The sequence below is a fragment of the Harpia harpyja genome, chromosome 3 (genome assembly GCF_026419915.1).
Source record: "Harpia harpyja isolate bHarHar1 chromosome 3, bHarHar1 primary haplotype, whole genome shotgun sequence".
Lineage (NCBI taxonomy): Eukaryota > Metazoa > Chordata > Aves > Accipitriformes > Accipitridae > Harpia > Harpia harpyja.
The window spans coordinates 32599765-32740068 of NC_068942.1; the positions used below are offsets into that span (position 1 = coordinate 32599765).

General features: G+C 51.5%; 1 protein-coding gene across 1 annotated transcript; it reads left to right on the forward strand.

The window, feature by feature from the left end:
* Window positions 1–62952: 62952 nt before the first annotated feature.
* On the forward strand, window positions 62953–83160 carry LOC128139692 (T-cell activation Rho GTPase-activating protein-like). The gene is given in 8 exon segments (XM_052782454.1): window positions 62953–63300; window positions 63533–63694; window positions 63779–63888; window positions 64235–64430; window positions 64658–64778; window positions 65077–65222; window positions 81449–81520; window positions 83107–83160. Coding segments are annotated over 8 exon segments (1011 nt in total). The 5' UTR covers window positions 62953–63150.
* The last annotated feature ends 57144 nt before the right edge of the window (window positions 83161–140304 follow it).

Below are 140304 nucleotides of genomic sequence, written 5' to 3' on the forward strand. Positions count from 1 at the left end.
GGGTGGTATTCTTAAAAAACTTTTTTGGAGCCCTAAACAAGACCTGAAACACATTCGGGAGACGTAGCAAGACGAGCATGCTGGCTTGAACATCCCAGGGATATTCAAACTTCTCAAAAGCTGCTGTAATTAGCTTGAAGGAGGAAGGGGAGGTGAACGAGCGCGGAGAAAGTATTCGCCCCAACTTCCCCACAGATTGGGTGCGATTACCAACAAATTCCGAGAGAGAGCGCCCGAGGCACGGGAATGACATCGACGCCGCACACAGCTACCAGCTTAGCCTCAGGACCCGTGACGTAATCGTTTTGTAAGTCGACGTCACCCAGGACAGCAAAATGATAGTCCTGAGCCCGCGCCCAGAGGTGACAAACATCACTGCAGGGAACACAGAGTGCATGTAAGAACTCACACAACGCTGCCACGTGAACAAATGAGCCAACACTGGGACCAGCGGCTATTTGACTAACGTAAGAAATGCGCACAACAAATTTGTTCTAACACGCTCTGGCCAGATCTGTCGTTATCTCAACCCTTCGTGCTCCACGTTGGGCACCAAAAAGGACTGTTGTGGTTTCAGCCCAGTCGGCGACCAAGCACCACGAGGCTGCTCGCTCACTCCCCCGCCGCCAACATCTTTGTCCAGAAACAGGAACGAAGACTCTCCCCGCGAGTAACGTCCCGACGGTGCTCCACGAAATCTAGAGTCCCCTCGGACGCTGGCGGGAGCAAGCTAGGAAAATCTGAGTGCCAAAGCCCGCGGAGTTTCTGCTTTCAGCTCCAGGACAGATTCCTGCTCGTCTGTAACAGGGAAGCCAACGTCACCCTTGCGGGGCGGGAAACAAGGCTTATCCGATCGACCCCAAGTGCCGTGTGAAGCCAGAGCGCAAAGCTGGGCAAAACCGGGGGGCAGGGGGGAAAGCCCGGCCCGGCCCGGCCCCTTGGGAGCCCCGAGGGTCCCCGGGGAGCGCAAAGCCGGGCAGCTGCCCTTCCTCACGCTCCCGGCCCGCTGCTCCCTGGAAAAGCGAGCACCGGCCTCCTCAGCCATCCTGGGGGCCCGGCCGGGAAGACCCCCGCCAGGGACAGCCCCGGGCGGTGCTGCCCAGAGCCCACCCAGCCCCGCCGCCCTCCCCTCCGCCGCACCCACCCCTTCTCCCCCGGGGGTTTGTCCCCGCGGCAGCTGCAGCAGGATCGCGCCGCTTGCCGTCCCCAGCGTGCGGGGCAGGGCTGCCCAAACGGAGCCCGAGGGGTCACGGCCCGCGGGCCGGGACCAGCGGAGAGCCGCCAGGGAAACCGCCGCCTCCGTCCATCCCACGGACGGGAGCCGCAGCAGCCGGAGAACGCTCCCGAGCCGTGCCGCTCCCAGGGCAAGCCCAGGCACCGCTTCACGCGTGGGACGTGCCGTCCCGAGAGCGGGGCTAGCCCAGGGGCGGCGGGGACAGGCTAGCCAGCAGCGCCGAGCCCGAGGCAAAGTCTGCCGTGGGTGCAGCCTTAGTCCTGGCTGGCCCTCGGCGCCTCTGGAGAGCGCCGGAGCCACAAGAACCGGCTCGGTCCCTTTGCATCGGTGTCCTTGCCACCGGGGCAATCGCTGCCAGAGACGCGGGGCCCCCCGGGCCACTCCCCGGCCCCTGGCAGTGTCCCTCTCCATCTGCCTGCCCGCCCGCCCCTGCCGTGGGCAGGAGGTCTCCGCGCCCGCGCTCCCCTGGACGAGGAGCTGCAGCGCCCGGTGCGCGGTGCCGAGGGGCCGGCTCCTGCCCACCATCACCTGCGGCTGGAGGAGCCGCACCGCGCCCGCAGGCAGCGCTGCCCGCCCTGCCCGCCCATGCCGCTGCGCCCGACCGCCCCCGCTCGGCTCGGCTCGGCAAAGCTCGGCTTCGGCTCGGCAAAGCTCGGCTCAGTTTGGCTCCACTCGGCTCAGTTCGGCTCCACTCGGCTCGGCTTCGCTGGGCTTGGCTCCTCTCGGCTCGGCTCGGCGGAGCTCGGCACAGCGCCGGAGCCCCCCCCAAGGCGAAGCGGTCAGGATGCTGACCAAGCAGGAGCTCTCCTTCGGCGGGTCCCGGGACGTCCCTGCTGAGCTCAGCCGAACCCTCCTCGCTGGGCAGCAGCTGGCAGGACAAAGAAACCCGGGTGGGCGCAGGACAGAGACACGGCGAGAGCGACCTGCCCTTCCCGGGAAAGAGGAGTCAGCGACGGCTCTCCCAGGACCGATGCCCCACGCCCACCCGTGCCTCTGCACCAAACGGGCTGGAAAAGGTCCCTGGCTGCCCACCCCAAACGCGCTCCCCCGCAGGAGCTCCCCAGACCCTGCCCGGGACACCAGGGCTGGGCTCAGGAAGGAGTTTTTTCCCCCGGGCAGATTGGCACAGGTCCCGGGGGGGTTTGGCCTTCCTCTGCAGCACTGAGCACAGCCCCTTGCCGGGGTCCTCGGGGCCATTTCTGGCCAGCGAGTCCCTGCTGTTGCAGGAGCAGGAGTCCAGCTGTGCCCTCCAGCCCTCCGCCTCTCTTGGCAGGGGAACCTCACGGACCTCCACGTCTCCAGGTCACCTGCAAAACAAGGAGCCTCAAGGAAGCCGACTTTTCGCTGGTGCTTTTAAGCTGGCACACTTCAGTGGGGAGAAGAGAAAGCCTGGGGGTGTGGGGGGTGTCTTATCTATCGATCTATCTATCTATCTATCTATCTATCTATCTAAACCTGCTGGGAGGGAATGAAGATGAGGGAGCCAGGCTTTTCTCAAGAGTGCCCACTGAGAGCACCAGAGGCAACAGGCACAAATTAAAACACATGATGTGCTCCAGCTGCACATGAGAAAACAACTTTTTCCTGTCCGGGTGGTCAAACACTGGCACAGGTTGCCCAGGGAGTTTGCGGAGTCTCCGTCCTTGGCGACGTTCATAACCCAAGGGCACATTGTCCTGGGCAACCTGCTCTAGGTGAGCCTGCTTGAGCAGGCGGGTTGGACCAGAGGACCTCTACAGGTCCCTTCCAACCTCCACCCTCCTGTGTGAGTCTGTGCTTTGGTTTCACTCCGAAAGCGCCTGAACTCAGCCCTGATGCCTGCTGGAAAGGATGCTGGGACAAGGCAAGATCCCAGACTCCTCCCCGAGGACTCATCACAAAACCCTGTCTACCTAGTCCAGAATATCGTATGGCAGACACACTCAGAAGAGAGAAAAGATCCTTTTATTGCGAACATCAACTGCGGCGGGGGGCAGGCCCGGGAGTCACAGGGCTTCAGCCAGTAACAGGGAAACGGCCCCTACAACGACAGAGTCAGAGAGCACTGATAAACCCACAAAGGCAGGAATAGGCATGACTCGGTTCCCATTTCTTTGGGGAACACCACTGACGAGGAATTGTTCATAGCCCAGCAGAGAGAGCTATGGCTGGCATCGACTAGGGGACGGCTCTGGCGCCTTATCCCCACGGGTAATGCCCTTAGAGACCTGCGTGCGTGCAGAGATGCACAGGGCTCCTGTGCCACGCAGCAGGGCTCGATGGGGAGCCCCTGGGGAGCGGCCACGGAGTTATTTCCAAGCCCTGTGCAGCACTCGCCATCCCTTGCCAGCGGTTTGGACTGACTTGGAGCAGCGCTGAGAGTTGGGAAAGATGGGCAGCAGAGCCTGGTACACACCTGGGCTTCCTGACCTGCTGGACCTTCCTGCATCTTTTCACCGGTCCGTCCCCAAAAACGTTTTCTCTCTTCCTCCTCCTCTTTTCTGCGCGTCTGTCACTCTCCTCTCCCCAGGCCTGTTTTCTCTTTCGGTTTTTCTTTTTCTCCTTGTCCTGGGGAGAGCCTGCAAACCTTTTCATCCCACAGTGGTATTAGGTAGGGAAAGGCACGACCCACTGGGGTCAGTTCTGATTTTAACCAAAGCGAGCTCGTTTTACCATCTTTCCTCTGACAGGTTCGCCAGCTCTTCTGGGCACACCAGGGGCTCTGCCGCACTCTCGGGCGTGGTTGGAGGCAAAGCTGGAAGTGCCTACAACAGAAATGTTAGAGTCAGCAGGAGGCAAGAGACGGCCTGGAACAGTAAGCGACTGTTTGCCATACTGCTAATCTAGCTCTCCAGAGGAGATCCCTTTGGCTGGTTTGCTTCATCCACATTTCACGCAGTCACCCCGCCCCCCAAAATAGACTTGGAGAAGCACTGATGAAGTCGGACCTGAGCAAAACCCTGCTGAAGTTGACAGCTACTCCCCTCTCTCTGTTTGTAGGTGATTTGCAGACATTTTGTTTGACGAAGCACATGCCAAGTGCATTTGAGAAACAACCTCGCCAGTTTTCCTTGCTAGGTATCTTCCCGGCGGGTGGAGGAATAACCCAAACACGCTCCAGCTCTACTGCCAGGAAGAGGCACAGCAGGGACTCGGCCTCCTCAGAAACTCCCCTCTTACACCAGACACGCTGTCACAGTGTTTGGGGACCTGACATACCTCTCCCCTTTCAGACTTCACCACCATAGCTCCCCCAGCTTCTCTGGGGGAAAAGGAAAAGGAAAACGGAGCAAGAGCGCGTCAATGGAGACAGCCGGGCCAGCACTCCCGGAGCCTGCCCTGCCTGCAGCACGGTGCTGAGCGGTGCGGCAGGATGGGCAGGGAGCCAGCAGCTGGAACCACAGCTCCGGCTCAGCGGCTCCAGCTCGGAGGCTCCTGAGGGCCGGCGTGCCACCGGGACAACCTGTCCCAGCCCTCCTCCAAGCTGTGGGCAGCAGCAGAGGCTCTGGGTCCCCGCAGAACCACGTCCAGCGGCTGCTGCCCAGCGGGTGTCCTTGCTCGTCCAGGTGACGTCCTCCCTTGCGGTGCCGCACCTGCATGGCGACACTCAAGGGACAAGTGAGCACAGCTCAACCATTTGCAGGACAACGCGTTTCTTTCCAGAGCTCACCTGGTGAGCGGCAAAGTCCCCCAGCTTTGACAGATGGGGCTGTCGGTGGCCCTTGCTTGGGATGATCCTGCAAGAAGCAGGCTGCGCTTAGAGAGCAGCCCCGCAGCAGAAGGGGCCACCGGCGAGCTGCCACCCGGCACCAGCAGCCTGAGCGCGGCAGAGCTGGGACCCGAGTGGCACCGTGGGACCACTCTTCCCTCCATCCCTGCCGCACAAGCTCACCCCGCTGGCCGCAGACGCCGGCACAGCCAGAGGCGGGTGAAAGGCAGCCATTCTCACCTCTGCCTGGCCCTCCATCAGCCTCTCCAGGCTCCTGGCACTGAATGTCCTCCACTGGGCAAGAGAGAAGGAGCGGAGGAAGGTGAGCAGCGATGCCTCTGCCGCTCGGCTGGAGGACCAGGGCTCGGGGACAGAGCCCAGACCGGAGAGACACTCACGGCGTGGCGGCGGCTCAGCTCCTTCTCCAGGGGTCTGAGGGAGGGGAGACGGGTCACGCGGGCTCTCTTTGCTCCTCCTGGTGTCCTGTGCACCGGGAAGGGACAGGGAGAGAGCTGGCTGAGCCCCAAGCTGCCCCTTCTCTCCTGTGAGGCAGCTCTGCCCGAGAGCTGCCCGCAGCCGCGAGGGCACCTCTCCCCAGCTGGAGAGCTGTGTTCCCCCGTCCGGCTGCGCCTGGAGCATCCCCCCCAGCTTACCCCAGCAGTGTGCCCACCCACAGCTCCTTCAGTGCCTGGGAGCTGCAGAAAGAGAGGGGAACCAGCGTCAGGCCCCGCTGCCCCCCAGCCCGTGGGCAGAGGCGGGTGCCTGCGCAGCCCTGCCCCGTGGGGAAGGACACAGGGGCAGGACGAAGCCCCGCGAGGCAGGACAGAGACGCTGCCCAAGCCCTGGCTCCCCATGTCCTGCCAGAGCAGCTGCTTTTGCCTTTCTCTTCTGGGGACCCAAAGGGCACCAGGGGATGCAGGACCTGGCAATGCCCCCACCCCTCCCTGCTGGCGTGCTTCCCGCTCCCTGCCCGGGCTCTGCACGCAGGGCAGAGGCCGTTCACAGGATGGCGTGGGCATGGTTGGGAACCTCTCCTGCCCAGCCATGGGACATGGCACCACGGCTCACCTGAAAGCGGCAACGCAGGAGCCGGTGGGCCAGATGAGGATGATGGAGGTCCTGTCCTCATCGCTGCCTTCCTCCTCCTCTTTTTCCTCCCCTGCTGCCTCCTTTCCGCCGCTCAGCACCCACAGCTGGTCCAGGGCCAGGCGGAGCTGTGGGCGCAGGGTGGTGCCACGTCTGCAGAGAGGAGAGGCAGGTGGTGAGCTGGAGGTGGCCTCCTGGGGGTCCCCCCGGGCAGAGCCCCGTCCCCCACCTGCCCTTGGGACAGACATCGATGGGTGCATCCAGCACCACGGTCCCGGGGCCGGGGGCTGGTGCTGGGGTGTCCCTGCCCTGGTGCCAGGGCCAGGGATGGGGGAAAGGCAGCTGGGCTCTGAGGGTCTTACTGCAACTTGGCGATGAGCAGTTCATCCTGGAGGAGGAGAAGGCGTCTCTCGCTCCTCTTGCGGCCCCGGGTCAGCCGCACGTCCGCGCTCAGCACCGGCTCGGCGTCGGTGAGAGCCTCCCTGCAGAGCAGAGAGCGGCGGGCATGAGAAAGGCCGCCGCTGCGGGTCCCGGCCGTGCCCGCGTGTCCCCGAGGCACAGGGAGAGCCCACCTGGAGCCGCAGCAGCAGTTGGCCTGGCCCATCCTGCCCAGGAGAGGAGGACCCTCGCCGTGGACCGAGGACGCGGGCCAGTCGGCGACAGCAGGGATGGGAAGCGAGGTGCCGGTGCCGGCTCGGTGCTGCTCGGCCAGATCCTGCCTCCTCCCAGCGCTCCTCCGTGCCAGCACAGCTCCGTGCTGCTGTCTCTGGTGGCTGTGGGCTCCAACTGACCAACATTCCGAGCCCAACGGAAAGTGGGAGGGGCACTGGGGCGAGAGTTCTCTCCAGTATGGCCGGCTCTGCCTGGCACTGGGGAGCCAAGGGCTGGATGGACACAGCGGAGGGGAAGGACCACCTACCTCCGCCTGTTGCCAATGCTTTCCCTGCTGCAGCCCAGGATGCAGTTAGCCGCCTTTGCCCCAAGGGCACTTTTCTGGCTCTAAATCGGTCAGCTTGCGTCCACCATGACCCAGGTGTCTGCACAGCTGCTTTCCAGCTGGGTGTCCCCCAGCAGTTACTGGTGCAAGGGCTTGTTCGTCCCCAGGTCTCCAGGACTTTGCTCTTCCCCTTGTTGAACTACATGACGTTCCTGTCAGCCCCTTTCTCCAGCCTGTCAAGATGCCCCTGATTGACAGCAGGACCCTCCGGCGCGTGAGCCTCTCCTCCCGGTTGTGTGCCACCTGCAAGCTGCCTGAGGGTCCACTCTGCCCCATCTCCCAGAGCAGGGAGTGTGAACAGGTCCCGCATGGTGCAGCGCAGGGGGTGCAGACATGCACTTTGATAGGCCATCACTTGTCACAGTAGGTTCAGAAATTTAGGGGGAAAATCCATATTGGTTTTGGTATTATTTACACAGTGCTTCCCCTTTGCGTGCCTGCAAGCTATTAAAAGGTGTTCAAAATGTCTCCCTTTTCATTGGAATGCCACAGCTCTTCACAGTGCTGATGTTGTGTGTAACATTGGATCAGGCTGTACTCTCGCATAGATCGTTAGATAGTATGTAGCCTAGATTATTAGGTAGAAGATAGCAGATTATCTGCATTAATTGTGCTAACACCAACGACAGGGGGTTGCGTCTAGCTCTTGAGCCGAAGGATAAAAATCCAAGGTGTCTGTTGAACTCAGTGGGCTATTGATCAGCAGATTGAATTCACCGTGTTCAAAAAAGAAAAGGTACGCGAGAAAGGCGTATTCCATCTTGACTGCTACAATGCCTGTTTCGGTAGGTATGAAGATAAATTATCCATGCCCCTCCCGCCACCCCCTTCCAAAAAAAAAAGGACTAGAGAAAAAAGATTCAACTGCTAGAGCAATGGGGCTTTTAATAGCCAAGTAAATTTCCCTAGATCATTCCCATTCAATGAGCCACTTTGTCTGACATTCTGCCTCTACTTGGTGCCAACAGAAGCCTCTACCTGTGCCATGCTATGGAAGATGTAGAATTCCTCTGTGATCCAGAACTTTCCACCTGCAAGCAAAACCATGGTGAAGTTTTCCTCCACCTCAACCACTCCCTGGTGCCTCTTCCCCAGGGAAAGTCTTTCCTCTGTCACTCTGTGATCATAGCTGGTCACGGGCAATGCAAGCCCCAAGCCTCAGCTACCCTCCGAGGCCACCAACCCCCTTTAGCCATACGCAAGATCTCAAACTCCTTTTCAGCTGCAGGAGAAGGGTTGTTAATAGAAATGGATGCACACGGCACAGTCTCTTCCGGAACAGCCACAGCGGTTAAAAGCTTTCCGTGTCCTGGATTGGTGGTTTTCAGGACCAGCTCCTGGGTGCCGTTGCACGAGGCTAGCGATAGCTCTATTTCATGTAGGTAATTCAGGCTTAATCCTTCGTCCCCACAGGCCCAGCAGCACAGAAAGTCACAGTGGGCTGTGTTTGAGCAGCCTGCTCCACTGGACTTGTGGCAAATGGCCGCATCCCTGCTCTTCTGTTGTCCGCATAGGGTCCTGGTCAATACAACAAGCTGTTTTCCCTGGAAATGACCATCGTGGTTAAAGGCAGACTCCTCCTTGCGGACGCCAGCCAAGCTGTGGGAACGTCTCTGGTGCCCATGCTGTGCCAGCTTTCAATCCCCAAGAGACTGGAGCCGAGGCAGGTCCAACAGGAAGAAAATTTGCAATTGTTACTGAAAGACGGGAGCAACCACCGGCACTGAAGAGCCATTCATATCCTGCCGAAAGCCACAGGGAAATGCAATGTGTGGTGAGCTTAGGCAGGAATACTCCTGTCCGTGGAGCAGCACACTTGGCTATTAAGGCTTTATCACACTTGGGTGATAAGGCTTTATCCTTGGCTTTCCTGCAGTGCTGACCGCTGTGGCTGCTGCCTGTTCTTTCCTGCCATGCTGGCTGCACCCACCTGTGGGGCTGTCCTTGGGAAGGGCACCAGAGCCGAGAAACCCCCTGGGAGAGGGGCGGGGAGAAGCTCTTCTCCAGAGATTTGCCAGAAACTCTCCAGAGCATCCCTTTTCCAGCCCATGAGATGCTCTGTGTGACAAGGGAAGCTGCCCATTGGTCCAATGGATGAGGCCCTGCAGGGCTCCCATCAGGGTCCTTTGACCTACCCATCTTCCAGCCGCCACTCCAGGGGCTGGGGGTCTCATGAAGGGCAGAGCCCTGTCCCCCACCTGCCGTCGGGACAGACATTGGTGCATCCAGCCATTAAAACCTGCCGAGGCCAGCTAACTAGGAAAAAGAGATGAGCCACACTGCGCATACCCAAAGGGCGGACACTATGTCAATGATAACATAAATAACTATATGATTAGAACAATATAAGCTTGCTTTGCTGTAGGTAACGGTATGCACGATAGGCAGACCGATCCCCCGTGCATCCAGCGCTGCCATAAAGAATGCCTGCTTTCTCAAACTCCGAAATCGAGCCTCAGAGAGTTTCTTTGACCGGCTTTTTCGGTTACGCGCCCCTACCTCTGACTGGCAGGACAGAAGAGAAAATCTCTCACGCACCCGTCCATTTCGCTCCTGCCCCCAAGACTCTCAAGTCCTGCTTGACCTTGCCCGGGTTTTGCTTTACCGTGTCCTGGTGCCCGCATGGAAAAGGAGCAGGGGATAGCAGTCCGTGCTTGAACCAGCGGGGCAGCCTCCCTGTGACATCCCGCAGCACTCCCGGGCGGCCAGCACCGCGGGGCCCTCCTGTTTCTTCTGGCAAAGTCTCAGCTCCTCCTCCCCCATCCAGCGCAGCCTGCTGACTGCTGCCCTCCTCCTGCAGCTCCTCCGCTCGCTGAGGGACTCCACCAGACGTGGCACACCTCGGGCGGGTGCAGGCTCTGGAGGGGAGGTGCGGTCTTTGCAGCCTTCCACCTGGGCAGCAGCTTCTCTGGGAGGGAGCTCTGTCAGGGTGGCCACCCCCAGCTAGCCTGGCCAGGCAGCCGCAGAGCGCAGCCCTCGCCTGCTCTCTGCCAGCACGCTCCTAATTCTCTGGCGACCTCGGGCTGCTGGGCAGGCTTGCACGGCCACCAGCCGGCTCGGGGTGGCCGTCGGGGCTGCAGCCCGAGGCGGCGGGTGAGCAGAGCAGGCAGCAGCCCCGCCGCTGACAGGGTGCGCTGCCCTTCCCGCACTAACGGCCGCTCCCGCCGGCCGGCGCTCCTCAGGGGCAGGTTCTTCGCGCCTTCCCGCCCCGTGCGAGCGACCACTGGGGAGCGCCGGCACCCCCCGGCTCTCGCCCGCCGCCCGAGGGTGCCGGGGGGCCCGACCCCCCCTCGGACAGCTGGCGGGGACCTCGCAAGCCTCGCCGTCCTCCACCTGCAGAGGTAGGGGAAATGGCCGCCTCACGGCTGCGCGGCGGAAGGCGCGGAGTGGCACTCCGCGGCCTGGGCAGGAGCCAGAGGCAGCGCTCTCCTCTGGGGGCACCTGGTCCCGGAGTGCCGGGGCAAGGTGCCTGGAAATTGGGGAGGGTTGTCCGCAGGCTTTTTTCCAGAGGAGCACGGTTCTCCATCTGTCACTCTGGTCAGCGGCAGCGTTTCACTCCCCTGGGTCTGGCGGGTTTTTTGGTGGTTGTTCTCCTTGGCTTGTTTTTCCTCTGTTGGGAGTGAAACGTTTGGGATTGCTTCAGGGCTTGCCAGGCCACAGCAGGGGTGAAGAAGAGGGGTAAAAGGCGTCCCAGAAGCCACGGAGGGAGGGGGCTGAGCCCTGGGCGGGAGCAGCTGCCGGTCAGAGAGCAGCGGGTTGCTGCTGGGGAGGTTTCACCAAGCGAGGAAGTGTGGGGTTTTGCCGGTTGACTCGTGCCCTTTTCATTTCTTCCTGGTACAAAAGCCCCGTGAATGGTTGCGAAAGTGCTAAGTGTTGTCTGCCGGTACGAAAAGCAGCGATTTCTTTCCTAATTACCACAGCGGCTGGCCAGACGCGCGAGTGTAACAAAATCCAGGAATAGCGTTTTAAAAACTACGTCCCAGAATGCAAAAACCCGCACCGTTTGTCTTTAGTTCTTGGCGGAGACATGTGCCGTGACAGACAACGTGAAAACCGGCTTTGATTTGGAGAAGGGGCGTTATGAAACAGTATTCAAAGGGCTACACAAATTATTTCACGCAGGACTTGCGCGTGTTTCTGCGATGTCTCTGGTGGCCCTTCCTGGCATCTGCTAGGCTGTTACCAACCGTGAAGTCCAGGAGATCCACATTTTGACATCTGTCTTGGGAACGTAGGAGTCAGGGCATGAAATGCCCACCTGCCATCCCTTCCCTTAATGAGCTGACAAACCGGATCGGACCACCCCTGGTACCTGTTGAGCTGTGGGTGTACGTTTCAGCGGGGGATTGTCGTCAGTTTGTGGTATTGCAGGGAGGTACTTTTGAATCTGGCTATACCTGGAATATATTTTTGATTGTATGTTCAAGCAAGCCAACAAAACCTCATGGGGCGGCAGTGGAGTGATGAAACTGAACAGGTTCTCTCTGTTCTTGTTGAGGGTGGTTTTGGTTTTTTTTCTCCATATGATGGAATACAGAAAACTGGGCTCAAGCCCTGACCTGAGCTCTCAGCAGTGATACCAGTCTTCCCTCTGAACACAACTGGCTCACTGATGTGCAGAAAATTGCAGATTAGTGGGACTGCAATTAAGAAGCAGCAGTGCTAAAGGTGGGTGTGACTTGTGCGGTAGAAAAGATGCTCCTTTTCTAGGTGGTGGAAAGCATATTCTGCTTTCCCTGACTCCCACACGGCCCCTTTGTTTCCAGCAGGCTTCCCACCGGCACCTCTGCAAGCCTGTTCTTAGGTGCAACCGAAAGGAGAATTTTCTCTTTATTATTCCCACACCTCAGAGGCAATTCTGCTTTCACTGAACTGAATGGAAATTTGTGAGTAAAGATGATGTTTAGATTCGTCTGCAGTGCCACAGTAGAGTTCACGGGGCCCTGCCCATCTTCAATAAATGTCAGCTTTGTGTTGTGGTTTTCACTGGAGTGACAGCCTCTGAATTGGAGAAGACCCATGGGAGAAAATAAACTGATGACAGAAGTTTTGAATGATGGGCTTGGGAACCACAGATGTGCATGTTTATAGAGTACATCTCTTTCAATCTCCTGAGAGGATTTTTTCCTCTCATAACTTGAGTAGGATGGAAATCTTTTTGGTCTGGTGGATTTTATATTTTTAACTTCACTTTTTACTGTGTTGCAAAAAAAAATGCACGCAATCTTACCATTTGCAGCCCACGGTGTTACCCGCTGGTCAGAAATGTCTGACGCTTTCACATCTATTCCGTACCTCTCTCTTGATCTGGTTGAATGAGAGCAGCTACTGCGAATAACGTTCTGGACTTCCCCATCTCCTCACTCTGGTTTTCCTCTGTTTCTCAGGCATATGCTTTCTCGAGACTGCATCTAGAGTCCTTCCTTATTCCTAAAGGCATCTGAAAATTCTGTTAGGAGTCACTTGCTGTAAGTTTATCTCCTGAAGTTGTTATAAGTTTGGACAAAGGTCCAGGAGCCGACTGTGGTGAATAATTAGAAGTAATTTATTAAGCAAGCGGTAAATAGGCAAAACAGCGCTGGGCGGCCGGGGAGCCACTGCTCTACCTACGGCTCGCAACCCCCCTTCCCGTAGCCACAGTTCTTATAGTCCTCTATTTCCGGTATATGTGTCATTTTCGGTATACGTATCTTCCTTAGTGTACTCCGCGTCTGCGCCGATCTGTTGCTAGGGGGGTCTTTTTCTGCCTTGTGGCTTCCTTGGTGTACTCCGCATCTGCGCCGATCTGTTGCTAGGGGGGTCTTTTTCTGCCTCCTGGTGATTGCTGGGATGAAGGCCCCCAAGTCTTCCTCCTGCGACTGCCCTGTGCCCCTCACTTGACACATGCGTGTTTTATTACCTTTTATAGGCCCCAAGTCTTCCTCCTGTGACCACCCTGGGCCCCTCACTTGACACATACATGTTTTATTACCTTTTGTATAAACACAAGGCTTGCACAAACATTGTTTACATTACCAGTTATCTGTAGTTAATGCAAGACCCCCTCCTTCCTGTTTTAAGGCCGACATCTGGTTTTTCTACTAACATAAGCAAGATTTGATTAACAAACGCTTATCTATTATCACAGAGTCATCGCAGAAATATCTAAGATTTTGTAGAAATTCTTTTGAGGCTCGGGAAGGTATGATTCTTTTCTTATGCTCAGTTTAACAAAAGTCTCCGTAGCCTTGGTCTCATCTTCTTTAATGCTACATTTGAGGATTAGTGGTTCTCCCAAGCAGGGTGCCCTGCTGTTGAATTAGCCAGGCACAGCACAGAACCCTTGGTCTGGCCACGGTGAATACTTTTTTGGATAGGCTCAGACGAGCATGGTGACTTTATGTTATTTCAAGGATTTGCTACAACATCTGTGCCTTTTTTGACCCAATACTGCAAGCCTTTTAAAGCCATACACTTTTTTCTTCCCCCCTCCAATGAACCAGTCTGAGACTCTGTAGAGCACAGGATTATTGCACTATAATATAAGGTATTAATATAGCAGCAAAGCAGTCTTCCTTGCTGGAATACCTACCTAGCCTTCCTACCACAATAATATTGTTTCATAAAGTGTGTACTGGAATGAAAATGCTCATAAATGCAACATGAATATTTGCTAACTGCAGGTATTTTTGCAGTGCTGATCCCTCTAATATGGAGGCAGATGTAACAATAGTCACCCATGTACTTCTAGGAGTCTGTGCAATGTTTAGTTTGTTAATGGTCTGGAGAGTGATTTCTGATGATGATTCATGCCTTATCAGAAAGGGAAGAAGTGGATGTGGAAATGGCAGGAGAGACTGGGAGCTTAAGTTTATAAATAATGGTAGCATCTGACAGTTCATCCAGTCTCAGTGGAAACTGTTTGGGAACAGCGCTAAGCACTGGATCTCGGTGAACGGTCAGAGTAGGGTGGGAGAAGGCACCGTGGCTTTATTCAGATCTTCCCTTCAGTTGACTTAAGTAAGAGTGGACGAAAACCCTCTTGTAAAGAAGCACTTTTGCATCTTCCTCCAGACTTTGAGGGGTTTTGCCTTTTTATTTGTACTAATGTACAGTCTTTAAAATATTTTCCCCTGGAAAAGTATATCGATCTATGTGTTTCTTACTTATCGAAGTGCGTTAACATTAACTATTAGATAAAGAAGCTCTGTTGTATCAGAACCACTGGACGAATATTGTTACGGAACTGTATTGAAGTGGTGGTATAATTTAACTATGATTGCTCAATCGTAGCAGGTTATTTTTATCAAAAGAATTGGTGCTGACTTGGAGTTGCTAACACTTACGGAAGCTCATTTTATGAAGCATAAAAGCATGGGTAAAACAAGTGTGTTAAAGGTGATGGTAGGATGGGATTCAATGTGAGCCTTACATGCCAGGTGAGATTTCATAAATCAGACAACCAAGTAGATGGCTTCCTTGTGAACTTGTATGCATCTGGGATTAATTTAGGGACTAATGCCATTGGGATTAACTTCACGACTAATGCCATTGCGCAGTTGTGGCCTGATTGTACATTTCCCTTAAAGACATTTTTAAATAGGAAGCTGAGGATTCAACTCAATTTGTACAAGTCCCTGTATCCTCTAAGAAATACTAAGTTTTTGCTGTAAAACTAGAAGATGCCCAAGCTGAAAGAGCCTTAGCTTTCAAACAAAATCAGTGCTTTCCATGGGAAACATCCATAGACTCTTTAAAGATGTTTTTGTAGAGCCCTTCACACATCCTCTGCAAAACTACTCTTTTTTTTCCCTCAACAGCTCTATTGTCAGTGTAATTTCTTCGACTGCGAAAACACCATTTTGAAATGCAATTGCTGAACTGCTGTGCAACTTTGGACAAGGCACCTTTAAATTACTTTCTGTCAAATTCCAACAAAGTGGGAGAAACTGTTTCTTTTTCTCTTTTCACATTCTGAATGAGAAAAGCATAGTTCAGCTGGAAGGGACCTACAAGTCCCTACTAGTCTTCCTGCCTGACCGCTTCAGGGCTGACCAAAAGTTCCAAGCATGGTATTAAGGGCATGGTCCAAATGCCTCTTCAACACTGACAGGCATGGGGCATCCACCACCTCTCCAGGAAGCCTGTTTCAGGGTGTGACCACCCTCTTGGGAAAGAAAGGTCTCCTCACGTCAAGTCCAAACCTCCCCTGACAGTGCAGTAGCAAATAAATGTCCCTTGGTGCGCTGGTAAGGAATGGTGAGGAAACCATGCATGCTCTCTGCATCTCTGCACAGTTCCTGCAGAGGGAACCAAACCCCTGTCTTTCACCTCTGGCATCGCCACAACCAAAGGAATGTCTGTGGCATAAATGCCCTTATTTACATAGTCCGAAGGTACAGATCAATTTTGGCACCAACGCACAAAATGGCAAGGAGAGTACCTCTCTCAATCTCTCAGTACTCAAAATACTAAAGCCTAAAGGAAAAGGAGACTTGCCAGGGTTTGAGGTAAGATCCGAACATCTTCCCACAAACCGAGGTAGACAAAGAACTCTCGGAAAGGTTCAAGTCACAAAGGAGCTCTGAAGCTTTTACCCCGTGGCTGAAGCGCGTTTTGTATCCCGTATAAACACGGCCAACGGGTGCGTTTAATAGAGAGGCTGCGCAGCTTGGTTTCAGTGGGACAAGGGGATGTGACAGCGACAGCAGCAATGGGCTATTTTGACAGTTTGGAAGAGCTGCCGTTTGCCTGGCTGGGCTTTGGTCACGGATCCAAATGGTCCAGGTCTGAATACCACCAACCTTTCCTTCCACCACACCAGGCTCACCGCCGCGCACTTGTTTCTCAAAGCCTGGCTTACTTCCGTGGCGGGCTGTTGGCACCCACCATCCCAGCCTAGGGCTCTGGTTACACTTTGGCTTTCCTCCAGGCTGCCAGCGGCCAAAATCACCCCCCCTTTCTCCCCAGGAAAAGGGGTTGTGTCCAGCCACATCAAGTCCCCGCTCCTCCTGGCTGCGGGGCCGCATAGGCTTTAGCTCTGGCGCAGAGAGGGGACGGCTAATAGCGGTGGTCTCTGCGCTGCACGCTTGGTTTCTGCCATGGCCCGAGAGAAGAGGAACAGCACCAGGCTTGGCCTGGGGAGCCGAGTGGCAGAGCAGGCGTCAGGGACACCCAGCAGCTGGGCCCAGGGCATGGCCACCAAGGGCAGGGAGAGACCCCCGGGCGTCCTGGGCACAGCGACAGCCCGTGGAATGATTGCTGGAGGCGACTTGTCAGTATGACACACGCCCCCCGCCGCCCCTCCAGGGAAGGTGAGCCTCCAGGGAGGAACGCAGCGCACACGTAAAGAATCGGTTCCATGGTAGTTCCCCAAGCGACATAACCTGCCACTTTAGATGTCAGCAACACCAGGGGAGCTTGGTGTGCTGACTCTGAAAAGTAACACGGAGGGCGGAGCGGAGCCGAGACACCACGGCCAGGCTCTGTGATCGCAGGGGTAGGCAACCGGAACGATCGGAACGAGAACGGTTGGTCCCTGCATTGAATCCACTGGAGCAAGGAGGTAAAAGAACGGGGGTTCTGTCGAGCTAATGCCCTATGCTTCTGGTTTATATCACACGTGCCCACTTCTGGGGTACTGACACGCAACAGCAGGTCCTTTGGGGGAACTTTGCTCATTACAACACCAAAACACACCTCCATCCCCAAAGGTACCCGCCTCGAAGGTGCGACCACCCCCCCACTGAGCATGCGCTCTGAATTTTCTCTAGCATACACCTTTCAAAGCAAAGCAAGAGAACTTTATACCAATCAAAGGAAAGGTATGTAGGACTAGAGTCACTCAAGCTCCACCTAAAAAATCAGAAAATATAAAAGGGCTTACGAGAGGAGAAATGTTAGGGAAGACACCATCATAGACAAGTCAGGAGGACACCGCTGACTTCTGGGATCACTCGACGGGCTGAGCCTCTCCCCCCCCCCCCCCAGGGACGCCTCTTGCCTGAGATTCGAACACTTGGCTGTACCGAGTGCTTCCCCGGGAAACTTAGAATTCTTTAGAGCTCTTTTCTTTCCTCATTTCATGCGCTTGTAGTCGACTGTATTGCCACCTGCACGTGCTTTGCAGACAGTCTATTTATCACGGGCAATCCAAAAGAACCTGTACTGTTGCTTTAATAAGCTGCGCTGCTCATTCATCTAGTCATGATAGTTCGTTAGCGCAACCAAACTCCCTAAGTCTGGTCATTCTCGTGTGCTGAACGCGGCTAAGCCGAGAGTGCAGTAGGCTATTAAGTGCATCCATCATCGTGATAGTTCAGCACACTGAACGCGACCGCACTTCGAGCGTCAAATTGGACATCACTCAGAAAGAAATTAAACCTAGCCGTCCCCAGCCCCTCTGACATCTAAGGACAAGCTGGAACGCAAGGCGGTTTATTTTCTGCCAAACTTCTTGACTCGGTAACGCAACACAGCCCCTGGGGCCGGCGCCCCAAAGGCCTTCCTCCAAAGGATGCTGGGCTGAGGGGCGGCGGGCAGGGCTGCGCACGGGGGCCCCCTCACCCCCATGTCACAGTGCCACCACCCGGCAACGCAGCAGTCACAATGCCCCGGGGCACTATAAAAGGGGCAGCCTCCCCTGTCCCACTGCCAGTCTGCCTGGCAGGCGGCCCAGAGACAGCCCAGACGAAGTCCGCGAGGAGCCGCTGGAATTACTTGCCGGGGGCTGAGGGAGGAAGACCGGAGGCTGCACCAGGCTGCTGGAGACGAGAAGAACCACCAAGCCCTGGAGGTGCCCGAGGCCATCAGGCTTTTTTGGATGGATAGGTGTGGCAAGACCAAGGGAATGCCTTCTTGAGGAGCACTGCAGAGCTCGCCGTCCTCACTCCCTGCGGAACCAGTGGCAGCAGCCGTAAGAAGTGGGATGCAGAGATGTTGCCGGGGTCCCAGTGCCTTGGAGCACCCGCTGGTGGCCCGAAGGCGCGGGAAGGATTCTTGCCCCCAAGGTCCATCAGGCCGCGGGCATTTCGCCACTCTCGGAAGCCCCGAGATGGCTCCAGGTTGAGGGAGAACAGGGCTCGGGCATCTTCTGGGAGGCGTGACCAGCCTGTGGGACCAGGAGGCAGGTCTTGCTCACGTGCTCAGGGAATAGCCGATCGCCAGCTCTGGGGTCAGGAAGGAATTTTCCCCCGGGGCAGATTGGCACTGGGCCCCGGGGGTTTTTTGCCTTCCTCTGCAGCACTGAGCAGGACCACTTGTCAGGGCTCCTCCGGTCCATTGTGGCTAGGTTACTGCCTGCTGCTCGTGCACCACGAAGATGGCCTCTCGTGCCCTGCAGCTGGGGGGAGGAAGGCTTTTTTTCCCCCACGGTGGGCTAGTGAGTGTCCCCGGGGGTTTTTTGCCTTCCTCTGCAGCACTAAGCACGGCCCCTCACCAGGCCTCCTTTGGGCCGTTGTGGCTAGGTGCCCGCTGCTCGTGCTCCACGAAGGTGGCCCTCGTGCCCCGCATCCGAGGGGAGGAAGCTTTCTGACTCCCACGGCGGGCTCCAAGGGATGCTCCCAGGGGGTTGCTTCTTGTCCTCTGTAGCACTGAGCACAGCCCCTTGTCAGGGCTCCTCTGGGCCCTTTCGCCTAGGCCCTTGCCTGCTGCTCTTGCACCTCCCAGGCACCGCTCGTGCCCTGGCTCTCTCGGGGTCTCTTGCCCAGTGCAAGTCTGGAGCGGGAGCGAGCTCTGCTCTTCCCTTAGCTCCATTTCCCCAGGGGTTCTGGCTTGGGCAAAACAGCCTGTGCTTGGAAGGGCTCCAGGCTTGCTGCCCCATCAGGAGCTGCCACTTTTCACCTCTCCCTGCATGCAAATCAAGTGCAGGGCCAGCACGAGAGCACCTTTCATGCACCATTGGCCAAGAAGCACAGCAGTGCAGCAAGTTCTGGAAGGCAAACGGTATGCTTGTCGTCGCTATACCTTGTCGTCATACTTTTGAGAATACCACACACCTCTTCGTCTTTATGTTTGTCGTCGTTGTCTTCTGTTGTGTGTGGTCAGTCCCGATGCTTATTCTTCTCGTTCTCAGTCTTCAGGAAGCAGGGACTGCTTGGCCTGTGTTCCTGCTGCTACTTTCTGTAGCTCTGTGACTTGCCTTTGCCAGGCTGCAAGGGATGTTTTTTCAAGCTCAACTGAAGAATGCATCAGCCTGCTCCTAGCTACACAGGCACACTGTGTTAAGGCTTGTGAGCATCGGCTCTGAAACAGACTCAGAAAAAAACCCATAAAATAACATTAAAAAAAATCCTGTTTCCACTTGTAACCTTTGTGTCATGTGTCCTTCAAAGTGTTTTTGGAGCTGAAAACCCCCGGCGTTTCACGCAAGTAACGGTCTTGTTATTTGACTCAGGGTGAGCGCGGGGAATAGAAATAGACTAGACCAGAAGAGTTATGCTGTGTCGCGCCCAGAGTTGTGCATGACAAGCTCTGACCTAGGTCTGAGGGCTCCCTCCAGGAGAGCAGCTCTCTGCAGTGCAGGTCCCAGGCCCATCCAGGAGACAAACGCAGGGACAGGCACACCTGCAACATGGCTCAGGCAGGGACTGAAGGCCCCAGGCTGAGCTGAGACATGTCCCCTGGGCCCTTGTCAGGAGACGGTGAGGGTGGGGGTCCCAGGGGAGGCCGATCCCAGCCATTGAGGCCTATGAGCACCCCCAGGACCCTGACAGAAGCAGACTTGCATGGCTCATATGCTCTCCTTTAGAGAGTGATGGTTGGCCACCTTGGAGACAGAGTTTTGGGCCAGATGGACCTTCTCTCTGATGGAGTACCATTGTTCTCAGGCTTGTGTGTTTGAGCATGTTTTTCCACAGGAAACAGGTCGGGCATTTCTAAAAATGAGTCCAAGGAGCAAAAATAAAATCCAGGGGTAATGAACAGGTATTGCCCATCTCCAAAAGATTTGCAACCCTTTAGTTGAGGAGCATGTCCTGCTTCAGACTGAGGGCTTGATCTTTGAGCCTCACTAGTGTCAGAAACGTGGGCTTTTGCCATCCTGTGGAAACCCAGCTGAACTGGATGAACACAGAAGACACTCAAAAACCGCACTTCACATTTGCTTTTTGCCAATTTGTGCGGATGGTCCAATTATCTCGAGACGATCCAGAGCTCTCGCCCCCACCAGAAGGCACATGCCTTCCCACAATGTGACAGAGCCAGTGCCTAGTCTGGGACATGGTTACCCACTGAATGCCGCCTTCTAGTGCAGGGCTGGGAAGAAATGTCATCAGAGATTTCCTCAGCATGCACTGGTAGGGAAAGGAGGAGGTAGAAAGAAGAACAGCATAGCATAGCATAGTTCAGCTGGAAGGGACCTACAATGATCATCTAGTCTAACTGCCTGACCACTTCAGGGCTGACCAAAAGTTCAAGCAAGGTATTAAGGGCATTGTCCGACTAAATGCCTCTTCCAACACTGACAGGCATGGGGCATCAACCGCCTCTCCAGGAAGCCTGTTCCCGGGTTTGACCACCCTCTCAGTAAAGAAATGTTTCCTCGTGTCAAGTCTGATCCTCCCCTGATGCAGCTTTGAACCATTAATTAAATACTTCTACTGTGAGTCACTTGAAATTTGTCCTTTCATTTAGACATCATCCTATTATCTAGAGCTATGAAATAGATAGTGACTTGGCGGTGTGACAGGGGCGTACAGGCAGCTGTCTGTATTCTGTTACTTGATGTTCAGTGTTTGAAGTCAAGGCCTGAAGTTGGGAGCTTGGTTCAGTAAAGTGTATGCTCCTTCCTCAGGCCTTGACCTGGTGTCCCTGAGGAAAACAGATTGTTTCTGCTGACTCGCAAAGGACTTGAAGTCAGGACTGTTTGTTACACTTTTAGTGTCCACCTGCACAAGGGGGCTGGTTTCGGAGTGATAGGACTTGACGTATAACCACATGGTAATTGGTGACTATATATAAGGGCTATCTCCGAGTGACAAGCCAGTATTTAAAAACCGCAAGAGCTGCTGAACTGAGCCAGACTAAAGCATGTGCAGTCCAGCGGCCTGTCTTAGGTGGTGGCCAGAAGTGCAGGGTGATCAGCTTATTTTTTAGAGCCTTGTGATGGGGGATGTGCCTCTTGGATTAGAAGATCAAGGCCAGGGCCAGATGTGTCCCATTCTTCTGCCGGGAAGAGATAACTTTCCAGGCTCAGAAAGAGTGGAGAGTGGAGAGAAAAGAAAAGTGGCGTCTCAGGGAAAGTACTGAAGTAAGAAGCTTCTGCAGATTTTCACTCAATTTTCCTTCGTATTCCAGTCTGCCCTAGTGGGACTGGTGTATCTGGGCATCCTATGACAGCAGTTGCTTATGGGGCAATATAGGAAATGGCACAAACGCTTGATTTTTGTTCTGCATCCCTGCTTCTAGATGGGGAGCATGGCCTCTCAGCTATGCAGCAATTACCTGGGTCTTTGTACAAGGGAAGTATAACTAAAAAAGGGTAAGGGGTGCAGTGTGAGAGGGAGACAAACGTGCTTGGGCTCATCCACTGGTGGCTGTACTTCCACTCAAGTTCAGGGGAGCACGATGAGCAGTGGAGGAGTGGGTGAAGAAGCTCAAAGACAGAGGATTGCTGCTGGGCAAGGGTATGCCAGTCAGGAGAATGTCTTGCTACCGCATCTGGTACCTCTTCCATGCGTCTGGTCACTATGCTATTGTGTATATGATGTATTTACTAATGGAAGTGAGCTGGAAGTCATGGTAGCCCCCATGGGCAGAATCCTGTTCTAAAAATCCCTGTTCTCGTGGTTTATTATTTCCATCCATCTGTCTTAGATTCACTGCACAGAAATATGCAACCTGGACCAAGCTTTCCAGATGGATAGTTACCCTCAGGAGAAAGATGCGAGTGGGTTTGCTGTAACGGGCAATCTGTTAGAGCTACCAGAAATAAGAAATCTCAACTAAATGGAGAAAATCAGCCCAGACATTTCCAGGTTATGATACCGAAAAGCCAGTCGAAGAAACTCTCTAAGACTCATTTTGGAGTTTTAGAAAGCAGGCATTCTTTATTGCAGCGCTGGATGCACGGGGGATAGTTCCACCTAGCGTCCATACCAGAGCTTTAGCACAAACAGGTTACATAGAATAAGTAATTGCATATTAATCAGATTAGTATACATATACATAAAAATGATTGCAACTGATTATCTTACTACTGCCTACATCTGATCATGTGCAAGGAAGGATCCATTTGAGTCGAAGGGCTGCTTTTGCGACGACCGACCCTTTGAAGTTCTTGCTGGCTGTCCTTGAAGTCTTTATTCTTGTCCTTGTTCTTTGATCTTGAAGCTTAACGCCGCTTCAATCACATGTGGTCAGTTTCAGCATTGTTCTCATCTAGCGTACAGGAACATCTAGTCATAAGAGCAAAGAACTGCAAAACTTATGAATAATTACTAGTTAATCACTTGACTACACTTTTGTAATTATCTCCCCAGTTACCCTTTGTCTATTGTTTCAACCATAATGTTAATGTATGATCATTTATCAAATCTCACTTATACAGTCATCTAGCAGCAAACCAGTTTTCATAGAAGGTACAAAATATTAAAACCATAAAAGTTTGAAGAAACCACATGAAATGTATGGACATATGCTATCAAGTTCAGTTATACATATTCAATTTCCAAAGTTCTTCCCCCAAACTATTACTGGGAGTCGCTTATCTCGCAGTTTCTATTGGGTTAAAGTTTCCCCGCTTCGAATTAAAGGTACAGTGTTCTTTTGTTCTACAGTGCATGCTCAAGGGGGGGGTGGGGGGGTGAGTAAGTCTTTTGGTGTGGGATTGAGTCGGTGGTCTGATCTCCCCCTGCCGCCTTTACCTTTCTTCCAGTTGTCGAAGATTTTGGCTGACTTCATGCCTATTAGCAATTTTTCAACTTTTCTGCGCCTCCTGGGGTAGGATGTTCCCTTCTTATCAGTCTTTTCGTTCTCCTTCAGGGGCCCAGTCGTTAGCAAGGCATGCCTTGTATATACAAAGGATATCTTATTTCACAAGACCTCTGGGGTCTTCTTAAGTAAATCACTCCTTAAGTACCTCACTTCTCAAGTACATCTTTTCTCAAGTACGTCGTTACTACTTTGGAATCCAGTGAGATTAATGCTTGCTGCACCTCTGTCGAGAGAAGCCTCTTGACTGAAATAACCCCCATTTCAGTCCTTGGCTGCTCTTCTTGGGTCTGCTAACTCACTGTTTCGGGTTTGTGTGGCGGGGTTTGTGTGTTGCGGGGGAGGGTCCGCAGGGCCGGCTCCTGGGAGAAGCTGCTCGAAGCTCCCCCGGCTGGGAGCCGGACCCGCCGCTGGCCCAGGGCAAGCCCCTCAGCGACGGCGGTAACACCTGTGGGAGAACAGATTTCAGAAGGGGAACGCCCAGCGAGTGGGGGAGTGGGACGTGAGAGGAACCCCTCTGCTGGTACCGAGGTCAGGGAAGGAGGAGGAGCGGGGGAGGACGCGGTGAGGCGGCAGGCTGTCCCCCCCAGCCCATGGAGGGGAGCGGGGGAGCGGAGGCCGCCCAAAATGGCCGTGCCTCCGTGGCTGAGGCAGTCTGTGACTGAAGGACTGCACCCTGTCTGTGGAAGGGACCCGTGCTGGAGCAGTTGGTGAGGAACTGCAGCCCACGGGAAGGACCCACGCTGGAGCAGTTGGTGAAGGGCTGCCTCCCGCGGGAGGGACGGACCCCACGGCGGAGCAGGGGCCGAGCGCGGAGTCCTCCTCCCCCTGAGGAGGAAGGAGCGGCAGAGACAAGGGCTGAGGAACCGACCCCAGCCCCCGTCCCCTGCTCCCCTGGGGAGAGAGAACCGGGAGTGGGGCTGAGGCGGGAGGGCAGCTGCTCTCGGGTTGGGGTTTACTTCCCAATAGCCTTGGTTTGGTTTGACTGGTAGCAGATTAAATTGATTTTGTTCCTTCCCCAAGTTGAGCCTGTCTTTTGCCCGTGACCATAAGTGGGGAGCGATCCCTCCCTGTCCTTGTCTCAACCCACGAGCCTGCCTTTATATTTTCTCCCCCTCCCACCGGGGGTGGGGGGTGGGTGAGGAGTGAGCGAGAGCGGCTGCGTGGTGCTTTGTTAGGGGCTGGGCTGAGACCACGACCCTCACCCCTGCATGCTCTGTAATACTTGAAAGTTAGAATGTGACACAGGTGTTCAGTGTGGTAGGATCACTGGGATTTTCAGCAGTGCCTAATTTATTCAGAAGCCATCTGGAAATTTTGGAATCTGTAAAACAGAGACAGTTCATCAAATTTAAGTAAGGCACGTATTCTGTTCTTCAAAGGTGGGGAGGAGATCTGACTGAAGGATACTAATTGTACTTTGTCAGTGGAGCTAGACTTACAGATAAGGATGGGTTCTCTGAATGACATGCAAGAGGCACCCGGTGACACTTGTAAATAAATGTAAAAAGATCATCCATAGAAATATTTTGGCATTTGAATGTCTGCTGGGAAAAGTTGAAATTTCAACAGGAAAGAAGTATGTTTTTTTGATAGTATTCCTTCAGTGGTATCTCAAATCTGTAATTTAAGCACTAAGAAACTCAACGATTAACATTGTATTGATTTGGTGCTTTGTTTTTTAGTTAGTTCTTTGTCTTAAAATACAGCCACATCAATACATGCTAAGCTCTAAGTTAATGTGGAGAGGATGGTTTTTATTGAGATGTGAAAACTCCCTGTTCTGTAACCAAATCTTTTTATGGGAAGCATTGTGGTCTTGGACTTGGAATGACCTGAAAGTTAGTGCTTATTTCCACTTGGAGCTTTATTTTGGGTTTTCAGGCTTAATCCCGAACTGGTGGTGATGCAAAGGTAAAAAGATCACAGAGCATCTTTGTTTTGCAGACTGCTGAGAGACTGGACGGTAGGCCTATGAATGTATTTTGCTGACTCTCTGGTTTTGCAGGGTCTAAATGACAAAACTGCTTGTGGAACACCATTATTGGTGGGCTGACCGGCAACCTCAAGGAAAGGCCAAAGCCAACCATCGTCAGTGACCCTAGACCTCCTGAAGAAATCTTAGCGGATGAACTACCACCAGTGGACAGTCCTGAGGCATTGGTGAAAACATCTTTCAGGTCTGACGGATACGAGTTTACTTTGTTTATCCTTGAGAGGATATCTTTTTAAGACTAAGTCTGCAGTGTGGGTTTGGTGGGAGAAATCAGTCCCGAAGGATTCCGCAATGCTGCGTATCTGTACTGAACAACAGTGAAAAAGAGGTCCATAGATAATACTGGCTGGACTTGTCCTTTACTTCTCCGACCTCATTAGCCTTCCTAAAAGATGATGAACTAGACAGATATAAAGTCTGTAACTAGTCAAAATGGTCAGCAAACACAGCTCATTATAGGAAGATGTCTTTGAAGGTTGGCACTGTTTCTTCTGAAAGTGGTTTGGTGATGAAGACTTGCACTTTACGTCAGATGATGTGCTTTATTGATGCCAGAGAGAGCTAACCCTTTTTCTGTTGCTGTGATGTCTTGAGAACTGTCTAGCATTAATTTATTTTACCAAGGAGAAGGATTCTGGCCAGGGGCTTGCAAGCAAGCGATCGCTGCTGTTGTAAAGTGTGTGATAGATCTATTGCTGGGTTTTTCTACCTCTTATTTAATCATGTGGACGTACAGTTGTCCGACGTTTCTTCTGGAGGCATGTTTTCTGAAAATGATTTTTCTCAAAGTGAGGTAAACTAGAGAAGCCGTGTGATCCTTGACCAAAATGTGAAAATCGGCGTGCCCAGCAAAAGCGGAGTGAGTGGCAGAATTTATTTTTTCCAAGTGTTTCTCGAGCCTTTTTTTGGTTGTTGTTGAAAACCTATGCTCTACTTTTCTCTTATAGTAAACACACATGTGTGCAAGCATAAAATGGTTTTTGCTTTGGATAAATTTCTCTTGACTACAGTGATTTTGGTTATACCTCAGTCTGTCAAACTTATATCGGTCTTCGTATAATCGTTATTTTGAAGGCACTGAAGTTTAAGTCATGATATTAGGTGGTAATTTCAGATACCTTGTTTATACTGCTTGACATTTAAAACCACGTTACCATAAAGTGAGTTTGTCAGTCTATATAAATGAATCCTGTAATTCCATGGGGCATTTTCATTCTTTAATATTTCCATTGAAATGATTCAGGACAAGTGTTTCAGAACCTGGATCCTTCTTTTATGGTGAGCCGTGGTATTTAATGGCTTTTAAACACTTTGTGTCTCTGCTATTTAAAATGTATAATTTCAAGAGGTCTAACTCTTTTTCAGCTTTCACTTCTCATACCAAATTCTGGGTATCTGCAATCCTTAGGTTGCCGTCGTCAAGATAATTTCAACCTTTTTATATGCCAAAATAATGTCACAGCATTTCAAATGGCATGATTTGATCACGTGAGTAGGGGTGACTCTTGGAAGAAGTGAGCTTGTATATAGCATGAAGGGTTGGAAAATGTAATTAAGCAAAATAGTTTTGCTAATGCAGTTTAAATGGCTTTATAAACATTACAGAACCTTTGTATCTCACCAGTACAGCAATTACTGTACAATGTGGCCTTTTTGGAGGCTTTTATAGATGGGAATCCAAACAAATTGTTGTTACAAAGTAAATGTTAATTGTCTAGTTTCATAAAGAAAGGTAGCCCCGTGTGCGCTTGGGCTGTGCAGGGGAGTGGAAGAGAAGAGAGTACATTGCAATTACTGTCTAAAGACACAAGAAAATAAAAACACTGCGGTGTTTTTATTGAGTTTGGGATCTTGTTGATATTATGGTGCAAAGTGGGGCTTAGGAGGCAGTAGCATCTTTTGTATGATGGGCTGCATGTTTGATTCATCAAGGTCTTCTGTGGGTCGTGATCTTCAAGTGGTTCCGTGGGAGAGTTTGCCTGGTGTGTCTGAGGGTAAGTGATTGCCCGGCAAGCATGGGCTTTCCTTGTTTCTTGTTTACTAGACGCTAGTGGAAGATCTTGCTACCCTCTTGCCGTTTGGGGACTGAAATGTGCTTTCTGAGTTGTCCAGTTCAGCCTGTCTTAATTGGGAATCTGGTGGCTGAATCTCAGGGGGTGCGTGGGGCCATGCTGGGCTTGCAGGAACTGATTTTAGAGAGAGGAAAACCAGGCCTTGCTTTTGAATGTGACTGCTACAGACTGTAAAATGCAGCGACTCCCTTACTAGTTCTGATTCGCTGCTGTTGGAGCAGTGTATGGCGCAACTATCCCTTTCATGCACAGCTAGAAAGAGAATGCCTCTCCAGTGTCAAGTGAGTCACGCTTGCTTGTGATTGCATATCTTTTTATGTGAATACATATAAGCAGCATGAAATCCCAGCTGCTACCTCTTGTATTAGATCTTGTTTTCTACTGTGCAGTACTTACTGTTCTGTAGCTTGGAAAATTAGGAAGAGATCGATGTTTGATTTTGTTCCGCTTCTAGATGTGAGCTTGAAACGCATTTAAACATGGAAGGAGGAATGTGACTATTTCAATCGTTTTGGTTGTACTTTTCCTGCGGTAATAATCCATCTTTAAGATGTAAAGCAAAACCCAAATGAAACCAACCCCCTCTCTATACCCCGCATAAGTCTGGTGCGTGATCCCTCCCTAATGAAAAAGTGTTCTGATGGGTCTTGTTTGTCTTATACAATTATTTTACTATCTCTTTTCTGAAGATACCAAGAACCAGCACCAGATTGGTCTAAACAAGGCTGATTACCTTTCTAAAGAGAGAATTGAAAGAGTTTGTAGTATCATCTTGTTTGGAATATTGCAGTGAGCGAGCAGTTGTAAGTAATTTTGTGTCTTGACTAGTTATACTACTCCAGTGCTTAAAATATAGATTTAAAATCCATTCTCACTGGCATTTAGCCTATTTGTCTAGTAAAGGCAGGGGAGGCCCCAATTTGAATTACATTTGAAAATACAGTGGAATATGGAGAATGGTGGATTATCCCCTTTTGACAAGGAAAAAAAGTATAATGAGACACATAGAGGTGATTAGCTTCTTGGCCCACACTTTATGCAACAAACCCGATATATCCACTGTCTGTCTTGGCACAAATATGCAAGTTCACTATTACAGGAGCTGTGATCCCTTTCTTTTTGAATAGCTGTGCGTGGATCAGCATCCATGTATGTACAATCGTTGGCAGTGGCTGTGGACTGATGCCACTGTGGAATATTAGGTGGTGGGCGTACGGCCTTGCCAGGGCTGGGTGATCTGGCTATTGGCTGGAGATGTCAGCGGTTGCTGACACTGAAGCCTGTAACTCAGAAACTCTCTTCCCAGATCTGCTTTTTGGTCTGCTTGGTCCCTGTAAAGAGTAGTGGTGCTATTGGTCTTGGTAAGAATTAACAGTGGTAATTACTGAGCTCTTCGGGAGACTGTGTAGTAACTTTACAGCCTGCTTTAGCTTCTGTGTGCTGCTCCCTGGCAGCGCTAGCCAAGCAGGCATTTTGATAATGCTGGGCTGGCACCCAGCAGGGGGAGCAGAGAAACCGGAGACAGTTTGGGTGCTGTTCTCCCAATACCACCTAGAAGTTTGTGGAAGTGCTTTATATTGGAGGATAGGAGAGAAACTGCTGCATTTGTCCCCAGACTGCTGCCTGGAGTGAAGCAAGTCACCAGGGTGGCACTGCTCCAGCTGAAAACTTGATGTGTCCAAGATGTCATCATTTCTCCTAGACTTGTTTGGTTTTGATGTACGGGAGAGACGGGCTGTTATTTTGAGCCCGGAGACCTGGGACACTGGATTGGGGTATATGACTGTGGTGGTGCTTATGGGATGTAATGGCTGTGCTGGATCTTGTGGCAGGAGGGATCCCATGGTACAAGGTGACGGTGCCATCCAGGGAGGAGTGGAGATGCTCATCTGAGACAAAATGTTCAGTGCAACCTGCCATCCTGGTCCAGGGCCTGTGTGACAGCTGAAGTTGGTCTGGAATTGTGGAGTAGTCCAGCTGGCTCTATCTAGCACATGGGGGCTTGGGGCAGCAGTGATTCCAAAGTGATCAATCAGGGTAGCAGGCAGCTGAACAGTCAGCAGGTGAGGCAAAGACCCTCTGTCCTGTACCAGACAAGCCTTACTGGATACCTATGTAGCTATACTGAACTAGGAAGTGATACATATCATCTGTTACTGAGGCCATATGTCCTGGGAACCAGAAAGGCAGATTCAGTTCCTTGAAGGTCAGAGTGTTTTTAAGCTCAAGGCTTGCATGGGTTCTTAATTGCTGTCACCTTTCAAAATACTTTCAGCTTGAGACTGGTAACACCCCTGCTTACCTTAATAGCTGCTTTTCCTGTGTCAGCTGCAAAGTTTCTTTATCTTTCCAAGGATGGTTTGCTTTGCTTTCCTTATCTGCTTCTGTTCTGCTTTGGGAGTCTTAAATCGCACTGACAGCTAATCTTCCTGTATTTCGGGTTCGGTTGTGAGTGATGTAAACTGTTGCTTGTGCCAGCTACTGGCCATTTGATCGACAGGATAGAGGTGATACTGCAGCGCTCCAAATGCGAAAACTTCAGTCACAGCACTGTGTGCTGGGAGTCAGCCCACGAGCCTCAGTTGTGTGGGTCAAGGTGGCATCGGTGGGAATAAGGGGTATGAGCCAGCCTTCCCCCTACCTTGCCTGAGTCCTAGCAAGAGCCCATCTCCAGTCACCCGGTGGAGAGGGACCTACAGGACTCCTTTAGCACCTCTCACGTTTTGACACTCTCTGGGCAGCACCAAAGCTTGGCTGTAGCAACCTAAGCTAGTATGTGAGGTCTGAAAATCAGAGAGGGAGGTGATGCTATGCGGGAGAGCTGTGACCATGACCGCGGAAGAACAGGAGTTGAAGGCTAGTCGTGGGGTAGAATAAAGCCCGCCTTCCCTCCCGGGTCTCAGTATTTGTTTATTGCCTTTTTTATTTGGATTTTCTTCTTGTTTTTTTAAAGAACACACAAAAATGAGAGATCAATCTCACTTGCCCTAACTTGTTTAGGAAAAAAAAAAAAAAAAAAAGACATTTTCTTATTGTTTTTTGTACCCATCTACTGCAGATTCAGGTCTCGCTAAACATTAAAATGTAAGCAGTCTCTCTGAAAACCACCCTTCTCAACATCTTTTTCAATCCAGACTTGTTATAAGGCACTTTACTTGCATTAAACTTAAATTCATCGATGTTGTATTCAAACCTGTTGCTTCTTCCTGTTATTTATTGGTAGTCATTATGACGAATAAGAAGGGAAGTGTTCTGTTCGTTAAGGAACTGGCTCCCATATCATTTGTCTCTCTTGTCTCTTCTTTTAATTGTGCCTCCCTTCTAGGTGCATGTCATGCTTTGTGAGAGCTGTGCACTCATTTCTTGGTAGATTGAGATTTATGAGTCAGAGGGGGAATGATCAGAGGAGAAAGATTTATCCCAGTTACTGTTCAACGGCTGCATTCTCTCTCTCTTTGCGTATATCCACAGGGGTCCAGGAGGAAGGTGTTTTTTCAGGCGGTTGAAAGAGAAATGGACTTCCCTGTCTTTTGGTTTGGGGTTTTTTTTGGTGTCACAGTTTTCTTGTTCGTCATAGGATAGATGTATTATTGATGACAAGCAAAGCCAGAGATTCTGTCCCTGTAAATATCAGACACACGAAAAGACCCAAGTTGAGAAATTCAGATGGACTGTGGGTGTCCTAACAGAGCTGTGCCTCTGAAAGGCAGGGAAGAAATCCACTTCCAAAATGGGAATGAGAGTTTGAGCTGAAGCTCCATGGCTAAACAAAGTCCTGGTAGTAAAGAAGTCCTGCTTTGAGGACTGCCCAATGCCTGTCCTTGACCACCCTTCTCTGCCTGACGTATGTCATGTGAATCTTGTACCGTAATAAATTCTGAGCATTTGTTTTGCAGCTGTGCAAGGCTTCCAGTTCCGTCTTTGTAAGCATGCAGATCACCCCCAGTCCTTGACATGGACTACAGTACCCCCACCACACACAGAGGGCGAATGTATTTTTAGATCCAGATGTGGTATAGCTCTACAACCATGTGAGTCTCAAATGTCCGTGCGGCACTCCTGTGGGTATACAAGGCTGTTCCAGGGTCTGTGCTTAGTTGCTTGGCTTACTGAAGTTGCTAGCCCAGTCTTCCTTGCAGGTTTTCAGAAGAAACTGTATATGGGCAGGGAGTCGTATATAGGAAAAGACACTAATTTAAGGATAGCCTTTATTCTGATAAGGAAGTGTTTAATAATGCACTATTTAGTTGTCTCCACCATGATTGATTAAAAGCCTCTACATACTAATATCAAACTGGCATGCCTTGCAATTCCTGTTGACATAATTTTTAGCCTGGTTTCCTAAGGAAAACTGGCTATCCTTTTCCAAAGGGAATTGGTGTATATCTCTCAGTCAGCCTTCCCATTAAGTTCTTAAACATAGCTGAACTTGATCAGTAGCTTAACAGAATGGTAGACATCTCAAAGGTATTGTTGTGGTTTAACCCCAGCCAGCAACTAAGCACCACGCAGCCGCTCACTCACTCCCCCCCCACCCAGTGGGATGGGGGAGAAAATCGGGAAAAGAAGCAAAACCCGCGGGTTGAGATAAGAACGGTTTAATAGAACAGAAAGGAAGAAACTAATAATGATAATGATAACACTAATAAAATGACAACAGCAATAATAAAAGGATTGGAGTGTACAAATTATGCGCAGTGCAATTGCTCACCACCCGCCGACCGACACCCAGCTAGTCCCTGAGCAGCAATCCCCCGCCCCTACTCCCCAGTTCCTATACTAGATGGGACGTCCCATGGTATGGAATAGCCTGTTGGCCAGTTTGGGTCAGCTGCCCTGGCTGTGTCCTGTGCCAACTTCTTGTGCCCCTCCAGCTTTCTCGCTGGCTGGGCATGAGAAGCTGAAAAATCCTTGACTTTAGTTTAAACACTACTTTGCAACAACTGAAAACATCAGTGTTATCAACGTTCTTTGCATACTGAACTCAAAACATAGCACTGTACCAGCTACTAGGAAGACAGTTATCTCTATCCCAGCTGAAACCAGGACAGGTGTTTAGTTCCTCTCTGCTTTGTGAAAACTGACGGTAGGATAAGAAAGGGTCCCAGGGAAGGAATGGATAGGAGAGAGAGAAGCTGACTTCCCAGAGTTGCTGTCTGGCTGACCAGTGCTGACATACTCTCTATCTAATCAGCACATCTGTAGCTGTGAACGAGGCGCCATACGTGACCACACAAGCAGGCAGGGCGATATTTGGAGGAAAAGCCCAAGGAGAGCAGAGCAGCAGGAGACACAGCAGGTCACAGAATGTGTTGCTGTGGGGAAGGTAGGAAAGATGTAAAGCACAAGTGCCTAAGAAACCAGTCACAGCTTGTGCTGCAGCTTTGAGTACTCTAAGTGATGCTAATGAAAGGTATTCTTGTCACTACTGTTATGCTATAAATTGTGTCTAATCACCCTGGTGGAGTGGACCACATATCTTATTGGGGTAGATTAAGTGAATTCTATGCCATGATCCCCTGGCCTCTTGGCGTGTGGTGACACCCAGCGTGGTCTTTCTGTGCACATGCAGAGGTCGAGGGTTTCCTGATGTGAACTGACTGTCATGGCATGTCACCTAATGGGGAGGAGCAGCTGGGTTTTCAGGCAAAATAGCACTGGAAAGGGGCTGGTGGCCACCTGGCCTACTCCTCCAGCCTGCAGCTTGTCCTTGAAGGGCACTTGGGAGGAGGGGAATGCGGGCTCTGGAAGAGATTTATTGTCCTTGGCAGTCTATGCATGTCCTGTGGTCCATAAGTTGCTCATCCTGTTATTGAATTAAGGCTGTCATGGTGTGTATTTGATTCCCAATGAGAAAATGGGATAGTGGCTTTCTTACTCTTGGCAGTCAGAGAGAGTGTGATGAGCTGAGCTAAGTGTTTTGATGAATTGCTGAAGCTTTGAGTTCTTTAATTTGCATAAGCAAGAAGCATTAAAAAGGTACTCAAAAGGAAATTCCTATACAGTTTCATCTGCTTTTAAATGGCTGGCTGATGGCAATGAAGTTAAGTGGTACGTTGTACTGTGATGCTTTCCTAAAGGATGTGGTAAAACATTCTCCAGATCCAATCCAATCAGGCACGGATTTGGTTTGGTTTTGAGACCACAAAACCTGCAAGTAAGAGTTCAGGAATATTTTGAAGTGAATAACAACAATAGCAATCATGCAATTACCCCAAATAATCTTAAGGCTGATGGATAAGAGCTTAATCTTTGCTAACGTCCTGCATTTCTTCTTAATGTGAAGAGCTTTGAAGGAGGAGGAAAAAGGGATACTTAGCTCCAGTTAATTGAGTATGACGATCAGATCTGGAGAGAAAACTGTGTTCCGTCTTGGGAAAACACTAGCCATTTATGCATTGAAATATCGATTTGAGATTTGTTTTTTTCATGAAACCCAAGAGAGAATCTATGCTAAACATTTACCTGGGACACATTGGAAACCCCCATACCTGTTGCAGGTGTCGTGCATCCAATGGATTGAATTGTTGATTCTCACAGGAATGCTATGACTACCAGGCTATGGGTTGCTTGGAGTCCCCTGTTTGCACCCCCTGCTCTGTGTATCTCTCTTTTGACCCTGTGCTCTCTGATGAAGGTTTTGTCTGGTTTGCCTCCCCATGCAGAATGATTTTTGGTAACTGCTGTATTTTGCTGGAAATTCTCTTGCCAGAAATTCTAAAGCCCAGCCTACCAGTGCCTTTGCAGATAGATAGCAAGGTCTAGGTAAGCTGCTGTGAACTGTCAACACCCCTTACCCACCTAACTTGCTAATGGCTGTTCTTCATCTGGTTTTTGCATGTTAGGCTGCCAACTGGCAATTTCTAGAAACTGTTTTATGTAATAGAAAGGTCTCATTTGGAAATTATCACACTATCCATCTGAGTACTCAGCACATGCTGATGTCAGAGCCGCTGTGTCTGTAGTTTGCAGATTGGGACATTTCTTTTTAGTTGTAATAATTTTTGGATCTGAATCTACTGAAGTGTTCACAGCAAGACTGCTAAAGCTATCATGTGTTACTTGGTTTCCATGTGAACTTTATAAATTGATCTAAACTTTATAAATTGATGCGGGTTGTTTTGAAAGCAGGCCTATAGTTTAAATTTGCTGTCAGTGCTGCTCTTACTCTGGCAAAGAGCAATCTTGTATCTTCTTTTGGTGGAAAGGCCTTCATTCTGAGGTGTGACAATTGACCCAGGACTGTGGGCTTTGGGTCCCCCTTTGTGCCCAGGGCTTCCGTCTGTTATGTATGTACCTTTGATCTGTCTCTTCTTTCACGTGAGCACTTGCAGTTCCCTGTCAGAGCAAATTTTCTCTCAGCTCAGCTGAGAAAGGGCTAGACCTGAAGCTGTGTCTCTTTTAAATGAGAGCTACTGAAGAGCATTTATTGTAAAAAGGAAAACTATCAGAAGCTTCTTTTCCTTCCTCTTAAATGATGTGCGCAAGCAGCATTTAGATCAGTGTGAGCATCTGTAGTTGGAGTTTCTAAGATGAAGGTAACATTTCTCTTTCCAGTACTTGGAACCTCAAGACTGATTTTTGTCATGTAATTGTCACCAATAGTATCTGCTCCTGAATCAAAAAGATGCTTGTTATCCTACCGGCTGCTTGTAGCAGTTACAATTAAGTCTGCCCTAATTCCAAACAGTATCACTCATAATAAAGTAATACTCAGATTCATTCTGAAGATGTTGAGAAAATTGGATTCCTCATATGGCACTGTACCTCCTTGTGAGAGTTTCTTCGCTTCCTAAATAAAGTTGCTTATAATATAATTACCTGCAATGTCTGCAGTACTTGAGTAAAAGAATTAGTGTAGTAGTGTAAATGGAGTGGGCCAAAATTGGTGTAAATTGGCATAAAACTCAGTTGACTTCTGTGGAGTTATACTGATTTACTGCAGATGAGTGTGTGGCTTGGTATTTCAGAACAGTGCTCGTGCACTGAAGTGTGCCTCTTTGTTGATTAATGTTACAAATCTGATAAACTTGGCAGAGTGGTTTTGCTGAATCATGAGTGATGCTGCTGAATAATGTGTTAATCAAAGTGGCCTGGGCTAGATACAGCAAATTCCCATCTGCGGAATGCCCACTGGCTTTCACAAAAACTCCATGAAGCTTGCAGACTTGGAATCAGTATGGCCTTTAACTGTTGACCTTTTTTCTCCTCTGCTTTAATGCTGATTCTAATGTAGCCAAGGCACTTTGTGAGCGCCTGAGGATGGTGTTGGCAAGCCATGAGCTGACATGTAGGTTCTCTTTGTGTTGCTTGGGCTTTGCATGTTTGCTCATTGCATTAGTTCTCAGAAAAAAAAAATGTGCTTAGTGCTTTTCTGCTTTATAATTCATTATATAATATAAATAATTGTGTTATCCTGATATATCAGCTCTTCTGCTAGCAAAACTGTCTAAATTTCTTACAAAAATTGCTGGTTGGTGTCAACAGAATACAGGCTCCTTAGTTTTGTGCTGCAGCAGAATATCAGCCGTATTGGTCTCTTTTTTCCAAACTCATTCCATTTTTTTCTGAATTGAAGTGAGGTTGAACTCAGATTTGTCATCTTCTATATGTCATTCTTTTTGAAGCAGTTGTACAGTAATGAATGTAAATTTTATAATAGCACAAATTGATTCAATCTATTTTACACAGATTGATTTCTGCCCCGGTCGCCCGTGTCCCAACATGGCTGTGTTATGGCCTATACAACTGTGGTTTGTGCTGTTTAACATTAATGACCTGGATGATGGGGCACAGTGCACCCTCAGCAAGTTTGTAGATGAACACCCCCCCCCCCCCAAAAGAGGGGGTGTGGTTGGTAGACCTGGTGGGTGTGTTGCCATCCAGAGGGACCTCCGCAGGCTGGAGAACTGGGCTGACAGGAACCTCATGCAGTTCAGCAAGGGGAAGCACAAAGTCCTGCTCCGCGGCAGGGAAAAACCCCATGCCCCAGTATGTGCTGGGGGCTGACTGACTGGAAAGCAGCTTTGCTGAGAAGAAGGTTGGGGTCCTGGTGGACAACAACTTAGACCATGAGCCAGCAATGTGACCTTGGAGCAAAGGCGGCGGCCAACAGCATCCTGGGTGGCATTAGGAAGACCGTCACCAGCAGGTCCATCTTCCGCTCTGCTCATCACTGGTGAGGCCACATGTGGAGTGCTGGGTCCAGTTCTGGATTCCGCAGTGCAAGAGAGACAGGGGCATACTGGAAAGAGTCCAGCAAAGGACCATGAAGAAGATGAAGAGACTGGAGCATCTGACATAGAAGGGGAGGCCAGGAGAGCTGGGACTGTTCAGCCTGGAGGCGAGAAGGTTTGGGGGAAGCTTATCAATATAAATACCTGACGGAAGGAAGCACACAAGATGGGGCCAGGCTCTTCTCGGTAGTGCCCAGTGACAGGACAAGAGGCAGAGGGCAAAAATGGAAATTCATTAAATACCATTCAAACATAAGAAAAAGCTCTTTTTTTGTTAAATGGTTTTTGGGTTGGATTTTTTTTTTGTTTTGGGTTTTTTTTTTACTGAGAGGGGTAGTCAGACACTGGCAGAGGTTGTCCAGAGAAGTTGTGGAATCTCCATCCTTGGAGATACTCAGAACATGATGGGACAGAGTCCTGGGCAACCTGCTGTAGCTGACGCTGCTTTGAGCAAGGGGGTTGGACTAGATGATCTCCAGAGGCCCCCTCCAGCCTCAGCATTTCTGTGATTCTGTAGTGGGAACAGCAAAGCTGAATTATCACCCTGTGAGTAAAATCCTAGCATCTGATCTGCATTGCGGATCTGTTGTCTGCATTGCAGATTTTTGTTGCATTGTCTGCACACGTCTGCTGGGTGGAACTCCCTCTAACATCAGTACGAAGTAGAGGTCTGCAGTGCAGATTGACAGCTGGGATTTTTCTCTGGAGCATTTCCCCATCTGTGTTTGAGACAAACCAGGATAACATATTTTAACTTTTTTCCTCTGTAAACCGAGTGTTTGGTGAGTTGAGTGTTCCATAGAGAAGTTTATTAAAAGGCAAGCTTCATCTCCCAGTCCTCGAAAGAAAGTGGGACTGAGTTCACAGCTCAGATGATAGGAAAGAAGAAACTCATATGACAAGATACTAATACAGGTCCGCAAATGTAATTTAAATTTGTCTGAACAAGTTTCCTCTAAGAAGGGAGGGGAAGTGCAAATGACAGAGACAACTTCCATAGAGAAGTAGTGAAAACTTTTTTATCAGTTCATTGTGAGTTGGGTAATGGTCTTAGTGAGATTATCTGTAGCCTTAGAAAGCATTAGTTCATTTCCAGGGTCAGCCAAATGCTTTGATCTGTTTTGAATCGAAGCCTGGTAACAGAGGTTGCTGCTTGTTGCTTCTGCAGAAGCATTTCTGGGGGTCCTGCTGAGCTTTCTCTAGGTCTTAAAAAATACTGCTTAAATATTGATCTTGGCAGAGATACTAGGCTAAGGTGTCATCTATTTTTAACCAGTACTCTCTACTAATGTTGATGTCAACAGAGAACTTCTAGTGTATTTCCTCCAGCCCTGAGATAAGACGAAGCGATAGGGAAAGCAAATAAGCCCGTTCTCTCATTAATCTTTCAATTGCTGAATTTGTGTGTCTATTGATGTGCAAAATGTGATTATACTTTTCCTTTGTCTTGTCAAAGGTAAAGTCATCTTAATGACACTCCTCTGTCCACAGACACTTTATTGGGAACTCCCTGTTAAATACTTTCAGTAGCTGGCTTCTAAAATTCTCTATTTTTGTTTGGTTTTGTTGGCCCAGGCATGGCCTCAGACGTGAGACCAGATTCTCTGCCAGTTTTATCCATGCAGTTTTATCAGAGTACCTGCCTTTAGCAGGGCTGTACCAGTATATGCCTAAGGCAACTAAGATGTCACAAGCTGAATGGCATTAGCTAATTGAGTGCAATTCAGATGGAGAGCAAGGTAATCAATCAACCAGTTCTCTGTTCTCCTCTGAGTGCCTTCATACTTCTGTGGGAATTTCAAGGAATCTGGTGATAGAAACAAAGCACCAAAAGCTAACTTGACTCAAAATTTCAGATGGGTAGCATGAACAGCGACCATCTGTGTCTTTTTTTTTTGAACAGGAGGTATTTTCTGGAGAGGAGGTGAAAGAAACAGGCTTGCTATGTGACCACATTGAGATAAACACTGGCTTTGTTGAACTCTGAGACAAAATGCTGGCTTTTGAGGGCCAAGTATGTGCAATTTTCAGAGTAAGTCGCCACGGCTGTAGCTCTGGCTAGACAACTGCATCCATGTTCATGCTGTTTGACATCACTGGTACAGAAAGGCTGAGTGCTGCGAGGGATACTTGCTATTCCATAGCACCTGACTACGGTCTGCCTAGTCTTGGCGAGCATTTGTGCCATACTTGACTTCTCTGTAACCGTGCGGACCCCAGGGCCACCTCACTGTTACCTTTGTAAGTGGCTCTGCCCCATGTCCTCCTTGGCTGTTCTCCAGTGACCACGGAGGGATTATGTTTCAGTGGGATGTTACTAGGAAGACAGGAAAGGCAGGAGGGGTTCAGCTGTTTTGTGAGGGACTTAGGACAGGCGGAGCTGCAGGTAGAGAGCTGAGGTGACCTGCGGTGACCTCCTCGTGGTCGTGGATAACCAGCTGGTTCACATGCAGGGGTCTAGCTCCTGTGCCAGTTTTACGTTGTGTGTGGGATTTTGTGTGATTTTTTTGTTGTTGTTGTTTTTGGGTTTGGGTTTTTTTGCGATTCTTATTGAACCAAGCCTGTCACCTCAGGCTGTTTCTGGCAGAGTGACACCAGCATCCCTGGGTAGGACTGGATTTGCAGGACTGGGCTGTGGGCTAAATGAGCTGGCAGAAAGTCTGGAGTAGTGCCAGGTCTGGGATGAGCTGCCCAGTCCAGGAGGAGAGGGTGGTGGTCATCATCCTCTGTCTGCACTAAACTCGCATTACCTTGTGGCTTTCCTTGTGGCACCAGCCTGTTCAATGTCAGCATTGGAGCGTGCAGGTGTGTGAAACTACAGCCATCTGGCTTGCCCTTGACTTAGCAATGAAACTAACAGTCGCTTTCTGACAGAAGGCCATCCTTGGCTGGGCTGGGCTGGGCATGTCCATGGGTTCCCTGTTGTGTAGCATCTACTGGAGGATATTGTCCATTTGTGCCATAAGCATTCCATTTATGCTAGTGTCGCTGATTAAGTCTACGATCTCTGTGTGTTTTAGGGCTTTTGCGTGGCCCAAACTTGTAAGCAGTCGAGTCCCAGGTGTTAGTTTAGTCTTGTGAAGCCCAGTGGCAGTTACGTGATCAGAAACCTCCTTGCTTGGTGCCTGTGTTGAGATGACATCATGACTGGTTACGGTGTGGCATCACTGCATCTAGTTTTCTGGGTCACACTGGCTATAGCATCGTGCTGACCTGGCCATGTAACTACTTTGGGCTATCTTTTGGGCTATGCCTCTTCTCCAAGTGTACATTGACTAGGGATGCTTCAGGTGGCTTGCGTCCAGAAGATGCACCCAAACTACATGGGAGTGCCGACTGGAAAGTGCATCAAAAGCTCACTATTTTCAAAGCGTTACTGCTTGTTGAACAAAGGCTGGTGCCTTGCTGTAGCCTAGGCAGTGTGGACATACGGCCAACTTAGCCTGCAAAGTGGCTTTGAGAAGATAGTCTCAATAGCACCAATGGAGAGTTTAGAGAGGATCGCTGAGTTCATTTTATACCGATTTCCTGAAATTTCTTTTCAGCTTTATTCTTCTTGGTCATATATTCTTAAAATGAAACTCTTCTTTACGAAAAAAAAAAAAAAAATTCTGGCTCTGTAGTTTCCAGGCAGCATGGATTATAAAATGAAATAACCCAACTGTATATTTAGAAGCATGCAAGTAAATGTCTCGTAGCTAAACTTAATATAAAGGTACAGCTAATTGGAAGTAGTATGTTAACACAGAGAATAATGGTGTACTTATTTCCCATTTCACAAGGTAGAAAATAGACTTCAGTTAAATGAAATTGCAATGAAAATCATAATTATTTTGTTGTATTTCTGAGGAAGAAAGTAAACCTTGGAAATTTCTCAGGTGATTTTGGAACTTTTTTCTATTGTGGGTGTCCCTTCAACTTTAAAACATTTTCATCAGAATTTTTTGATGCCTGTAAAAATAGTAATAATGTAGGAGACTAGCAATATTAGATAAACAATTGCCAATTAAATCAATCTCACTGTTAAAACACAATATGAAAATGTACACTGCAAAGCAGCATGAAAAAAATGCGTAGAAAAATGGTAATGCATGATTTTCAGAATAATGTGCTTTGTGGTTTTTTCATCCCTGTTTAGTGCTTTGTCATAGTCCTTATGAAACAGTCATGTAAGGAACCAGCTTTGCAAAGGATCTTCCTTGCAACACTGTCCTTGGGATACCTAGTTTGTGACAGCAAAAATGGGAATGCCATGGAAAGGAAAACGAGGAATGAGAGTAGATGGATGGTTTTCCGTGTGTGTGCATGTGTAGGTAGGGAGAGCCCTGGACCATTTCATGAATGTCAGACCAGGATCCTGCTGGGAGATGCTGGTGGTCCTGCAGGATAACTCAGCCCCGGGTTGTCTTCCTTCTTCAAGTGCTCTGTCTGTGAGAAGCCTGAAAAAGGTGGCATATGTTGGAAAAGCAGGGTGTGTGGTACCAAGTGCCTGCTTTTTTTTACCCTGATAGGAGAGGAGGAATTGTGGCCTGTCACAGGCTGCAAGCCTGCTTTCCTCTCTAGTGTCAGCAAGTGGGAATTTTGCTCCTTCCAGGGCAGTATCGTAGGTTGAGACCTATGAACACACTGCAACAACTCAGCCAGGTGGGAAGCCTGAAACCATACTGAGGGACAAAACTTAGCTGCTAGAAGAAGCATTAGAAACTGGCAGTGAAATTTGTCATGAACAGGTCCAGTGAGGAACCCGCTATGTTGTGCCCATCTCTGAGGAGATGCAAAATCCACAGCTGAATACTAAGCAAAAAGGGGGAAAAAAGAAGGAAGAAGAAAAAAACAAGCAGCATCGTTTGGAGGAAAGCACGTATTTTTCACTCTCATGTAGAATACAGGAAGTTGGTTTCAAAAGTTTTGTTGTTGTCATTACCTTTTTGATACGAGTAGTTCATGCTGCTACAGGAGAATCACAATTAAAACTGATGACGGTGTGAGGGTAGCGTCCATGGTAGGAGGCAGTGCATTCCCCTCTGTCTGTGTTGGCTTGCAGAGCCTCGCTCCTCACTGAGGGAGGTGGGCTGCCACACTGCTCTGAGCAGGAGGCGGGTGATTTTGATGCTGAAGGTCATGCCCAGCTCCTCTTTCATGTGCCACAGGTCTGTGACTAGCTGATGAGTGTAGCTGCCCGTTATGTATATGCAACGGGAGATAAGAGGGCTGTTTTTCTGTGGCTCTACAAAAGCTGTGGACAAGAGGACCCAATGACAGAGGAGTGATAGCTCTGATAAGCCAGACCTCTACGCAGTGCCTAATGTTAGTGTTTATCTGACCAGTGGGTAACTGGAAGTGTTGTCAAATGGCAGATAAAACCCTAAAAACGTGCACTGTGACCATCCTTTTATCATTCGTCGCAAGTAACCGTGGGGTTAGGGATCCAAGAAGTCCGTTTTTGTTTTGCCGTTGTTCAGTTCAAGAGTGAAATCAGGAATAACTTTAAGTGAGAGTCAAATGGACTCCAAGCCTGTAGATGAAACTAAATACAGGGACAGAGACTCTGCCCTTGTCTATCCACAAAAATAGCAGTGATTTAGAGATCAGTTTATGAACTTATTACTTGCATCTATTTAATTTAATTCAGTAACTGATGTGTACAGCATTCCCTTTCTAGCACACCTGGGTGGAGGAAGATGTTACCATGCCAGTTCAGGCACTCATGCAGCAGCAGGAAATCATGAATAGAATAGCTGTTGTTTTCTTCCTTCACTTCCTCTGGATGAACATCTGAAGTAAGGCAGAGGGGCATCTTTCCACACTGTCATTCTCTGTATTTCTTCAGCCTGTTTCCATTGTACTTTAATTTTGTGCAGAAGTGATGGCTTGCCCATGACACCTGACTGATGGTTGTTCTCTCATTTGGCCCTTGTCATGGCAGAAGCAGGCGTACTGTGATTGCTTTACTCACCACGTTAGGCTATCAACCAGCATTTGTTGATCACTTATGCGCTTGCAGATTTGAAGTTGTCATTCTTTCCATTTGCCACAGTTCTTTTTTCTGTTTTTGTTTGTTTTTTTTTTTTTTTTTTAAAGCTTCTGGCACAGGACACAGCCCTCGCTATACTTTAAGTAATCCTCTCCGCACCCTTCCCAAAACTCATTATGGCTATTATTCAAGAAAGCAAAGAAGGGTTCAACGAACAACACTGAAACAGAAAGAATTAAGTCCTGTCAGTTTATATTTCATGGATGGCATTTTTTTAAATTCCTAATTAAATACCGCAACCTTTTCTCATTTAAATTGTTGGCAATAGTTTTGCTGTAGCCCAGTGTAAATTTACTGTTCTCGGGCAAGAGAGGAGCCCTGTTGGTGGGAGAATTGTGCGGGTGGTCTAACACATAGAGCTTCCAGCTCACCTTCCTGTTATTCAGATGCCAGAGTCTGTGATCAGTTGTATACAGCAAGTTGCCTATATTTGTGTTTCACATTTTGGTGGCACTTGCAAGATACCTACTGCTATGTATTAGTCTTGTATTTTGCCACTAGTATGAGATTGCTGCTGAGCTGATTCATCCTTGTGGAGAGTGAAGTCATATATGTAAAAAGTAAATTATTTGGCATGTGCTTGACTTACTACCCTGACTTTTTATGATGTTGTGAGTCAAATTCAGAGTGTTTGTCCTCATCTTCAGTGATCTGGATTGGCTGTAGTTCAAGCTGCAAACGAAGGCTGTGGTCAGCAGCCTTCTGGACAGTGGAGCTTTTTCTACAAGTGTACCAGTCTGTATAGAAAATGGAAATAACTTTAGCTTTCAAGATTTTTCTGCATTTTAATGGAAACTTACAATTCTGAACAAATCCTGTGTGCAAAGGTGGCTGGGTTAAAATCAAAGAGTGACTCCTAGGCAAACAAGAACAAGGGGAAGTTTGACAGAAAGTGGTCCAAATTCATGCAAGCATTTGGACGAGTTAGCACAATTTTTTTTGTTATAAACTTGAGGAGATCTTCTTGGCCTCGTTAAGGTATCTTTCAAAGTTGTTAGTTCCTGCAACAGAGAGGTTTCTGTAGTCATCCTGAGACCTTTCAAGCATGGGATGTTTGGCTGAGCAATATTAATTGAGGAGTGAGAAGTTTTTGGAGTCTGTTATTAATAGATGAGTACTAATAAGGTGATCCAGGAGAATTTAATATTTTATGAGGTTTGGGGTGAAAAAAAAGATATAAAAGAGGTGCAGGAGGGGAAAATATTCCTCAGGTGAATCATTCTGATTTAGATAAATGGTTCTCATTCCACCTCCCAAAATGTGAGTTAAATATTCAGAACAAGTAATTGTGAAGTAATGGACAAAACCTGACATCCACCTGCTGCATCCTTTCTACCTCTTAATGAACAGTAAATGATGCAGCTGCTTTGCCACACTGGGTGTATTTAGCTACAGAAATGGGGAGATGGCAATAGAGAGCTGTGATGAGGCTGTGGTAGGTTTCTGTTTTTAACAAAGGCTGCCAAATGTCAGTGTGTAATTTATGATCATTTCAATAAAGACTGCTTTTAGATTGAATACAAAGGGGAAACAGGCATGTCGTGAGTGGCAGATTTATGCCCAAAGTCCTCTACTCTTAAGAATATAAGTGAAATTCGAGAACAAGTAATTCTTAAACCATATTTTACTCTGTCCACTGTAAGTTAGGAGTAAGTCGGTGCGTATCAGACTGATAAAGGAGAAGTCAGATGCTGTTATCTGATTTTACTGAATGAACCTAGTCTATAGCGTCTCTCTTGGTTCTTCTCCTACAGACAATATAGTGCTCTCTTTTTCTCATCTGCATGGAGATGCTGTTGCATTTTTTTTTTTCCTTGATGGCAGTTTTGTTGCCCAGTTGACAGCTTAAGAAAATTTCTTTTCTAAGCAAATTACCTGCAGTTTGCAGTTTGCCAAGGGCAGGTGTGGGCAGTTTCCTGAGGTGTGGGAAACCATCTTAGTTGTTCATTGCTGATTTTGTTTGGTGTCAGAGGTCTTTGCTGTGCTGGCGGTTTCAATGTCAGGACAGAGTGACAATTAGAGCAGTCAAAAATTTCCTCCTCCTTTTGAGGTTCTTTGCATGTTGATGCAGCTCCCCAAACGTTTTCCAGAGGCAGCCAGCCATATAATTTGCTGGAAAAGCAGTAAGGTAACCTTCCAGGTGCTTTCTACATTGCGTGTCTTCTCCTATCTCTGAAAAGGGATTTGATCGTGGGGAAAAGAAAGTGGACTAGCAGCAGAGAGTACATGTAATTTTTGTATAGCTTTTTGTCGGTACCGCGGTTCTAGAACAGGACAGGATGGTGTGTCAAAGCCAGGGCAGATAAAAATGTTAGTACACAAACTTCCTAATTTGTCTTTACTTCCTGTACAAATAAGCCAGTACTTTACCATGCATGAACACAGCTAATGTTGATAAATGATAAAACTGTGTAGCATGGAGGCAGCAGTGTTTTGGGATTATCATATTCCCCAGTGGATATCTGCAAGTGCTGCAAAAGAAAGAAACAACATGAAGAAAATGTAGGATGTGACTGATGCGCAGTTATCCCATGTGCTGCCAAGCAGAGACAGTCTGTGACTTCTGTGTCCAGAGGGACTGTTTCTAAGGAGAAAATGTACAAATTTTTTGTGTATCCTTCAGGTGGCTTGGATTACACAGCTTTGCATGCTCACAGCAGCGTAATTCTTCTGGGAATGTCCACCCAAGGAGAACCGATGTGGATGTGCAGAGCTCTGAGGTGTCCTGGGAGTTGTGGAGTGGCAGGACTGCAAGGCAGCAGGAGCATTTCTTTGCTCCGACATGATGCAGAGGCTACATGCAGAAATATAATAGCAAATTATAGATCTTTGTGAGTCCCAAGCAGTGTGAAAAATCTGCCCCTTGTCCTTTTAGGCAATAGTGGGGTGGAGGAAGAGATCTCCATAGCCATACCTGGTCTATGGATTTTCCATGTGGGCAATGAAAGGATGTGCCTTGGTATTTTTTAAATCAGCATTTTCTACTTGTGTGTTTTTCCATCCAGCCTGAATTTGCCTGAATTAAAGCATCTTTTTAACTTCCCTGGTAATGGAAAAGAGTCTACACTGGCACATACTGCATCGTACCCAACTCAGGAACATTGTGCTTGGTGAAAGACCTGTGATGTAAATGAGCATCAGACTGGCGGATTTACAGGCGAGGGATGTTTTGGAGTTGCACTTACAACTGGACTGCTGTAAAACTTAGAGATGTTTTAAAACTAAAGAAGTGTTTTTAAAACCTGAAATCAGTTGTTTGTTTTGAGTGGGCCCATGTTTAGAGATGGAAATATTGAGTACAGTGTAAAACAGTTGGAATTACAGAAGTGAAGGATCTCACCCAACTGGCTTACAAGTGGTGGAGATGTAAGGATAAAAATGAAACAAATTGCAAATTAACCTATTAACACTTTGTTGTACGTGTGACATAGACAAATCACTGATCTACCTGTGCTGATTCCCATTTCTCTATTATTCATGTACAAAACCTCGCACTCTCCAGAATGTGTGAAAGATGGTCAGCCTTTCAAGCCATATCACTGTGTAATCTTTGTATTAATCACAGAGCAATAACTTGAAATAACACTCAGGGTAGGTGAAAACAGCATTGGACTCTAGTCTTTCTGTTGTCATCTTCACCTCTGGAAAGAAACTAAAACTATAAGGTGTGTTGCAGTGAAGCTTACAACTTGCAGCTGAGTGAGTAGGTGTATACTTGTTTTCTCATGTTGAGATATGTTTCTTCAGCTATGAAATAAATAACTGATCATTTGAAATGAACACATGCATATGTATTTTATAATCTGAGATATGTAGTTACAGGACAGTAAGTTCCATGCTGGTGGATAGCAGTATAACAATAATATACAGCAGGTTTTTCCAATAGCTCAGCTAACTTTATGACTAGAAAACTTGCTTCCAACACTTACAAACTGAGATTCAGAAGAAAAAAAGCCATCAGTACAGTGTGAAGTATTTTCAATGCTAAACTGTGTGCATGTGTTTTTCCTTTGGAGGCAGGGCTACAAACCATACAGAAACACACAAGCATACTTGAAGAGCTGTTGACATTTACTGGTAATTTCTTCTGGAAAAACAACCACCCACTCCATCAAGCCAAAACACACCCTAAGGGTGTGACAAATACACTTGTATTTGTCAAGTATGTACAACTGGAGAAGGACTGTTAAGTACTCAGCTCAAAGGAGTCCTCTTAGCTACAGATTTTTTGAAAACAGTTAATAAAAGTGGCAGTTCTTGCTCTTGAGAAGAGTACTGTCCAGTTTCAGAAGGCAAATCCTCTTCCGCTTTCTCCCTTCTCACCCAGTAAATTCACTGTATCAGGTGAATCTTAGTCCTGTGTTTGTCTACGCTGTGGATAGAGGATGCAGCATCCATGCTGGATGCACCAAATGAGACTGTTTTAGCCACCTCGTTAGCCTTTGCACAGGCATTGTCTCACAAATGCCAGATTCTGTATGTGCGGGTACCTGTGGGAATCATATGTATACCTAAGGGTTGACCAGTTGATGTTGCCAACGAGACGGTATTCAAAGCAAGCTGTGATGAAAATAGCCCTACTAAGATAAGTTGCTTTAAATGAGTATGCGTATATGAACGAATGAATACTGATAAGCAATGCAGGTAATTAAGAAAGTGTATAAGAAAAGTCTCTGCGCATATAGAATGTCTGGCACAGGATGCACGTTAGGCACCTATACGTCAGGTAATTTTAGCAGAGCTTGAACTAAAGCAGACTATTTTTATTTTCTTTGAAACACTGAGCTTTATTTTTGTTAATATATCTGCCAAGGTTTTGATTAATTTTAGAAGTTCTGATCTCTAACTTGCCTAGTTTTTCAAGCTAAAGAGAACAAGGTTAATCTATGAATATTTACCTTCTGCAAACTGGTAATACTTTCTACATCAGCTTTTATGGTATGCAATTTAATTATGGAACAGCTGCATAACATCTAAGTGTACTAAGGCAAGGTGTGTGGTACCGTGGGGTATTTTCCAAAGCATGACAGGTAGAGGTGAAAAGCGTGTTTTTGCGTTCGGAAACTTGCTCCGCCACTGTGCTTCTTGGCCAACGACGCATGAAAGGCGCTCTCGTGCTGGCCCTGCGCTTGATTTGCATGCAGGGAGAGGTGAAAAGTGGCAGCTCCTGATGGGGCAGCAAGCCTGGAGCCCTTCCAAGCACAGGCTGTTTTGCCCAAGCCAGAACCCCTGGGGAAATGGAGCTAAGGGAAGAGCAGAGCTCGCTCCCGCTCCAGACTTGCACTGGGCAAGAGACCCCGAGAGAGCCAGGGCACGAGCGGTGCCTGGGAGGTGCAAGAGCAGCAGGCAAGGACCTAGGCGAAAGGGCCCAGAGGAGCCCTGACAAGGGGCTGTGCTCAGTGCTACAGAGGACAAGAAGCAACCCCCCGGGAGCATCCCTTGGAGCCCGCCGTGGGAGTCAGAAAGCTTCCTCCCCTCGGATGCGGGGCACGAGGGCCACCTTCGTGGAGCACGAGCAGCGGGCACCTAGCCACAACGGCCCAAAGGAGCCCTGGCGAGGGGCCGTGCTCAGTGCTGCAGAGGAAGGCAAAAAACCCCCGGGGACACTCACTAGCCCACCGTGGGGGAAAAAAAGCCTTCCTCCCCCCAGCTGCAGGGCACGAGAGGCCATCTTCGTGGTGCACGAGCAGCAGGCAGTAACCTAGCCACAATGGACCGGAGGAGCCCTGACAAGTGGTCCTGCTCAGTGCTGCAGAGGAAGGCAAAAAACCCCCGGGGCCCAGTGCCAATCTGCCCCGGGGGAAAATTCCTTCCTGACCCCAGAGCTGGCAATCGGCTATTCCCTGAGCACGTGAGCAAGACCTGCCTCCTGGTCCCACAGGCTGGTCACGCCTCCCAGAAGATGCCCGAGTCCTCTTCTCCCTCAACCTGGAGCCATCTCGGGGCTTCTGAGAGTGGTGAAATGCCCGTGGCCTGATGGACCTTGGGGGCAAGAATCCTTCCCGCGCCTTCGGGCCACCAGCGGGTGCTCCAAGGCACTGGGACCCCGGCAACATCTCTGCATCCCACTTCTTACGGCTGCTGCCACTGGTTCCGCAGGGAGTGAGGACGGCGAGCTCTGCAGTGCTCCTCAAGAAGGCATTCCCTTGGTCTTGCCACACCTATCCATCCAAAAAAGCCTGATGGCCTCGGGCACCTCCAGGGCTTGGTGGTTCTTCTCGTCTCCAGCAGCCTGGTGCAGCCTCCGGTCTTCCTTCCTCAGCCCCCGGCAAGTAATTCCAGCGGCTCCTCGCGGACTTTGTCTCGGACGTCTCTGGGCCGCCTGCCAGGCAGACTGGCAGTGGGACAGGGGAGGCTGCCCCTTTTATAGTGCCCCGGGGCATTGTGACTGCTGCGTTGCCGGGTGGTGGCACTGCGACACGGGGGTGAGGGGGCCCCGTGCGCAGCCCTGCCCGCTGCCCCTCGGCTCAGCATCCTTCGGAGGAAGGCCTTTGGGGTGCTGGCTTCGAGGCAGTCCCTGTGCCCAGGACACCCGGGGGTCTCTCCCTGCCCTTGGTGGCCATGCCCTGGGCCCAGCTGCTGGGTGTCCCTGACGCCTGCTCTGCCACTCGGCTCCCCAGGCCAAGCCTGGTGCTGTTCCTCTTCTCTCGGGCCATGGCAGAAACCAAGCGTGAAGCCCTGAGACCATCGCTATTAGCCGTCCCCTCTCTGCGCCAGAGCTAAAGCCTATGCGGCCCCACAGCCAGGAGGAGCGGGGACTTGATGTGGCTGGACACAACCCCTTTTCCTGGGGAGAAAGGGGGGGTGATTTTGGCAGCTGGCAGCCTGGAGGAAAGCCAAAGTGTATTTGGACAATGCCCTTAATACCATGCTTGAACTTTTGGCCAGCCACGAAGCAAGCGGTCAGGCAGGAGGACTAGTAGGGACTTGTAGGTCTCTTCCAGCTGAACTATGCTATTCTCATTCAGAATGTGAACAGAGAAAAAGAAATAGTTTTTCCCACTTTGTTGGAATTTGACAGAAAGTAAACTAAAGATGCCTTGTCCGAAGTTGCACAGCATTTAGCAATTGCATTTCAAAACGGTGTTTTGGCAGTTGAAGAAATTACACTGCCAATAGAGCTGTTGAGGGAAAAAAAAGAGTAGTTTTGTGGAGGATGTGTGATGGGCTCTACAAAGAGTCTGTGGATGTTTCCCCTGGAAAGCACTGATTTTGTTTGAAAGCTAAAGCTCTTTCAGCTTGGGCATCTTCTAGTTTTACAGCAAAAACTTAGTATTTCTCAGAGGAAACAGGGACTTGTACAAATTGAGTTGAATCCTCAGCTTCCTATTTAAAAATGTCTTTAAGGGAAATGTACAATCAGGCCACAACTGCGCAATGGCATTAGTCGTGAAGTTAATCCCAATGGCATTAGTCCCTAAATTAATCCCAGATGCATACAAGTTCACAAGGAAGCCATCTACTTGGTTGTCTGATTTATGAAATCTCACCTGGCATGTAAGGCTCACATTGAATCCCATCCTACCATCACCTTTAACACACTTGTTTTACCCATGCTTTTATGCTTCATAAAATGAGCTTCCGTAAGTGTTAGCAACTCCAAGTCAGCGCCAATTCTTTTGATAAAAATAACCTGCTACGATTGTCTGAGCAATCATAGTTAAATTATACCATCACTTCCATACAGTTCCGTAACAATATTCGTCCAGTGGTTCTGATACAACAGAGCTTCTTTATCTAATAGTTAATGTTAACGCACTTCGATAAGTAAGAAACACATAGATCGATATACTTTTCCAGGGGAAAATATTTTAAAGACTGTACATTAGTACAAATAAAAAGGCAAAACCCCTCAAAGTCTGGAGGAAGATGCAAAAGTGCTTCTTTACAAGAGGGTTTTCGTCCACTCTTACTTAAGTCAACTGAAGGGAAGATCTGAATAAAGCCACGGTGCCTTCTCCCACCCTACTCTGACCGTTCACCGAGATCCAGTGCTTAGCGCTGTTCCCAAACAGTTTCCACTGAGACTGGATGAACTGTCAGATGCTACCATTATTTATAAACTTAAGCTCCCTCCCAGTCTCTCCTGCCATTTCCACATCCACTTCTTCCCCTTCTGATAAGGCATGAATCATCATCAGAAATCACTCTCCAGACCATTAACAAACTAAACATTGCACAGACTCCTAGAAGTACATGGGTGACTATTGTTACATCTGCCTCCATATTAGAGGGATCAGCACTGCAAAAATACCTGCAGTTAGCAAATATTCATGTTGCATTTATGAGCATTTTCATTCCGGTACACACATTATTGAACAATATTATCGTGGTAGGAAGGCTAGGTAGGTATTCCAGCAAGGAAGACTGCTTTGCTGCTATATTAATACCTTATATTATAGTGCAATAATCCTGTGCTCTACAGAGTCTCAGACTGGTTCATTGGAGGGGGGAAGAAAAAAGTGTATGGCTTTAAAAGGCTTGCAGTATTGGGTCAAAAAAGGCACAGATGTTGTAGCAAATCCTTGAAATAACATAAAGTCACCATGCTCGTCTGAGCCTATCTAAAAAAGTATTCACCGTGGCCAGACCAAGGGTTCTGTGCTGTGCCTGGCTAATTCAACAGCAGGGCACCCTGCTTGGGAGAACCACTAATCTTCAAATGTAGCTTTAAAGAAGATGAGACCTGCGACGAGCGAGGGAAGTCAAGCAGTCGACTCAATGTGAGTGATAAAGCAAGCTTCAGCTTTACTGCAAAAGCTTCACATACTTATAACACAAAGTTACCTCTTATACATACTTGTCTTACAATCATTGGCTTAGCTCTAAAAGTTACATTATCATACTCCTCCTACTTGCAGTTACTGCCTTCGTGCCTGGGCCCGCGTTCCATCCTGTTTTTCTCATACAGTACCTCCTTATCTACACAATACAAGGTCAGTATGACCTTCTTTTCTTCCTTGTCAGCATGACTTGGAATTTTCCATCGCGGCCTAGTCTGGTTTTATGTCCAGATTGGTAGAACAAAACTCCTCCATGGAGCCATGACCGCGCTCCCTCAGCCATTCTCCAACAATTCCCCCTTTTTCTTTTTGGACAATCAAGGCACTGTGGTTCATTTGTGCAACATTATTCAGAATACAGTGATATGCTGTTTTTACTATGACTACGAGTGCTACTAAAATGCCAAGCCAGCGCAATCCTTCTTTAACCAACAACAACAGTCAAGGAGACAATCCTCCAAATATAGATTTGAGCCAATCATCAAAAGGATTGTCGCCTTTGGTAACCCTTTTTGTGTGGTCGTGCAGCCACTGTAGTTGCTTCTGAATAGAGTAACTGTGATCTGTGAGATTAAAGCAACACATACCTTCTACATCTTCACAGCCATGTCCATGTGCTAGCAATAGAAAATCAATAGCAGCTCGATTCTGCAACATTGCATGCCGTCTTGCACCGCAAACTCAGCCCAGCAATCGATAGGTGCCAGCTTTACATGGGCGTCCCCATGGAGGCAACGATGGCCTTGCCGTACACCAGCCCGATGCTCTTTGGAAAATCCCAGTATTTATACATTTGCAGAGGATCGGATTTAAGCACACGTGGCCAGTGGGTGCCAAAATCCACCTCGGTTGCAATATGGGGAGCCTATGACGCATACGCTCGCTGGCCAGGTGCGCTGCATGAGTCATAGCTGTCCTGTCTACTGATTCATGGGTTTTGTGATGCGGTTTCAATGCACAGAGAATCTTGACCTGTTATGTTGGCCAAGGTAACCTACAAGATCTATGAGCACAATTAATTAAACACAGTAAAAGCAACATTATACCTAATAAAATACATAAGAATAAAAGAAACCCCGATTTTTAACAAAGATACAAACCAACTCCTAAGTCCCCATCCTGCAGCTAAATGCTGTAAGCCGAAATGACAGCTTTCTTAATTGCGTTAAAGCTCTTGCAGCTCCTTCTTGCCTCTGCAGTTCTGTTATCTTGTTTATTAATTGCTCCACTGTCCAAGTTCCTCATGTCCGTTTTTTTTCTGGTGGTTCAAAGTCCGTTTATACTGCAGCTGTCACGTACTCTGGCCCACTCATGTTAACTGCGGCCTACTTACGCTAACTCTAAATAATCAGGCTCAAAGAAATGTCCCCCATTTTCCATGAAATCTCCCACAATTCCCCCCCCCTTTTTTTTTTTTTTTGTGCAAGCCAAGTTACATGAAATGCTTTTGCAATCATACGTTCAACTATTTTTATAATATATGGTACAATCATTACAACTGCTAATATTACAATTAAAATAACTAAGCCATGTATAAGCAAATCTTTCAACCATCTCGTAATTCTTAAACTTGTTAGTCATCCACTTAACCCTGTGTTAGTTATTGTGAGTCTTTTACTGGGAATCATATTGATATCGGGTGTCAGTAACGTAAGTCGTCCGAGGCTACATGGCCTCCCATTAAGTTTTGATGAAATTCTCCCTCACGCTCTATCCCCACAAATTAAAAACATCCCTGCAGGTAAAGCAGCTGGAATAGAAAAAAAAAAGCGTGATATTCTGGAATAGACATAGTCACACCAAGCTGTAGCATTTCTATATACAGGCAAAATAGCATTTACATTCTGACCCTTTCGAGTGGTGTTATAGGTGTAATTAAACATCACACAGGCATTCATGATGACTGATTCTAACAACTCTAACTCTTGAAGTTCTTGCATTACTTGAGGTAAGTGTGCATACACACCGTCCCAATTATCGACACAGGATTGAGGGTTAGTACAAAGGGAAAATTCAGGCATTGGATCTGGCCAGGTGTCTAGAGGTAACCCCACCAAAGAGGCAGAAAAAGGGTTTTCAGGGGTAGCGACAGAAAGATATATAGTTTCTTGATGCGTAATGTTCGTCAAAGTTACCCATACATTCTGTTTTGGTTGTTGGATCATCCATTCTTCACTTGTGTGTGTCACCCTTAACAGGCCAAATGCAGCAAGGAGGAGGAAAGCGGGGGGGGGGGAAGGGGGGTGCATCAAAGGATACGGTTGGCGGTTTTTCTTGCTTCACAGCAGCCTCCTGATTCTGTAGGGTTTCCTTTAAGCACACGGTTAGGGAGGGTTGGGAACTGTCAGATGGCTGATTAATATCGGCAGTCCCAGGGAGTGGAGCAGAAGTCAAGGGCACAGGAGCAGGCAGACAAGCTCCAAAAGTCTCTCTCGCTGCATTATGTTTTTCTCCCTGCGTTTCCCCTTCGCTTGTGGTGGGAGAGAGAGCAGCAAAAGCAGACGCAGCCGCTTTACAATCTGCTTTCATTTCTTGCAGAGTTGTCTTAATTACTTTTCATAAAGTTGCAAGACCTTTAACTTCTTTAGACCCGTTACTAATTTCATCCCATAGGGAGGTTCCGATAGCTTCCCAGGTACTAAGCTCAAAAGCTGTACCCGCAATAATTAAAAGGTTTCTGTCCTTGCTCCATTGTAAAAGCCGCTTTAAACAAGCTTCATCATATTTTATGCCTCTCTTTGAGAGTATATGTTGGAGGAGCTTAACTACTGCTTCTTCTTCTTTGGAAAGCGTGGACCCCATCTCCTCCCCCGACCTCTCGCCGTTCTTGCGGGCTTTGCAGAGGGTCGCTCAGCTGCGCGAACTCCAGGCTCCGACGCTTTACTTTTGGCTCGTGCCCACCTCTGCTTCTCACGTCCCCAGCCTCCCGGTATCGCTGTTCTGCGATGCTTTGGAGGTTCCAGCAAGCTGTCGGTCCCAGCCATTTTCTTTTCAGCTTTATATTTTTTCATGCAGTTAATAACATCTCTCCAAGATTTCATCAATTTCTTTGCTGATTTATCATCATCAATTACTAAATCCCACAAACAATCACCATAAGAACGCCACTCATCTACTTCAAACATACTTTCGGGGTCCTTAAAAAACCCTTTCACTTTCCCTAACGCGATTAATCCAGCCAGGTCTTTTAATTGGCTTACTCCCCGCTTTTCTAAAAAGCATTTTAAAAGTTCGAATGCTACCTCGTTTTCCATTGCGCTCTATGTCGACCTTCTTAATTATCCGGTCAAGTGCAGCCTTTTTTCCCCGGGTAGCCTTCTGTCGGACGGCGAACCCCTTCCTTTTTGTCCTGGGCTCAAGCACGGATCAGGCGCGCCGCGACAGCGTCCGCCGATCTTTTGCTCCCTGGTCGCTGCTACCAGTGCTTCTCCGACCTCGCTGTCCGGTGAAGACAAGGATGGGGTCCCTGTTCGGGCGCCACTTGCGACGAGTGAGGGAAGTCAAGCAGTCGACTCAATGTGAGTGATAAAGCAAGCTTCAGCTTTACTGCAAAAGCTTCACATACTTATAACACAAAGTTACCTCTTATACATACTTGTCTTACAATCATTGGCTTAGCTCTAAAAGTTACATTATCATACTCTTCCTACTTGCAGTTACTGCCTTCGTGCCTGGGCCCGCGTTCCATCCTGTTTTTCTCATACAGTACCTCCTTATCTACACAATACAAGGTCAGTATGACCTTCTTTTCTTCCTTGTCAGCATGACTTGGAATTTTCCATCGCGGCCTAGTCTGGTTTTATGTCCAGATTGGTAGAACAAAACTCCTCCATGGAGCCATGACCGCGCTCCCTCAGCCATTCTCCAACAGAGACCAAGGCTACAGAGAGTTTTGTTAAACTGAGCATAAGAAAAGAATCATACCTTCCCGAGCCTCAAAAGAATTTCTACAAAATCTTAGATATTTCTGCGATGACTTCAGGAGATGGTAAACTTACAGCAAGTGACTCCTAACAGAATTTTCAGATGCCTTTAGGAATAAGGAAGGACTCTAGTAATCTCTCACTCTCATATGCAGTCTCGAGAAAGCATATGCCTGAGAAACAGGAAAACCAGAGTGAGGAGATGGGGAAGTCCAGAACATTATTCGCAGTAGCTGCTCTCATTTGACCAGATCAAGCCTGGCACAGTGTTAGCAGAGGTATGGAATAGATGTGAAAGCCTCAGACATTTCTGACCAGCGGGTAACACCGTGGGCTGCAAATGGTAAGACTGCGTGCATTTTTTTTTGCAACACAGTAAAAAGTGAAGTTAAAAATATCAAATCCACCAGACCAAAAAGATTTCCATCCTACTCAAGTTATGAGAGGAAAAAATCCTCTCAGGAGATTGAAAGAGATGTACTCCGTAAACACGCACATCTGTGGTTCCCAAGCCCATCGTTCAAAACTTCTGTCATCAGTTTATTTTCTCCCATGGGTCTTCTCCAGTTCAGAGGCTGTCACTCCAGTGAAAACCACAACACAAAGCTGACATTTATTGAAGATGGGCAGGGCCCCGTGAACTCTACTGTGGCACTGCAGACGAATCTAAACATCATCTTTACTCACAAATTTCCATTCAGTTCAGTGAAAGCAGAATTGCCTCTGAGGTGTGGGAATAATAAAGAGAAAATTCTCCTTTCGGTTGCACCTAAGAACAGGCTTGCAGAGGCGCCGGTGGGAAGCCTGCTGGAAACAAAGGGGCCGTGTGGGAGTCAGGGAAAGCAGAATATGTTTTCCACCACCTAGAAAAGGAGCATCTTTTCTACCGCACAAGTCACACCCACCTTTAGCACTGCTGCTTCTTAATTGCAGTCCCACTAATTTGCAATTTTCTGCACATCAATGAGCCATTTCTGTTCAGAGGTAAGGCTGGTATCACTGCTGAGGGCTCAGGTCAGGGCTTGAGCCCATTTTTCTGTATTCCATCATATGGAGAAAAAAAACCAAAACCACCCTCAACAAGAACAGAGAGAACCTGTTCAGTTTCATCACTCTACTGCCGCCCCATGAGGTTTTGTTGGCTTGCTTGAACATACAATCAAAAATATATTCCAGGTGTAGCCAGATTCAAAAGTACCTCCCTGCAATACCACAAACTGACGACGATCCCCCGCTGAAACGTACACCCACAGCTCAACAGGTACCAGGGGTGGTCCGATCCGGTTTGTCAGCTCATTAAGGGAAGGGATGGCATCACATTGTGGGCATCCAGACCTTACCTCCTCTAAAGTTCAAGAAGAGTCACAGGTGGGCATTTCATGCCCTGACTCCTACGTTCCCAAGACAGATGTCAAAATGTGGATCTCCTGGACTTCACGGTTGGTAACAGCCTAGCAGATGCCAGGAAGGGCCACCAGAGACATCGCAGAAACACGCGCAAGTCCTGCGTGAAATAATTTGTGTAGCCCTTTGAATACTGTTTCATAACGCCCCTTCTCCAAATCAAAGCCGGTTTTCACGTTGTCTGTCACGGCACATGTCTCCGCCAAGAACTAAAGACAAACGGTGCGGGTTTTTGCATTCTGGGACGTAGTTTTTAAAACGCTATTCCTGGATTTTGTTACACTCGTGCGTCTGGCCAGCCGCTGTGGTAGTTAGGAAAGAAATCGCTGCTTTTCGTACCGGCAGACAACACTTAGCACTTTCACAACCATTCACGGGCCTTTTGTACCAGGAAGAAATGAAAAGGGCACGAGTCAACCGGCAAAACCCCACACTTCCTCGCTTGGTGAAACCTCCCCAGCAGCAACCTGCTGCTATCCAACCAGCAGCTGCTCCCGCCCAGGGCTCAGCCCCCTCCCTCCGTGGCTTCTGGGACGCCTTTTACCCCTCTTCTTCACCCCTACTGTGGCCTGGCAAGCCCTGAAGCAATCCCAAACGTTTCACTCCCAACAGAGGAAAAACAAGCCAAGGAGAACAACCACCAAAAAACCCGCCAGACCCAGGGGAGTGAAACGCTGCCGCTGACCAGAGTGACAGACGGAGGAGAACCGTGCTCCTCTGGAAAAAAGCCTGCGGACAACCCTCCCCAGTTTCCAGGCACCTTGCCCCGGCACTCCGGGACCAGGTGCCCCCAGAGGAGAGCGCTGCCTCTGGCTCCTGCCCAGGCCGCAGGGTGCCACTCCGCGCCTTCCGCCGCGCAGCCGTGAGGCGGCCATTTCCCCTACCTCTGCAGGTGGAGGACGGCGAGGCTTGCGAGGTCCCCGCCGGCTGTCTGAGGGGGGGTCGGGCCCCCCGGCACCCTCGGGCGGCGGGCGAGAGCCGGGGGGTGCCGGCGCTCCCCAGTGGTCGCTCGCACGGGGCGGGAAGGCGCGAAGAACCTGCCCCTGAGGAGCGCCGGCCGGCGGGAGCGGCCGTTAGCGCGGGAAGGGCAGCGCACCCTGTTCAGCGGCGGGGCTGCTGCCCGCTCTGCTCACCCGCCGCCTCGGGCTGCAGCCCCGACGGCCACCCCGAGCCGGCTGGTGGCCGTGCAAGCCTGCCCAGCAGCCCGAGGTCGCCAGAGAATTAGGAGCGTGCTGGCAGAGAGCAGGCGAGGGCTGCGCTCTGCGGCTGCCTGGCCAGGCTAGCTGGGGGTGGCCACCCTGACAGAGCTCCCTCCCAGGGAAGCTGCTGCCCAGGTGGAAGGCTGCAAAGACCGCGCCTCCCCTCCAGAGCCTGCACCCGCCCGAGGTGTGCCACGTCTGGTGGAGTCCCTCAGCGAGCGGAGGAGCTGCAGGAGGAGGGCAGCAGTCAGCAGGCTGCGCTGGATGGGGGAGGAGGAGCTGAGACTTTGCCAGAAGAAACAGGAGGGCCCCGCGGTGCTGGCCGCCCGGGAGTGCTGCGGGATGTCACAGGGAGGCTGCCCCGCTGGTTCAAGCACGGACTGCTATCCTCTGCTCCTTTTCCATGTGGGCACCAGGACATGGTAAAGCAAAACCCGGGCAAGGTCAAGCAGGACTTGAGAGTCTTGGGGGCAGGAGCGAAAGGGACGGGTGCCCGAGCGAAGTAGTCTTCTGTCCTGCCAGTCAGAGGTAGGGGCGCGTAACCGAAAAAGCCGGTCAAAGAAACTCTCTGAGGCTCGATTTTGGAGTTTGAGAAAGCAGGCATTCTTTATGGCAGCACTGGATGCACGGGGGGTAGTTCCTCCTAGCGTGCATACCGTTACCTACAGCAAGGCAAGCTTATATTGTTCTAATCATGTAGTTATTTATGTTATCATTGACATAGTGTCCGCCCTTTGGGTATGCGCAGTGTGGCTCATCTCTTTTTCCTAGTTAGCTGGCCTCGGCAGGTTTTAATGGCTGGATGCACCAATGTCTGTCCCGACGGCAGGTGGGGGACAGGGCTCTGCCCTTCATGAGACCCCCAGCCCCTGGAGTGGCGGCTGGAAGATGGGTAGGTCAAAGGACCCTCATGGGAGCCCTGCAGGACCTCATCCATTGGACCAACGGGCACCTTCCCTTGTCACACAGAGCATCTCATGGGCTGGAAAAGGGATGCTCTGGAGAGTTTCTGGCAAATCTCTGGAGAAGAGCTTCTCCCCGCCCCTCTCCCAGGGGGTTTCTCGGCTCTGGTGCCCTTCCCAAGGACAGCCCCACAGGTGGGTGCAGCCAGCATGGCAGGAAAGAACAGGCAGCAGCCACAGCGGTCAGCACTGCAGGAAAGCCAAGGATAAAGCCTTATCACCTAAGTGTGATAAAGCCTTAATAGCCAAGTGTGCTGCTCCACGGACAGGAGTATTCCTGCCTAAGCTCACCACACATTGCATTTCCCTGTGGCTTTCGGCAGGATATGAATGGCTCTTCAGTGCCGGTGGTTGCTCCCCTCTTTCAGTAACAATTGCAAATTTTCTTCCTGTTGGACCTGCCTCGGTTCCAGTCTCTTGGGGATTGAAAGCTGGCACAGCATGGGCACCAGAGACGTTCCCACAGCTTGGCTGGCATCCACAAGGAGGAGTCTGCCTTTAGCCACGATGGTAATTTCCAGGGAAAACAGCTTGTTGTATTGACCAGGACCCTACGCGGACAACAGAAGAGCAGGGATGCGGCCATTTGCCACAAGTCCAGTGGAGCAGGCTGCTCAAACACAGCCCACTGTGACTTTCTGTGCTGCTGGGCCTGTGGGGACGAAGGATTAAGCCTGAATTACCTACATGAAATAGAGCTATCGCTAGCCTCGTGCAGCGGCACCCAGGAGCTGGTCCTGAAAACCACCAATCCAGGACACAGAAAGCTTTTAACCGCTGTGGCTGTTCCAGAATAGACTGTGCCGTGTGCATCCATTTCTATTAACAACCCTTCTCCTGCAGCTGAAAAGGAGTTTGAGATCTTGCGTATGGCTAAAGGGGGTTGGTGGCCTCGGAGGGTAGCTGAGGCTTGGGGCTTGCATTGCCCGTGACCAGCTATGATCACAGAGTGACAGAGGAAAGACTTTCCCTGGGGAAGAGGCACCAGGGAGTGGTTGAGGTGGAGGAAAACTTCACCATGGTTTTGCTTGCAGGTGGAAAGTTCTGGATCACAGAGGAATTCTACATCTTCCATAGCATGGCACAGGTAGAGGCTTCTGTTGGCACCAAGTAGAGGCAGAATGTCAGACAAAGTGGCTCATTGAATGGGAATGATCTAGGGAAATTTACTTGGCTATTAAAAGCCCCATTGCTCTAGCAGTTGAATCTTTTTTCTCTAGTCCTTTTTTTTTGGAAGGGGGTGGCGGGAGGGGCATGGATAATTTATCTTCATACCTACCGAAACAGGCATTGTAGCAGTCAAGATGGAATACGCCTTTCTCGCGTACCTTTTCTTTTTTGAACACGGTGAATTCAATCTGCTGATCAATAGCCCACTGAGTTCAATAGACACCTTGGATTTTTATCCTTTGGCTCAAGAGCTAGACGCAACCTCCTGTCGTTGGTGTTAGCACAATTAATGCAGATAATCTGCTATCTTCTACCTAATAATCTAGGCTACATACTATCTAATCATCTATGTGAGAGTACAACCTGATCCAGTGTTACACACAACATCAGCACTGTGAAGAGCTGTGACATTCCAATGAAAAGGGAGACATTTTGAACACCTTTTAATAGCTTGCAGGCATGCAAAGGGGAAGCACTGTGTAAATAATACCAAAACCAATACGGATTTTCCCCCTAAATTTCTGAACCTACTGTGACAAGTGATGGCCTATCAAAGTGCATGTCTGCACCCCCTGCGCTGCACCACGCAGGACCTGTTCACATTCCCTGCTCTGGGAGATGGGGCAGAGTGGACCCTCAGGCAGCTTGCAGGTGGCACGCAACCGGGAGGAGAGGCTCACGCGCCAGAGGGTCCTGCTGTCAATGAGGGGCATCTCGACAGGCTGGAGAAAGGGGCTGACAGGAACCTCGTGTAGTTCAACAAGGGGAAGAGCAAAGTCCTGGAGACCTGGGGACGAACAAGCCCTTGCACCAGTAACTGCTGGGGGACACCCAGCTGGAAAGCAGCTGTGCAGACACCTGGGGTCATGGTGGACGCCAAGCTGACCGATTTAGAGCCAGAAAAGTGCCCCTGGGGCAAAGGTGGCTAACTGCATCCTGGGCTGCAGCAGGGAAAGCATTGGCAACAGGCGGAGGTAGGTGGTCCTTCCCCTCTGCTGTGTCCATCCAGCCCTGGGCTCCCCAGTGCCAGGCAGAGCCGGCCATACTGGAGAGAACTCTCGCCCCAGTGCCCCTCCCACTTTCCGTTGGGCTCGGAATGTTGGTCAGTTGGAGCCCACAGCCACCAGAGACAGCAGCACGGAGCTGTGCTGGCACGGAGGAGCGCTGGGAGGAGGCAGGATCTGGCCGAGCAGCACCGAGCCGGCACCGGCACCTCGCTTCCCATCCCTGCTGTCGCCGACTGGCTCGCGTCCTCGGTCCACGGCGAGGGTCCTCCTCTCCCGGGCAGGATGGGCCAGGCCAACTGCTGCTGCGGCTCCAGGTGGGCTCTCCCTGTGCCTCGGGGACACGCGGGCACGGCCGGGACCCGCAGCGGCAGCCTTTCTCATGCCCGCCGCTCTCTGCTCTGCAGGGAGGCTCTCACCGACGCCGAGCCGGTGCTGAGCGCGGACGTGCGGCTGACCCGGGGCCGCAACAGGAGCGAGAGACGCCTTCTCCTCCTCCAGGATGAACTGCTCATCGCCAAGTTGCAGTAAGACCCTCAGAGCCCAGCTGCCTTTCCCCCATCCCTGGCCCTGGCACCAGGGCAGGGACACCCCAGCACCAGCCCCCGGCCCCGGGACCGTGGTGCTGGATGCACCCATCAACGTCTGTCCCAAGGACAGGTGGGGGACGGGGCTCTGCCCGGGGGGACCCCCAGGAGGCCACCTCCAGCTCACCACCTGCCTCTCCTCTCTGCAGACGTGGCACCACCCTGTGCCCACAGCTCCGCCTGGCCCTGGACCAGCTGTGGGTGCTGAGCGGCGGAAAGGAGGCAGCAGGGGAGGAAAAAGAGGAGGAGGAGGAAGGCAGCAACGAGGACAGGACCTCCATCATCCTCATCTGGCCCACCGGCTCCTGCGTTGCCGCTTCCAGGTGAGTCATGGTGCCACGTCCCATGGCTGGGCAGGAGAGGTTCCCAACCATGCCCACGCCATCCTGTGAACGGCCTCTGCCCTGCGTGCAGAGCCCGGGCAGGGAGCGGGAAGCACGCCGGCAGGGAGGGATGGGGGCATTGCCAAGTCCTGCATCCCCTGGTGCCCTTCGGGTCCCCAGAAGAGAAGGGCAAAAGCAGCTGCTCTGGCAGGACATGGGGAGCCAGGGCTTGGGCAGCGTCTCTGTCCTGCCCCGCGGGGCTTCGTCCTGCCCCTGTGTCCTTCCCCACGGGGCAGGGCTGCGCAGGCGCCCGCCTCTGCCCACGGGCTGGAGGGCAGCGGGGCCTGACGCTGGTTCTCCTCTCTTTCTGCAGCTCCCAGGCACTGAAGGAGCTGTGGGTGGGCACACTGCTGGGGTAAGCTGGGGGGGATGCTCCAGGCGCAGCCGGACGGGGGAACACAGCTCCCCAGCTGGGGAGAGGTGCCCTCGCGGCTGCGGGCAGCTCTCGGGCAGAGCTGCCTCACAGGAGAGAAGGGGCAGCTTGGGGCTCAGCCAGCTCTCTCCCTGTCCCTTCCCGGTGCACAGGACACCAGGAGGAGCAAAGAGAGCCCGCGTGACCCGTCTCCCCTCCCTCAGACCCCTGGAGAAGGAGCTGAGCCACCGCCACGCTGTGAGTGTCTCTCCGGTCTGGGCTCTGTCCCCGAGCCCTGGTCCTCCAGCCGAGCAGCAGAGGCATCGCTGCTCACCTTCCTCCGCTCCTTCTCTCTTGCCCAGTGGAGGACATTCAGTGCCAGGAGCCTGGAGAGGCTGATGGAGGGCCAGGCAGAGGTGAGAATGGCTGCCTTTCACCCGCCTCTGGCTGTGCTGGCGTCTGCGGCCAGCGGGGTGAGCTTGTGCGGCAGGGATGGAGGGAAGAGTGGTCCCACGGTGCCACTCGGGTCCCAGCTTTGCTGCGCTCAGGCTGCTGGTGCCGGGCGGCAGCTCGCCGGTGGCCCCTTCCGCTGCGGGGCTGCTCTCTAAGCGCAGCCTGCTTCTTGCAGGATCATCCCAAGCAAGGGCCACCGACAGCCCCATCTATCAAAGCTGGGGGACTTTGCCGCTCACCAGGTGAGTTCTGGAAAGAAACGCGTTGTCCTGCAAATGGTTGAGCTGTGCTCACTTGTCCCTTGAGTGTCGCCATGCAGGTGCGGCACCGCAAGGGAGGACGTCACCTGGATGAGCAAGGACACCCGCTGGGCAGCAGCCGCTGGACGTGGTTCTGCGGGGACCCAGAGCCTCTGCTGCTGCCCACAGCTTGGAGGAGGGCTGGGACAGGTTGTCCCGGTGGCACGCCGGCCCTCAGGAGCCTCCGAGCTGGAGCCGCTGAGCCGGAGCTGTGGTTCCAGCTGCTGGCTCCCTGCCCATCCTGCCGCACCGCTCAGCACCGTGCTGCAGGCAGGGCAGGCTCCGGGAGTGCTGGCCCGGCTGTCTCCATTGACGCGCTCTTGCTCCGTTTTCCTTTTCAGAAGGAGGGAACAGCAGCAGCAGCAGGAGGAGGAGGAGGATGGGGCTGCCCTGGCCCTTTGCTCTGCGGAGGACCCCGGCCGCTGCCCAGGCGCCAGGGCAGGCGGGCTCCGGCTGCAGCAGGGCGCTCTTTGGACAGCCCCTGGCAGCCCTCTGCGGGGAGGACGGCTCCCTGCCCCAGCCCGTCCAGGTAAGCCAGCCTGGGCAGGGGGTCCCCAGCCCTCCCTCCGGCTGCTCCAGAGGGGAGGTGGGTGTCCCCAGGAGCTGTGGGGATGGGGGATTGGGCCCTTCACCCCCAGAAGACGCTTCTGGTGGCAGCCCCTTTGGGGGGGGCAGGGAGCAGGATCTGGGGCAGTGCTTTGGTCCCTGCTGTTGGAAGGCAGCTTCTCAGCCAAGCAACTGTCCTCCTGGCCCTCCTGCAGGAGATGCTGGCTGTCCTGCACCAGGAAGGACCATCGACGGAAGGGGTATTCTGAAGAGCTGCCAGCAGGACAGAGTTTCATGAGCTGCGGGAGGCCCTGGACCACGGTGTGGATGTCGACCTGGGCAGCCAGCCTGCGCTGCTGCTGGCCGTCATCTTGAAGGTGAGCGCTTTTGACCTGCAGCTGGAAGAGCTCCTGCCTGGCCTGGAGTGTTCAGAGGCTCACCTGGAGCCCCTGGCATTGCAGGACTTCCTCCGAAGCATCCCCGCCAAGCTCCTGGTGACAGACCTCTACGAGGACTGGATGGCAGCGATGCAGAAGAGCGGCAAGGAGGAGAAGGTTGAAGAGCTGGAAGCGTAAGCGTGGGCAGCAGCCTGCCTGTTGAGGAGGGACTGGTAGAGGCCTGGTACTTGCCTGAAAAGGGACGGTCTCCTTAAAAAGCTGTGTCTTCTGACAGCTTGCTTTTGCTGGGGTGGGCTTAGATTTCGGGGGAAAGGGCATGGACAGGGAGCCTTCCCTTGCCTGGGCTCGGGTGAAATGAGGAGCTGGGAAGCAACGCCGTGCTTCCTTCCTGAAGCGCAGGAGCACTGACCGCTGGCTGAGAGCACCTGGAAAGCTGCGCAACCCACCTGCGTTGGGCAAGCTTCGGGGACGGCTGTGGGCAACATCTGCTCCATTAACGTTGAGTTCCTGTTCCCTCAGGGTGGCCGAGAAGTTGCCTGGAGCCAATCTCCTCCTCCTCAAGCGGCTGCTGGCCCTCCTCCAGCACATCGGCCACAACGCCTCCAGCAGCAGAATGACCGCCAGCAACCTGGCCATCTGCCTTGGGCCAAATCTGCTGAGCCCACCTAACAAGGACCTGCTCCCCCTCGAGGCCATGCTGGCGGTGACTGAGAAGGTGCGCTGTACTGAGCAGCCAGCTGCAGCCTTGCCGGCCCATGCGAGCTTGGCTGCTCAGAGGTCCCTGGCTGCCTCCTCTCTTGAGCAAATGCTGGTGGGGTGGCTGCCTGCAAGAGCAGCCCCACAACCACAGCCGCCTGCGCAGAGGCAAGGGTCGGGAGTGGGAAAGGCTGCGTGATACATTTTCAGGCACCTGGGTTGAGACCGAGGGTTTGATGTGTGCAGGTGAACATGCTGGTGGAATTCATGATTGACAACTGCAGGGAACTCTTTGGGGAGCAGACAGCTGACCCTTCCTGTTCAGCAGCCGAGGAGTCGTCGGCAGCCCCCCCAGAGAGCTGTGGAGGTAAGAGGCAGGACTGAGGGTTGTCAGAGGCTGGGGCTTGGGACACTAGAAACCTCAGCGTCGTTTCCAGTGGGGCTGGGCATGGAGTGTTGTCCTCTCAGCCCCGCTTGTCCCATGGCCTCTCTTTGGCCACTGCTTCTTGGGGCATGAATGGTTTGCTCTGCAAGATGTGCTGAAGCCTGCAGACAGGGCATCGGAGGGCTGAAAACTTACGTGGTGTAGGGCTTTGGGTGGGTTTTGCTTTAGCAGTTGTTTACTTCCAAGAAGTCGCGTTGCTTTACACGCTTCTGCTTTCCAGAACCGCACTTGGAAGAGCAAAGTGCGCCAGCAGTCACAGCAGACACCAAGCATCAGGCAGAAGCCTCGCTGCATGCACCCCCCTCTCTGCTCGGTGTTCTCAGAGAAGCTGGGGGAGCTATGGTGGTGAAGTCTGAAAGGGGAGAGGTATGTCAGGTCCCCAAACACTGTGACAGCGTGTCTGGTGTAAGAGGGGAGTTTCTGATGAGGCCGAGTCCCTGCTGTGCCTCTTCCTGGCAGTAGAGCTGGAGCGTGTTTGGGTTATTCCTCCACCCGCCGGGAAGATACCTAGCAAGGAAAACTGGCGAGGTTGTTTCTCAAATGCACTTGGCATGTGCTTCGTCAAACAAAATGTCTGCAAATCACCTACAAACAGAGAGAGGGGAGTAGCTGTCAACTTCAGCAGGGTTTTGCTCAGGTCCGACTTCATCAGTGCTTCTCCAAGTCTATTTTGGGGGGCAGGGTGACTGCGTGAAATGTGGATGAAGCAAACCAGCCAAAGGGATCTCCTCTGGAGAGCTAGATTTTTCTTTTTTCTTTCTTTCTTTCTTTCTTTCTTTCTTTCTTTCTTTCTTTCTTTCTTTCTTTCTTTCTTTCTTTCTTTCTCTTTTTCTTTCTTTCTTCCTTCCTCTTTTTCTTTCTTTCTTCCTTCCTTTTCTTTCTTTCTTTCTTTCTTTTTCTTTCTTTCTTTTTCCTTTCTTTTTCTTTCTTTTTTCTTTCTTTCTTTTTTCTTTCTTTTTTCTTTCTTTCTTCTTTCTTTCTTCTTTCTTCTTTCTTTTTTCTTTCTTCTTTGTTCCTTTTTTCTTTCTTTTTTCTTTCTTCTTTCTTTAATTTTCTTTCTTTTTTCTTTCTTTCTTTTTCTTTCTTTCTTTATTCTTTCCTTCTTTCTTCTTTTTTCTTTTTTCTTTCTTTCTTCTTTCTTTCTTTCTTTCCTTTTTTTTCTTTCTTTTTTCTTTCTTTCTTTCTTCTTTCTTTTTTGTAGTTTCTTTCTTTTTCCGTTCTTTCTTTCTGTTTTCTTTCTTTCTTTTTTGTTCTTTCTTTCTTTCTTTTTTCTTCATTTTTCTTTCTTTCTTTTTTCTTTCATTCTTTTTCCTTTCTTTTTTCTTCTTTGTTTCTTTTTTCTTTCTTCTTTCTTTCTTCTTTTGTTCTTTCTTTTACTTTCTTTCTTTTTTCTTTCTTTCTTTCTTTTTTTTTCTTTCTTTTTCTTTGTTTTTTCTTTCATTTTTCCTTTCTTTATTTTTTCTTTTTTCTTTCTTTCTTTTTTCTTTCTTTCTTTTTTCTTTCTTTTTCTTTATTCCTTTTTTCTTTCTTTTTTCTTTCTTTCTTCTTTCTTTAATTTTCTTTCTTTTTTCTTTCTTTCTTTCTTTTTCTTTCGTCATTCTTTATTCTTTCCTTCTTTCTTCTTTTTTCTTTTTTCTTTCTTTCTTTCTTTTTTCTTTCTTTTTCGTTCTTTCTTTCTCTTTTTCTTTCTTTCTTTTTTCTTTCTTTCTTTCTTCCTTCCTTTTCTTTCTTTCTTTTTCTTTCTTTCTTTTTTCTTCATTTTTCTTTCTTTCTTTTTTCTTTTTCTTTCTTTTTTCTTTTTCTTTCTTTTTTCTTTTTCTTTCTTTTTTCTTTTGTTCTTTTTTCTTTCTTTTTTATTCTTTCTTTCTTTTTTCTTTCTTTTTTGTTCTTTGTTTCTTTCTTTTTTCTTTCTTCTTTCTTTCTTTTTTCTTTCTTTCTTTTGCTTTCTTTCTTTCTTTTTTCTTTCTTTCTTTTTTGTTTTTTCTTTCATTTTTCCTTTATTTTTTTCTTTTTTCTTTCTTTCTTTTTTCTTTTTTCTTTCTTTCTTTTTTCTTTCTTTTTCGTTCTTTCTTTCTTTTTTCTTTCTTCTTTATTCCTTTTTTCTTTCTTTTTTCTTTCTTTCTTCTTTAATTTTCTTTCTTTTTTCTTTCTTTTTCTTTCTTTCTTTGTTTTTCCTTTCTTTCTTTCTTTTTTCTTTCTTTTTCGTTCTTTCTTTCTTTTATTGTTCTTTCTTTCTTTTCTTCTTTCTTTTTATTATCGATTTTTCATTCTTTCGTTCTTTCTTTCTTCTTTCTTTTTCGTAGTTTCTTTCTTTTTCGTTCTTTCTGTTTTCTTTCTTTCTTTTTCCGTTCTTTCTTTCTTTATTTATTTTTTGTTCTTTCTTTTTTTCTTTCTTTCTTTTTTTGTTCTATCTTTCCTCTTTTTTTCGTAGTTTCTTTCTTTTTTCGTTCTTTCTGTTTTATTTCTTTCTTTTTTCCTTCTTACTTTCTTTTGTGTTCTTTCTTTCTTTCTTTTTTCTTTCTTCTTTCTTTCTTTTTTCACTCTTTCTTTCCTCTTTCTTTTTTCGTAGTTTCTTTCTTTTTTCGTTCTTTCTTTCTGTTTTCTTTCTTTCTTTTTTGTTCTTTCTGTTTTTTTCTTTATTTTTCTTTCTTTCTTTTTTCTTTCTTTTTTCTTTCTCTTGTTCTTTCTTTCTTTCATTTTTCTTTCTTTTTTGTTCTTTCTTTCTTTTTTCTTTCTTCTTTTTCTTTCTTTTTTCATTCTTTCTTTTTTCAGTTTCCTTCTTTTTTCATTCTTTCTTTCTGTTTTCTTTCTTTTTTCGTTCTTTCTTTCTTTTTCTTCATTTTTCTTTCTTTTTTCTTTCTTTTTTCTTTCTTTTTTCTTTCTTTCTTCTTTCTTTTTTTTGTTCTTTCGCTCTTTCTTTCTTTTTACGTTCTTTTTTTTGTTCTTTTTCTTTCTTTCTTCCTTTTTTCGTTCTTCCTTTCCTTCTTTCTTGTTTTGTTCTTTCTTTCTTTCTTGATTCGTTCTTTTTCGTTCTTTCTTTCTTTTTGTATTTCTTTCTTTTTTCTTTCTTTTTTCTTTCTTTCTATTTTCTTTCTTTTTTGTTCTTTCTTTTTCGTTCTTTCTGTCTTTTTTCTTTCTTTTTTGTTTGTTTTTTCTTTTTTTCTTTTTTTGTTGTTTTTGTTCTTTCTTTCTTTTTTCTTTCTTTCTTTTCTTCGTTCTTTTTCCTTTCTGTATTCTTTCTTTTTTCTTTCTTTCTTTTTTCTTTTTTGTTCTTTCTTTCTTTTTTCATTCTTCTTTCTTTCTTTTTTCGTTCTTTCTATTTTCGTAGTTTCTTTTTTTGTTCTTTCATTCTGTTTTCTTTCTTTCTTTTTCGTTCTTTCTTTCTTTCTTTTTTCTTCATTTTTCTTTCTTTCTTTTTCTTTCTTTTTCATTATTTTTTCTTTCTTTTTTCTTTCTTTTTCATTCTTTCTTTTGGTCTTTCTTTCTTTTTACATTCATTCTTTCTTTCTTTTTTCTTTCTCTTTCGTTCTTTCATTCTTTTTTCTTTCTTTCTTTTTTCTTTCATTTTTTCTTTTTCCTTTCTTTCTTCTTTCTTTTTTGTTCTTTCTTTCTTTCTTTTCTCTTTCTTTCTTTTTTCTTTCTTTTTTCTTTCTTGTCCTGGTTTCAGCTGGGATAGAGTTAACTATCTTCCTAGTAGCTGGTACAGTGCTATGTTTTGAGTTCAGTATGCGAAGAATGTTGATAACACTGATGCCTTCAGTTTTTGCTCAGTAGTGTTTAGACTAACGTCAAGGATTTTTCAGCTTCTCATGCCCAGCCAGCGAGAAAGCTGGAGGGGCACAAGAAGTTGGCACAGGACACAGCCAGGGCACCTGACCCAAACTGGCCAACGGTGTATTCCATACCATGGGACGTCCCATCCAGTACAGGAACGGGGAAGTGGGCGCGGGGGAATCGCCGCTCGGGGACTGGCTGGGTGTCGGTCGGCGGGTGGTGAGCAATTGCACTGTGCATCATTTGTACATTCCAATCCTTTCATTATTGCTGTTGTCATTTTATTAGTGTTATCATTATCATTATTAGTTTCTTCTTTTCTGTTCTATTAAACCGTTCTTATCTCAACCCACGGGTTTTGCTTCTTTTCCCGATTTTCTCCCCCATCCCCCTGGGTGGGTGGGGAGTGAGTGAGCGGCTGCGTGGTGCTTAGTTGCTGGCTGGGGTTAAACCATGACAGTCCTTTTTGGCGCCCAACATGGGGCACGAAGGGTTGAGATAACGACAAACCTGACCAGAGCTTGTTAAAACAAAGTTGTTATAAGCATTCATTATATCGGTTTAATAGTCGCTGGTCATTATGTTGATTTATGTGTTCTTAGAGTTGTTGCTCTGGTTTTTAAAGTTCTGTTATGTATCACCTCGCTTGCTGTATGTAGTCCCTCTTCTGCTGCTTATCATCCGCGGGAGGTGGATTAAGTTTTTCGCTTTGATGTATTGTATAACACTGGTTTATGGTATGATAAAGTCGTCGGCTGTGGGATTAATCCGGTACTTGCACTCAGCATTGTCACCTTTATACTGTGGAAGCCATCTGTGGGAAACTATTAATAATTATACCATTTGCCTTTCCTCCTTGGAAAACCAGTCTATGGGTGGGATACCTTTCTTCCCCTCTCCTTTCTCCTTCAGTCCAGTTACAATGGTGTTTGAGAATTTTGAAAAATTTGAATACTCTTGGGATGTTGGGACCAGCACGGTTCTAGCCCTACTGCTAGGAATTAGCATGCTTCTGAATGTGGTTCAGCTCTCGTTAAGGTTAAACAACTATTTAAGAAAATCACCCAGAGATCTGCCCCAAGGCTGGATAATTATGAGTGGCAGGGTGTGTGGGGTAGTATGGGCAAGTACCTAGAAAAGTGGGCACCTCCAATGTTTTGGAAATTCACCCCTGAACAAGTGCAGAATCCAGAAGAACTAGTAAAATATTTGGAAAAGGTATGCTGTCACCCCGGCAGCTCCAGAGAGATACAAATTACTGCAACGTGCTGGGGCCTGGCCCGTGCCTATCGAGCCCTGTTCGACACCACTCAGTACCCTCAAGGGGAAGAGAAGGTCTCTGGACCTAACAACAAAACGATGAGCACTGCGGTCACTCAAACCTCGGCAACGGGCGCTGCGGCCCCTCCAGCCCCAGCGGTGAGCACTGTGGCTACCCAAACCTCAGCGACAGGCACTGCAGCCCCTCCAGCCTCGGCAATGAGCACGGCAGCTACCCAAACCTCGGCAACGGGCACTGAGGTCCCTCCAGCCCCAGCAACGAGCACAGCAGCTACCCAAACCTTGGCAACAGACACTGCGGTTATCCAAGACCCGGCGAGTGGTACTGCAACTGAACCAGCGGACCAAGCTGAACCAGTATCAGTTGCCCCCGTACAGAAAAAGAAATATACAAAAAAATCAGTTCGTTTAGCGAAGGATGAAGGCGAACCAGGGTCATCACGGGAACAGGAGGAAGAGGCAGAACCAGAGGTAATAACCCGGTCCCTATCCTTGAGTGAGCTGCGGGATATGCGAAAAGATTTTGGCCGCCGTATAGGTGAGCATATTATCACCTGGCTCCTCCGGTGCTGGGACAATGGGGCTAATAGCTTGGAATTAGAAGGTAGGGAAGCCAAGCAGCTGGGATCGCTTGCCAGGGAAGGTGGCATTGACAAGGCAATTGGAAGAGGGACACAAGCCATCAGCCTCTGGAGGCGACTCCTGTCAAGTGTGAAGGAAAGGTACCCCTTTAAGGAAGATGTTATATGTCAATCAAGCAAGTGCACAACCATGGAAAAAGGTATCCAATATCTGAGGGAATTAGCTGTGCTAGAGACAATTCATCATGATCCGGACAACCCACAATTACCCAAAGATCCAGACGAAGTCCAATGCACACGACCCATGTGGCGGAAGTTTGTACGGAGCGCACCATCGTCCTATGCCAACTCACTGGCAATAATGACCTGGAAAGACGAAGAGGCACCGACAGTGGATGAAGTGGCTCGCAGACTCCGTCAATACGAAGAAAATCTCTCCTCCTCCCTACAAGCCTGCATTTCGGCTGTGGAGAAGCTGTCCGAGGATTTCCAGCAATTCAAAGAGGAGATGTCCTGTTGCCCACCTGTAAGGACCAATGTCTCAGCTATTAGGAGTGAGCACTCCTCTGCCCAAGAGAGAGAATATAGAAGGTACACACTGCGAGGTGCCCTGTGGTTTTACTTGTGTGATCGTGGAGAGGACATGAGGAAATGGGATGGAAAACCTACCTCGGTCCTAAATGCACGGGTACGTGAGCTGCGAGGAAAAAAACACCACAAAAGGGGATTCTACCACGAAAAATGCCGCTCCGGTTTCCAAACAGAGTAGAAGGGCTGATCTTATTTCTGATCCTCTTGAAGGGACTTCTGAGCCAATTTTACGAGAAGTGAATACTGGATACTCTGACCAGAATTAGAGGGGCCCTGCCTCCAGCCAGGTGGAGGAAAGGGATAACCGGGTCTATTGGACTGTGTGGATTCGATGGCCTGGCACGTTAGACCCACAGGAGTATAAGGCTCTAGTAGACACCGGCGCACAGTGTACTTTAATGCCATCAAGTTATGAAGGGGCAGAACCCATTTCTATTTCTGGTGTGACAGGGGGATCCCAAGAGTTAACTGTGTTGGAAGCTGAAGTAAGCCTAACTGGGAATGAATGGCAGAAACACCCCATTGTGACTGGTCCAGAGGCTCCGTGCATCCTTGGCATAGACTATCTCAGGAGAGGGTATTTTAAGGACCCAAAGGGGTATCAATGGGCTTTTGGTATAGCTGCCTTGGAGACGGAGGGCACGGAACAGCTGTCTACCCTGCCTGGTCTCTCTCAAGACCCTTCGATTGTGGGGCTGCTGAGGGTTGAAGAACAACAAGTACCAATTGCTACCACGACGGTGCACCGGCGCCAATATCGCACCAACCGAGACTCTCTGATTCCCATCCACAAGTTGATTCGCCAACTGGAGAGCCAAGGAGTGATCAGCAAAACTCGCTCACCTTTTAATAGTCCCATATGGCCCGTGCAAAAGTCTAATGGGGAGTGGAGACTAACAGTTGACTATCGCGGCCTGAATGAAGTTACGCCACCGCTGAGTGCTGCCGTTCCAGATATGCTAGAACTTCAATATGAGCTAGAGTCAAAGGCAGCCAAGTGGTATGCTACAATTGACATTGCTAATGCGTTTTTCTCAATCCCTCTGGCAGCGGAGTGTCGTCCACAATTTGCCTTTACTTGGAGGGGTGTCCAGTACACTTGGAATCGATTGCCCCAGGGGTGGAAACACAGCCCCACCATTTGCCATGGAGTAATCCAGACTGCACTGGAAAAAGGTGAAGCTCCGGAACACCTGCAATACATTGATGACATCATCGTATGGGGCAACACGGCAGAAGAAGTCTTTGAGAAAGGGAAGAAAATAATCCAAATCCTTCTGAAAGCCGGTTTTGCCATAAAAGAAAGTAAGGTCAAGGGACCTGCACGGGAGATCCAGTTTTTAGGAATAAAATGGCAAGATGGGCGTCGTCAGATCCCAATGGACGTGATTAACAAAATAGCAGCTATGTCTCCACCAACTAATAAAAAGGAAACACAGGCCTTCTTAGGTGTCGTGGGGTTTTGGAGAATGCATATTCCAAATTACAGTCTGATTGTAAGCCCTCTCTATCAAGTGACCCGAAAGAAGAATGATTTTAAATGGGGCCCTGAGGAACAACAAGCCTTTGAACAAATTAAACGGGAGATTGTTCACGCAGTAGCCCTTGGACCAGTCCGGACAGGACAAGATGTTAAAAATGTGCTCTATACTGCAGCTGGGGAGAATGGCCCTACCTGGAGCCTCTGGCAGAAAGCACCTGGGGAGACCCGAGGCCGACCCCTGGGGTTTTGGAGTCGAGCATATCGGGGATCCGAAGCTCGCTATACTCCAACTGAAAAAGAGGTATTGGCAGCATATGAAGGAGTTCAAGCTGCCTCAGAAGTGGTTGGTACTGAAACACAGCTCCTCTTAGCACCCCGACTGCCAGTGCTGGGCTGGATGTTCAAAGGGAGGGTCTCCTCTACACATCACGCGACTGATGCCACGTGGAGTAAGTGGATTGCCCTGATCACACAACGGGCTCGCATAGGAAACCCCAGTCGCCCAGGAATTTTGGAAGTGATCACGGACTGGCCAGAAGGCAAAGATTTTGGAATGTCGCCAGAGGAGGAGGTGGCACGTGCTGAAGAGGCCCCGCTGTATAATAAACTGCCAGAAAATGAGAGGCAATACGCCCTGTTCACTAACAGATCCTGTTGCATCGTGGGAAAGCATCGGAGGTGGAAAGCTGCCGTATGGAGTCCTACACGACAAGTTGCAGAAACTGCTGAAGGAGAAGGTGAATCGAGTCGGTTTGCAGAGGTGAAAGCCATCCAGCTAGCATTAGATATTGCTGAAAGAGAAAAGTGGCCAGTGCTCTATCTCTGTACTGACTCATGGATGGTGGCAAATGCCCTGTGGGGGTGGCTACAGCAATGGAAGCAGAGCAACTGGCAGCGCAGAGGTAAACCCATTTGGGCTGCCGCACTGTGGCAAGATATTGCATCCCGGCTAGAGAATCTGGTTGTAAAAGTACGTCATGTAGATGCTCACATACCCAAGAGTCGGGCCACTGAAGAACATCAAAACAACCAGCAGGTGGATCAGGCTGCCAAGATTGAAGTGGCTCAGGTGGACCTGGACTGGCAACCTAAGGGTGAACTATTTATGGCTCGGTGGGCCCATGATGCTTCAGGCCATCAGGGAAGAGATGCAACATATAGATGGGCTCGTGATCGAGGGGTGGACTTGACCATGGACACTATTGCACAGGTTATCCATGAATGTGAAACACGTGCTGCAACTAAGCAAGCCAAGCGGTTAAAGCCCCTGTGGTATGGAGGGCGATGGCTGAAATATAAATATGGAGAAGCCTGGCAGATTGACTATATCACACTCCCACAAACTCGCCAAGGCAAGCACTATGTGCTCACGATGGTGGAAGCAACCACTGGATGGCTGGAAACATATTCTGTACCCCATGCCACCGCCCGGAACACTATCCTGGGCCTAGAAAAGCAAGTCTTGTGGCGACATGGTACCCCAGAACGAATTGAGTCAGACAATGGGACTCATTTCCGAAACAACCTCATAGACACCTGGGCCAAAGAGCATGGCATTGAGTGGGTGTATCATATCCCCTATCATGCACCAGCCTCTGGGAAAATTGAGCGATACAATGGAGTGTTAAAGACTACATTGAGAGCAATGGGGGGTGGAACTTTCAAACATTGGGATACACATTTAGCAAAAGCCACCTGGTTAGTCAACACCAGAGGATCTGCCAATCGGGGTGGCCCTGCCCAGTCAGAAGTTTTACATACTGTAGAAGGGGATAAAGTCCCTGTAGTGCACATAAAAAATGTTAGGGAAGACAGTCTGGGTTACTCCTGCCTCAGGCAAAGGTAAACCCATTCGTGGGATTGCTTTTGCTCAAGGGCCTGGGTGCACTTGGTGGGTGATGCGAAAAGATGGGGAAGTCCGATGTGTGCCTTAAGGGGATTTAATTTTAGGTGAGAATAGCCAGACTTAAACTGTATATTAGTTGCTATATAACTCTGCTACTGTATGTTATCCTTACTATAATTGTTATGTGCTATATCCATAGTACTGTAGTAAGAATCACTTAGATCAAGCAAGAAAAGAACTGTGATAAAACTGAGCAAAGCGCAGTAGTGATGGAACCAGAACTGACTCCAGCATGCAACAATCCAACGGTGCACACCATCCTCCTGCTGCGCCAAATGTCACCTGCTTGTCACACTGCACTGAAGCCCAATTCTGCTCTACCAACTGAGAGGACTTTGCACCATCCCTCCTGTCCAGAAAGACTGGTATGACAGATGGAGCCCAGAGTCGGAAACTAAATGAACTCAATGAACATTTTGTGAACATGACCCATGAACTAAAGGAATGATATCTCTGTGTGTGTATACATATATATATATATCTCTCTCATTGCTCATATGTCTTAAAGGGATGGAAAGGTGATAATTGATCAGGATGTAACTAAAGGTATGGGAACTGTGCATGACGTCAATGGTATAGAATAAGGGGTGGATACTGTCCTGGTTTCAGCTGGGATAGAGTTAACTGTCTTCCTAGTAGCTGGTACAGTGCTATGTTTTGAGTTCAGTATGCGAAGAATGTTGATAACACTGATGCCTTCAGTTTTTGCTCAGTAGTGTTTAGACTAACGTCAAGGATTTTTCAGCTTCTCATGCCCAGCCAGTGAGAAAGCTGGAGGGGCACAAGAAGTTGGCACAGGACACAGCCAGGGCACCTGACCCAAACTGGCCAACGGTGTATTCCATACCATGGGACGTCCCATCCAGTATAGGAACGGGGAAGTGGGCGCGGGGGAATCGCCGCTCGGGGACTGGCTGGGTGTCGGTCGGCGGGTGGTGAGCAATTGCACTGCGCATCATTTGTACATTCCAATCCTTTCATTATTGCTGTTGTCATTTTATTAGTGTTATCATTATCATTATTAGTTTCTTCTTTTCTGTTCTATTAAACCGTTCTTATCTCAACCCACGGGTTTTACTTCTTTTCCCGATTTTCTCCCCCATCCCCCTGGGTGGGTGGGGAGTGAGTGAGTGGCTGCGTGGTGCTTAGTTGCTGGCTGGGGTTAAACACGACAATATTTCTTTTTCGTTCATTCTTTCTTTTTTCTTTCTTTTTTCTTTCTTTGTCATTCTTTCTTTTTTCTTTCTTATTTCTTTCTTTTTTCTTTCTTTTTCGTTCTTTATTTCTTTTTCTTTCTTCTTTCTTTTTTTAAACTTTTTTCTTTCTTTTTTCGTTCTTTCTTTTTTCTATTTCTTTCTCTTTTTTCGCTCTTTCTTTTTTCTTTCTTTTTTATTTCTTTCTTTTTCATTCTTTCTTTTTTCGTTCTTTCTTTCTTTTTTCTTTCATTTTTGTTCTTTCTTTTTCCTTTCTTTTTTGTTCTTTCTTTTTTCATTCATTCTTTCTTTCTTTTTTCTTTCTTTCTTTCTCTTTTCTTTCTTTTTTCTTCCTTTCTTGTTTCTTTTTCGTTCTTTCTTTTTTCTTTCTTCCTTTCTTGTTTCTTTTGCCTTCTTTCTTTCTTTTATCTTTCTTCCTTTTTCTTTGTTTTTCATTCTTTCTTTCTTTTTTCTTTCTTTTTCTTTTTTTTGTTCTTTCTTTTTCATTTGTTCTTTCTTTTCTCGTTCTTTCTTTCTTTCTTTCTTTTCCTTTTTTCTTTCTTTTTCGTTCTTTCTTTTTTCTGTCTTTTTTGTTCTTTCTTCCTTTTTTCTTTCTTTTTCGTTTTTTCTTTTTTCTGTCTTTTTTGTTCTTTCTTCCTTTTTTCTTTTTTTTCGTTCTTTCTTTCTTTTTTCTTTCTTCCTTTTTTCTTTCTTTTTCATTTGTTCTTACTTTTTTCTTTCTTTTTTGTCTTTCTTTTTTCTTTCTTTTTTGTTTTCTTTCTTTTTCCTTTCTTTTTCATTCTTTCTTTTTTCTTTCTTTATTGTTCTTTCTTCCTTTTTTCTTTCTTTTTGTTCGTTCTTTCTTTTTTCTTTCTCTCTTTTTTCTTTCTTTTTCGTTCTTTCTTTTTCATTCTCTCTTCCTTTTTTCTTTCTTTTTCGTTCGTTCTTTCTTTTTCGTTCCTTCTATTTTTTCTTTCTTTTCTCATACTTTCTTTCTTTTGTTCTTTCTGCATTTTTCTTTCTTTCTTTCTTTTTTCTTTCTTTCTTCTTTCCTTTTCATTCATTCTTTCTGTCTTTTTTCTTTCTTCCTTTTTTCTTTCTTTCTTTTTTCTTTCTTTGTTCTTTCTTTTTTGTTCATTCTTTCTTTCTTTTTTCATTCTTTCTTCCTTTTTTCTTTCTTTCTTTTTGTTTGTTTTCCGTTCTTTCTTTCTTTTTTCTGTCTTTTTTGTTCTTTCTTTTTTCTTTCTTCCTTTTTTCTTTCTTTTTTATTCTTTCTTCCTTTTTTCGTTCTTTCTTTCTTTTTTCTGTCTTTTTTGTTCTTTCTTCCTTTTTTCTTTCTTTTTCGTTTTTTCTTTCTTTTTCCTTTCTTTTTCATTCTTTCTTTTATTTTCTTCTTCCTTTTTTCTTTTTCATTCGTTCTTACATTTTTCTTTCTTTTTCATTCTTTCTTTTTCCTTTCTTTTTCGGTCTTTCTTTTTCCTTTCTTCCTTTTTTCTTTCTTTTTCATTCTTTCTTTTTCCTTTCTTCCTTTTTTCTTTCCTTTTCTTCTTTCTTTCTTTTTTCTTTCCTTTTCGTTCTTTCTTTCTTTTTTCTTTCTTTATTTTCTTTCTTTTTCGTTCGTTCTTACTTTTTTCTTTCTTTTTCGTTCTTTCTTTCTTCTTTCTTTTTCCTTTGTTCTTACTTTTTTCTTTATTTTTCTTTCTTTCTTTTTTCATTCTTCCTTTCTTTTTCTTTGTTTTCCATTCTTTCTTCCTTTTTTCTTTCTTTTTCCTTCTTTCTTTCTTTTTTCTTTCTTCCTTTCTTTTTTCTTTCTTTCTTTTTTCTTTCTTTTCGTTCTTTCTTTCTTTTTCATTCTCTCTTCCTTTTTTCTTTCTTTGTCGTTCATTCTTCCTTTTTTCTTTCTCTGTTTTCTTTCTTTTTCGTTTTTTCTTTCTTTTTAATTCTCTCTTCCTTTTTTCTTTCTTTTTCATTCGTTCTTTCTTTGTTTTTTCTTTCTTTCTTTGTTTTTTCTTTCTTTGTCGTTCTTTTTTGTTCGTTCTTTCTTTTTCATTCCTTCTATTTTTTCTTTCTTTTCTCATACTTTCTTTCTTTTGTTCTTTCTTCATTTTTCGTTATTTCTTTCTCTTTCTTTTTTCTTTCTTTTTCTTTCTTTTTGTTGTTTCTTTTTTCTTTCTTTCTTTTTTCTATCTTTTTCGTACTTTCTTTTTTCTTTCTTTTTTCTTTCTTTTTCTTTCTTTCTTGTTTTTTCTTTCTGTCTTTTCTTTCTTTCTTTTTTCTTTCTTTCTTTTTTCTTTCTTTCTTTTTTCTTTCTTTCTTTTTTCTTTCTTTTTCGTTCTTTCTTTCTTTTTTCTTTCTTTTTCGTTTTTTCTTTCTTTTTCATTGTCTTCCTTTTTTCTTTATTTTTCGTTCGTTCTTTCTTTGTTTTTTCTTTCTTTCTTTCTTTGTTTTTTCTGTCTTTTTTCTTTCTTCCTTTTTTGTTTCTTTTTCATTCTTTCTTTCTTTCTTCTTTCTTTTTCCTTTGTTCTTACTTTTTTCTTTCTTTTTCTTTCTTTCTTTTTTTTTCGTTCTTCCTTTTTTCTTACTTTCTTTTTCTTTGTTTTCCGTTCTTTCTTTCTTTTTTCTGTCGTTTTTGTTCTTTCTTTTTTCTTTCTTCCTTTTTTCTTTCTTTTTCATTCTTCTTACTTTTTTCTTTCTTTTTCGTTCTTTTTTTTGTTCTTCCTTTTTGCTTTCTTTCTTTTTTCTTTCTTTTTCATTTGTTCTTTCTTTTTTCGTTCTTTTTCATTCTTTCTTTTTCCTTTCTTCCTTTTTTCTTTCTTTTTCGTTCTTTCTTTATTTTTTCTTTCTTTTTCGTTCGTTCTTTCTTTGGTTTTTCTTTGTCTTTTTTCTTTCTTTCTTTTATCTTTGTTCCTTTTTTCTTTCTTTTTCATTTGTTCTTTCTTTCTTTCTTTTTTCTTTTTCATTCCTTCTTTTTTCTTTCTTTTCTCGTACTTTCTTTCTTTTGTTCTTTCTTCATTTTTCGTTCTTTCTTTCTTTCTTTATTTTTTCTTTCTTTTTCTTTCTTTTTCGTACTTTCCATATTTTTTCTTTCTTTCTTTTTGCTTTCTTTCTTTTTTCTTTCTTTTTCATTCGTTCTTACTTTTTTCTTTTTTCCGTTCTTTCTTTCTTTTTTCTGTCTTTTTTGTTCTTTCTTTTTTCCTTCTTTTTCTTTCTTTTTTCTTTCTTTTTCCTTTCTTTCTTTCTATTTTCCTTACTTTTATCTTTCTTTTGTTTTTCTTTCTTCCTTTCTTTTTTCTTTCTTTTTTCTTTCTTTTGCATTCATTCATTCTTTCTTTTTCATTCGTTCTTTCTTTTTCTTTCTTTTTTCTTTCTTTCTTTTATCTTTTTTCTTTTTTTTCCTAGTCTTTCTTTCTTTAATAATAAAGAAACAAAGGAAGAAAAAAGAAAGAAAGAAAGAAAGAAAAAAGAAAGAAAAAAGAAAGAAAAAAGAAAGAAAGAAAAAGAAAGAAAGAAAAAAGAAAGAAAAAAGGAAGAAAGAAAAAAGAAAGGAAGAAAAAGGAAAAGAAAGAAAAAAGAAAGACAAAGAAAGAAAGAAAGAAAAAAGAAAGAACAAAAAAGAAAAAAGAGAGAAAGAAAAAAGAACGAACGAAAAAGAAAGAAAGAAAAAAGAAAGAATGAAAAATGAAGAAAGAACAAAAGAAAGAAAGTACGAGAAAAGAGAGATAGAAAAAAGAAAGAAAAAAAAGAAAGAAAGACAGAACAGAAAAGAAAGAAAAAAGGAAGAAAGAAAAAAGAAAGAACGACTAGAAAGATAAAGAAAGAAAGAAAAAAGAAAACGAGAACAAAAAAATAACGAAAAAGAAAGAAAAAAGTAAGAAAGAAAAAGAAAGAGAAAGACAGAGAGAAAAAACAAAGAACGAATGAAAAAGAAAGAGAAAAGAAAGAAAGAATAAAGAAAGAAAGAAAAAAGAAAGAACGAACAACAAAGAACGACAAAGAAAGAAAAAAGAAAGAAAGAACGAAAAAAGAAAGAAAGAACAAAAAAGAAGGAATGAAAAAGAAGGAAAAAAGAAAGAAAGAATGAAAAAGAAAAAAGAAAGGAAAAATGAAAGAAAAAAGAAAGAAAGAAAAAAGAAAGAAAGAAAGACAGGAAAAGAAAGAAAAAAGGAAGAAAGAAAAAAGGAAGAAAGAAAAAAGAAAGAACGAAGAAAAAGAAAGAAAAAAGAAAGAAAAAAGAAAAGAAAAAAAATAACGAAAAAGAAAGAAAAAAGGAAGAAAGAAAAAGAAAGAAAAAGACAGAGAGAAAAAACAAAGAAAGAACTTACGAAAAAGAAAGAAAGAAAAAAGAAAGAACAAAAAAAAGAAAGAAAGAATGAACGAAAAAGAAAGAAAAAAGAAAGAAAAAAGAACATAAAAGAAAAAAGGAAGAAAGAAAAAAGAAAGGAAAAAGAAAGAAAGAACGAAAAAGAAAGAACAAAAGAAATAAAGAAAAAAGAAAGAAAGAACGAAAAATAAAGAAAAAAGGAAGAAAGAAAAAAGAAAGAACGAACAAAAAATAATGACAAAGAAAGAAAAAAGAAAGAAAGAAAAAGAAAGGAAAAGAAAGAACGGACGAAAAAGAAAGAAAAAAGAAAGAAAGAAAAATAAAGCAAGAAGGAAAAAGAAAGAAAAAGAAAGAAAGAAAAAAGAACGAATGAAAAGGAAAAAGAAAGAAAGAAAAAAGAAAGAACGAATGAAAAGGAAAGAAAAAATAAGAAAGAAAGAAAAAGAAAGAAAAAGAAAGAATGAACAAAAAAGAAAGAAAAAAGAAAGAAAAAGAAAGAACGAACGAAAAGGAAAGAAAAAAGAAAGAAAGGAAAAAGAAAGAAAGAAAAAAGAAAGAACGAACGAAAAATAACAAGAAAGAAAGAAAGAAAGAAAATGAAAGAGAAAAAAGAAAAAGAAAGAACAAATGAAATAGAAAGAAAAAAGGAAGAAAGAAAAAAGAAAGAAAGAAAAAAGAAAGAACAAAAAGACAGAAGAAAGAATGAAAGAACGAAAAAGAAAGAAAAAAGGAAGAAAGAACGAAAAAGAAAGAAAAAAGGAAGAAAGAAAAAAGAACAAAAAAGACAGAAAAAAGAAAGAAAAAAGAAAGAAAGAAAAAAGAAAGAACGAAAAATTACGACAAAGAAAAAAGAAAGAAAGAAAGAAAAAGAAAGAAAAAAGAAAGACAAAGAAAGAATGAAAAAGAAAGAAAAAGGAAGAAAGAAAAAAGAAAGAACAAAAAAAGAAAGGACAAACAAAAAAGAAATAAAAAGAAAGAAAAAAGAAAGAAAAAAGAAAGAACGAAAAAGAAAGAAAGAACAAAAAGAAAGAAAAAAGAAAGAATGAAAAAGAAAGCAATAAGAAAGAAAAAAGAAGGAAAAAAGAAAGAAAGATAAAGAAAGAAAAAAGAAAGAAAGAAAATAAAAACAAAAGAAAAAGAAAAAATAAAGAAAAAATAAAGAAAAAATAAAGAACGAAAAAGAAAGAAAAAGAAAGAACGAAAAAGAAAGAAAAAAGACAGAAAGAAATAAGAAAGTACGAAAAAGATAGAAAAAAGAAAGAAAAAAGAAAGAAAGAACGAAAAAGAAAGAAAAAAGGAAGAGAGAAAAAAGAAAGAAAGAAAAAGACAGAAAGAAAAAACAAAGAAAGAACGAACGAAATAGAAACTACTGTATTTTTCCGTGGTGTGCTTGTAAAATATTTGGGTGCTCTTTGTAGTTTGTGATGTAATGATATTTTTCAATTTTTATTTCTGCGTCTAGGTGTGGAAGTGGACAGTCTGTGAAGAGGAGCGGAGCTCACTCGTTTTCTGCCCGGGAACAGGGGTGGTGGAGGTAACGTAACCTCGGGGAGGAAAACTTCTGGACGTGCAGCGATGGAACTAATGCCAGTGAGGAATGTGGAAAAGATTACGTTGGATAATACTCTGTAAAATTAAAACATGCTCTGTAAACTTGGAAATTAAATAAAATGTGAAATAAAAAGGAGTAGAATATGGCACTGTCTCTAGGTGTAATTAAGTAAAAAAAATTAATTACTACTATGTAAGCCATTTTGTATTGCAATGTTTGAAGTTGCAATTGTACAACTATATTGTAAAACTTTGAAGTTGCTATGGTAATACTGTATTGTAAAACTACTGTAAAAATTCAGAGCTGCTACTCTAATACCGTATTGTAAAACTGTATTGTAAATCTTTAGAATTGCTAGTCAAAAACTGTGTTGTAAAACCGTCTTTTCGTAAAACGGTCTTTTTGTACAGCTTCAGAGTAGCTGTAATACAGCTGCCTTTTCTTGTACAGCTTTAGAGGGGCCGCACTACAGCTCTCTTGTCTTGTACAGCTTCAGCGGGGCTGCTCTACAGCAGTCTTGCCTTGTACAGCTTTAGAATGGCTGCACTACACCTATCTTGTCTTGTACATCTTTAGCAAGGCTGCTGTACAGCTGTCTTGTCTTGTACCTCCTTAGAGGAGATGTACTACAGCTCTCTTGTCTTGTACAGCCTTACAGTGGCTGCTCTACAGCTGACTTGTCTTGCACAGCTTTAGAGTGTCTGCACTACAGCTGTCATCTTGTGCAGCTTTAGCGGAGCTGTACTACAGCTGTCTTGTCTTGTACAGCCTTAGAGTGTCTGCACTAGAGCTGTCTTCTCTTGTACAGCTTTAGAGTGGCTGCACTACAGCTGCCTTGTCTTGTACAGCCTTAGAGTGTCTGCAGTAGAGCTGTCTTGTCTTGTATAGCCTTAGAGTGGCTGCACTGGAGCTGTCTTCTCTTGTACAGCTTTAGAGTGGCTGCACTACAGCTGCCTTGTCTTGTGCAGCCTTAGAGTGTCTGCAGTAGAGCTGTCTTGTCTTGTAGAGCCTTAGAGTGTCTGCAGTAGAGCTGTCTTCTTGTACAGCTTTGGAGTGCCTGCTCTACAGCTGCCTTGTCTTGTGCAGCTTTAGCGGAGCTGTACTACAGCTCTCTTGTCTTGTACAGCCTTAGAGTGTATGCAGTAGAGCTGTCTTGTCTTGTATAGCCTTAGAGTGTCTGCAGTAGAGCTGATTTGTCTTGTACAGCTTTAGAGTGCCTGCATTACAGCTGCCTTGTCTTGTGCAGCTTTAGAAGAGCTGTACTGCAGCTGACTTGTCTTCTACAGCATTAGAGTGTCTGCAGTAGTGCTCTCTTGTCTTGTACAGCTTTGGAGTGCCTGCTCTACAGCTGACGTCTTGTACAGCCTTACAGTGGCAGCACTAGATCTCTCTTGTTTTGTATAGCCTTAGAGTGGCTGCACTGGAGCTGTCTTTTCTTGTACAGCTTTAAATGCCTGCTCTACAGCTGATTTGTCTTGTAAGCCTTACAGTGGCTGCACTACAGCCTTCTTGTTTTGTACAGCCTTAGAGTGGCTCCCGTAGAGCTGATTTGTCTTGTACAGCTTTAGAGTGGATCCAGTACAGCTGACTTGTCTTCTACAGCCTTAGAGTGTGTGCAGTAGAGCTGTCTTCTCTTGTACAGCCTTAGAGCGTCTGCAGTAGAGCTGTCTTGTCTTGTACAGCTTTGGAGTGCCTGCTCTACAGCTGCCTTGTCTTGTGCAGCTTTAGCGGAGCTGTACTACAGCTGTCTTGTCTTGTACAGCCTTAGAGTGTCTGCAGTAGAGCTGTCTTGTCTTGTACAGCTTTGGAGTGCCTGCTCTACAGCTGCCTTGTCTTGTCTAGCTTTAGCGGGGCTGCTCTACAGCTGTATTGTCTTGTACAGCTTTAGAGTGGGTCCAGCACAGCTGACTTGTCTTCTACAGCATTAGAGTGGCTGCAGTAGAGCTCTCTTGTCTTGTACAGCTTAGGAGTGCCTGCTCTACAGCTGACTTTTGTCTTGTACAGATTTAGAGTGGCTGCTCTACAGCTGACTTGTCTTGTACAGCCTTAGAGTGTCTGCAGTAGAGCTGTCTTGTCTTGTAGAGCCTTAGAGTGTCTGCAGTAGAGCTGTCTTGTCTTGTACAGCTTTGGAGTGCCTGCTCTACAGCTGCCTTGTCTTGTGCAGCTTTAGCGGAGCTGTACTACAGCTCTCTTGTCTTGTACAGCCTTAGAGTGCATGCAGTAGAGCTGTCTTGTCTTGTATAGCCTTAGAGTGTCTGCAGTAGAGCTGATTTGTCTTGTACAGATTTAGAGTGCCTGCACTACAGCTGCCTTGTCTTGTGCAGCTTTAGCAGAGCTGTACTACAGCTGTCTTCTCTTGTACAGCCTTAGAGTGTCTGCAGTAGAGCTGTCTTCTCTTGTACAGCTTTAGAGTGGCTGTTCTACAGCTGACTAGTCTTGTACAGCTTTAGAGGCCTGCAGTAAAGGTCTCTTGTCTTGTACAGCCTTAGAGTGGCTGCACTAGAGCTGTCTTTTCTTGTACAGCTTTAGAGTGGCTGCTCTACAGCTGATTTGTCTTGTACAGCTTTAGAGTGGCTGCTCTACAGCTGATTTGTCTTGTACAGCTTTAGAGGCGCTGCACTGCAGAAGTCTTTTCTTGTACAGCCTTAGATTGGCTGCACTAGAGCTGTCTTCTCTTGTACAGCTTTAGAGTGGCTGCACTACAGTTGCCTTGTCTTCTGCAGCTTAAGCGGAGCTGTACTACAGCTGTCTTGTCTTGTACAGCCTTAGAGTGTCTGCAGTAGAGCTCTCTTGTCTTGTACAGCTTTGGAGTGCCTGCTCTACAGCTGCCTTGTCTTGTACAGCTTTCGGGTGGCTGCACTAGATCTGTTTTCTAAAACTGAAGTTAAACTTTGAAGCTACCGGTTTAACACTGTGCTATGAAGCTTTTATCTGAAGCTTTAGTTTTGCTAATCTTAAGATATATGTAAAATTTTATTGTGAAATTACGGTAAATTTTTGCAGTGGCTGTTGTATAACTGTGCACTTAAAGTGCGCTGAAAACTGTATTGTGAATTTTTAGCATTTCTACTCTAAATCTGTATTTTAAGAAAATTTTCGACAAGGGCTCGGCCGCTGGAGAAAAAATTTTCGACGAGGGCTTGGCTGCAGGAGAAAAATTTTTCGACGAGAGCTCGGCCGTGGGAGAAAAAATTTTCGACACGGGATCGGCCGCCGAAGAAAAAATTTTCGATGAGTGCTCGGCCGCGGGACAAAAAATTATCGACGAGGCCTTGGTCGTTGAAAAAAAATTTGCAACGAGGGCTTCCCTGCTGATAAAAATTTTCGGCGAGGGCTCGGCCGTGTGAGAAAAAATTTATGTCGAGAGCTCGGCTGCGGGAGAAAAAATTTTTGACAAGGGCTCAGCTGCAGGAGAAAAAATTTTTGATGAGTGCTCGGCCGCCGAAGAAATAATTTTCGACGAGAGCTCGGCCGCCGAAGAAAAAATTTTCAACGAGGGCTCGGCTGCAGGAGAAAAAATTTTCGATGAGGGCTCGGCCGCCGAAGAAAAAATTTTCAACGAGGGCTCGGCTGCAGGAGAAAAAATTTTCGATGAGGGCTCGGCCGCGAGAGAAAAAGTTTTGGGCGAGGGCTCGGCCGCCGAAAAAATATTTTCGATGGGGACTTGCCTGCCAAAAAAAATTTTCGATGAGTGCTCAGCCGCCGGAGAAAAAATTTTCTATGAGGGCTCAACCGTGGGAGAGAGAATTTTTCGACGAGGGCTCAGCCGCAGGAGAAAAAATTATAGACGAGGGCTCGGCCGCCGAAGAAAAAATTTTCGACGAGGGCTCGGCCGCGTGAGAAAAAATTTTCGACAAGGGCTCAGCCGCCAAAAAAAAAATTTTCGCCGAGGCCTCGGCTGCGGGAGAGAGAATTTTTGACGAGGGCTTGGTCGCGGGAGAAAAATTTTTTGACGAGGGCTTGGCTGCATGAGAAAAAATTTTCGACGAGGGCTCGGCCGTGGGAGAGAGAATTTTTCGACGAGGGCTCGGCTGCAGGAGAAAAAATTATAGACGAGGGCTCGGCCGCGGGAGAAAAAATTTTCTACGAGGCCTCAGTCGTCAAAAAAAAATTTGCGATGAGGGCTTCCCTGCTGATAAAAATTTTTGACGAGGGCTCGGCCGCCGAAAAAAAAATCTTCGACGTCTTTCGGCCGCGGGAGAAAAAATTTTCAAAAAGGGCTCTGCCGCGGGAGAAAAAACTTTCGACGTGGGATCAGCCGCCAAAGAAAAAATTTTCGATGAGGTCTCGGCTGCGGGAGAAAAAATTTTCAACGAGGTCTCGGCCGCGGGCGAAAAAATTTTCGACAAGGCCTCGGACACGTGAGAAAAAAATTTCGGCGAGGGCTCGCCCGCGGGAGAAAAATTTTTCGACGAGGGCTCGGTCGCGTGAGAAATAGTTTTCGATGAGGGCTCGGCCGCCGAAGAAAAAATTTTCAATGAGGGCTCGGCGGCAGGAGAAAAAATTTTCAACGAGGGCTCGGCCGCAGGCGAAAAAATTTTCGGCAAGGGCTCGGCCGCGTGAGAAAAAATTTTCGACGCGGGCTCGGCCGCGGGAGAAAAAATCTTCGACGAGGGCTTGGCCGCCGGAAATAAATATTCAACAAGGGATTCCCTGCAGAAAAAATTTTCGACGAGGGCTCGGCCGTGTGAGAAAAAATTTTCGATGGGGGCTCGGCCGCCGAAGAAATAATTATCGATGAGAGCTCGGGCGCCGAAGAATAAATTTTTGACGAGGGCTCGGCCGCGGCAGAAAAAATTTACGACGAGAGCTCGGCCGCAGGAGAAAAAATTTTTGATGAGGGCTCAGGTGCGGGAGAAAAAATTTTCGATGAGTGCTCAGCCGCGGGAGAGAGAATTTATGACGAGTGCTCGGCCGCGGCAGAAAAAATTTTCGACGAGGGCTTGGCCGCCAGAAAAAAATTTTCGACGAGGGCTTGCCTGCTGAAAAAAATTTTCGACGAGGGCTCGGCCACCGAAAAAAAAATTTTTGACGTGGCCTCGGCTGCGGGAGAAAAAATTTTCGACGAAGGCTCAGCCGCGGGAGAAAAAATTTTTGACGAGGGCTCGGCTGCCGAAAAAATATGTGCGACGAGGGCTTCCCTGCTAATAAAAATTTTTGATGAGGGCTCGGCTGCCGAAAAAAAAATTTTTGACGCGCATCGGCCGCGGGAGAAAAAATTTTCGAAAAGGGCACTGCCGCGCGAGAAAAAATATTCGACAAGGGCTCTGCCGCGGGAGAAAAAAAATTCGACGCAGGATCGGCTGCCAAAGAAAAAATTTTCGATGAGGGCTCGGCTGCGGGAGAAAATATTTTCGACGTTGTCTCGGCCGCGGGCGAAAAAATTTTTGACAAGGCCTCAGAGGCGTGAGAAAAATTTTTCGACGAGGGCTTGGCCGCGGGAGAAATAATTATCAATGAGAGATCGGGCGCCGAAGAATAAATTTTCGACGAGGGCTTGGCTGCCAAAGAAAAAATTTTCGACAAGGGTCCAGCTGCCGAATAAAAACTTTTCGAAGAGGGCTTGGCTGCCGGGGACCTTCTCTTCGAAGAGAGCTCGGCTGCCGAAGAAAAGATTTTCGATGAGGGCTCGGCTGCCAGGGACCTTTTCTTCGACGAGGGCTCGGCTGCCGAAGAAAAAATTTTCGACAAGGGCTCGGCTGCCGGGGACCTTTTCTTCGACGAGGGCTCGGCTGCCGAAGAAAAAATTTTCGACGAGGGCTCGGCTGCCGGGGACCTTTTCTTCGACGAGGGCTCGGCTGCCGAAGAAAAAATTTTCGACGAGGGCTCGGCTGCCGGGGACCTTTTCTTCGACGAGGCCTCGGCTGCAGGGGACCTTTTCTTCGACGAGTCCTTGGCTGCCGGGGACCTTTTCTTCGACGAGGGCTCGGCTGCCGAAGAAAAAATTTATGACGAGGGCTTGGCTGCCGGAGACCTTTTCTTCGACGAGGGATCGGCTGCCGAAGAAAAAATTTTCGACGAGGGCTCGGCTGCCGGGGACCTTTTCTTCAACGAGGGCTCGGCTGCTGAAGAAAAAATTTTCGACGAGGGCTCGGCTGCCGGGGGACCTTTTCTTCGACGAGGTCTCAGCTGCCGGGGACCTTTTCTTCGACGAGGGCTCGGCTGCCAGGGACCTTTTCTTCGACGAGGGCTCGGCTGCCGGCGACCTTTTCTTCGACGAGGGCTTGGGTGCCGAAGAAAAAATTGTCGAGGAGGGCTCGGCTGCCGGGGACCTTTTCTTCGACGAGGCCTTGGCTGCCGGGGACCATTTCTTCGACGAGGGTTCGGCTGCCGAAGAAAAAATTTATGACGAGGGCTTGGCTGCCTGAGACCTTTTCTTCGACGAGGGCTCGGCTGCCGGGGAACTTTTCTTCAACGAGTGCTCGGCTGCTGAAGAAAAAATTTTCGACGAGGGCTCGGCTGCCGGGGACCTTTTCTTCAACGAGGGCTCAGCTGCTGAAGAAAAAATTTTCGACGAGGGCTCGGCTGCCGGGGACCTTTTCTTCGACGAGGTCTCAGCTGCCGGGGACCTTTTCTTCGACGAGGGCTCGGCTGCAGGGGACCATTTCTGCGACGAGGGCTCGGCTGCCGAAGAAAAAATTATCGACGAGGGCTCGGCTGCCGAAGAAAAAATTATCGACGAGGGCTCGGCTGCCGGGGACCTTTTCTTCTACGAGGGCTCGGCTGTCGAAGAAATAATTTTCGACGAGGGCTCGGCTGCCGGGGACCTTTTCTTTGACGAAGGCTCGCCTGCCGGGGATCTTTTCTTCGACGAGGGCTCGGCTGCCAGGGACCTTTTCTTCGACGAGTCCTTGGCTGCCGGGGACCTTTTCTTCGATGAGTCCTTGGCTGCCGGGGACCTTTTCTTTGACGAGGGCTCGGCTGCCGAAGAAAAAATTTATGACAAGGGCTTGGCTGCCGGAGACCTTTTCTTCGACGAGGGGTCGGCTGCCGGGGACCTTTTCTTCGACGAGGGCTCGGCTGCCGGGGACCTTTTCTTCGACGAGGGCTCGGCTGCCGGGGACCTTTTCTTCGACGAGGGCTCGGCTGCCGGGCACCTTTTCTTCGACGAGGTCACGGCTGCCGGTGATCTTTTCTTCGACGAGTTCTTGGCTGCCGGGGACCTTTTCTTCGACGAGGGCTCGGCTGCCGAAGAAAAAATTTATGACGAGGGCTTGGCTGCCGGAGACCTTTTCTTCGACGAGGGCTCGGTTGCCGAAGGAAAAATTTTCGACGAGGGCTCGGGTGCCGGGGACCTTTTCTTCAACGAGGGCTTGGCTGCTGAAGAAAAAATTTTCGACGAGGGCTCGGCTGCCGGGGACCTTTTCTTCGACGAGGGCTCAGCTGCCGCGGACCTTTTCTTCGACGAGGGCTCGGCTGCCGGGGACCTTTTCTTCGACGAGGGCTCGGCTGCCGAAGAAAAAATTTTCGACGAGGGTTCGGCTGCCGGGGAACTTTTCTTCGACGAGGGCTCGGCTGCCGAAGAAAAAATTTTCGACGAGGGTTCGGCTGCCGGGGAACTTTTCTTCGACGAGGGCTCGGCTGCCGAAGAAATAATTTTCGACGTGGGCTCGGCTGCTGGGGAACTTTTCTTTGATGAGGGCTCAGCTGCCGAAGAAATAATTTTCGACGAGGGCTCGGCTGCCGGGGACCTTTTCTTCGACGACGGTTCGGCTGGCGAAGAAAAAATTTTCGACGAGGGCTCGGCTGCCGGGGACCTTTTCTTCGACAACGGCTCTGATGCCGAAGAAAAAATTTCCGACGAGGGCTCGGCTGCCGGCGACCTTTTCTTCGACGAGGGCTCGACTGCCGAAGAAAAAATTTTCGACGAGGGCTCGGCTGCCGGGGACCTTTTCTTCGATGAGGGCTCAGCTGCCGGGGACCTTCTCTTCGAAGAGGGCTCGGCTGCCGGGGACCTTTTCTTCGACGAGGGCTCGGCTGCCGGGGACCTTGTGTTCGACGAGGGCTCGGCTGCCGAAGAAAAAATTTTCGATGAGGGCTCGGCTGCCGGCGACCTTTTCTTCGACAAGGGCTCGGCTGCCGAAGAAAAAATTATCGACGAGGGCTCGGCTGCCGAAGAAAAAATTATCGACGAGGGCTCGGCTGCCGGAGACCTTTTCTTCTACGAGGGCTCGGCTGTCGAAGAAATAATTTTCGACGAGGGCTCGGCTGCCGGGGACCTTTTCTTTGACGAAGGCTCGCCTGCCGGGGATCTTTTCTTCGACGAGGGCTCGGCTGCCAGGGACCTTTTCTTCGACGAGTCCTTGGCTGCCGGGGACCTTTTCTTCGATGAGTCCTTGGCTGCCGGGGACCTTTTCTTTGACGAGGGCTCGGCTGCCGAAGAAAAAATTTATGACAAGGGCTTGGCTGCCGGAGACCTTTTCTTCGACGAGGGCTCGGTTGCCGAAGAAAAAATTTTCGACGAGGGCTCGGGTGCCGGGGACCTTTTCTTCAACGAGGGCTCGGCTGCCGAAGAAAAAATTTTCGACGAGGGCTCGGCTGCCGGGGACCTTTTCTTCGACGAGGACTCAGCTGCCGGGGACCTTTTCTTCGACGAGGGCTCGGCTGCCGGGGACCTTTTCTTCGACGAGGGCTCGGCTGCCGAAGAAAAAATTTTCGACGAGGGTTCGGCTGCCGGGGACCTTTTCTTCGACGAGGGCTCGGATGCCGAAGAAAAAATTTTCGACGAGGGCTCGGCTGCCGGGGACCTTTTCTTCGACGAGGGCTCGGCTGCCGAAGAAAAAATTTTCGACGAGGGCTCGGCTGCCGGGGACCTTTTGTTTGACGAGGGCTTGGCTGCCGGGGACCTTTACTTTGACGAGGGCTCGGCTGACGAAGAAATAATTTTCGACGAGGGCTCGGCTGCCGGGGACCTTTTCTTCGACGAGGGCTCGGCTGCAGGAGACCTTTTCTTCGACGAGGGCTCGGCTGCAGGAGACCTTTTCTTCGACGAGGGCTCGGCTGCCGAAGAAATAATTTTCGATGAGGGCTCGGCTGCCGGGGACCTCTTCTTCGACGAGGGCTCGGCTGCCGAAGAAAAAATCTTCGACGAGGGCTCGGCTGCCGGGGACCTTTTCTTCGACGAGGGCTCGGCTGCCGGGGACCTTTTCTTCGAAGAGGGCTCGGCTGCCGGGGACCTTTTCTTCGACGAGGGCTCGGCTGCCGGGGACCTTTTCTTCGACGAGGGCTCGGCTGCCGGGGACCTTTTCTTCGACGAGGGCTCGGCTGCCGGGCACCTTTTCTTCGACGAGGGCTCGGCTGCCGGTGATCTTTTCTTCGACGAGTCCTTGGCTGCCGGGGACCTTTTCTTCGACGAGGGCTCGGCTGCCGAAGAAAAAATTTTCGACGAGGGCTCGGCTGCCGGGGACCTTTTCTTCGACGAGGGCTCGGCTGCCGAAGAAAAAATTTTCGACGAGGGCTCGGCTGCCGGGGACCTTTTCTTCGACGGGGGCTCGGCTGCCGAAGAAAAAATTTTCGACGAGGGCTCGGCTGCCGGGGACCTTTTCTTCGACGAGGGCCCGGCTGCCGAAGAAAAAATTTTCATCGAGGGCTCGGCTGCCGGGGACCTTTTCTTTGACGAGTCCTCGGCTGCCGAAGAAAAAATTTTCGACGAGGTCTCGGCTGCCGGGGACCTTTTCTTCGACGAGGGCTCAGCTGCCGGGGACCTTTTCTTCGACGAGGGCTCGGCTGCTGAAGAAAAAATTTTCGACGAGGTCTCGGCTGCCGGGGACCTTTTCTTTGACGAAGGTTCGGCTGCCGGGGACCTTTTCTTCGACGAGGTCTCGGCTGCCGGGGACCTTTTCTTCGACGAGTCCTTGGCTGCCTGGGACCTTTTCTTCGACGAGGGCTCGGCTGCCGGGGACCTTTTCTTCGACGAGGGCTCGGCTGCCGGGGACCTTTTCTTCGACGAGGGCTCGGCTGCCGGGGACCTTTTCTTCGACGAGGGCTCGGCTGCCGAAGAAATAATTTTCGACGAGGGCTCGGCTGCTGGGGAACTTTTCTTCCACGAGGGCTCGGTTGCAGGGGACCTTTTCTTCCACGAGGGCTCGGCTGCAGGGGACCTTTTTTTCGACGAGGGCTCGGCTGCTGAAGAAAAAATTTTCGACGAGGGCTCGGCTGCCGGGGACATGTTCTTCAACGACGGCTCGGCTGCCGAAGAAAAAATTTTCGACGAGGGCTCGGCTGCCGGGGACCTTTTCTTCGACGACGGTTCGGCTGGCGAAGAAAAAATTTTCGACGAGGGCTCGGCTGCCGGGGACCTTTTCTTCGACAGCGGCTCTGATACCGAAGAAAAAATTTCCGACGAGGGCTCGGCTGCCGGCGACCTTTTCTTCGACGAGGGCTCGACTGCCGAAGAAAAAATTTTCGACGAGGGCTCGGCTGCCGGGGACCTTTTCTTCGACGAGGGCTCAGCTGCCGGGGACCTTTTCTTCAACGAGGGCTCGGCTGCCGGGGACCTTTTCTTCGACGAGGGCTCGGCTGCCGGGGACCTTGTCTTCGACGAGGGCTCGGCCGCCGAAGAAAAAATTATCGACGAGGACTCGGCTGCCGAAGAAAAAATTTTCGACGAGGGCTCGGCTGCCGGGGACCTTTTCTTCTACGAGGGCTCGGCTGTCGAAGAAATAATTTTCGACGAGGGCTCGGCTGCCGGGGACCTTTTCTTTGACGAAGGCTCGCCTGCCGGGGATCTTTTCTTCGACGAGGGTTCGGCTGCCGAAGAAAAAATTTATGACGAGGGCTTGGCTGCCTGAGACCTTTTCTTCGACGAGGGCTCGGCTGCCGGGGAACTTTTCTTCAACGAGTGCTCGGCTGCTGAAGAAAAAATTTTCGACGAGGGCTCGGCTGCCGGGGACCTTTTCTTCAACGAGGGCTCAGCTGCTGAAGAAAAAATTTTCGACGAGGGCTCGGCTGCCGGGGACCTTTTCTTCGACGAGGTCTCAGCTGCCGGGGACCTTTTCTTCGACGAGGGCTCGGCTGCAGGGGACCATTTCTGCGACGAGGGCTCGGCTGCCGAAGAAAAAATTATCGACGACGGCTCGGCTGCCGAAGAAAAAATTATCGACGAGGGCTCGGCTGCCGGGGACCTTTTCTTCTACGAGGGCTCGGCTGTCGAAGAAATAATTTTCGACGAGGGCTCGGCTGCCGGGGACCTTTTCTTTGACGAAGGCTCGCCTGCCGGGGATCTTTTCTTCGACGAGGGCTCGGCTGCCAGGGACCTTTTCTTCGACGAGTCCTTGGCTGCCGGGGACCTTTTCTTCGATGAGTCCTTGGCTGCCGGGGACCTTTTCTTTGACGAGGGCTCGGCTGCCGAAGAAAAAATTTATGACAAGGGCTTGGCTGCCGGAGACCTTTTCTTCGACGAGGGCTCGGTTGCCGAAGAAAAAATTTTCGACGAGGGCTCAGCTGCCGGGGACCTTTTCTTCGACGAGGGCTCGGCTGCCGGCGACCTTTTCTTCGACGAGGGCTTGGGTGCCGAAGAAAAAATTGTCGAGGAGGGCTCGGCTGCCGGGGACCTTTTCTTCGACGAGGCCTTGGCTGCCGGGGACCATTTCTTCGACGAGGGTTCGGCTGCCGAAGAAAAAATTTATGACGAGGGCTTGGCTGCCTGAGACCTTTTCTTCGACGAGGGCTCGGCTGCCGGGGAACTTTTCTTCAACGAGTGCTCGGCTGCTGAAGAAAAAATTTTCGACGAGGGCTCGGCTGCCGGGGACCTTTTCTTCAACGAGGGCTCAGCTGCTGAAGAAAAAATTTTCGACGAGGGCTCGGCTGCCGGGGACCTTTTCTTCGACGAGGTCTCAGCTGCCGGGGACCTTTTCTTCGACGAGGGCTCGGCTGCAGGGGACCATTTCTGCGACGAGGGCTCGGCTGCCGAAGAAAAAATTATCGACGAGGGCTCGGCTGCCGAAGAAAAAATTATCGACGAGGGCTCGGCTGCCGGGGACCTTTTCTTCTACGAGGGCTCGGCTGTCGAAGAAATAATTTTCGACGAGGGCTCGGCTGCCGGGGACCTTTTCTTTGACGAAGGCTCGCCTGCCGGGGATCTTTTCTTCGACGAGGGCTCGGCTGCCAGGGACCTTTTCTTCGACGAGTCCTTGGCTGCCGGGGACCTTTTCTTCGATGAGTCCTTGGCTGCCGGGGACCTTTTCTTTGACGAGGGCTCGGCTGCCGAAGAAAAAATTTATGACAAGGGCTTGGCTGCCGGAGACCTTTTCTTCGACGAGGGCTCGGTTGCCGAAGAAAAAATTTTCGACGAGGGCTCAGCTGCCGGGGACCTTTTCTTCGACGAGGGCTCGGCTGCCGAAGAAAAAATTTTCGACGAGGGCTCGGCTGCATGGTACCTTTTCTTCGACGAGGGGTCGGCTGCCGGGGACCTTTTCTTCGACGAGGGCTCGGCTGCCGGGGACCTTTTCTTCGACGAGGGCTCGGCTGCCGAAGAAAAAAATTTCGACGAGGGCTCGGCTGCCGGGCACCTTTTCTTCGACGAGGGCTCGGCTGCCGAAGAAATAATTTTCGACGAGGGCTCGGCTGCCGGGGACCTTTTCTTCGACGAGGGCTCGGCTGCCGGGGACCTTTTCTTCGACGAGGGCTCGGCTGCCGGGGACCTTTTCTTCGACGAGGGCTCGGCTGCCGGGCACCTTTTCTTCGACGAGGTCACGGCTGCCGGTGATCTTTTCTTCGACGAGTTCTTGGCTGCCGGGGACCTTTTCTTCGACGAGGGCTCGGCTGCCGAAGAAAAAATTTATGACGAGGGCTTGGCTGCCGGAGACCTTTTCTTCGACGAGGGCTCGGTTGCCGAAGGAAAAATTTTCGACGAGGGCTCGGGTGCCGGGGACCTTTTCTTCAACGAGGGCTTGGCTGCTGAAGAAAAAATTTTCGACGAGGGCTCGGCTGCCGGGGACCTTTTCTTCGACGAGGGCTCAGCTGCCGCGGACCTTTTCTTCGACGAGGGCTCGGCTGCCGGGGACCTTTTCTTCGACGAGGGCTCGGGTGCCGAAGAAAAAATTTTCGACGAGGGTTCGGCTGCCGGGGAACTTTTCTTCGACGAGGGCTCGGCTGCCGAAGAAAAAATTTTCGACGAGGGTTCGGCTGCCGGGGAACTTTTCTTCGACGAGGGCTCGGCTGCCGAAGAAATAATTTTCGACGTGGGCTCGGCTGCTGGGGAACTTTTCTTTGACGAGGGCTCAGCTGCCGAAGAAATAATTTTCGACGAGGGCTCGGCTGCCGGGGACCTTTTCTTCGACGACGGTTCGGCTGGCGAAGAAAAAATTTTCGACGAGGGCTCGGCTGCCGGGGACCTTTTCTTCGACAACGGCTCTGATGCCGAAGAAAAAATTTCCGACGAGGGCTCGGCTGCCGGCGACCTTTTCATCGACGAGGGCTCGACTGCCGAAGAAAAAATTTTCGACGAGGGCTCGGCTGCCGGGGACCTTTTCTTCGATGAGGGCTCAGCTGCCGGGGACCTTTTCTTCGAAGAGGGCTCGGCTGCCGGGGACCTTTTCTTCGACGAGGGCTCGGCTGCCGGGGACCTTGTCTTCGACGAGGGCTCGGCTGCCGAAGAAAATATTTTCGATGAGGGCTCGGCTGCCGGCGACCTTTTCTTCGACAAGGGCTCGGCTGCCGAAGAAAAAATTATCGACGAGGGCTCGGCTGCCGAAGAAAAAATTATCGACGAGGGCTCGGCTGCCGGAGACCTTTTCTTCTACGAGGGCTCGGCTGTCGAAGAAATAATTTTCGACGAGGGCTCGGCTGCCGGGGACCTTTTCTTTGACGAAGGCTCGCCTGCCGGGGATCTTTTCTTCGACGAGGGCTCAGCTGCCAGGGACCTTTTCTTCGACGAGTCCTTGGCTGCCGGGGACCTTTTCTTCGATGAGTCCTTGGCTGCCGGGGACCTTTTCTTTGACGAGGGCTCGGCTGCCGAAGAAAAAATTTATGACAAGGGATTGGCTGCCGGAGACCTTTTCTTCGACGAGGGCTCGGTTGCCGAAGAAAAAATTTTCGACGAGGGCTCGGGTGCCGGGGACCTTTTCTTCAACGAGGGCTCGGCTGCTGAAGAAAAAATTTTCGACGAGGGCTCGGCTGCCGGGGACCTTTTCTTCGACGAGGACTCAGCTGCCGGGGACCTTTTCTTCGACGAGGGCTCGGCTGCCGGGGACCTTTTCTTCGACGAGGGCTCGGCTGCCGAAGAAAAAATTTTCGACGAGGGTTCGGCTGCCGGGGACCTTTTCTTCGACGAGGGCTCGGATGCCGAAGAAAAAATTTTCGACGAGGGCTCGGCTGCCGGGGACCTTTTCTTCGACGAGGGCTCGGCTGCCGAAGAAAAAATTTTCGACGAGGGCTCGGTTGCCGGGGACCTTTTGTTTGACGAGAACTTGGCTGCCGGGGACCTTTACTTTGACGAGGGCTCGGCTGACGAAGAAATAATTTTCGACGAGGGCTCGGCTGCCGGGGACCTTTTCTTCGACGAGGGCTCGGCTGCAGGAGACCTTTTCTTCGACGAGGGCTCGGCTGCCGAAGAAATAATTTTCGATGAGGGCTCGGCTGCCGGGGACCTCTTCTTCGACGAGGGCTCGGCTGCCGAAGAAAAAATCTTCGACGAGGGCTCGGCTGCCGGGGACCTTTTCTTCGACGAGGGCTCGGCTGCCGGGGACCTTTTCTTCGACGAGGGCTCGGCTGCCGGGGACCTTTTCTTCGACGAGGGCTCGGCTGCCGGGGACCTTTTCTTCGACGAGGGCTCGGCTGCCGGGGACCTTTTCTTCGACGAGGGCTCGGCTGCCGGGCACCTTTTCTTCGACGAGGGCTCGGCTGCCGGTGATCTTTTCTTCGACGAGTCCTTGGCTGCCGGGGACCTTTTCTTCGACGAGGGCTCGGCTGCCGAAGAAAAAATTTTCGACGAGGGCTCGGCTGCCGGGGACCTTTTCTTCGACGAGGGCTCGGCTGCCGAAGAAAAAATTTTCGACGAGGGCTCGGCTGCCGGGGACCTTTTCTTCGACAGGGGCTCGGCTGCCGAAGAAAAAATTTTCGACGAGGGCTCGGCTGCCGGGGACCTTTTCTTCGACGAGGGCCCGGCTGCCGAAGAAAAAATTTTCATCGAGGGCTCGGCTGCCGGGGACCTTTTCTTTGACGAGTCCTCGGCTGCCGAAGAAAAAATTTTCGACGAGGTCTCGGCTGCCGGGGACCTTTTCTTCGACGAGGGCTCAGCTGCCGGGGACCTTTTCTTCGACGAGGGCTCGGCTGCTGAAGAAAAAATTTTCGACGAGGTCTCGGCTGCCGGGGACCTTTTCTTTGACGAAGGTTCGGCTGCCGGGGACCTTTTCTTCGACGAGGTCTCGGCTGCCGGGGACCTTTTCTTCGACGAGTCCTTGGCTGCCGGGGACCTTTTCTTCGACGAGGGCTCGGCTGCCGGGGACCTTTTCTTCGACGAGGGCTCGGCTGCCGGGGACCTTTTCTTCGACGAGGGCTCGGCTGCCGGGGACCTTTTCTTCGACGAGGGCTCGGCTGCCGAAGAAATAATTTTCGACGAGGGCTCGGCTGCTGGGGAACTTTTCTTCCACGAGGGCTCGGTTGCAGGGGACCTTTTCTTCCACGAGGGCTCGGCTGCAGGGGACCTTTTCTTCGACGAGGGCTCGGCTGCTGAAGAAAAAATTTTCGACGAGGGCTCGGCTGCCGGGGACATGTTCTTCGACGACGGCTCGGCTGCCGAAGAAAAAATTTTCGACGAGGGCTCGGCTGCCGGGGACCTTTTCTTCGACGACGGTTCGGCTGGCGAAGAAAAAATTTTCGACGAGGGCTCGGCTGCCGGGGACCTTTTCTTCGACAGCGGCTCTGATACCGAAGAAAAAATTTCCGACGAGGGCTCGGCTGCCGGCGACCTTTTCTTCGACGAGGGCTCGACTGCCGAAGAAAAAATTTTCGACGAGGGCTCGGCTGCCGGGGACCTTTTCTTCGACGAGGGCTCAGCTGCCGGGGACCTTTTCTTCTAAGAGGGCTCGGCTGCCGGGGACCTTTTCTTCGACGAGGGCTCGGCTGCCGGGGACCTTGTCTTCGACGAGGGCTCGGCCGCCGAAGAAAAAATTATCGACGAGGGCTCGGCTGCCGAAGAAAAAATTTTCGACGAGGGCTCGGCTGCCGGGGACCTTTTCTTCTACGAGGGCTCGGCTGTCGAAGAAATAATTTTCGACGAGGGCTCGGCTGCCGGGGACCTTTTCTTTGACGAAGGCTCGCCTGCCGGGGATCTTGTCTTCGACGAGGGCTCGGCTGCCAGGGACCTTTTCTTCGACGAGTCCTTGGCTGCCGGGGACCTTTTCTTCGATGAGTCTTTGGCTGCCGGGGACCTTTTCTTTGACGAGGGCTCGGCTGCCGAAGAAAAAATTTATGACAAGGGCTTGGCTGCCGGAGACCTTTTCTTCGACGAGGGCTCGGTTGCCGAAGAAAAAATTTTCGACGAGGGCTCGGGTGCCGGGGACCTTTTCTTCAACGAGGGCTCGGCTGCCGAAGAAAAAATTATCGACGAGGGCTCGGCTGCCGAAGAAAAAATTATCGACGAGGGCTCGGCTGCCGGGGACCTTTTCTTCTACGAGGGCTCGGCTGTCGAAGAAATAATTTTCGACGAGGGCTCGGCTGCCGGGGACCTTTTCTTTGACGAAGGCTCACCTGCCGGGGATCTTTTCTTCGACGAGGGCTCGGCTGCCAGGGACCTTTTCTTCGACGAGTCCTTGGCTGCCGGGGACCTTTTCTTCGATGAGTCCTTGGCTGCCGGGGACCTTTTCTTTGACGAGGGCTCGGCTGCCGAAGAAAAAATTTATGACAAGGGCTTGGCTGCCGGAGACCTTTTCTTCGACGAGGGCTCGGTTGCCGAAGAAAAAATTTTCGACGAGGGCTCGGGTGCCGGGGACCTTTTCTTCAAAGAGGGCTCGGCTGCTGAAGAAAAAATTTTCGACGAGGGCTCGGCTGCCGGGGACCTTTTCTTCGACGAGGACTCAGCTGCCGAGGACCTTTTCTTCGACGAGGGCTCGGCTGCCGGGGACCTTTTCTTCGACGAGGGCTCGGCTGCCGAAGAAAAAATTTTCGACGAGGGTTCGGCTGCCGGGGACCTTTTCTTCGACGAGGGCTCGGATGCCGAAGAAAAAATTTTCGACGAGAGCTCGGCTGCCAGGGACCTTTTCTTCGACGAGGGCTCGGCTGCCGAAGAAAAAATTTTCGACGAGGGCTCGGCTGCCGGGGACCTTTTGTTCGACGAGGGCTTGGCTGCCGGGGACCTTTACTTTGACGAGGGCTCGGCTGACGAAGAAATAATTTTCGACGAGGGCTCGGCTGCCGGGGACCTTTTCTTCGACGAGGGCTCGGCTGCAGGAGACCTTTTCTTCGACGAGGGCTCGGCTGCCGAAGAAAAAATCTTCGACGAGGGCTCGGCTGCCGGGGACCTTTTCTTCGACGAGGGCTCGGCTGCCGGGGACCTTTTCTTCGACGAGGGCTCGGCTGCCGGGGACCTTTTCTTCGACGAGGGCTCGGCTGCCGGGGACCTTTTCTTCGACGAGGGCTCGGCAGCCGGGGACCTTTTCTTCGACGAGGGCTCGGCTGCCGGGGACCTTTTCTTCGACGAGGGCTCGGCTGCCGGTGATCTTTTCTTCGACGAGGGCTCGGCTGCCGGGGACCTTTTCTTCGACGAGGGCTCGGCTGCCGAAGAAAAAATTTATGACGAGGGCTTGGCTGCCGGAGACCTTTTCTTCGACGAGGGCTCGGTTGCCGAAGGAAAAATTTTCGACGAGGGCTCGGGTGCCGGGGACCTTTTCTTCAACGAGGGCTTGGCTGCTGAAGAAAAAATTTTCGACGAGGGCTCGGCTGCCGGGGACCTTTTCTTCGACGAGGGCTCAGCTGCCGCGGACCTTTTCTTCGACGAGGGCTCGGCTGCCGGGGACCTTTTCTTCGACGAGGGCTCGGCTGCCGAAGAAAAAATTTTCGACGAGGGTTCGGCTGCCGGGGAACTTTTCTTCGACGAGGGCTCGGCTGCCGAAGAAATAATTTTTGACGTGGGCTCGGCTGCTGGGGAACCTTTCTTTGACGAGGGCTCAGCTGCCGAAGAAATAATTTTCGACGAGGGCTCAGCTGCCGGGGACCTTTTCTTCGACGAGGGCTCGGCTGTCGAAGAAAAAATTTTTGACGAGGGCTCTGCAGCCAGGGACCTTTTTTTCGACGAGGGCTCGGATGCCGAAGAAATAATTTTCGACGAGGGCTCGGCTGCCAAAGAAATAATTTTCGACTAGGGCTCGGCTGCCGAAGAAATAAATTTCGACTAGGGCTCGGATGCCGGGGACCTTTCCTTCGACGAGGGCTTCGGCTGCCGGGGACCTTTTCTTCGACGAGGGCTCGGCTGCCGGGGACCTTTTCTTCGACGAGGGCTCGGCTGCCAAAGAAATAATTTTCGACGAGGGGTCGGCTGCCGGGGACCTTTTCTTCGATGAGGGCTCGGCTGCCGGGGACCTTTTCTTCGACGAGGGCTCGGCTGCCGAAGAAATAATTTTCGACGAGGGGTCGGCTGCCGGGGACCTTTTCTTCGACGAGGGCTCGGCTGCCGGGGACCTTTTCTTCGACGAGGGCTCGGCTGCCAAAGAAAAAATTTTCGACGAGGGCTCGGCTGCCGGGGACCTTTTCTTCGACGAGGGCTCGGCTGCCGAAGAAAAAATTTTCGACGAGGGCTCGGCTGCCGGGGACCTTTTCTTCGACGAGGGCTCGGCTGCCGGGGACCTTTTCTTCGACGAGGGCTCGGCTGCCAAAGAAAAAATTTTCGAAGAGGGCTCGGCTGCCGGGGACCTTTTCTTCGACGAGGGCTCGGCTGCCGAAGAAAAAATTTTCGATGAGGGCTCGGCTGCCGGGGACCATTTCTTCGACGAGGGCTCGGCTGCCGGGGACCTTTTCTTCGACGAGGGCTCGGCTGCCGGGGACCTTTTCTTCGACGAGGGCTCGGCAGCCGGGGACATTTTCTTCGACGAGGGCTCGGCTGCCGGGGATATTTTCCTCGACGAGGGCTTGGCTGCCGGGGACCTTTTCTTCGACGAGGGATCGGCTTCGGGGACCTTTTCCTATACGAGGGCTCGGCTGCCGGGGACCTTTTCTTATACGAGGGCTCGGCTGCTGGGGACCTTTTCTTCAATGACGCCTCCGCTGCCGGGGACCTTTTCTTCGATGAGGGCTCGGCTGCAGGGGACGTTTTCTTCGACGAGGGCTCGGCTGCCGGGGAACTTTTCTTCGACGAGGGCTAGGCTGCCGAAGAAAAAATTTTCGATGAGGGCTCGGCTGCCGGGGACCTTTACTTCGACGAGGGCTCAGCTGCAGGGGACCTTTTCTTCGACGAGGGCTCGGCTGCTGAAGAAAAAATTTTCGACGAGGGCTCGGCTGCCGGGGACCTTTTCTTCGACGAGGGCTCGGCTGCCGGGGACCTTTTCTTCGACGAGGGCTCGGCTGCCGGGGACCTTTTCTTCGACGAGGGCTCGGCAGCCGGGGACCTTTTCTTCGACGAGGGCTCGGCTGCCGGGGACCTTTTCTTCGACGAGGGCTCGGCTGCCGGTGATCTTTTCTTCGACGAGGGCTCGGCTGCCGGGGACCTTTTCTTCGACGAGGGCTCGGCTGCCGAAGAAAAAATTTATGACGAGGGCTTGGCTGCCGGAGACCTTTTCTTCGACGAGGGCTCGGTTGCCGAAGGAAAAATTTTCGACGAGGGCTCGGGTGCCGGGGACCTTTTCTTCAACGAGGGCTTGGCTGCTGAAGAAAAAATTTTCGACGAGGGCTCGGCTGCCGGGGACCTTTTCTTCGACGAGGGCTCAGCTGCCGCGGACCTTTTCTTCGACGAGGGCTCGGCTGCCGGGGACCTTTTCTTCGACGAGGGCTCGGCTGCCGAAGAAAAAATTTTCGACGAGGGTTCGGCTGCCGGGGAACTTTTCTTCGACGAGGGCTCGGCTGCCGAAGAAATAATTTTTGACGTGGGCTCGGCTGCTGGGGAACCTTTCTTTGACGAGGGCTCAGCTGCCGAAGAAATAATTTTCGACGAGGGCTCAGCTGCCGGGGACCTTTTCTTCGACGAGGGCTCGGCTGTCGAAGAAAAAATTTTTGACGAGGGCTCTGCAGCCAGGGACCTTTTTTTCGACGAGGGCTCGGATGCCGAAGAAATAATTTTCGACGAGGGCTCGGCTGCCAAAGAAATAATTTTCGACTAGGGCTCGGCTGCCGAAGAAATAAATTTCGACTAGGGCTCGGCTGCCGGGGACCTTTCCTTCGACGAGGGCTTCGGCTGCCGGGGACCTTTTCTTCGACGAGGGCTCGGCTGCCGGGGACCTTTTCTTCGACGAGGGCTCGGCTGCCAAAGAAATAATTTTCGACGAGGGGTCGGCTGCCGGGGACCTTTTCTTCGATGAGGGCTCGGCTGCCGGGGACCTTTTCTTCGACGAGGGCTCGGCTGCCGAAGAAATAATTTTCGACGAGGGGTCGGCTGCCGGGGACCTTTTCTTCGACGAGGGCTCGGCTGCCGGGGACCTTTTCTTCGACGAGGGCTCGGCTGCCAAAGAAAAAATTTTCGACGAGGGCTCGGCTGCCGGGGACCTTTTCTTCGACGAGGGCTCGGCTGCCGAAGAAAAAATTTTCGACGAGGGCTCGGCTGCCGGGGACCTTTTCTTCGACGAGGGCTCGGCTGCCGGGGACCTTTTCTTCGACGAGGGCTCGGCTGCCAAAGAAAAAATTTTCGAAGAGGGCTCGGCTGCCGGGGACCTTTTCTTCGACGAGGGCTCGGCTGCCGAAGAAAAAATTTTCGATGAGGGCTCGGCTGCCGGGGACCATTTCTTCGACGAGGGCTCGGCTGCCGGGGACCTTTTCTTCGACGAGGGCTCGGCTGCCGGGGACCTTTTCTTCGACGAGGGCTCGGCAGCCGGGGACATTTTCTTCGACGAGGGCTCGGCTGCCGGGGATATTTTCCTCGACGAGGGCTTGGCTGCCGGGGACCTTTTCTTCGACGAGGGATCGGCTTCGGGGACCTTTTCCTATACGAGGGCTCGGCTGCCGGGGACCTTTTCTTATACGAGGGCTCGGCTGCCGGGGACCTTTTCTTCAATGACGGCTCCGCTGCCGGGGACCTTTTCTTCGATGAGGGCTCGGCTGCAGGGGACGTTTTCTTCGACGAGGGCTCGGCTGCCGGGGAACTTTTCTTCGACGAGGGCTAGGCTGCCGAAGAAAAAATTTTCGATGAGGGCTCGGCTGCCGGGGACCTTTACTTCGACGAGGGCTCAGCTGCAGGGGACCTTTTCTTCGACGAGGGCTCGGCTGCTGAAGAAAAAATTTTCGATGACGGCTCGGCTGCCAGGGACCTTTTCTTCGACGAGGGCTCGGCTGCCTGGGACCTTTTCTTCAACGAGGGCTCGGCTGCCGGGCACCTTTTATTCGACGAGGTCTCGGCTGCCGGGGACCTTTTCTTCGACGAGGTCTCGGCTGCCGGGGACCTTTTCTTCGATGAGGTCTCGGCTGCCGAAGAAAAAATTTTCGACGAGGGCTCGGCTGCCGGGGACCTTTTCTTCGACGAGGGCTCGGCTGCCGGGGACCTTTTCTTCGACGAGGGCTCGGCTGCCGGCGACCTTTTCTTCGAAGAGGGCTCGGCTGCCAGGGACCTTTTCTTCGACGAGGGCTCGGTTGCCGAAGAAAAAATTTTCGACGAGGGCTCGGCTGCCGGGGACCTTTTCTTCGACGAGGGCTCGGCTGCCGAAGAAAAAATTTTCGACGAGGGCTCGGCTGCATGGTACCTTTTCTTCGACGAGGGGTCGGCTGCCGGGGACCTTTTCTTCGACGAGGGCTCGGCTGCCGGGGACCTTTTCTTCGATGAGGGCTCGGCTGCCGAAGAAAAAATTTTCGACGAGGGCTCGGCTGCCGGGGACATGTTCTTCGACGACGGCTCGGCTGCCGAAGAAAAAATTTTCGACGAGGGCTCGGCTGCCGGGGACCTTTTCTTCGACGACGGTTCGGCTGGCGAAGAAAAAATTTTCGACGAGGGCTCGGCTGCCGGGGACCTTTTCTTCGACAACGGCTCTGATGCCGAAGAAAAAATTTCCGACGAGGGCTCGGCTGCCGGCGACCTTTTCTTCGACGAGGGCTCGACTGCCGAAGAAAAAATTTTCGACGAGGGCTCGGCTGCCGGGGACCTTTTCTTCGACGAGGGCTCAGCTGCCGGGGACCTTTTCTTCGACGAGGGGTCGGCTGCCGGGGACCTTTTCTTCGACGAGGGCTCGGCTGCCGGGGACCTTGTCTTCGACGAGGGCTCGGCTGCCGAAGAAAAAATTTTCGACGAGGGCTCGGCTGCCGGGGACCTTTTCTTCGACGAGGGCTCGGATGCCGAAGAAAAAATTTTCGACGAGGGCTCGGCTGCCGGGGACCTTTTCTTCGACGAGGGCTCGGCTGCCGAAGAAAAAATTTTCGACGAGGGCTCGGCTGCCGGGGACCTTTTGTTTGACGAGGGCTTGGCTGCCGGGGACCTTTACTTTGACGAGGGCTCGGCTGACGAAGAAATAATTTTCGACGAGGGCTCGGCTGCCGGGGACCTTTTCTTCGACGAGGGCTCGGCTGCCGGGGACCTTTTCTTCGACGAGGGCTCGGCTGCCCAAGAAAAAATTTTTGACGAGGGCTCGGCTGCCGGGGACCTTTTCTTCGACGTGGGCTCGGCTGCCGGGGACCTTTTCTTCGACGAGGGCTCGGCTGCCAGGGACCTTTTCTTCGACGAGGGCTCGGTTGCCGAAGAAAAAATTTTCGACGAGGGCTCGGCTGCCGGGGACCTTTTCTTCGACGAGGGCTCGGCTGCCGAAGAAAAAATTTTCGACGAGGGCTCGGCTGCATGGTACCTTTTCTTCGACGAGGGGTCGGCTGCCGGGGACCTTTTCTTCGACGAGGGCTCGGCTGCCGGGAACCTTTTCTTCGACGAGGGCTCGGCTGCCGAAGAAAAAATTTTCGACGAGGGCTCGGCTGCTGGGGACCTTTTCTTCGACGAGGGCTCGGCTGCCGAAGAAATAATTTTCGACGAGGGCTCGGCTGCCGGGGACCTTTTCTTCGACGAGGGCTCGGCTGCCGGGGACCTTTTCTTCGACGAGGGCTCGGCTGCCGGCGACCTTTTCTTCGAAGAGGGCTCGGCTGCCAAAGAAAAAATTTTCGACGAGGGCTCGGCTGCCGGGGACCATTTCGTTGACGAGGGTTCGGCTGCCGAAGAAAAAATTTTCAACGAGGGCTCGGCTGCCGGGGACCTTTTCTTCGATGAGGGCTTAGCTTCCGGGGACCTTTTCTTCGACGAGGGTTCGGCTGCCGAAGAAAAAATTTTTGACGAGGGCTCGGCTGCCGGGGACCTTTTCTTTGACGAGGGCTCAGCTGCCGAAGAAATAATTTTCGACGAGGGCTCGGCTGCCGGGGACCTTTTCTTCGACGAGGGCTCGGCTGTCGAAGAAAAAATTTTTGACGAGGGCTCTGCAGCCAGGGACCTTTTTTTCGACGAGGGCTCGGCTGCCGGGGACCTTTTCTTCGACGAGGGCTCGGCTGCCGGCGACCTTTTCTTCGAAGAGGGCTCGGCTGCCAAAGAAAAAATTTTCGACGAGGGCTCGGCTGCCGGGGACCATTTCGTTGACGAGGGTTCGGCTGCCGAAGAAAAAATTTTCAACGAGGGCTCGGCTGCCGGGGACCTTTTCTTCGATGAGGGCTTAGCTTCCGGGGACCTTTTCTTCGACGAGGGTTCGGCTGCCGAAGAAAAAATTTTTGACGAGGGCTCGGCTGCCGGGGACCTTTTCTTTGACGAGGGCTCGGCTGCTGAAGAAAATATATTCGACGAGGGCTCGGCTGCCGGGGACCTTTTCTTCGACAACGGCTCGGCTGCTGAAGAAAAAATTTTCGACGAGGGCTCGGCTGCCGGGGACCATTTCTTCAACGAGGGGTCGGCTGCCGGGGACCTTTTCTTCGACGAGGGCTCGGCTGCCGAAGAAAAAATTTTCAACGAGGGCTCGGCTGCCGGGGACCTTTTCTTCGACGAGGGCTCGGCTGCCGAAGAAAAAATTTTCGACGAGGGCTCGGCTGCCGGGGACCTTTTCTTCGACGAGGGCTCGGCTGCCGGGGACCTTTTCTTCGACGAGGGCTCGGCTGCCGAAGAAAAAATTTTTGACGAGGGCTCGGCTGCCGGTCACCTTTTCTTCGACGAAGGCTCGGCTGCCGGGGACCTTTTCTTCGACGAGGGCTCGGCTGCCGAGGAAAAAATTTTCGACGAGGGCTCGGCTGCCGGGGACCTTTTCTTCGACGAGGGCTCGGCTGTCGGGGACCTTTTCTTCGACGAGGGCTCGGCTGTCGAAGAAAAAATTTTCGACGAGGGCTCGGCTGCCGGGGACCTTTTCTTCGACGAGGGCTCGGCTGCCGGGGACCTTTTCTGCGACGAGGGCTCGGCTGCCGAAGAAATAATTTTCGACGAGGGCTCGGCTGCCGGGGACCTTTTCTTCGACGAGGGCTCGGCTGTCGAAGAAAAAATTTTTGACGAGGGGTCTGCAGCCAGGGACCTTTTTTTCGACGAGGGCTCGGCTGCCGAAGAAATAATTTTCGACGAGGGCTCGGCTGCCAAAGAAATAATTTTCGACTAGGGCTCGGCTGCCGAAGAAATAAATTTCGACTAGGGCTCGGCTGCCGGGGACCTTTTTTCAATAAGGGCTCGTCTGCCGAAGAATTAATTTTCGACAAAGGCTCGGCTGCCGGGGACCTTTTCTTCGACGAGGGCTCGGCTGCCGGGGACCTTTTCTTCGACGAGGGCTCGGCTGCCGGGGACCTTTTCTTTGACGAGGGCTTGACTGCTGGGGACCTTTTCTTCTACGAGTGCTCGGTTGCCGGGCACCTTTTCTTTGACGAGGGCTCGGCTGTCGAAGAAAAAATTTTCGACAAGGGCTCGGCTGCCGGGGACCTTTTCTTCGACGAGGGCTCGGCTGCCGGGGACCTTTTCTTCAACGAGGGCTCGGCTGCAGGGGACCTTTTCTTCGACGAGGTCTCGGCTGCCGAAGAAAAAATTTTCGACGAGGGCTCGGCTGCCGGGGACCTTTTCTTCGACGAGGGCTCGGCTTTCGAAGAAAAAATTTTCGACGAGGGCTCGGCTGCCAGGGACCTTTTCTTCGACGAGGGCTCGGCTGCCGAAGAAAAAATTTTCGACGAGGGCTCGGCTGCATGGTACCTTTTCTTTGACGAGGGCTCGGCTGCCAGGGACCTTTTCTTCGACGAGGGCTCGGCTGCCGGGGACCTTTTCTTCGACGAGGGCTCGGCTGCCGGGGACCTTTTCTGCGATGAGGGCTCGGCTGCCGAAGAAATAATTTTCGACGAGGGCTCGGCTGCCGGGGACCTTTTCTTCGACGAGGGCTCGGCTGTCGAAGAAAAAATTTTTGACGAGGGGTCTGCAGCCAGGGACCTTTTTTTCGACGAGGGCTCGGCTGCCGAAGAAATAATTTTCGACGAGGGCTCGGCTGCCAAAGAAATAATTTTCGACTAGGGCTCGGCTGCCGAAGAAATAAATTTCGACTAGGGCTCGGCTGCCGGGGACCTTTTTTCAATAAGGGCTCGTCTGCCGAAGAATTAATTTTCGACAAAGGCTCGGCTGCCGGGGACCTTTTCTTCGACGAGGGCTCGGCTGCCGGGGACCTTTTCTTCGACGAGGGCTCGGCTGCCGGGGACCTTTTCTTTGACGAGGGCTTGACTGCTGGGGACCTTTTCTTCTACGAGTGCTCGGTTGCCGGGCACCTTTTCTTTGACGAGGGCTCGGCTGTCGAAGAAAAAATTTTCGACAAGGGCTCGGCTGCCGGGGACCTTTTCTTCGACGAGGGCTCGGCTGCCGGGGACCTTTTCTTCAACGAGGGCTCGGCTGCAGGGGACCTTTTCTTCGACGAGGTCTCGGCTGCCGAAGAAAAAAATTTTCGACGAGGGCTCGGCTGCCGGGGACCTTTTCTTCGACGAGGGCTCGGCTTTCGAAGAAAAAATTTTCGACGAGGGCTCGGCTGCCAGGGACCTTTTCTTCGACGAGGGCTCGGCTGCCGAAGAAAAAATTTTCGACGAGGGCTCGGCTGCATGGTACCTTTTCTTTGACGAGGGCTCGGCTGCCAGGGACCTTTTCTTCGACGAGGGCTCGGCTGCCGGGGACCTTTTCTTCGACGAGGGCTCGGCTGTCGAAGAAAAAATTTTTGACGAGGGCTCTGCAGCCAGGGACCTTTTTTTCGACGAGGGCTCGGCTGCCGAAGAAATAATTTTCGACGAGGGCTCGGCTGCCAAAGAAATAATTTTCGACTAGGGCTCGGCTGCCGAAGAAATAAATTTCGACTAGGGCTCGGCTGCCGGGGACCTTTTTTCAATAAGGGCTCGTCTGCCGAAGAATTAATTTTCGACGAAGGCTCGGCTGCCGGGGACCTTTTCTTCGACGAGGGCTCGGCTGCCGGGGACCTTTTCTTCGACGAGGGCTCGGCTGCCGGGGACCTTTTCTTTGACGAGGGCTTTACTGCTGGGGACCTTTTCTTCTACGAGTGCTCGGTTGCCGGGCACCTTTTCTTTGACGAGGGCTCGGCTGTCGAAGAAAAAATTTTCGACAAGGGCTCGGCTGCCGGGGACCTTTTCTTCGACGAGGGCTCGGCTGCCGGGGACCTTTTCTTCAACGAGGGCTCGGCTGCAGGGGACCTTTTCTTCGACGAGGTCTCGGCTGCCGAAGAAAAAATTTTCGACGAGGGCTCGGCTGCCGGGGACCTTTTCTTCGACGAGGACTCAGCTGCCGGGGACCTTTTCTTCGACGTGGGCTCGGCTGCCGGGGACCTTTTCTTCGACGAGGGCTCGGCTGCCGAAGAAAAAATTTTCGACGAGGGTTCGGCTGCCGGTGACCTTTTCTTCGACGAGGGCTCGGATGCCGAAGAAAAAATTTTCGACGAGGGCTCGGCTGCCGGGGACCTTTTCTTCGACGAGGGCTCGGCTGCCGAAGAAAAAATTTTCGACGAGGGCTCGGCTGCCGGGGACCTTTTGTTTGACGAGGGCTTGGCTGCCGGGGACCTTTACTTTGACGAGGGCTCGGCTGACGAAGAAATAATTTTCGACGAGGGCTCGGCTGCCGGGGACCTTTTCTTCGATGAGGGCTCGGCTGCAGGAGACCTTTTCTTCGACGAGGGCTCGGCTGCCGAAGAAATAATTTTCGATGAGGGCTCGGCTGCTGGGCACCTTTTATTCGACGAGGTCTCGGCTGCCGGGGACCTTTTCTTCGATGAGGTCTCGGCTGCCGAAGAAAAAATTTTTGACGAGGGCTCGGCTGCCGGGGACCTTTTCTTCGACGTGGGCTCGGCTGCCGGGGACCTTTTCTTCGACGAGGGCTCGGCTGCCAGGGACCTTTTCTTCGACGAGGGCTCGGTTGCCGAAGAAAAAATTTTCGACGAGGGCTCGGCTGCCGGGGACCTTTTCTTCGACGAGGGCTCGGCTGCCGAAGAAAAAATTTTCGACGAGGGCTCGGCTGCATGGTACCTTTTCTTCGACGAGGGGTCGGCTGCCGGGGACCTTTTCTTCGACGAGGGCTCGGCTGCCGGGGACCTTTTCTTCGACGAGGGCTCGGCTGCCGAAGAAAAAATTTTTGACGAGGGCTCGGCTGCCGGTCACCTTTTCTTCGACGAAGGCTCGGCTGCCGGGGACCTTTTCTTCGACGAGGGCTCGGCTGCCGAGGAAAAAATTTTCGACGAGGGCTCGGCTGCCGGGGACCTTTTCTTCGACGAGGGCTCGGCTGTCGGGGACCTTTTCTTCGACGAGGGCTCGGCTGTCGAAGAAAAAATTTTCGACGAGGGCTCGGCTGCCGGGGACCTTTTCTTCGACGAGGGCTCGGCTGCCGGGGACCTTTTCTGCGACGAGGGCTCGGCTGCCGAAGAAATAATTTTCGACGAGGGCTCGGCTGCCGGGGACCTTTTCTTCGACGAGGGCTCGGCTGTCGAAGAAAAAATTTTTGACGAGGGCTCTGCAGCCAGGGACCTTTTTTTCGACGAGGGCTCGGCTGCCGAAGAAATAATTTTCGACGAGGGCTCGGCTGCCAAAGAAATAATTTTCGACTAGGGCTCGGCTGCCGAAGAAATAAATTTCGACTAGGGCTCGGCTGCCGGGGACCTTTTTTCAATAAGGGCTCGTCTGCCGAAGAATTAATTTTCGACAAAGGCTCGGCTGCCGGGGACCTTTTCTTCGACGAGGGCTCGGCTGCCGGGGACCTTTTCTTCGACGAGGGCTCGGCTGCCGGGGACCTTTTCTTTGACGAGGGCTTGACTGCTGGGGACCTTTTCTTCTACGAGTGCTCGGTTGCCGGGCACCTTTTCTTTGACGAGGGCTCGGCTGTCGAAGAAAAAATTTTCGACAAGGGCTCGGCTGCCGGGGACCTTTTCTTCGACGAGGGGCTCGGCTGCCGGGGAACTTTTCTTCAACGAGGGCTCGGCTGCAGGGGACCTTTTCTTCGACGAGGTCTCGGCTGCCGAAGAAAAAATTTTCGACGAGGGCTCGGCTGCCGGGGACCTTTTCTTCGACGAGGGCTCGGCTTTCGAAGAAAAAATTTTCGACGAGGGCTCGGCTGCCAGGGACCTTTTCTTCGACGAGGGCTCGGCTGCCGAAGAAAAAATTTTCGACGAGGGCTCGGCTGCATGGTACCTTTTCTTTGACGAGGGCTCGGCTGCCAGGGACCTTTTCTTCGACGAGGGCTCGGCTGCCGGGGACCTTTTCTTCGACGAGGGCTCGGCTGTCGAAGAAAAAATTTTTGACGAGGGCTCTGCAGCCAGGGACCTTTTTTTCGACGAGGGCTCGGCTGCCGAAGAAATAATTTTCGACGAGGGCTCGGCTGCCAAAGAAATAAATTTCGACTAGGGCTCGGCTGCCGGGGACCTTTTTTCAATAAGGGCTCGTCTGCCGAAGAATTAATTTTCGACGAAGGCTCGGCTGCCGGGGACCTTTTCTTCGACGAGGGCTCGGCTGCCGGGGACCTTTTCTTCGACGAGGGCTCGGCTGCCGGGGACCTTTTCTTTGACGAGGGCTTTACTGCTGGGGACCTTTTCTTCTACGAGTGCTCGGTTGCCGGGCACCTTTTCTTTGACGAGGGCTCGGCTGTCGAAGAAAAAATTTTCGACAAGGGCTCGGCTGCCGGGGACCTTTTCTTCGACGAGGGCTCGGCTGCCGGGGACCTTTTCTTCAACGAGGGCTCGGCTGCAGGGGACCTTTTCTTCGACGAGGTCTCGGCTGCCGAAGAAAAAATTTTCGACGAGGGCTCGGCTGCCGGGGACCTTTTCTTCGACGAGGACTCAGCTGCCGGGGACCTTTTCTTCGACGTGGGCTCGGCTGCCGGGGACCTTTTCTTCGACGAGGGCTCGGCTGCCGAAGAAAAAATTTTCGACGAGGGTTCGGCTGCCGGTGACCTTTTCTTCGACGAGGGCTCGGATGCCGAAGAAAAAATTTTCGACGAGGGCTCGGCTGCCGGGGACCTTTTCTTCGATGAGGGCTCGGCTGCCGAAGAAAAAATTTTCGACGAGGGCTCGGCTGCCGGGGACCTTTTGTTTGACGAGGGCTTGGCTGCCGGGGACCTTTACTTTGACGAGGGCTCGGCTGACGAAGAAATAATTTTCGACGAGGGCTCGGCTGCCGGGGACCTTTTCTTCGATGAGGGCTCGGCTGCAGGAGACCTTTTCTTCGACGAGGGCTCGGCTGCCGAAGAAATAATTTTCGATGAGGGCTCGGCTGCTGGGCACCTTTTATTCGACGAGGTCTCGGCTGCCGGGGACCTTTTCTTCGATGAGGTCTCGGCTGCCGAAGAAAAAATTTTTGACGAGGGCTCGGCTGCCGGGGACCTTTTCTTCGACGTGGGCTCGGCTGCCGGGGACCTTTTCTTCGACGAGGGCTCGGCTGCCAGGGACCTTTTCTTCGACGAGGGCTCGGTTGCCGAAGAAAAAATTTTCGACGAGGGCTCGGCTGCCGGGGACCTTTTCTTCGACGAGGGCTCGGCTGCCGAAGAAAAAATTTTCGACGAGGGCTCGGCTGCATGGTACCTTTTCTTCGACGAGGGGTCGGCTGCCGGGGACCTTTTCTTCGACGAGGGCTCGGCTGCCGGGGACCTTTTCTTCGACGAGGGCTCGGCTGCCGAAGAAAAAATTTTCGACGAGGGCTCGGCTGCTGGGGACCTTTTCTTCGACGAGGGCTCGGCTGCCGAAGAAATAATTTTCGACGAGGGCTCGGCTGCCGGGGACCTTTTCTTCGACGAGGGCTCGGCTGCCGGGGACCTTTTCTTCGACGAGGGCTCGGCTGCCGGCGACCTTTTCTTCGAAGAGGGCTCGGCTGCCAAAGAAAAAATTTTCGACGAGGGCTCGGCTGCCGGGGACCATTTCGTTGACGAGGGTTCGGCTGCCGAAGAAAAAATTTTCAACGAGGGCTCGGCTGCCGGGGACCTTTTCTTCGATGAGGGCTTAGCTTCCGGGGACCTTTTCTTCGACGAGGGTTCGGCTGCCGAAGAAAAAATTTTTGACGAGGGCTCGGCTGCCGGGGACCTTTTCTTTGACGAGGGCTCAGCTGCCGAAGAAATAATTTTCGACGAGGGCTCGGCTGCCGGGGACCTTTTCTTCGACGAGGGCTCGGCTGTCGAAGAAAAAATTTTTGACGAGGGCTCTGCAGCCAGGGACCTTTTTTTCGACGAGGGCTCGGCTGCCGGGGACCTTTTCTTCGATGAGGGCTCGGCTGCCGGCGACCTTTTCTTCGAAGAGGGCTCGGCTGCCAAAGAAAAAATTTTCGACGAGGGCTCGGCTGCCGGGGACCATTTCGTTGACGAGGGTTCGGCTGCCGAAGAAAAAATTTTCAACGAGGGCTCGGCTGCCGGGGACCTTTTCTTCGATGAGGGCTTAGCTTCCGGGGACCTTTTCTTCGACGAGGGTTCGGCTGCCGAAGAAAAAATTTTTGACGAGGGCTCGGCTGCCGGGGACCTTTTCTTTGACGAGGGCTCGGCTGCTGAAGAAAATATATTCGACGAGGGCTCGGCTGCCGGGGACCTTTTCTTCGACAACGGCTCGGCTGCCGAAGAAAAAATTTTCGACGAGGGCTCGGCTGCCGGGGACCATTTCTTCAACGAGGGGTCGGCTGCCGGGGACCTTTTCTTCGACGAGGGCTCGGCTGCCGAAGAAAAAATTTTCAACGAGGGCTCGGCTGCCGGGGACCTTTTCTTCGACGAGGGCTCGGCTGCCGAAGAAAAAATTTTCGACGAGGGCTCGGCTGCCGGGGACCTTTTCTTCGACGAGGGCTCGGCTGCCGGGGACCTTTTCTTCGACGAGGGCTCGGCTGCCGGGGACCTTTTCTTCGACGAGGGCTCGGCTGCCGAAGAAAAAATTTTTGACGAGGGCTCGGCTGCCGGTCACCTTTTCTTCGACGAAGGCTCGGCTGCCGGGGACCTTTTCTTCGACGAGGGCTCGGCTGCCGAGGAAAAAATTTTCGACGAGGGCTCGGCTGCCGGGGACCTTTTCTTCGACGAGGGCTCGGCTGTCGGGGACCTTTTCTTCGACGAGGGCTCGGCTGTCGAAGAAAAAATTTTCGACGAGGGCTCGGCTGCCGGGGACCTTTTCTTCGACGAGGGCTCGGCTGCCGGGGACCTTTTCTGCGACGAGGGCTCGGCTGCCGAAGAAATAATTTTCGACGAGGGCTCGGCTGCCGGGGACCTTTTCTTCGACGAGGGCTCGGCTGTCGAAGAAAAAATTTTTGACGAGGGCTCTGCAGCCAGGGACCTTTTTTTCGACGAGGGCTCGGCTGCCGAAGAAATAATTTTCGACGAGGGCTCGGCTGCCAAAGAAATAATTTTCGACTAGGGCTCGGCTGCCGGGGACCTTTTTTCAATAAGGGCTCGTCTGCCGAAGAATTAATTTTCGACAAAGGCTCGGCTGCCGGGGACCTTTTCTTCGACGAGGGCTCGGCTGCCGGGGACCTTTTCTTCGACGAGGGCTCGGCTGCCGGGGACCTTTTCTTTGACGAGGGCTTGACTGCTGGGGACCTTTTCTTCTACGAGTGCTCGATTGCCGGGCACCTTTTCTTTGACGAGGGCTCGGCTGTCGAAGAAAAAATTTTCGACAAGGGCTCGGCTGCCGGGGACCTTTTCTTCGACGAGGGCTCGGCTGCCGGGGACCTTTTCTTCAACGAGGGCTCGGCTGCAGGGGACCTTTTCTTCGACGAGGTCTCGGCTGCCGAAGAAAAAATTTTCGACGAGGGCTCGGCTGCCGGGGACCTTTTCTTCGACGAGGGCTCGGCTTTCGAAGAAAAAATTTTCGACGAGGGCTCGGCTGCCAGGGACCTTTTCTTCGACGAGGGCTCGGCTGCCGAAGAAAAAATTTTCGACGAGGGCTCGGCTGCATGGTACCTTTTCTTTGACGAGGGCTCGGCTGCCAGGGACCTTTTCTTCGACGAGGGCTCGGCTGCCGGGGACCTTTTCTTCGACGAGGGCTCGGCTGCCGAAGAAAAAATTTTTGACGAGGGCTCTGCAGCCAGGGACCTTTTTTTCGACGAGGGCTCGGCTGCCGAAGAAATAATTTTCGACGAGGGCTCGGCTGCCAAAGAAATAATTTTCGACTAGGGCTCGGCTGCCGAAGAAATAAATTTCGACTAGGGCTCGGCTGCCGGGGACCTTTTTTCAATAAGGGCTCGTCTGCCGAAGAATTAATTTTCGACGAAGGCTCGGCTGCCGGGGACCTTTTCTTCGACGAGGGCTCGGCTGCCGGGGACCTTTTCTTCGACGAGGGCTCGGCTGCCGGGGACCTTTTCTTTGACGAGGGCTTTACTGCTGGGGACCTTTTCTTCTACGAGTGCTCGGTTGCCGGGCACCTTTTCTTTGACGAGGGCTCGGCTGTCGAAGAAAAAATTTTCGACAAGGGCTCGGCTGCCGGGGACCTTTTCTTCGACGAGGGCTCGGCTGCCGGGGACCTTTTCTTCAACGAGGGCTCGGCTGCAGGGGACCTTTTCTTCGACGAGGTCTTGGCTGCCGAAGAAAAAATTTTCGACGAGGGCTCGGCTGCCGGGGACCTTTTCTTCGACGAGGGCTCGGCTTTCGAAGAAAAAATTTTCGAAGAGGGCTCGGCTGCCAGGGACCTTTTCTTCGACGAGGGCTCGGCTGCCGAAGAAAAAATTTTCGACGAGGGCTCGGCTGCCGGCGACCTTTTCTTCGACGAGGGCTCGGCTGCCGGGGACCTTTTCTTCGACCAGGGCTCGGCTGCCAAAGAATAAATTTTCGACGAGGGCTCGGCTGCCAGGGACCTTTCCTTCGACGAGGGCTTCGGCTGCCGGGGACCTTTTCTTTGACGAGGGCTCGGCTGCCGGGGACCTTTTCTTCGACGAGGGCTCGGCTGCCGGGGACCTTTTCTTCGACGAGGGCTCGGCTGCCGGGGACCTTTTCTTCGACGAGGGCTCGGCTGCCGGGGACCTTTTCTTCGACGAGGGCTCGGCTGCCGGGGACCTTTTCTTCGACGAGGGCTCGGCTGCTGGGGACCTTTTCTTCGACGAGGGCTCGGCTGCCGGTGATCTTTTCTTCGACGAGGGCTCGGCTGCCGGGGACCTTTTCTTCGACGAGGGCTCGGCTGCCGAAGAAAAAATTTATGACGAGGGCTTGGCTGCCGGAGACCTTTTCTTCGACGAGGGCTCGGTTGCCGAAGGAAAAATTTTCGACGAGGGCTCGGGTGCCGGGGACCTTTTCTTCAACGAGGGCTTGGCTGCTGAAGAAAAAATTTTCGACGAGGGCTCGGCTGCCGGGGACCTTTTCTTCGACGAGGGCTCAGCTGCCGCGGACCTTTTCTTCGACGAGGGCTCGGCTGCCGGGGACCTTTTCTTCGACGAGGGCTCGGCTGCCGAAGAAAAAATTTTCGACGAGGGTTCGGCTGCCGGGGAACTTTTCTTCGACGAGGGCTCGGCTGCCGAAGAAATAATTTTTGACGTGGGCTCAGCTGCTGGGGAACCTTTCTTTGACGAGGGCTCAGCTGCCGAAGAAATAATTTTCGACGAGGGCTCGGCTGCCGGGGACCTTTTCTTCGACGAGGGCTCGGCTGTCGAAGAAAAAATTTTTGACGAGGGCTCTGCAGCCAGGGACCTTTTTTTCGACGAGGGCTCGGATGCCGAAGAAATAATTTTCGACGAGGGCTCGGCTGCCAAAGAAATAATTTTCGACTAGGGCTCGGCTGCCGAAGAAATAAATTTCGACTAGGGCTCGGCTGCCGGGGACCTTTCCTTCGACGAGGGCTTTGGCTGCCGGGGACCTTTTCTTCGACGAGGGCTCGGCTGCCGGGGACCTTTTCTTCGACGAGGGCTCGGCTGCCAAAGAAATAATTTTCGACGAGGGGTCGGCTGCCGGGGACCTTTTCTTCGATGAGGGCTCGGCTGCCGGGGACCTTTTCTTCGACGAGGGCTCGGCTGCCGAAGAAATAATTTTCGACGAGGGGTCGGCTGCCGGGGACCTTTTCTTCGACGAGGGCTCGGCTGCCGGGGACCTTTTCTTCGACGAGGGCTCGGCTGCCAAAGAAAAAATTTTCGACGAGGGCTCGGCTGCCGGGGACCTTTTCTTCGACGAGGGGCTCGGCTGCCGAAGAAAAAATTTTCGACGAGGGCTCGGCTGCCGGGGACCTTTTCTTCGACGAGGGCTCGGCTGCCGGGGACCTTTTCTTCGACGAGGGCTCGGCTGCCGAAGAAAAAATTTTCGACGAGGGCTCGGCTGCCGGGGACCTTTTCTTCGACGAGGGCTCGGCTGCCGGGGACCTTTTCTTCGACGAGGGCTCGGCTGCCGGGGACCTTTTCTTCGACGAGGGCTCGGCTGCCAGGGACCTTTTCTTCGACGAGGGCTCGGTTGCCGAAGAAAAAATTTTCGACGAGGGCTCGGCTGCCGGGGACCTTTTCTTCGACGAGGGCTCGGCTGCCGAAGAAAAAATTTTCGACGAGGGCTCGGCTGCATGGTACCTTTTCTTCGACGAGGGGTCGGCTGCCGGGGACCTTTTCTTCGACGAGGGCTCGGCTGCCGGGGACCTTTTCTTCGATGAGGGCTCGGCTGCCGAAGAAAAAATTTTCGACGAGGGCTCGGCTGCCGGGGACATGTTCTTCGACGACGGCTCGACTGCCGAAGAAAAAATTTTCGACGAGGGCTCGGCTGCCGGGGACCTTTTCTTCGACGACGGTTCGGCTGGCGAAGAAAAAATTATCGACGAGGGCTCGGCTGCCGAAGAAAAAATTATCGACGAGGGCTCGGCTGCCGGGGACCTTTTCTTCAACGAGGGCTCGGCTGCTGAAGAAAAAATTTTCGACGAGGGCTCGGGTGCCGGGGACCTTTTCTTCGACGAGGACTCAGCTGCCGGGGACCTTTTCTTCGACGTGGGCTCGGCTGCCGGGGACCTTTTCTTCGACGAGGGCTCGGCTGCCGAAGAAAACATTTTCGACGAGGGTTCGGCTGCCGGGGACCTTTTCTTCGACGAGGGCTCGGATGCCGAAGAAAAAATTTTCGACGAGGGCTCGGCTGCCGGGGACCTTTTCTTCGACGAGGGCTCGGCTGCCGAAGAAAAAATTTTCGACGAAGGGCTCGGCTGCCGGGGACCTTTTGTTTGACGAGGGCTTGGCTGCCGGGGACCTTTACTTTGACGAGGGCTCGGCTGACGAAGAAATAATTTTCGACGAGGGCTCGGCTGCCGGGGACCTTTTCTTCGATGAGGGCTCGGCTGCAGGAGACCTTTTCTTCGACGAGGGCTCGGCTGCCGAAGAAATAATTTTCGATGAGGGCTCGGCTGCCGGGCACCTTTTATTCGACGAGGTCTCGGCTGCCGGGGACCTTTTCTTCGATGAGGTCTCGGCTGCCGAAGAAAAAATTTTTGACGAGGGCTCGGCTGCCGGGGACCTTTTCTTCGACGTGGGCTCGGCTGCCGGGGACCTTTTCTTCGACGAGGGCTCGGCTGCCAGGGACCTTTTCTTCGACGAGGGCTCGGTTGCCGAAGAAAAAATTTTCGACGAGGGCTCGGCTGCCGGGGACCTTTTCTTCGACGAGGGCTCGGCTGCCGAAGAAAAAATTTTCGACGAGGGCTCGGCTGCATGGTACCTTTTCTTCGACGAGGGGTCGGCTGCCGGGGACCTTTTCTTCGATGAGGGCTCGGCTGCAGGAGACCTTTTCTTCGACGAGGGCTCGGCTGCCGAAGAAATAATTTTCGATGAGGGCTCGGCTGCCGGGCACCTTTTATTCGACGAGGTCTCGGCTGCCGGGGACCTTTTCTTCGATGAGGTCTCGGCTGCCGAAGAAAAAATTTTTGACGAGGGCTCGGCTGCCGGGGACCTTTTCTTCGACGTGGGCTCGGCTGCCGGGGACCTTTTCTTCGACGAGGGCTCGGCTGCCAGGGACCTTTTCTTCGACGAGGGCTCGGTTGCCGAAGAAAAAATTTTCGACGAGGGCTCGGCTGCCGGGGACCTTTTCTTCGACGAGGGCTCGGCTGCCGAAGAAAAAATTTTCGACGAGGGCTCGGCTGCATGGTACCTTTTCTTCGACGAGGGGTCGGCTGCCGGGGACCTTTTCTGCGACGAGGGCTCGGCTGCCGAAGAAATAATTTTCGACGAGGGCTCGGCTGCCGGGGACCTTTTCTTCGACGAGGGCTCGGCTGTCGAAGAAAAAATTTTTGACGAGGGCTCTGCAGCCAGGGACCTTTTTTTCGACGAGGGGCTCGGCTGCCGAAGAAATAATTTTCGACGAGGGCTCGGCTGCCAAAGAAATAATTTTCGACTAGGGCTCGGCTGCCGAAGAAATAAATTTCGACTAGGGCTCGGCTGCCGGGGACCTTTTTTCAATAAGGGCTCGTCTGCCGAAGAATTAATTTTCGACAAAGGCTCGGCTGCCGGGGACCTTTTCTTCGACGAGGGCTCGGCTGCCGGGGACCTTTTCTTCGACGAGGGCTCGGCTGCCGGGGACCTTTTCTTTGACGAGGGCTTGACTGCTGGGGACCTTTTCTTCTACGAGTGCTCGATTGCCGGGCACCTTTTCTTTGACGAGGGCTCGGCTGTCGAAGAAAAAATTTTCGACAAGGTCTCGGCTGCCGGGGACCTTTTCTTCGACGAGGGCTCGGCTGCCGGGGACCTTTTCTTCAACGAGGGCTCGGCTGCAGGGGACCTTTTCTTCGACGAGGTCTCGGCTGCCGAAGAAAAAATTTTCGACGAGGGCTCGGCTGCCGGGGACCTTTTCTTCGACGAGGGCTCGGCTTTCGAAGAAAAAATTTTCGACGAGGGCTCGGCTGCCAGGGACCTTTTCTTCGACGAGGGCTCGGCTGCCGAAGAAAAAATTTTCGACGAGGGCTCGGCTGCATGGTACCTTTTCTTTGACGAGGGCTCGGCTGCCAGGGACCTTTTCTTCGACGAGGGCTCGGCTGCCGGGGACCTTTTCTTCGACGAGGGCTCGGCTGCCGAAGAAAAAATTTTTGACGAGGGCTCTGCAGCCAGGGACCTTTTTTTCGACGAGGGCTCGGCTGCCGAAGAAATAATTTTCGACGAGGGCTCGGCTGCCAAAGAAATAATTTTCGACTAGGGCTCGGCTGCCGAAGAAATAAATTTCGACTAGGGCTCGGCTGCCGGGGACCTTTTTTCAATAAGGGCTCGTCTGCCGAAGAATTAATTTTCGACGAAGGCTCGGCTGCCGGGGACCTTTTCTTCGACGAGGGCTCGGCTGCCGGGGACCTTTTCTTCGACGAGGGCTCGGCTGCCGGGGACCTTTTCTTTGACGAGGGCTTTACTGCTGGGGACCTTTTCTTCTACGAGTGCTCGGTTGCCGGGCACCTTTTCTTTGACGAGGGCTCGGCTGTCGAAGAAAAAATTTTCGACAAGGGCTCGGCTGCCGGGGACCTTTTCTTCGACGAGGGCTCGGCTGCCGGGGACCTTTTCTTCAACGAGGGCTCGGCTGCAGGGGACCTTTTCTTCGACGAGGTCTCGGCTGCCGAAGAAAAAATTTTCGACGAGGGCTCGGCTGCCGGGGACCTTTTCTTCGACGAGGGCTCGGCTTTCGAAGAAAAAATTTTCGACGAGGGCTCGGCTGCCAGGGACCTTTTCTTCGACGAGGGCTCGGCTGCCGAAGAAAAAATTTTCGACGAGGGCTCGGCTGCCGGCGACCTTTTCTTCGACGAGGGCTCGGCTGCCGGGGACCTTTTCTTCGACCAGGGCTCGGCTGCCAAAGAATAAATTTTCGACGAGGGCTCGGCTGCCAGGGACCTTTCCTTCGACGAGGGCTTCGGCTGCCGGGGACCTTTTCTTTGACGAGGGCTCGGCTGCCGGGGACCTTTTCTTCGACGAGGGCTCGGCTGCCGGGGACCTTTTCTTCGACGAGGGCTCGGCTGCCGGGGACCTTTTCTTCGACGAGGGCTCGGCTGCCGGGGACCTTTTCTTCGACGAGGGCTCGGCTGCCGGGGACCTTTTCTTCGACGAGGGTTCGGCTGCCGGGGACCTTTTCTTCGACGAGGGCTCGGCTGCTGGGGACCTTTTCTTCGACGAGGGCTCGGCTGCCGGTGATCTTTTCTTCGACGAGGGCTCGGCTGCCGGGGACCTTTTCTTCGACGAGGGCTCGGCTGCCGAAGAAAAAATTTATGACGAGGGCTTGGCTGCCGGAGACCTTTTCTTCGACGAGGGCTCGGTTGCCGAAGGAAAAATTTTCGACGAGGGCTCGGGTGCCGGGGACCTTTTCTTCAACGAGGGCTTGGCTGCTGAAGAAAAAATTTTCGACGAGGGCTCGGCTGCCGGGGACCTTTTCTTCGACGAGGGCTCAGCTGCCGCGGACCTTTTCTTCGACGAGGGCTCGGCTGCCGGGGACCTTTTCTTCGACGAGGGCTCGGCTGCCGAAGAAAAAATTTTCGACGAGGGTTCGGCTGCCGGGGAACTTTTCTTCGACGAGGGCTCGGCTGCCGAAGAAATAATTTTTGACGTGGGCTCAGCTGCTGGGGAACCTTTCTTTGACGAGGGCTCAGCTGCCGAAGAAATAATTTTCGACGAGGGCTCGGCTGCCGGGGACCTTTTCTTCGACGAGGGCTCGGCTGTCGAAGAAAAAATTTTTGACGAGGGCTCTGCAGCCAGGGACCTTTTTTTCGACGAGGGCTTGGATGCCGAAGAAATAATTTTCGACGAGGGCTCGGCTGCCAAAGAAATAATTTTCGACTAGGGCTCGGCTGCCGAAGAAATAAATTTCGACTAGGGCTCGGCTGCCGGGGACCTTTCCTTCGACGAGGGCTTTGGCTGCCGGGGACCTTTTCTTCGACGAGGGCTCGGCTGCCGAAGAAAAAATTTTCGACGAGGGGTCGGCTGCCGGGGACCTTTTCTTCGATGAGGGCTCGGCTGCCGAAGAAATAATTTTTGACGTGGGCTCAGCTGCTGGGGAACCTTTCTTTGACGAGGGCTCAGCTGCCGAAGAAATAATTTTCGACGAGGGCTCGGCTGCCGGGGACCTTTTCTTCGACGAGGGCTCGGCTGTCGAAGAAAAAATTTTTGACGAGGGCTCTGCAGCCAGGGACCTTTTTTTCGACGAGGGCTTGGATGCCGAAGAAATAATTTTCGACGAGGGCTCGGCTGCCAAAGAAATAATTTTCGACTAGGGCTCGGCTGCCGAAGAAATAAATTTCGACTAGGGCTCGGCTGCCGGGGACCTTTCCTTCGACGAGGGCTTTGGCTGCCGGGGACCTTTTCTTCGACGAGGCCTCGGCTGCCAAAGAAATAATTTTCGACGAGGGGTCGGCTGCCGGGGACCTTTTCTTCGATGAGGGCTCGGCTGCCGGGGACCTTTTCTTCGACGAGGGCTCGGCTGCCGAAGAAATAATTTTCGACGAGGGGTCGGCTGCCGGGGACCTTTTCTTCGACGAGGGCTCGGCTGCCGGGGACCTTTTCTTCGACGAGGGCTCGGCTGCCAAAGAAAAAATTTTCGACGAGGGCTCGGCTGCCGGGGACCTTTTCTTCGACGAGGGCTCGGCTGCCGAAGAAAAAATTTTCGACGAGGGCTCGGCTGCCGGGGACCTTTTCTTCGACGAGGGCTCGGCTGCCGGGGACCTTTTCTTCGACGAGGGCTCGGCTGCCGAAGAAAAAATTTTCGACGAGGGCTCGGCTGCCGGGGACCTTTTCTTCGACGAGGGCTCGGCTGCCGGGGACCTTTTCTTCGACGAGGGCTCGGCTGCCGGGGACCTTTTCTTCGACGAGGGCTCGGCTGCCAGGGACCTTTTCTTCGACGAGGGCTCGGTTGCCGAAGAAAAAATTTTCGACGAGGGCTCGGCTGCCGGGGACCTTTTCTTCGACGAGGGCTCGGCTGCCGAAGAAAAAATTTTCGACGAGGGCTCGGCTGCATGGTACCTTTTCTTCGACGAGGGGTCGGCTGCCGGGGACCTTTTCTTCGACGAGGGCTCGGCTGCCGGGGACCTTTTCTTCGATGAGGGCTCGGCTGCCGAAGAAAAAATTTTCGACGAGGGCTCGGCTGCCGGGGACATGTTCTTCAACGACGGCTCGGCTGCCGAAGAAAAAATTTTCGACGAGGGCTCGGCTGCCGGGGACCTTTTCTTCGACGACGGTTCGGCTGGCGAAGAAAAAATTTTCGACGAGGGCTCGGCTGCCGGGGACCTTTTCTTCGACAACGGCTCTGATGCCGAAGAAAAAATTTCCGACGAGGGCTCGGCTGCCGGCTACCTTTTCTTCGACGAGGGCTCGACTGCCGAAGAAAAAATTTTCGACGAGGGCTCGGCTGCCGGGGACCTTTTCTTCGACGAGGGCTCAGCTGCCGGGGACCTTTTCTTCGAAGAGGGCTCGGCTGCCGGGGACCTTTTCTTCGACGAGGGCTCGGCTGCCGGGGACCTTGTCTTCGACGAGGGCTCGGCTGCCGAAGAAAAAATTTTCGACGAGGGCTCGGCTGCCGGGGACCTTTTCTTCGACGAGGGCTCGGCTGCCGAAGAAAAAATTATCGACGAGGGCTCGGCTGCCGAAGAAAAAATTATCGACGAGGGCTCGGCTGCCGGGGCCTTTTCTTTGACGAAGGCTCGCCTGCCGGGGATCTTTTCTTCGACGAGGGCTCGGCTGCCAGGGACCTTTTCTTCGACGAGTCCTTGGCTGCCGGGGACCTTTTCTTCGATGAGTCCTTGGCTGCCGGAGACCTTTTCTTCGACGAGGGCTCGGTTGCCGAAGAAAAAATTTTCGACGAGGGCTCGGGTGCCGGGGACCTTTTCTTCAACGAGGGCTCGGCTGCTGAAGAAAAAATTTTCGACGAGGGCTCGGCTGCCGGGGACCTTTTCTTCGACGAGGACTCAGCTGCCGGGGACCTTTTCTTCGACGTGGGCTCGGCTGCCGGGGACCTTTTCTTCGACGAGGGCTCGGCTGCCGAAGAAAAAATTTTCGACGAGGGTTCGGCTGCCGGGGACCTTTTCTTCGACGAGGGCTCGGATGCCGAAGAAAAAATTTTCGACGAGGGCTCGGCTGCCGGGGACCTTTTCTTCGACGAGGGCTCGGCTGCCGAAGAAAAATTTTCGACGAGGGCTCGGCTGCCGGGGACCTTTTGTTTGACGAGGGCTTGGCTGCCGGGGACCTTTACTTTGACGAGGGCTCGGCTGACGAAGAAATAATTTTCAACGAGGGCTCGGCTGCCGGGCACCTTTTATTCGACGAGGTCTCGGCTGCCGGGGACCTTTTCTTCGATGAGGTCTCGGCTGCCGAAGAAAAAATTTTTGACGAGGGCTCGGCTGCCGGGGACCTTTTCTTCGACGTGGGCTCGGCTGCCGGGGACCTTTTCTTCGACGAGGGCTCGGCTGCCAGGGACCTTTTCTTCGACGAGGGCTCGGTTGCCGAAGAAAAAATTTTCGACGAGGGCTCGGCTGCCGGGGACCTTTTCTTCGACGAGGGCTCGGCTGCCGAAGAAAAAATTTTCGACGAGGGCTCGGCTGCATGGTACCTTTTCTTCGACGAGGGGTCGGCTGCCGGGGACCTTTTCTTCGACGAGGGCTTGGCTGCCGGGGACCTTTTCTTCGACGAGGGCTCGGCTGCCGAAGAAAAAATTTTCGACGAGGGCTCGGCTGCCGGGGACCTTTTCTTCGACGAGGGCTCGGCTGCCGGGGACCTTTTCTTCGACGAGGGCTCGGCTGCCGGCGACCTTTTCTTCGAAGAGGGCTCGGCTGCCAAAGAAAAAATTTTCGACGAGGGCTCGGCTGCCGGGGACCATTTCGTTGACGAGGGTTCGGCTGCCGAAGAAAAAATTTTCAACGAGGGCTCGGCTGCCGGGGACCTTTTCTTCGATGAGGGCTTAGCTTCCGGGGACCTTTTCTTCGACGAGGGTTCGGCTGCCGAAGAAAAAATTTTTGACGAGGGCTCGGCTGCCGGGGACCTTTTCTTTGACGAGGGCTCAGCTGCCGAAGAAATAATTTTCGACGAGGGCTCGGCTGCCGGGGACCTTTTCTTCGACGAGGGCTCGGCTGTCGAAGAAAAAATTTTTGACGAGGGCTCTGCAGCCAGGGACCTTTTTTTCGACGAGGGCTCGGCTGCCGGGGACCTTTTCTTCGACGAGGGCTCGGCTGCCGGCGACCTTTTCTTCGAAGAGGGCTCGGCTGCCAAAGCAAAAATTTTCGACGAGGGCTCGGCTGCCGGGGACCATTTCGTTGACGAGGGTTCGGCTGCCGAAGAAAAAATTTTCAACGAGGGCTCGGCTGCCGGGGACCTTTTCTTCGATGAGGGCTTAGCTTCCGGGGACCTTTTCTTCGACGAGGGTTCGGCTGCCGAAGAAAAAATTTTTGACGAGGGCTCGGCTGCCGGGGACCTTTTCTTTGACGAGGGCTCGGCTGCTGAAGAAAATATATTCGACGAGGGCTCGGCTGCCGGGGACCTTTCCTTCGACGAGGGCTCGGCTGCCGAAGAAAAAATTTTCGACGAGGGCTCGGCTGCCGGGGACCATTTCTTCAACGAGGGGTCGGCTGCCGGGGACCTTTTCTTCGACGAGGGCTCGGCTGCCGAAGAAAAAATTTTCAACGAGGGCTCGGCTGCCGGGGACATTTTCTTCGACGAGGGCTCGGCTGCCGAAGAAAAAATTTTCGACGAGGGCTCGGCTGCCGGGGACCTTTTCTTCGACGAGGGCTCGGCTGCCGGGGACCTTTTCTTCGACGAGGGCTCGGCTGCCGAAGAAAAAATTTTTGACGAGGGCTCGGCTGCCGGTCACCTTTTCTTCGACGAAGGCTCGGCTGCCGGGGACCTTTTCTTCGACGAGGGCTCGGCTGCCGAGGAAAAAATTTTCGACGAGGGCTCGGCTGCCGGGGACCTTTTCTTCGACGAGGGCTCGGCTGTCGGGGACCTTTTCTTCGACGAGGGCTCGGCTGTCGAAGAAAAAATTTTCGACGAGGGCTCGGCTGCCGGGGACCTTTTCTTCGACGAGGGCTCGGCTGCCGGGGACCTTTTCTGCGACGAGGGCTCGGCTGCCGAAGAAATAATTTTCGACGAGGGCTCGGCTGCCGGGGACCTTTTCTTCGACGAGGGCTCGGCTGTCGAAGAAAAAATTTTTGACGAGGGGTCTGCAGCCAGGGACCTTTTTTTCGACGAGGGCTCGGCTGCCGAAGAAATAATTTTCGACGAGGGCTCGGCTGCCAAAGAAATAATTTTCGACTAGGGCTCGGCTGCCGAAGAAATAAATTTCGACTAGGGCTCGGCTGCCGGGGACCTTTTTTCAATAAGGGCTCGTCTGCCGAAGAATTAATTTTCGACAAAGGCTCGGCTGCCGGGGACCTTTTCTTCGACGAGGGCTCGGCTGCCGGGGACCTTTTCTTCGACGAGGGCTCGGCTGCCGGGGACCTTTTCTTTGACGAGGGCTTGACTGCTGGGGACCTTTTCTTCTACGAGTGCTCGGTTGCCGGGCACCTTTTCTTTGACGAGGGCTCGGCTGTCGAAGAAAAAATTTTCGACAAGGGCTCGGCTGCCGGGGACCTTTTCTTCGACGAGGGCTCGGCTGCCGGGGACCTTTTCTTCAACGAGGGCTCGGCTGCAGGGGACCTTTTCTTCGACGAGGTCTCGGCTGCCGAAGAAAAAATTTTCGACGAGGGCTCGGCTGCCGGGGACCTTTTCTTCGACGAGGGCTCGGCTTTCGAAGAAAAAATTTTCGACTAGGGCTCGGCTGCCAGGGACCTTTTCTTCGACGAGGGCTCGGCTGCCGAAGAAAAAATTTTCGACGAGGGCTCGGCTGCATGGTACCTTTTCTTTGACGAGGGCTCGGCTGCCAGGGACCTTTTCTTCGACGAGGGCTCGGCTGCCGGGGACCTTTTCTTCGACGAGGGCTCGGCTGCCGGGGACCTTTTCTTCGACGAGGGCTCGGCTGTCGAAGAAAAAATTTTTGACGAGGGCTCTGCAGCCAGGGACCTTTTTTTCGACGAGGGCTCGGCTGCCGAAGAAATAATTTTCGACGAGGGCTCGGCTGCCAAAGAAATAATTTTCGACTAGGGCTCGGCTGCCGAAGAAATAAATTTCGACTAGGGCTCGGCTGCCGGGGACCTTTTTTCAATAAGGGCTCGTCTGCCGAAGAATTAATTTTCGACGAAGGCTCGGCTGCCGGGGACCTTTTCTTCGACGAGGGCTCGGCTGCCGGGGACCTTTTCTTTGACGAGGGCTTTACTGCTGGGGACCTTTTCTTCTACGAGTGCTCGGTTGCCGGGCACCTTTTCTTTGACGAGGGCTCGGCTGTCGAAGAAAAAATTTTCGACAAGGGCTCGGCTGCCGGGGACCTTTTCTTCGACGAGGGCTCGGCTGCCGGGGACCTTTTCTTCAACGAGGGCTCGGCTGCCGGGGACCTTTTCTTCGACGAGGTCTCGGCTGCCGAAGAAAAAATTTTCGACGAGGGCTCGGCTGCCGGGGACCTTTTCTTCGACGAGGACTCAGCTGCCGGGGACCTTTTCTTCGACGTGGGCTCGGCTGCCGGGGACCTTTTCTTCGACGAGGGCTCGGCTGCCGAAGAAAAAATTTTCGACGAGGGTTCGGCTGCCGGGGACCTTTTCTTCGACGAGGGCTCGGATGCCGAAGAAAAAATTTTCGACGAGGGCTCGGCTGCCGGGGACCTTTTCTTCGACGAGGGCTCGGCTGCCGAAGAAAAAATTTTCGACGAGGGCTCAGCTGCCGGGGACCTTTTGTTTGACCAGGGCTCGGCTGCCGGGGACCTTTACTTTGACGAGGGCTCGGCTGACGAAGAAATAATTTTCGACGAGGGCTCGGCTGCCGGGGACCTTTTCTTCGATGAGGGCTCGGCTGCAGGAGACCTTTTCTTCGACGAGGGCTCGGCTGCCGAAGAAATAATTTTCGATGAGGGCTCGGCTGCCGGGCACCTTTTATTCGACGAGGTCTCGGCTGCCGGGGACCTTTTCTTCGATGAGGTCTCGGCTGCCGAAGAAAAAATTTTTGACGAGGGCTCGGCTGCCGGGGACCTTTTCTTCGACGTGGGCTCGGCTGCCGGGGACCTTTTCTTCGACGAGGGCTCGGCTGCCAGGGACCTTTTCTTCGACGAGGGCTCGGTTGCCGAAGAAAAAATTTTCGACGAGGGCTCGGCTGCCGGGGACCTTTTCTTCGACGAGGGCTCGGCTGCCGAAGAAAAAATTTTCGACGAGGGCTCGGCTGCATGGTACCTTTTCTTCGACGAGGGGTCGGCTGCCGGGGACCTTTTCTTCGACGAGGGCTCGGCTGCCGGGGACCTTTTCTTCGACGAGGGCTCGGCTGCCGAAGAAAAAATTTTCGACGAGGGCTCGGCTGCTGGGGACCTTTTCTTCGACGAGGGCTCGGCTGCCGAAGAAATAATTTTCGACGAGGGCTCGGCTGCCGGGGACCTTTTCTTCGACGAGGGCTCGGCTGCCGGGGACCTTTTCTTCGACGAGGGCTCGGCTGCCGGGGACCATTTCGTTGACGAGGGTTCGGCTGCCGAAGAAAAAATTTTCAACGAGGGCTCGGCTGCCGGGGACCTTTTCTTCGATGAGGGCTTAGCTTCCGGGGACCTTTTCTTCGACGAGGGTTCGGCTGCCGAAGAAAAAATTTTTGACGAGGGCTCGGCTGCCGGGGACCTTTTCTTTGACGAGGGCTCAGCTGCCGAAGAAATAATTTTCGACGAGGGCTCGGCTGCCGGGGACCTTTTCTTCGACGAGGGCTCGGCTGCCAAAGAAAAAATTTTCGACGAGGGCTCGTCTGCCGGGGACCATTTCTTCAACGAGGGGTCGGCTGCCGGGGACCTTTTCTTCGACGAGGGCTCGGCTGCCGAAGAAAAAATTTTCAACGAGGGCTCGGCTGCCGGGGACCTTTTCTTCGACGAGGGCTCGGCTGCCGAAGAAAAAATTTTCGACGAGGGCTCGGCTGCCGGGGACCTTTTCTTCGACGAGGGCTCGGCTGCCGGGGACCTTTTCTTCGACGAGGGCTCGGCTGCCGGGGACCTTTTCTTCGACGAGGGCTCGGCTGCCGAAGAAAAAATTTTTGACGAGGGCTCGGCTGCCGGTCACCTTTTCTTCGACGAAGGCTCGGCTGCCGGGGACCTTTTCTTCGACGAGGGCTCGGCTGCCGAGGAAAAAATTTTCGACGAGGGCTCGGCTGCCGGGGACCTTTTCTTCGACGAGGGCTCGGCTGTCGGGGACCTTTTCTTCGACGAGGGCTCGGCTGTCGAAGAAAAAATTTTCGACGAGGGCTCGGCTGCCGGGGACCTTTTCTTCGACGAGGGCTCGGCTGCCGGGGACCTTTTCTGCGACGAGGGCTCGGCTGCCGAAGAAATAATTTTCGACGAGGGCTCGGCTGCCGGGGACCTTTTCTTCGACGAGGGCTCGGCTGTCGAAGAAAAAATTTTTGACGAGGGCTCTGCAGCCAGGGACCTTTTTTTCGACGAGGGCTCGGCTGCCGAAGAAATAATTTTCGACGAGGGCTCGGCTGCCAAAGAAATAATTTTCGACTAGGGCTCGGCTGCCGAAGAAATAAATTTCGACTAGGGCTCGGCTGCCGGGGACCTTTTTTCAATAAGGGCTCGTCTGCCGAAGAATTAATTTTCGACAAAGGCTCGGCTGCCGGGGACCTTTTCTTCGACGAGGGCTCGGCTGCCGGGGACCTTTTCTTCGACGAGGGCTCGGCTGCCGGGGACCTTTTCTTTGACGAGGGCTTGACTGCTGGGGACCTTTTCTTCTACGAGTGCTCGGTTGCCGGGCACCTTTTCTTTGACGAGGGCTCGGCTGTCGAAGAAAAAATTTTCGACAAGGGCTCGGCTGCCGGGGACCTTTTCTTCGACGAGGGCTCGGCTGCCGGGGACCTTTTCTTCAACGAGGGCTCGGCTGCAGGGGACCTTTTCTTCGACGAGGTCTCGGCTGCCGAAGAAAAAATTTTCGACGAGGGCTCGGCTGCCGGGGACCTTTTCTTCGACGAGGGCTCGGCTTTCGAAGAAAAAATTTTCGACGAGGGCTCGGCTGCCAGGGACCTTTTCTTCGACGAGGGCTCGGCTGCCGAAGAAAAAATTTTCGACGAGGGCTCGGCTGCATGGTACCTTTTCTTTGACGAGGGCTCGGCTGCCAGGGACCTTTTCTTCGACGAGGGCTCGGCTGCCGGGGACCTTTTCTTCGACGAGGGCTCGGCTGTCGAAGAAAAAATTTTTGACGAGGGCTCTGCAGCCAGGGACCTTTTTTTCGACGAGGGCTCGGCTGCCGAAGAAATAATTTTCGACGAGGGCTCGGCTGCCAAAGAAATAATTTTCGACTAGGGCTCGGCTGCCGAAGAAATAAATTTCGACTAGGGCTCGGCTGCCGGGGACCTTTTTTCAATAAGGGCTCGTCTGCCGAAGAATTAATTTTCGACGAAGGCTCGGCTGCCGGGGACCTTTTCTTCGACGAGGGCTCGGCTGCCGGGGACCTTTTCTTCGACGAGGGCTCGGCTGCCGGGGACCTTTTCTTTGACGAGGGCTTTACTGCTGGGGACCTTTTCTTCTACGAGTGCTCGGTTGCCGGGCACCTTTTCTTTGACGAGGGCTCGGCTGTCGAAGAAAAAATTTTCGACAAGGGCTCGGCTGCCGGGGACCTTTTCTTCGACGAGGGCTCGGCTGCCGGGGACCTTTTCTTCAACGAGGGCTCGGCTGCAGGGGACCTTTTCTTCGACGAGGTCTCGGCTGCCGAAGAAAAAATTTTCGACGAGGGCTCGGCTGCCGGGGACCTTTTCTTCGACGAGGGCTCGGCTTTCGAAGAAAAAATTTTCGAAGAGGGCTCGGCTGCCAGGGACCTTTTCTTCGACGAGGGCTCGGCTGCCGAAGAAAAAATTTTCGACGAGGGCTCGGCTGCCGGCGACCTTTTCTTCGACGAGGGCTCGGCTGCCGGGGACCTTTTCTTCGACCAGGGCTCGGCTGCCAAAGAATAAATTTTCGACGAGGGCTCGGCTGCCAGGGACCTTTCCTTCGACGAGGGCTTCGGCTGCCGGGGACCTTTTCTTTGACGAGGGCTCGGCTGCCGGGGACCTTTTCGTCGACGAGGGCTCGGCTGCCAAAGAAATAATTTTCGAAGAGGGGTCGGCTGCCGGGGACCTTTTCTTCGACGAGGGCTCAGCTGCCGGGGACCTTTTCTTCGACGAGGGCTCGGCTGCCGAAGAAATAATTTTCGACGAGGGGTCGGCTGCCGGGGACCTTTTCTTCGACGAGGGCTCGGCTGCTGGGGACCTTTTCTTCGACGAGGGCTCGGCTGCCAAAGAAAAAATTTTCGACGAGGTCTCGGCTGCCGGGGACCTTTTCTTCGACGAGGGCTCGGCTGCCGAAGAAAAAATTTTCGACGAGGGCTCGGCTGCCGGGGACCTTTTCTTCGACGAGGGCTCGGCTGCCGGGGACCTTTTCTTCGACGAGGGCTCGGCTGCCAAAGAAAAAATATTCGAAGAGGGCTCGGCTGCCGGGGACCTTTTCTTCGACGAGGGCTCGGCTGCTAAAGAAAAAATTTTCGATGAGGGCTCGGCTGCCGGGGACCATTTCTTCGACGAGGGCTCGGCTGCCGGGGACCTTTTCTTCGACGAGGGCTCGGCTGCCGGGGACCTTTTCTTCGACGAGGTCTCGGCAGCCGCTAACCTTTTCTTCGACGAGGGCTCGGCAGCCGGGGACATTTTCTTCGACGAGGGCTCGGCTGCCGGGGATATTTTCCTCGACGAGGGCTCGGCTGCCGGGCACCTTTTCTTCGACGAGGGCTCGGCTGCCGGGGACATTTTCTTCGACGAGGGATCGGCTTCGGGGACCTTTTCTTCGACGAGGGCTCGGCTGCCGAAGAAAAAATTTTCGACGAGGGCTCGGCTGCCGGCGACCTTTTCTTCGACGAGGGCTCGGCTGCCGAAGAAAAAATTTTCGACGAGGGCTCGGCTGCCGGGGACCTTTTCTTCGACGAGGGCTCGGCTGCCGGGGACATTTTCTTATACGAGGGCTCGGCTGCCGGGGACCTTTTCTTATACGAGGGCTCGGCTGCCGGGGACCTTTTCTTCAATGACGGCTCAGCTGCCGGGGACCTTTTCTTCGACGAGGGCTCGGCTGCCGGGGAACTTTTCTTCGACGAGGGCTCGGCTGCCGAAGAAAAAATTTTTGATGAGGGCTCGGCTGCCGGGGACCTTTACTTCGACGAGGGCTCGGCTGCAGGGGACCTTTTCTTCGACGAGGGCTTGGCTGCGGAAGAAAAAATTTTCGATGACGGCTCGGCTGCCGGGGACCTTTTCTTCGACGAGGGCTCGGCTGCCGGGCACCTTTTCTTCGACGAGGGCTCGGCTGCCGGGGACCTTTTCTTCGATGAGGTCTCGGCTGCCGAAGAAAAAAATTTTCGACGAGGGCTCGGCTGCCGGGGACCTTTTCTTCGACGTGGGCTCGGCTGCCGGGGACCTTTTCTTCGACGAGGGCTCGGCTGCCAGGGACCTTTTCTTCGACGAGGGCTCGGCTGCCGAAGAAAAAATTTTCGACGAGGGCTCGGCTGCATGGTACCTTTTCTTCGACGAGGGGTCGGCTGCCGGGGACCTTTTCTTCGACGAGGGCTCGGCTGCCGGGGACCTTTTCTTCGATGAGGGCTCGGCTGCCGAAGAAAAAATTTTCGACGAGGGCTCGGCTGCCGGGGACCTTTTCTTCGACGAGGGCTCGGCTGCCGAAGAAAAAATTTTCGACGAGGGCTCGGCTGCATGGTACCTTTTCTTCGACGAGGGGTCGGCTGCCGGGGACCTTTTCTTCGACGAGGGCTCGGCTGCCGGGGACCTTTTCTTCGACGAGGGCTCGGATGCCGAAGAAAAAATTTTCGACGAGGGCTCGGCTGCTGGGGACCTTTTCTTCGACGAGGGCTCGGCTGCCGAAGAAATAATTTTCGACGAGGGCTCGGCTGCCGGGGACCTTTTCTTCGACGAGGGCTCGGCTGCCGGGGACCTTTTCTTCGACGAGGGCTCGGCTGCCGGCGACCTTTTCTTCGAAGAGGGCTCGGCTGCCAAAGAAAAAATTTTCGACGAGGGCTCGGCTGCCGGGGACCATTTCGTTGACGAGGGTTCGGCTGCCGAAGAAAAAATTTTCAACGAGGGCTCGGCTGCCGGGGACCTTTTCTTCGATGAGGGCTTAGCTTCCGGGGACCTTTTCTTCGACGAGGGTTCGGCTGCCGAAGAAAAAATTTTTGACGAGGGCTCGGCTGCCGGGGACCTTTTCTTTGACGAGGGCTCAGCTGCCGAAGAAATAATTTTCGACGAGGGGTCGGCTGCCGGGGACCTTTTCTTCGACGAGGGCTCGGCTGTCGAAGAAAAAATTTTTGACGAGGGCTCTGCAGCCAGGGACCTTTTTTTCGACGAGGGCTCGGCTGCCGGGGATCTTTTCTTCGATGAGGGCTCGGCTGCCGGCGACCTTTTCTTCGAAGAGGGCTCGGCTGCCAAAGCAAAAATTTTCGACGAGGGCTCGGCTGCCGGGGACCATTTCGTTGACGAGGGTTCGGCTGCCGAAGAAAAAATTTTCAACGAGGGCTCGGCTGCCGGGGACCTTTTCTTCGATGAGGGCTTAGCTTCCGGGGACCTTTTCTTCGACGAGGGTTCGGCTGCCGAAGAAAAAATTTTTGACGAGGGCTCGGCTGCCGGGGACCTTTTCTTTGACGAGGGCTCGGCTGCTGAAGAAAATATATTCGACGAGGGCTCGGCTGCCGGGGACCTTTTCTTCGACAACGGCTCGGCTGCCGAAGAAAAAATTTTCGACGAGGGCTCGGCTGCCGGGGACCATTTCTTCAACGAGGGGTCGGCTGCCGGGGACCTTTTCTTCGACGAGGGCTCGGCTGCCGAAGAAAAAATTTTCAACGAGGGCTCGGCTGCCGGGGACCTTTTCTTTGACGAGGGCTCGGCTGCCGAAGAAAAAATTTTCGACGAGGGCTCGGCTGCCGGGGACCTTTTCTTCGACGAGGGCTCGGCTGCCGGGGACCTTTTCTTCGACGAGGGCTCGGCTGCCGGGGACCTTTTCTTCGACGAGGGCTCGGCTGCCGAAGAAAAAATTTTTGACGAGGGCTCGGCTGCCGGTCACCTTTTCTTCGACGAAGGCTCGGCTGCCGGGGACCTTTTCTTCGACGAGGGCTCGGCTGCCGAGGAAAAAATTTTCGACGAGGGCTCGGCTGCCGGGGACCTTTTCTTCGACGAGGGCTCGGCTGTCGGGGACCTTTTCTTCGACGAGGGCTCGGCTGTCGAAGAAAAAATTTTCGACGAGGGCTCGGCTGCCGGGGACCTTTTCTTCGACGAGGGCTCGGCTGCCGGGGACCTTTTCTTCGACGAGGGCTCGGCTGCCGGGGACCTTTTCTTTGACGAGGGCTTGACTGCTGGGGACCTTTTCTTCTACGAGTGCTCGGTTGCCGGGCACCTTTTCTTTGACGAGGGCTCGGCTGTCGAAGAAAAAATTTTCGACAAGGGCTCGGCTGCCGGGGACCTTTTCTTCGACGAGGGCTCGGCTGCCGGGGACCTTTTCTTCAACGAGGGCTCGGCTGCAGGGGACCTTTTCTTCGACGAGGTCTCGGCTGCCGAAGAAAAAATTTTCGACGAGGGCTCGGCTGCCGGGGACCTTTTCTTCGACGAGGGCTCGGCTTTCGAAGAAAAAATTTTCGACGAGGGCTCGGCTGCCAGGGACCTTTTCTTCGACGAGGGCTCGGCTGCCGAAGAAAAAATTTTCGACGAGGGCTCGGCTGCATGGTACCTTTTCTTTGACGAGGGCTCGGCTGCCAGGGACCTTTTCTTCGACGAGGGCTCGGCTGCCGGGGACCTTTTCTTCGACGAGGGCTCGGCTGTCGAAGAAAAAATTTTTGACGAGGTCTCTGCAGCCAGGGACCTTTTTTTCGACGAGGGCTCGGCTGCCGAAGAAATAATTTTCGACGAGGGCTCGGCTGCCAAAGAAATAATTTTCGACTAGGGCTCGGCTGCCGAAGAAATAAATTTCGACTAGGGCTCGGCTGCCGGGGACCTTTTTTCAATAAGGGCTCGTCTGCCGAAGAATTAATTTTCGACGAAGGCTCGGCTGCCGGGGACCTTTTCTTCGACGAGGGCTTGGCTGCCGGGGACCTTTTCTTCGACGAGGGCTCGGCTGCCGGGGACCTTTTCTTTGACGAGGGCTTTACTGCTGGGGACCTTTTCTTCTACGAGTGCTCGGTTGCCGGGCACCTTTTCTTTGACGAGGGCTCGGCTGTCGAAGAAAAAATTTTCGACAAGGGCTCGGCTGCCGGGGACCTTTTCTTCGACGAGGGCTCGGCTGCCGGGGACCTTTTCTTCAACGAGGGCTCGGCTGCAGGGGACCTTTTCTTCGACGAGGTCTCGGCTGCCGAAGAAAAAATTTTCGACGAGGGCTCGGCTGCCGGGGACCTTTTCTTCGACGAGGGCTCGGCTTTCGAAGAAAAAATTTTCGACGAGGGCTCGGCTGCCAGGGACCTTTTCTTCGACGAGGGCTCGGCTGCCGAAGAAAAAATTTTCGACGAGGGCTCGGCTGCATGGTACCTTTTCTTTGACGAGGGCTCGGCTGCCAGGGACCTTTTCTTCGACGAGGGCTCGGCTGCCGGGGACCTTTTCTTCGACGAGGGCTCGGCTGCCGAAGAAAAAATTTTTGACGAGGGCTCTGCAGCCAGGGACCTTTTTTTCGACGAGGGCTCGGCTGCCGAAGAAATAATTTTCGACGAGGGCTCGGCTGCCAAAGAAATAATTTTCGACTAGGGCTCGGCTGCCGAAGAAATAAATTTCGACTAGGGCTCGGCTGCCGGGGACCTTTTTTCAATAAGGGCTCGTCTGCCGAAGAATTAATTTTCGACGAAGGCTCGGCTGCCGGGGACCTTTTCTTCGACGAGGGCTCGGCTGCCGGGGACCTTTTCTTCGACGAGGGCTCGGCTGCCGGGGACCTTTTCTTTGACGAGGGCTTTACTGCTGGGGACCTTTTCTTCTACGAGTGCTCGGTTGCCGGGCACCTTTTCTTTGACGAGGGCTCGGCTGTCGAAGAAAAAATTTTCGACAAGGGCTCGGCTGCCGGGGACCTTTTCTTCGACGAGGGCTCGGCTGCCGGGGACCTTTTCTTCAACGAGGGCTCGGCTGCAGGGGACCTTTTCTTCGACGAGGTCTCGGCTGCCGAAGAAAAAATTTTCGACGAGGGCTCGGCTGCCGGGGACCTTTTCTTCGACGAGGGCTCGGCTTTCGAAGAAAAAATTTTCGACGAGGGCTCGGCTGCCAGGGACCTTTTCTTCGACGAGGGCTCGGCTGCCGAAGAAAAAATTTTCGACGAGGGCTCGGCTGCCGGCGACCTTTTCTTCGACGAGGGCTCGGCTGCCGGGGACCTTTTCTTCGACCAGGGCTCGGCTGCCAAAGAATAAATTTTCGACGAGGGCTCGGCTGCCAGGGACCTTTCCTTCGACGAGGGCTTCGGCTGCCGGGGACCTTTTCTTTGACGAGGGCTCGGCTGCCGGGGACCTTTTCTTCGACGAGGGCTCGGCTGCCGGGGACCTTTTCTTCGACGAGGGCTCGGCTGCCGGGGACCTTTTCTTCGACGAGGGCTCGGCTGCCGGGGACCTTTTCTTCGACGAGGGCTCGGCTGCCGGGGACCTTTTCTTCGACGAGGGTTCGGCTGCCGGGGACCTTTTCTTCGACGAGGGCTCGGCTGCTGGGGACCTTTTCTTCGACGAGGGCTCGGCTGCCGGTGATCTTTTCTTCGACGAGGGCTCGGCTGCCGGGGACCTTTTCTTCGACGAGGGCTCGGCTGCCGAAGAAAAAATTTATGACGAGGGCTTGGCTGCCGGAGACCTTTTCTTCGACGAGGGCTCGGTTGCCGAAGGAAAAATTTTCGACGAGGGCTCGGGTGCCGGGGACCTTTTCTTCAACGAGGGCTTGGCTGCTGAAGAAAAAATTTTCGACGAGGGCTCGGCTGCCGGGGACCTTTTCTTCGACGAGGGCTCAGCTGCCGCGGACCTTTTCTTCGACGAGGGCTCGGCTGCCGGGGACCTTTTCTTCGACGAGGGCTCGGCTGCCGAAGAAAAAATTTTCGACGAGGGTTCGGCTGCCGGGGAACTTTTCTTCGACGAGGGCTCGGCTGCCGAAGAAATAATTTTTGACGTGGGCTCAGCTGCTGGGGAACCTTTCTTTGACGAGGGCTCAGCTGCCGAAGAAATAATTTTCGACGAGGGCTCGGCTGCCGGGGACCTTTTCTTCGACGAGGGCTCGGCTGTCGAAGAAAAAATTTTTGACGAGGGCTCTGCAGCCAGGGACCTTTTTTTCGACGAGGGCTTGGATGCCGAAGAAATAATTTTCGACGAGGGCTCGGCTGCCAAAGAAATAATTTTCGACTAGGGCTCGGCTGCCGAAGAAATAAATTTCGACTAGGGCTCGGCTGCCGGGGACCTTTCCTTCGACGAGGGCTTTGGCTGCCGGGGACCTTTTCTTCGACGAGGGCTCGGCTGCCGAAGAAAAAATTTTCGACGAGGGGTCGGCTGCCGGGGACCTTTTCTTCGATGAGGGCTCGGCTGCCGAAGAAATAATTTTTGACGTGGGCTCAGCTGCTGGGGAACCTTTCTTTGACGAGGGCTCAGCTGCCGAAGAAATAATTTTCGACGAGGGCTCGGCTGCCGGGGACCTTTTCTTCGACGAGGGCTCGGCTGTCGAAGAAAAAATTTTTGACGAGGGCTCTGCAGCCAGGGACCTTTTTTTCGACGAGGGCTTGGATGCCGAAGAAATAATTTTCGACGAGGGCTCGGCTGCCAAAGAAATAATTTTCGACTAGGGCTCGGCTGCCGAAGAAATAAATTTCGACTAGGGCTCGGCTGCCGGGGACCTTTCCTTCGACGAGGGCTTTGGCTGCCGGGGACCTTTTCTTCGACGAGGCCTCGGCTGCCAAAGAAATAATTTTCGACGAGGGGTCGGCTGCCGGGGACCTTTTCTTCGATGAGGGCTCGGCTGCCGGGGACCTTTTCTTCGACGAGGGCTCGGCTGCCGAAGAAATAATTTTCGACGAGGGGTCGGCTGCCGGGGACCTTTTCTTCGACGAGGGCTCGGCTGCCGGGGACCTTTTCTTCGACGAGGGCTCGGCTGCCAAAGAAAAAATTTTCGACGAGGGCTCGGCTGCCGGGGACCTTTTCTTCGACGAGGGCTCGGCTGCCGAAGAAAAAATTTTCGACGAGGGCTCGGCTGCCGGGGACCTTTTCTTCGACGAGGGCTCGGCTGCCGGGGACCTTTTCTTCGACGAGGGCTCGGCTGCCGAAGAAAAAATTTTCGACGAGGGCTCGGCTGCCGGGGACCTTTTCTTCGACGAGGGCTCGGCTGCCGGGGACCTTTTCTTCGACGAGGGCTCGGCTGCCGGGGACCTTTTCTTCGACGAGGGCTCGGCTGCCAGGGACCTTTTCTTCGACGAGGGCTCGGTTGCCGAAGAAAAAATTTTCGACGAGGGCTCGGCTGCCGGGGACCTTTTCTTCGACGAGGGCTCGGCTGCCGAAGAAAAAATTTTCGACGAGGGCTCGGCTGCATGGTACCTTTTCTTCGACGAGGGGTCGGCTGCCGGGGACCTTTTCTTCGACGAGGGCTCGGCTGCCGGGGACCTTTTCTTCGATGAGGGCTCGGCTGCCGAAGAAAAAATTTTCGACGAGGGCTCGGCTGCCGGGGACATGTTCTTCAACGACGGCTCGGCTGCCGAAGAAAAAATTTTCGACGAGGGCTCGGCTGCCGGGGACCTTTTCTTCGACGACGGTTCGGCTGGCGAAGAAAAAATTTTCGACGAGGGCTCGGCTGCCGGGGACCTTTTCTTCGACAACGGCTCTGATGCCGAAGAAAAAATTTCCGACGAGGGCTCGGCTGCCGGCTACCTTTTCTTCGACGAGGGCTCGACTGCCGAAGAAAAAATTTTCGACGAGGGCTCGGCTGCCGGGGACCTTTTCTTCGACGAGGGCTCAGCTGCCGGGGACCTTTTCTTCGAAGAGGGCTCGGCTGCCGGGGACCTTTTCTTCGACGAGGGCTCGGCTGCCGGGGACCTTGTCTTCGACGAGGGCTCGGCTGCCGAAGAAAAAATTTTCGACGAGGGCTCGGCTGCCGGGGACCTTTTCTTCGACGAGGGCTCGGCTGCCGAAGAAAAAATTATCGACGAGGGCTCGGCTGCCGAAGAAAAAATTATCGACGAGGGCTCGGCTGCCGGGGCCTTTTCTTTGACGAAGGCTCGCCTGCCGGGGATCTTTTCTTCGACGAGGGCTCGGCTGCCAGGGACCTTTTCTTCGACGAGTCCTTGGCTGCCGGGGACCTTTTCTTCGATGAGTCCTTGGCTGCCGGAGACCTTTTCTTCGACGAGGGCTCGGTTGCCGAAGAAAAAATTTTCGACGAGGGCTCGGGTGCCGGGGACCTTTTCTTCAACGAGGGCTCGGCTGCTGAAGAAAAAATTTTCGACGAGGGCTCGGCTGCCGGGGACCTTTTCTTCGACGAGGACTCAGCTGCCGGGGACCTTTTCTTCGACGTGGGCTCGGCTGCCGGGGACCTTTTCTTCGACGAGGGCTCGGCTGCCGAAGAAAAAATTTTCGACGAGGGTTCGGCTGCCGGGGACCTTTTCTTCGACGAGGGCTCGGATGCCGAAGAAAAAATTTTCGACGAGGGCTCGGCTGCCGGGGACCTTTTCTTCGACGAGGGCTCGGCTGCCGAAGAAAAATTTTCGACGAGGGCTCGGCTGCCGGGGACCTTTTGTTTGACGAGGGCTTGGCTGCCGGGGACCTTTACTTTGACGAGGGCTCGGCTGACGAAGAAATAATTTTCAACGAGGGCTCGGCTGCCGGGCACCTTTTATTCGACGAGGTCTCGGCTGCCGGGGACCTTTTCTTCGATGAGGTCTCGGCTGCCGAAGAAAAAATTTTTGACGAGGGCTCGGCTGCCGGGGACCTTTTCTTCGACGTGGGCTCGGCTGCCGGGGACCTTTTCTTCGACGAGGGCTCGGCTGCCAGGGACCTTTTCTTCGACGAGGGCTCGGTTGCCGAAGAAAAAATTTTCGACGAGGGCTCGGCTGCCGGGGACCTTTTCTTCGACGAGGGCTCGGCTGCCGAAGAAAAAATTTTCGACGAGGGCTCGGCTGCATGGTACCTTTTCTTCGACGAGGGGTCGGCTGCCGGGGACCTTTTCTTCGACGAGGGCTTGGCTGCCGGGGACCTTTTCTTCGACGAGGGCTCGGCTGCCGAAGAAAAAATTTTCGACGAGGGCTCGGCTGCCGGGGACCTTTTCTTCGACGAGGGCTCGGCTGCCGGGGACCTTTTCTTCGACGAGGGCTCGGCTGCCGGCGACCTTTTCTTCGAAGAGGGCTCGGCTGCCAAAGAAAAAATTTTCGACGAGGGCTCGGCTGCCGGGGACCATTTCGTTGACGAGGGTTCGGCTGCCGAAGAAAAAATTTTCAACGAGGGCTCGGCTGCCGGGGACCTTTTCTTCGATGAGGGCTTAGCTTCCGGGGACCTTTTCTTCGACGAGGGTTCGGCTGCCGAAGAAAAAATTTTTGACGAGGGCTCGGCTGCCGGGGACCTTTTCTTTGACGAGGGCTCAGCTGCCGAAGAAATAATTTTCGACGAGGGCTCGGCTGCCGGGGACCTTTTCTTCGACGAGGGCTCGGCTGTCGAAGAAAAAATTTTTGACGAGGGCTCTGCAGCCAGGGACCTTTTTTTCGACGAGGGCTCGGCTGCCGGGGACCTTTTCTTCGACGAGGGCTCGGCTGCCGGCGACCTTTTCTTCGAAGAGGGCTCGGCTGCCAAAGCAAAAATTTTCGACGAGGGCTCGGCTGCCGGGGACCATTTCGTTGACGAGGGTTCGGCTGCCGAAGAAAAAATTTTCAACGAGGGCTCGGCTGCCGGGGACCTTTTCTTCGATGAGGGCTTAGCTTCCGGGGACCTTTTCTTCGACGAGGGTTCGGCTGCCGAAGAAAAAATTTTTGACGAGGGCTCGGCTGCCGGGGACCTTTTCTTTGACGAGGGCTCGGCTGCTGAAGAAAATATATTCGACGAGGGCTCGGCTGCCGGGGACCTTTCCTTCGACGAGGGCTCGGCTGCCGAAGAAAAAATTTTCGACGAGGGCTCGGCTGCCGGGGACCATTTCTTCAACGAGGGGTCGGCTGCCGGGGACCTTTTCTTCGACGAGGGCTCGGCTGCCGAAGAAAAAATTTTCAACGAGGGCTCGGCTGCCGGGGACATTTTCTTCGACGAGGGCTCGGCTGCCGAAGAAAAAATTTTCGACGAGGGCTCGGCTGCCGGGGACCTTTTCTTCGACGAGGGCTCGGCTGCCGG